At 44.2% G+C, this 121,896-nt stretch overlaps 1 protein-coding gene across 3 annotated transcripts; it reads right to left on the bottom strand.

Annotated features, from left to right (window-relative positions):
* Positions 1-60,812: 60,812 nt before the first annotated feature.
* GPR68 (G protein-coupled receptor 68) lies at positions 60,813-121,262 on the bottom strand. Of its 3 annotated transcripts, none has more exons than XM_069745650.1 (2): positions 121,138-121,262; positions 60,813-62,012 (listed from the first exon to the last, which is right to left on the bottom strand). In XM_069745650.1, the coding sequence occupies exon 2, from the start codon at positions 61,965-61,967 to the stop codon at positions 60,894-60,896; it is 1,074 nt and encodes a 357-aa protein (XP_069601751.1). In that variant the 5' UTR covers positions 61,968-62,012; positions 121,138-121,262; the 3' UTR covers positions 60,813-60,893. The 3 variants fall into 3 exon arrangements, with proteins under 3 accessions (XP_069601751.1, XP_069601753.1, XP_069601750.1); XM_069745652.1 differs by lacking the exon at positions 121,138-121,262 and adding an exon at positions 116,711-116,785 and having other exon boundaries at positions 60,827-62,012; XM_069745649.1 differs by lacking the exon at positions 121,138-121,262 and adding an exon at positions 68,824-68,970 and having other exon boundaries at positions 60,827-62,012.
* Between the last annotated feature and the right edge of the window lie 634 nt (positions 121,263-121,896).

The following is a 121,896-nucleotide window of genomic DNA, read 5'->3' on the forward strand; positions in this document are numbered from 1 at the left end:
GATTGGTAGAGCAGCTTAGTATACATTTTTTGCAAAAAACGTATCAACCAAATACCCTGTTTTTTACATCTTTTACTAGCACTTGCGGATTACTGCAACATTTTTTCAAACTGAGTGTTTTTGGTTTCACTATTCTCTTTTGTGTCTTCAGTGTATATACAGTGCCTACAAGTAGTATTCAACCCCCTGCAGATTTAGCAGGTTTACACATTTGGAATTAACTTGGCATTGTGACATTTGGACTGTAGATCAGCCTGGAAGTGTGAAATGCACTGCAGCAAAAAAAGAATGTTATTTCTTTGTTTATTTTTTTTTTAAATTGTGATAAGTCTTTTCAGAGGGTCATTTATTATTCAACCCCTCAACCCACCAGAATTCTGTTTGGTTCCCCTAAAGTATTAAGAAGTAGTTCAGGCACAAAGAACAATGAGCTTCACATGTTTGGATTAATTATCTATTTTTCCAGCCTTTTCTGACTATTTAAGACCCTCCCCAAACTTGTGAACAGCACTCATACATGGTCAACATGGGAAAGACAAAGGAGCATTCCAAGGTCATCAGAGACAAGATCGTGGAGGGTCACAAGGCTGGCAAGGGGTACAAAACCCTTTCCAAGGAGTTGGGCCTACCTGTCTCCACTGTTGGGAGCATCATCCGGAAGTGGAAGGCTTATGGAACTACTGTTAGCCTTCCACGGCCTGGACAGCCTTTGAAAGTTTCCTCCCGTGCCGAGGCCAGGCTTGTCCGGAGAGTCAAGGCTAACCCAAGGACAACAAGGAAGGAGCTCCGGGAAGATCTCATGGCAGTGGGGACATTGGTTTCAGTCAATACCATAAGTAACGTACTCCACCGCAATGGTCTCCGTTCCAGACGAGCCCGTAAGGTACCTTTACTTTCAAAGCGTCATGTCAAGGCTCGTCTACAGTTTGCTCATGATCACTTGGAGGACTCTGAGACTGACTGGTTCAAGGTTCTCTGGTCTGATGAGACCAAGATCGAGATCTTTGGTGCCAACCACACACGTGACGTTTGGAGACTGGATGGCACTGCATACGACCCCAAGAATACCATCCCTACAGTCAAGCATGGTGGTGGCAGCATCATGCTGTGGGGCTGTTTCTCAGCCAAGGGGCCTGGCCATCTGGTCCGTATCCATGGGAAGATGGATAGCACGGCGTACCTGGAGATTTTGGCCAAGAACCTCCGCTCCTCCATCAAGGATCTTAAGATGGGTCGTCATTTCATCTTCCAACAAGACAACGACCCAAAGCACACAGCCAAGAAAACCAAGGCCTGGTTCAAGAGGCAAAAAATCAAGGTGTTGCAGTGGCCTAGTCAGTCTCCTGACCTTAACCCAATTGAAAACTTGTGGAAGGAGCTCAAGATTAAAGTCCACATGAGACACCCAAAGAACCTAGATAACTTGGAGAAGATCTGCATGGAGGAGTGGGCCAAGATAACTAGAGACCTGTGCCGGCCTGATCAGGTCTTATAAAAGACGATTATTAGCTGTAATTGCAAAAAAGGTTATTCCACAAAATATTAAACCTAGGGGTTGAATAATAATTGACCCACACTTTTATGTTTAAAATTTATAAAAATTTAACTGAGCAACAAAACTTTTTGGTTTGTAAGATTTATGCATCTGTTAATAAATCCTGCTCTTGTTTGAAGTTTGAAGGCTCTAACTTATTTGCATCTTATTAAACCTGCTAAATCTGCAGGGGGTTGAATACTACTTTTAGGCACTGTATATAGGACATGAGGAGTGGTACCGTGCAGTGTATATATACAGGACAGGAGAAGCAGTACTGTGCAGTGTATATATACAGGACATGAGGGGTGGTACTCTGCAGTGAATATATACAGGATAGGTGGTACTGTGCAGTGTATATATTATACAGGACAGGAGAAATGGTAGTGTGCAGTGTATATATACAGGATAGGTGGTACTGTGCAGTGTGTATATATACAGGACAGGAGAAGTGGTACTGTGCAGTGTATATATACAGGACAGGAGGAGGGGTACTGTACAGTGTATATATACAGGACAGGAAGAGTGGTACTGTGCAGTGTATATATACAGGACAGGAGCAGTGCTACTGTGCAGTGTATATATACAGGACAGGAGAAGTGGTACTGTGCAGTGTATATATACAGGACAGGAGGAGTGGTACTGTGCAGTGTATATATACAGGACAGGAAGAGTGGTAATGTGCAGTGTATATATATAGGACAGGAGGAGTGGTACTGTGCAGTGTATATATACAGGACAGGAGAAGTGGTACTGTGCAGCGTATATATACAGGACAGGAGGAGTGGTACTGTGCAGCGTATATATACAGGACAGGAGGAGTTGTACTGTGCAGTGTATATATACAGGACAGGAGGAGTGGTACTGTGCAGTGTACATATACAGGACAGGAGGAGTAGTACTGTGCAGTGTATATATACAGGACAGGAGGAGTGGTGCTGTGCAGTGTACATATACAGGACATGACGACTGGTGCTGTGCAGTGTATGTATACATGACAGAAGGAGTGGTACTGTGCAGTATATGTATACAGGACAGGAGGAGTGGTGCTGTGCAGTGTACATATACAGGACAGGAGGAGTGGTGCTGTGCAGTGTACATATACAGGACAGGAGGAGTGGTACTGTGCAGTGTATAGACACAGGACAGGAGGAGTGGTACTGTGCAGTGTATATACAGGACAGGAGGAGTGGTACTGTGCTGTGTATATATACGGGACAGGAGAAGTGGTACTGTGCTGTGTATACAGTACAGACCAAAAGTTTGGACGCCCCTTCTCATTTAAAGATTTTTCTGTATTTTCATGACTATGAAAATTGTACAGTCACACTGAAGACATCAAAACTATGAATTAACACATGTGGAATTATATACTTAACAAAAAAAAGTGTGAAACAACTGAAAATATGTCTTATATTCTAGGTTCTTTAAAGTAGCCATCTTTTGCTTTGCTGACTGCTTTGCACACTCTTGGCATTCTCTTGATGAGCTTCAAGAAGTAGTCACCGGGAATAGTTTTCACTTCACAGGTGTGCCCTGTCAGATTTAATAAGTGGGATTTCTTGCCTTATAAATTTGTATTATGGCAAGAAAACAGCAGCTAAGTAAAGAAAAACGAATGACCATCATTACTTTAAGAAATTAAGGTCAATCAGTTCGAAAAATTGGGAAAACTTTGAAAGTGTGGGCACAGATATACAATGCTCACCGACACAAAAACAGGACTTAAAAATCCTCCACAAAATTGAAAAAAGTCACAGAGAAAAATGCAGAGATGTTTACCTGCTGAAGCCTCCAACCAAATGCACTGCAGGTTGCAGCGGACCCGATTAATGATGGCAAACACACAGGTGCAAAAAATACCGATGAAACAACCACTTTCAATCCAGTGTTGGCTGTTTGGCATTAAGGTACACATTTAGCGATGCTGCAGCGATCTAGAGAACTATGCGAAGTCCCCTGGTAACCAGGGTAAACATCGGGTTACTAAGCGCAGGGCTGCGCTTAGTAACCCGATGTTTACCCTGGTTACCAGTGTAAATGTAAAAAAAACCCAAACACTACATACTTACATTCCGGTGTCTGTCCCCCGGCGCACTGCTTCCCTGCACTGTGAGCGCCGGCCGGCCGTAAAGCACAGCGGTGACGTCACCGCTCTGCTTTACGGCCGGCCGGCGCTCACAGTCAGTGCAGGAAGCAGAGCGCCGGGGAATAAACACCGGAATGTAAGTATGTAGTGTTTGTTTTTTTTTCCATTTACACTGGTAACCAGGGTAAACATCGGGTTACTAAGCGCGGCCCTGCGCTTAGTAACCCGATGTTTACCCTGGTTACCAGGGGACTGGTACTGTGCAGTGTATATATACAGGACAGGAGCAGTGCTACTGTGCAGTGTATATATACAGGACAGGAGAAGTGGTACTGTGCAGTATATATATACAGGACAGGAGGAGTGGTACTGTGCAGTGTATATATACAGGACAGGAAGAGTGGTACTGTACAGTGTATATATACAGGACAGGAGGAGTGGTACTGTGCAGCGTATATATACAGGACAGGAGGAATGGTACTGTACAGTGTATATATACAGGACAGGAGGAGTGGTACTGTGCAGCGTATATATACAGGACAGGAGGAGTGGTACTGTGCAGTGTATAAATACAGGACAGGAGGAGTTGTACTGTGCAGTGTATATATACAGGACAGGAGGAGTGGTACTGTGCAATGTACATATACAGGACAGGAGGAGTGGTACTGTGCAGTGTATATATACAGGACAGGAGGAGTGGTGCTGTGCAGTGTACATATACAGGACATGACGACTGGTGCTGTGCAGTGTATGTATACATGACAGGAGGAGTGGTACTGTGCAGTGTATGTATACAGGACAGGAGGAGTGGTGCTGTGCAGTGTACATATACAGGACAGGAGGAGTGGTGCTGTGCAGTGTACATATACAGGACAGGAGGAGTGGTACTGTGCAGTGTATAGACACAGGACAGGAGGAGTGGTACTGTGCAGTGTATATACAGGACAGGAGGAGTGGTACTGTGCAGTGTATATATACAGGACAGGAGGAGTGGTACTGTGCAGTGTATATATACAGGACAGGAGGGATGGTACTGTGCAGTGTATATACACAGGACAGGAGGAGTGGTACTGTGCAGTGTATATATACAGGACAGGAGGGATGGTACTGTGCAGTGTACATATACAGGACATGACGACTGGTGCTGTGCAGTGTATATATACATGACAGGAGGAGTGGTACTGTGCAGTATATGAATACAGGACAGGAGGAGTGGTGCTGTGCAGTGTACATATACAGGACAGGAGGAGTGGTGCTGTGCAGTGTACATATACAGGACAGGAGGAGTGGTACTGTGCAGTGTATAGACACAGGACAGGAGGAGTGGTACTGTGCAGTGTATATACACAGGACAGGAGGAGTGGTACTGTGCAGTGTATATATACGGGACAGGAGAAGTGGTACTGTGCTGTGTATACAGTACAGACCAAAAGTTTGGACGCCCCTTCTCATTTAAAGATTTTTCTGTATTTTCATGACTATGAAAATTGTACAGTCACACTGAAGGCATCAAAACTATGAATTAACACATGTGGAATTATATACTTAACAAAAAAAAGTGTGAAACAACTGAAAATATGTCTTATATTCTAGGTTCTTTAAAGTAGCCATCTTTTGCTTTGCTGACTGCTTTGCACACTCTTGGCATTCTCTTGATGAGCTTCAAGAAGTAGTCACCGGGAATAGTTTTCACTTCACAGGTGTGCCCTGTCAGATTTAATAAGTGGGATTTCTTGCCTTATAAATTTGTATTATGGCAAGAAAACAGCAGCTAAGTAAAGAAAAACGAGTGACCATCATTACTTTAAGAAATTAAGGTCAATCAGTTCGAAAAATTGGGAAAACTTTGAAAGTGTGGGCACAGATATACAATGCTCACCGACACAAAAACAGGACTTAAAAATCCTCCACAAAATTGAAAAAAGTCACAGAGAAAAATGCAGAGATGTTTACCTGCTGAAGCCTCCAACCAAATGCACTGCAGGTTGCAGCGGACCCGATTAATGATGGCAAACACACAGGTGCAAAAAATACCGATGAAACAACCACTTTCAATCCAGTGTTGGCTGTTTGGCATTAAGGTACACATTTAGCGACGCTGCAGCGATCTAGACAACTATGCGAAGTCCCCTGGTAACCAGGGTAAACATCGGGTTACTAAGCGCAGGGCTGCGCTTAGTAACCCGATGTTTACCCTGGTTACCAGTGTAAATGTAAAAAAAAACCAAACACTACATACTTACATTCCGGTGTCTGTCCCCCGGCGCACTGCTTCCCTGCACTGTGAGCGCCGGCCGGCCGTAAAGCACAGCGGTGACGTCACCGCTCTGCTTTACGGCCGGCCGGCGCTCACAGTCAGTGCAGGAAGCAGAGAGCCGGGGAATAGACACCGGAATGTAAGTATGTAGTGTTTGGGTTTTTTTCCATTTACACTGGTAACCAGGGTAAACATCGGGTTACTAAGCGCGGCCCTGCGCTTAGTAACCCGATGTTTACCCTGGTTACCAGGGGACTTCGCATAGTTGGTCGCTGGAGAGCTGTCTGTGTGACAGCTCTCCAGCGACCACACAGCGACGCTGCAGCGATCGGCATCGTTGTCTAGATCGCTGCAGCGTCGCTAAATGTGATGGTACCTTAATGCCAAACAGCCAACACTGGATTGAAAGTGGTTGATTCATCGGTATTTTTTGCACTTGTGTGTTTGCCATCATTAATCGGGTCCGCTGCACCCTGCAGTGCATTTGGTTGGAGGCTTCAGCAGGTAAATATCTCTGCATTTTTCTCTGTGACTTTTTTTCACAGATATACAATGTTATATACACTGGATGGATCAATCCTGCACCTGGCCCAGGACATACATGCACTGCATATATACAGGGCCATGTATATAGCATGTGATGTCGAGTCACTAGGTTCAGGCTTGATCACTCCAGTGCTGGATTCTGTATAGAGTCTCTGGTCACTCTCAGTATAGGAAGATTTATTGCAGCAGACTAAACTTTCCTGCAGTCTGGTGACCCTGGAGCCGATTACTTGGCACTGACAGGGTGATGCTGAAAGTTCAGATTCCTGCAATAAATCTGTGAGCATCAGCAGAGTGGCCACTGATACTATACAGGGACACGGCCCTGGACTTATCGGGACGTGAGCAGCGCCCACCTCCTTACCGCACAGAGAGCTGAAGCTCGTACTTACTGATGTCTGACCCATCCACCAGCTCCTCTCTAGCAGGAAGAAGATGCAGCCATGATTCCCCTACCTCAGCAGCCGGCCGCACACAGGTAGCAGTGGGAGTGTCTGGTCCACTGTGATGTAGCTGGCCAGGACATATAGAACAGCGCTGGCCCACCAGCAGACCGAATCTGCTGCTTAGTGACCGGCCCAGGGGGCTCATGCCCCTCTGCCCCCGGCCCAGCCCACCCCACCCCTGTGTGCAGATGTTCCTGTATACAATTCCAACTACTTGGTTTTGGCGTTAATTATACGCTGTTCCAGCTTGCGTCTTGCGACTATATGTTGAACTGTTTCCAAGGCCTCTTTGCATAGTCTGCAGCTTGGGTCTAGTCTTGTATGGTATATACCTGCTTCTATGGATCGGATACTTAGCACCTGTTCTTCTGCTGCTGTGATCAGTGCCTCTGCGCTACCTCGGAGTCCAGCTTTGTCCAGCCATTGGTAGGCTTTTCCCATATCAGCCACCTCCATTATCTGTCGAATCTGGTACATATATTATTTATATGCAAATCTGGCAAAAATTAAGAGACCACTGCAAAATGTTCAGTTTGCTTGTTTTTCTCTTTATAGGTATATTTTTCAGTAAAATGTAAATTGTTCTTTTATTCTATAAACTTCTGACAACATGTCTCCGAATTTCCAAGCAATAAATTTTTTATTTTTTTCTGAAAAGTAGAAATGGTAAAAAAAAAACAAAAAAAAAACCTCAGTGCTTTCAGTCCTCAAATAATGCAAAGAAAACAAGTTCATAATCATTTAGAAACAATAACACTAATGTTTTAACTCAGGAAGAGTTCAGGAATCAATATTTTGTGGAATAACCATGATTTTTAATCACAGCTTTCATGCGTCTTGGCATTTTCGAGGAGTCTTTCACACTGCTTCTGGTGCAAAAATGTAAGCAGTTCTTTGATGGCTTGTGACTATCCATCATCCTCTTGATTACATTCCAGAGGTTTTCAATGGGGTTCAGGTCTGGAGATTGGGCTGCCCATGACATGGTCTTGATGTGGTGGTCCCTTAATTTTTGCCAAAGCTGTATATCTCAAGCATGTTGAGCTTTGACAGCGCATGCACGCTAAGCTCTGTGACGAACATTCTTTCCATGCCATGCTCACTATACGCTGTCAACCAACTTTATGCGTAATCGAACTACTGAACATTAACAACATGGCGGCTGCCATGCTTATCGGCTACACACACTTAATAAAATAAAAAGAATTAAAAAAACAAGCGGCTGGGCGACGCCTGACGCCGTCTCTGACGCGGGACGGGGCGCCCCAGGCGCGCATGCATCACATACATGGCTATCACTGGCTGGGACGCTCCATGTGATAGGTCACATGCTGTTAATTCCGCCCTATTTGAAAGGTCCTGCTCTGCTCTGGGGCACTTCCCTTTAGAAAGCTAAACACCCGCGTAGGCGAAACGCGCGTTGGGGACATCTCTGGACTGAATCCCGCCCGGTGCACACTGCCTCCACAAAATTTATTAGTAAGCGCCGCTTGTTATTGGCAATAGATACTGTGGGGTATATTGGTTACCCACAGATGAGATTTGGCACACATGTTCAGCTGCTTTCCTGCTATAACCTTATATATGGGATATTGATAATTGGCAGTTTTTGCACCGGTGGAGACTCACTCTTTTTTAACCATCCTTTTGTATCTTGTATTATGTATCATGCACTAATTGCTTGTAAAATTAATAAATATTTAAATTTTGCACTACTTCTTTGCTCCGTTGGTACTCCTTTGTTTTAATGGCTTATATGGAGTTAGTTTGCCTTCTTGGTTGTGGGTTCTTATGGCACTATCTAGTGCTTTATTTCCCTGTGAAAATGTTGCCTGGTTTTGTCATTAATTAGTAGAGTGTGTGTGCAGCTTTCTGTACATGTATTTAATTATTAAATGATTATTTTTCTGGAAAAATTGGCGTGGGCTCCCGCGTTATTTTCTTAACCAGCAGAGGGGGCAGATGTTTATAGCCTGGGAAGGGGGTAAGAACCCTGGAGCTTTCCAGGCTATTAATATAATCTCAGAGCTGTATACGAAGCCTTTACTGGCTATTAAAATGGGGGACCCCCAAATAATGATATAAGGCCCCCCTATAATTAATAACCAGCAAAGGCTATGCAGACAACTGTAGGCTGATATTAATAGCCCTAGAAGGGGCCATGGATATTGCACCTCCCCTCCCCAGGCTAAAAACATCAGCTCTCAGCCGCCCCAGAAAAGGTGCATCTCTAAGATTTGATAACTCAGGCAATTAGCCTCACTCTTCCCACTTACCCTGTAGTGGTGACAAGTGGGGTGATAGTTGGGGGGTTGATGTCACCTTTGTATTGTCAGGTGACATCAAGCGCAGAGATTAGTAATGGAGAGGGGTCTATAAAATGTGTTATGATCTGGTGGCCTTGGAGCCGCATGGATCTTTCTCTGGAGATGGTGGAAACTATACTGACCGCAAATCCTGAACTTAACACCGCAACTAGAAGTAGCCGTGGGGTGTGCCTAACAAATCCTAGACACCTCGACACAGCCAGAGGAGTAAATACCCCTATAGATGGAAGTAGGAATTCTACCTTGCCTCAGAGCAAAACCCCAAAGGATAGGCAGCCCCCCACAAATATTGACTGTGAGTAGTAGAGGAAAGACACACGCAGGCAGGAAACAGGATTTAGCAAAAGAGGCCACTTCTAGCTAAATAGGAAAGGATAGGACAGAATACTAAGCGGTCAGTATTAAAACCCTTCCAAAAAATATCCACAGCAGATGATACAAAAAATTCCACCATCTAACTAAAGATGTGGAGCGTATATCTGCAACTCCTGAGAATCCAACAAGACTGAGAAAACACTGACACAATCTAAGCTGGACAAGAGAAAACAAATGAATAGCACAAAATTATTAAGCACACAGCATGTGTGCCACAGAAAAAAAACACAAACACTTGTTTTTGCTGAATTGGCAGCAAGGCAGGAGGAACCAGACAAAGATCCAAAACCTCCCTGAACCATGGACAACTGGCAAGGACTAATGAATCCTGCACAACTAAATACCCCAGTCAGAACTGCAATCAGCAGATACACCTGACCATGACTGTGACTCAGGGACAACTGCATTACCACCTACAACCACTGGAGGGAACCCAAAAGCAGAATTCACAACAGTACCCCCCCTTGAGGAGGGGTCACCGAACCCTCACCAGAGCCCCCAGGACGATCAGGACGAGCCAGATAAAAGGCATGAACCAAATCAGCAGTATGGACATCAGAGGCAAAAACCCAAGAATTATCCTCCTGGCCATAACCCTTCCATTTGACAAGGTACTGAAGCCTCCGCGTCGAAAAACGAGAATCCAAAATCTTCTCAACCACATACTCCAACTCTCCATCAACCAACACAGGGGCCGTGTTAAAAATTGTTATTGCGCAAAAATATCTAATCAAGACTTAACCAGGTGCGTTATTCTTAAAAGAAAAATGTCATGATATTTTGACGAAAGTATAGTGGTTTATTGAGTTATCCACCATCGCAGCAAAAACATAAAAGGTAGATGAAACAATTACAAACAGAGTGTCCATGTGTAAATATCAGCGCTTGTCTTGTTACTCATCTTTCCCAAGGTCCTGAATGGTAAAAGTCAGATGATGGTGAAGTCTGAAGTCATCATGGCATGGAGTAGCTAACAGCTGTTGTTCCTCGTGTCTTGTCTCATGTCCATGGAGAATGATGGTGAAGGCAGGGAGGTGACCGTCCCACGTGACAAAAGCCCCCACACCCTCCTAAGAGACGTTTATATATGTTCAACACTGATCACGTGTCCTCTGTATATGGAGTTAACTTATACTCTGAGCTACATACACAGAAATAGCTTTTGATAGTGTCAGCAAGAAACCATGTGCTCGGTACAGAATAAAAATAAGAATAATTAATATTTAACAATTCCCCCTTTTGAGGGTGACAGACATTGATTGGAACCCTCAAATTAAAATATTAATAAAATCTACTTTCTTCTTTAGTAAAATGATATAATAAATAATAATATCAATAATATTGTTTTATGTTCTCAATAATATAATGATATGTAAATTCATGTTATGGTAAGCCGTGACTAATATTCATATAAAATATATAATTATACTTCCCTATATCTACTTGAAGCATCTCAGGTGTGATGTCATCTGATGTCATCTGGTCTTCATATTGATATCTTCTTCTTTTAAAACAATCTTTATTATAAGTCTTTTGTAATAGATGATAGCATGTAGATATGTAGAGACTGTGTGTCATGTGTCAATCAAAGTCCATAAATTGAAATGTTGATAAGAAAACAAAGTTCATAGATGAAATGTCGCTTTAATATCTGTGCAATGTCACCTTTAGAGACCTGGACTTACATTGGCTCGCCTTGGAAATCATCTGGAATCCTCATATCATCCGCACTGGTCTTCGGACAGGTGTGACGTCTTTGGTCAGGACAGCAAGGGTTACATTGACTCTTCCTTGCCAAACATAGCACCATAACCAGTCCTTAGTGCACAGGACACATGTCAGGGTTATTACCTGAGTGTTCACCAGCTTTCATGGAAGTCTTATAGGTGATAGGAAACCACTGGATCGTGATCAGAACATAATAACACAGTTCATCTTTGATACTGTACTCATAGTCAGTGATGGATGCTGTAGTTGTAAATGGTGAAAACAACAAAATCCAGCTCACCATACCGACATTCCCAAGAGCTCGGAGCACGGAACCGCTGTGTCAGGGCGTAGACGAACAGGAAAGAGAAGGAGATCCAGCTCAACGAAATAGTGAAAAATCCATAGTTTATTTCACTTAAAATATAGTGAAAGGACAAAACATCAGCATACAAAAAAATATTATAAAACCAAGGTCAACGCGTTTCCGGTGACTAAGCACCCTTAATCATGATACCTGGTACAAGACATGTCTATACTTTTATACTAGTATCCGGTTATCGCTCCGGTGCTGCAATTGGTGGAATTGTCTAATCAAGCAAAAATAGACACACATGATAATGGAAGCAAGACAAGCTTGATAGAAACACAAAAACAAATGTTTAAGTTAAACAAAAAAGCAGAGAAAACAGAAATAGCATAAGATACAAAAACTATATACAAAATGAAAAATGAAATAACATTACCATAATCATTGAATAAATCCAAAAATATAATGGTAAAATAATATGTACAGTGTCATATGTTGTGAACCCACATAACAATATAAAGCTTGAGATGAAATGGTGACATGCATTGTATTTGACACAGTCTATTATTACTCAGAAATCAGAGCATTGTTACCTTGTGGAACTTCTGGATAACGGCTTTTCTTCTTGTAACTTTTAAGAATCAATTGAATTTAGAAAAATGTAAAATCTTTATTAACGTCTTTAGTATCTTGATTGAAGTCTTCATTCCCTATTCTATACCAAATCTGGTAATTTCCCTAACTTATAATATCACAGCGTACCATATCAATCAATAATATCCATATAATTATTAAATGATATTAAAATAAAGTTTATATTTGGAAAAAAAAATAATAATAATAATAATAAATGATAAATGATAGTATATTATTAACCATATTCTTCATGTGATTGGACATTTTTATGTCATAGGTGTAATTTCTTTTTGAACCCATAGATGTCAGTGTGTCTTTTATGTAACAAGTGCTGATATTTAGTACTAAAACTTTATTAAATTATGTTCAGTAGACCAATAATATGTAAGTATGTATAGCCATGAACCAAAATAAGAATATATATATGAATGAATGAATGAGTGAAAGAATTGTTGTATTTAACTTAGAATTGAAACATTTCTTATATAATGAAACCATATGATCACTATATTTGATAAAGCAATATGCTTGTAGACATTACTTTATTAAATATTGATGTTTTCTTGAGATGAAAAATAAAAATGAAAAATAAAAATGAAGAAAAAAATTGAAAATGAAAAATTAAAATAAGGCCTTCATTTGTTGATGAAAAAAAATGAAAAATTTAAAATAAAAATGAGAATAAAAAATAAGAATAAGAATAAGGCCTTTATATGTTGATGACAAATGCTGAAGTTATGTCTCAGTAACACATTCCCTTAATATTTTCCTCATGTAGATGTTGTCATAACCTTGGATCACCAAAATATTGAAATTATGCAACTTTGCATATAATACCCTTCATAAGAGAAAAAAATTATATTTATAATATTTATTGTTATTGTACCCAATAATACCTTATTAATATTTCTTATTAAAATGTGTGAAGAAGAGGTATTGATGAAATGTGATGATGTGATCAAGATCAAAAACACATTTCCCCCTTAATATAAAAAAATATTATTTTATGAAAAAATTAATTTGTAAAAACCCAAGTGAAAAATCATTATTTTTATAACTGTCATATCAACTTGTGCCATATATTTGTTTGAAGATGTGTACTCATCTATGTAACTATAAAAAACACTGAATATGAAAAAAATTATCATTTGGAAAATGTTATTGTACTTATTCACTAATAATCACTAAAGAAATATATGTTGAATAATAGTATTTAAATATATCTTAATATTCTAATAATTTAACTGAATCTTATTTTCTCATTAACACAAGGTGTTTTTTTTTTTCTTTCAAACATACCATAAATCATGAGGCCTCAGTCAAACTGTGCATACACATTCCACATTCCACATACCACGCTCTTGTCACTCTTACATTACACACTTAGCATTAGGTTCACTCCCAGCAGCTGCCCATACACTTCTGTCATCTGTCACTCAGACGGTGACACATATAGACGTTCACAATGTATATTTCACATACAAAGAATACACATATATTAACCCAAAATATTGTATCCTAATTATCAATCAATGCGCATTGTAATCTATTAAATTTAGTATTCTAATATTCCTTTGAATATTCCCCAAATATTATCTAACACTATGTTTTAACCTATAGAAAGGACTCCTCCATTTACAAGAAACCCGAGTTGAATGTTCCAACGCTATTTCGGTACAGGAATCCATTTGCATGTAAAGCTGAAGAAAATTCCTAAAACTAAAAAACAAGGCTATATGATATCCCTTAACTCACATATGTCACACCATGCAGTGGGAGGAAAAAAAACACGTTTTAGATTATTACAGAAAGAAAATTTACATGTAGTACACACATTTTTAGGTTTTTAGATATATTATTTATTTTTAAGTGTTAAATATATAAAAATCATGCAGTTAATATAACTTCCAGTGTGAATAAGACATAAATTCATGAAACAGGTATTTTTTGTTCAATCCTTGCTTTGAAAGTAAAATTCTAAGGGAAAATGAAAGATAAAGGTTAATTTCATATTTATTTAAAAACAAAATAATTTAGATATCTTATACATATGTATATATTTAATAAATGTATTTAATTGTAATTCTAAATATTTTTTTACTGGAGTAAATTTTTATTATTTCACTATATATAAAAAAATGCAGTTAATATAATCTCTACTTATACAAATATGCTACAGTATTTACTGTATATTATATTAATATATGTAACTGCAGAATTATATAGAATAAAATAATTACATTAATAAATAATACATTGTATAACTCATCATATAATATAATTACATTTTTAGCCAATTCCTATCCCAAAATGTAGCTCTCTGTCGATAATCTGTTGAAATGCTTTATTTAGTAAGGTCATTTTTAACCCTATGGACTCTTTGAAGAGCTGCTGTGATAATGGAGTGTTCAGCTGAGCTCCCCCTGGGATACTCACCTGCTTCCATCTGTCAATTTCCGACAGATCTGAGCCTTCAGATTTTAACCTTTTCAAAGGAATTTCTTTGATAGATTCCTGAATCGTTTCATAGGGTTTGTAACAAATATGTAATTTTCTTCGTACTTCATAGATTTGATTTTGGATCAGATTTGAAGATTTTGATTTTGGCTTTTGATAAGCTTGAATTCTGCCTGGTTTCAAAAACTTAGTAAAATGTGTTTTCCTTTCAAGATTCTCGTGTTTTCTAGAAAAATCAAGGGATTTTGCACATTCGTATAATGAATCTTTCTGTGACGCCATAACACGAGATACAGGATTTAAGAATTTAAACTTGTTTACAAAACAATTTATCATGGATTGTTGATTCAAATTCGTACAGACCAATTTATAAATCCTTTCAAAAATGGCCATAAAAGTAAACGTACATTCTTCCCGGCCAATCTTCAATTTTAGAAGAATATCAAGATCTGGATAATTTTCTTTTAATCCACAGAAAATCAAAATTCTTAATCTTTCTACATCAGTCATATTTTCATGGAACTCATCAGTCTGAATTTTTAATGAATATCTTCTAATAAAATTTACTGGCAGCCAAATTTTGAACAATTTATTTTTTTCTTGATTAGTCAAATCAAACTTATCAGCAAAACTCTCAAATATCTCTGAATTTCTGCACACATGGATTTTGTCATCATATGCAGGAATGGTTTTGCATAATTTTAACAGGATTTTCCTAGATTTAAGTTGGAGCTGTTGGGCCTCTGAGTCGTCTATTTTTAATGGCAATGGTACATCTGTCCCTCGTAGATCATCTTTGTCAGTTTCTCCTACGCTTCCTCCATCTTGTTTTTCATCTTGTGACACGTCAATGTCACCTTGGGCGGCCACACACACGTGTGTCACATCTTCCTCACTCTTCTCATTACAGTCAATCTTGGGAACATCATTAGTTTCCTTAGAAATTCTTTCTACACTGTCTTTTTTGGACTTCTCTATGACAAACTAGTTAAATACATACACCATATGTAAAATATTCTTCAGTTGCTCTTTTTCTTTTTTCCTAGACATTAGCTTAAAATCTAACTTCAAATTCGCGGTTCTGCATTCTGAAAATAAATTAGACCAAAATATTTCTAAGCTAGATCCGTACAAACTTACAAATTCTATCTGACTTGATTTAGCATATGAATTAATCAAATCCATTTGTCTTACCTTGAAATCTCAGCTTGTAGTCCCTTTGCTTTTACAACGCTGGGCTCCGGACTTCAGCACGGCTATTTTCAGCACGTCTATCTTCAGCACTACCAGTGCTTGCTGTTAATCCGTCTGACACCTGTTAAAGTCTCCGTAATTCGTAGGTTCTTGTATGAATTCTTTGTGACTTGAAGTTTTGAAGTGGAATTCCTGAATACTTGCACAATCTAGCGGAACTCTTCTGTCTTCCCCCGTGTGCAAGAAGAAGGAAATTCACGCAAAAATAGCACAAAAAATCAAAACTGGCTGGCTAGGCCAATGTTAAAAATTGTTATTGCGCAAAAATATCTAATCAAGACTTAACCAGGTGCGTTATTCTTAAAAGAAAAATGTCATGATATTTTGACAAAAGTATAGTGGTTTATTGAGTTATCCACCATCGCAGCAAAAACATAAAAGGTAGATGAAACAATTACAAACAGAGTGTCCATGTGTAAATATCAGCGCTTGTCTTGTTACTCATCTTTCCCAAGGTCCTGAATGGTAGAAGTCATCTGTCTGTGTGAAGTCTGAAGTCATCATGGCATGGAGTAGCTAACAGCTGTTGTTCCTCGTGTCTTGTCTCATGTCCATGGAGAATGATGGTGAAGGCAGGGAGGTGACCGTCCCACGTGACAAAAGCCCCCACACCCTCCTAAGAGACGTTTATATATGTTCAACACTGATCACGTGTCCTCTGTATATGGAGTTAACTTATACTCTGAGCTACATACACAGAAATAGCTTTTGATAGTGTCAGCAAGAAACCATGTGCTTGGTACAGAATAAAAATAAGAATAATTAATATTTAACAGGCCGGAGGATCAACAGAGGGAACAACGGGCACCACATATTTCCGCAATAAAGATCTATGGAAGACATTATGGATAGCAAAAGAGGCCGGAAGCGCCAATCGAAAAGACACCGGATTAATAATCTCAGAAATCCTATAAGGACCAATAAACCGAGGCTTAAACTTAGGGGAAGAAACCTTCATAGGAACATGACGGGAAGACAACCAGACCAGATCCCCAACCCGAAGCCGGGAACCAACACACCGACGACGGTTAGCAAAACGTTGAGCCTCCTCCTGAGACAACACCAAATTGTCCACCACATGAGCCCAAATCTGCTGCAACCTGTCAACCACAGAATCCACACCAGGACAGTCAGAAGGCTCAACCTGCCCAGAAGAAAAACGAGGATGAAAACCAAAATTACAAAAGAAAGGCGAAACCAAAGTAGCCGAACTAGCCCGATTATTAAGGGCAAACTCGGCCAATGGCAAGAAGGCCACCCAATCATCCTGATCAGCAGACACAAAGCATCTCAAATAAGTCTCCAAAGTCTGATTAGTTCGCTCAGTCTGGCCATTTGTCTGAGGATGAAATGCAGAAGAAAAAGACAAATCAATGCCCAGCCTAGCACAAAAGGCCCGCCAAAACCTAGAAACAAACTGGGAACCTCTGTCGGACACAATATTCTCCGGAATACCATGCAAACGAACCACATGCTGAAAAAACAACGGAACCAAATCTGAAGAGGAAGGCAATTTAGGCAAAGGCACCAAATGAACCATCTTAGAGAACTGGTCACAAACAACCCAGATAACAGACATTTCTGGGAAACCGGAAGATCAGAAATAAAATCCATAGAAATATGCGTCCAGGGCCTCTCAGGGACCGGCAATGGCAAAAGCAACCCACTAGCACGGGAACAAGGCTTGGCCCGCGCACAAGTCCCACAGGACTGCACAAAAGAACGCCCATCATGTGACAAAGAAGGCCACCAAAAGGACCTACCAACCAAATCTCTGGTACCAAAAATACCAGGATGACCAGCCAACACAGAATAGTGAACCTCAGAAATCAGTCTACTAGTCCATCTGTCAGGAACAAACAGTTCCCCACTGGACAGCAGTCAGGTCTGTCAGCCTGAAATTCCTGAAGAACCCGTTGTAAATCAGGGGAAATGGCAGAAAGGACCACCCCTTCTTTCAGAATGCTGACCGGTTCCAGGACCTCAGGAGAATCAGGCAAAAAACTAGAGAGGGCATCAGCCTTAATATTCTTAGAACCCGGAAGATACGAAACCACGAAATCAAAACAGGAAAAAAACAAGGACCATCGAGCCTGTCTATGATTCAGCCGTTTGGCAGACTCGAGGTAAATCAGATTCTTATGATCGGTCAAGACCACAATACGGTGCTTAGCTCCCTCAAGCCAATGTCGCCACTCCTCAAACGCCCACTTCATAGCCAACAACTCCCGATTGCCGACATCATAATTGCGTTCAGCAGGCGAAAACTTACGGGAAAAGAAGGCACACGGTTTCATCAAGGACCCAACAGAATCCCTCTGAGACAAAATGGCCCCTGCCCCAATCTCAGAAGCGTCAATCTCAACCTGAAATGGAAGAGAAACATCCGGTTGGCGCAACACCGGAGCAGAAGTAAATCGACGTTTAAGCTCCTGAAAGGCAGAGACAGCCGCAGAGGACCAATTCGCCACATCAGCGCCTTTCTTCGTCAAATCGGTCAAGGGTTTAACCACGCTAGAGAAGTTAGCAATGAAACTACGATAAAAATTTGCAAAACCCAAAAATTTCTGAAGGCTCTTCACGGATGTGGGTTGAATCCAATCATGAATAGCCTGAACCTTAACCGGATCCATCTTCATAGATGAGGGAGAAAAAATGAAGCCCAAAAAAGAAACGTACCCCAAAGAGACACTTAGACCCCTTCACAAACAAAGCATTGTCACGAAGGATCTGAAATACCATCCTGACCTGTTCCACATGAGACTCGGAAAAAATCAAAATATCGTCCAAATATACAATCAAGAATTTATCAAGATAAGTCCGGAAGATATCATGCATGAAGGACTGAAAAACAGATGGAGCATTAGTGAGCCCGAATGGCATCACAAGATATTCAAAATGACCTTCGGGCGTATTAAACGCAGTTTTCCATTCATCACCCTGCTTAATACGAACAAGATTATATGCCCCCTGTTGTGAATTCTGCTTTTGGGCTCCCTCCGGTGGTTGTAGATGGTAATGCAGTTGTCCCTGGGCTGCAGTCTTGGACAGGTGTATCTGCTGATTGCAATTCTGACTGGGGGTATTTAGGTTTGCAGGACTCATTAGTCCTTTCCAGTTGTCAATGTTTCTTGGGAAGTGTTGTTGGATCTCTGCCTGGCCTCTCCTGCTTAGCTGCCAATTCAGCAAAGATAAGTGTCTGTTTCCTTTTCTGTGGCACACATGCTGTGTGCTTATATTCTGTGCTATTCATTTGTTTCCTATTGTCCAGCTTAGACTGTGTCAGTGTTTTCTCAGTCTGGTTGGATTCTCTGGAGTTGCAGATATACGCTCCACATCTTTAGTTAGGTGGAGGAGTTTTTTGTATTTTCTGCTGTGGATATTTTTGGAAGGATTTTAATACTGACCGCTTAGTATCCTGTCCTATCCTTTCCTATTTAGCTAGAAGTGGCCTCTTTTGCTAAATCCTGTTTTCCTGCCTGAGTGTGTCTTTTCCTCTACTACTCACAGTCATTATTTGTGGGGGGCTGCCTATCCTTTGGGGTTCTGCTCTGAGGCAAGATAGAATTCCTATTTCCATCTTTAGGGGTATTTAGTCCTCCGCCTGTGTCGAGGTGTCTAGGTTTTGTTAGGCACACCCCACGGCTACTTCTAGTTGCGGTGATAAGATCAGGGTTTGCGGTCAGTATAGTTGCAAAAAGAAAAATCCAGCTCACCATAGTGACGATCCCAGGAGGCTCGGAGCAAGTAAAAACTTGGTACTTTATTCACTTCATGTAAGAAGCAGAGGATAAAACATCAGCACAATATAGATTAAAAACACTATCTACGCGTTTCAGGTGACAGAGCACCCTTAGTCATGATATCTAGTATAAAGCCTGTTCAGTGCTTTTTATGTTACCATCCGGTAAGCACACCGGTGCAATAATTAATCTGGTGAAAGTAGAAACACCTGAAAGTACCAAGTTTTTACTTTTCACTGCCTCGTCGAGCTGGAATTCTTTTCTCTTTTTCTGGTCAGCATAGTTACCACCTACTCCAGTGAAAGTTTTCATGCTGCTCCAAGGTCACCTGATCATAACAGCCCCCCGAAGGTCAATCTTAGTAAACCAACTAGCCCCCTTAATCCTAGCAAACAAATCAGAAAGCAAAGGTAAAGGGTATTGAAACTTGACCGTGATCTTATTCAAGAGGCGATAATCAATACAGGGTCTCAAGGAGCCATCCTTCTTAGCAACAAAAAAAAATGCCGCTCCCAACGGTGAAGAAGATGGCCGAATATGCCCTTTCGCCAAAGACTCCTTAATATAATTCCGCATGGCGGTATGTTCAGGCACAGACAGGTTGAAAAGTCGACCCTTAGGAAACTTACAGCCTGGAATCAAGTCAATCGCACAATCACAGTCCCTGTGCGGTGGAAGGGAACTGGACTTGGGCTCATCGAATACATCCTGAAAATCAGACAAAAACTCCGGAACTTCAGAAGAGGAAGAAGAGGAGATTGACATCAAAGGAACATCATTATGAATCCCCTGACAACCCCAACTAGTCACAGACATAGACTTCCAGTCCAACACAGGATTATGTATCTGCAACCACGGAAAACCCAGCACGATAGCATCATGCAAATTATGCAACACCAGAAATCGACAATCTTCCTGATGGGCTGGCGCCATGCGCATGGTCACCTGTGTCCAAAACTGGGGATTATTTTTAGCCAAAGGTGTAGCATCAATGCCCCTTAAAGGAATAGGGTTCTGAAAAGGCTGCAAGGGAAAACCACAATGCCTGGCAAACTCAAAGTCCATTAAGTTCAAGGCGGCGCCTGATTCCACAAACGCCATGACAGAAAATGATGACAATGAGCAGATCAAGGACACAGATAGCAGAAATTTAGGTTGTACAGTACTGATAGTAAATGAACTGGCGATCCTCTTTGTCCGCTTAGGGCAGATAGAAATGACATGAGAAGCGTCACCACAATAATAACACAACCTATTCTGACGTCTGAAACTTTGTCGTTCCGTTCTAGACAGAATCCTATCACACTGCATTGACTCAGGAATTTGCTCTGAGGACAACGCCACAGCGCGCACAGTTCTGCGCTCCCGCAAGCGCCGGTCATTCTGAATGGTCAGAGACATAGAATCACTCAGACCGAAAGGCGTGAGAAACCCCACCATAACATCTTTAATGGATTCAGAAAGACCCTTTCTGAAAATTGCCGCCAAAGCATCATCATTCCATTTAGTCAACACAGACCATTTTCTAAATTTCTGACAATACAATTCTGCCGCCTCTTGACCCTGAGACAGGGCCAACAAGGTCTTCTCCGCTTGATCCACAGAATTAGGTTCATCATATAATAATCCTAAAGCCTGAAAAAAAGGAGTCTACATTAAGCAAAGCCGGATTCCCAGATTCCAGGGAAAATGCCCAATCCTGTGGATCGCCACGCAGCAGGGAGATGTCGATTTTAACCTGCTGAATGGAATCACCGGAGGATCGAGGTCTCAGAGCAAAAAACAGTTTACAGTTGTTTTTAAAACTCAAAAATTTGGACCTGTCACCAAAAAACAAATCAGGAGTAGGAATCTTCGGCTCTAAAACAGGAGTCTGAACAATATAATAAGAAATACCCTGTACCCTAGCAGCAAGCTGGTCCACACGAGAAGCTAATTCCTGAACATTCATGCTAGCACAAGACTCTTCAGCCACCCAGAGAAAAAGGGGGAAGAGAAGACAAAGCAGAGTGCAGAAAAAAAAATGGCTCAACACCTTTCTTCCCTTCTTCTGAGATGCATTTAACTCATTATTGGCCAGTTGTACTGTTATGATCTGGTGGCCTTGGAGCCGCATGGAACTTTTTCTGGAGATGGTGGAAACTATACTGACCGCAAATCCTGAACTTAACACCGCAACTAGAAGTAGCCGTGGGGTGTGCCTAACAAATCCTAGACACCTCGACACAGCCGGAGGACTAAATACCCCTATAGATGGAAGTAGGAATTCTACCTTGCCTCAGAGCAGAACCCCAAAGGATAGGCAGCCCCCCACAAATTTTGACTGTGAGTAGTAGAGGAAAGACACACGCAGGCAGGAAACAGGATTTAGCAAAAGAGGCCACTTCTAGCTAAATAGGAAAGGATAGGACAGAATACTAAGCGGTCAGTATTAAAACCCTTCCAAAAAATATCCACAGCAGATGATACAAAAAATTCCACCATCTAACTAAAGATGTGGAGCGTATATCTGCAACTCCTGAGAATCCAACAAGACTGAGAAAACACTGACACAATCTAAGCTGGACAAGAGAAAACAAATGAATAGCACAAAATTATTAAGCACACAGCATGTGTGCCACAGAAAAAAAAAACAAACACTTGTTTTTGCTGAATTGGCAGCAAGGCAGGAGGAACCAGACAAAGATCCAAAACCTCCCTGAACCATGGACAACTGGCAAGGACTAATGAATCCTGCACACCTAAATACCCCAGTCAGAACTGCAATCAGCAGATACACCTGACCATGACTGCGACTCAGGGACAACTGCATTACCACCTACAACCACTAGAGGGAACCCAAAAACAGAATTCACAACAAAAATGCCCCCATTACTAACCCCATAGTCATATAGTATAAAAATACACACTCCAAGAATAAAGTCCTTTAATTGAAAGAATGACACAGACTTCTTTAATAAATCTTAATTAAACCATACTTATGACCTCTCCCATTCCACCAACACCATGGTCTCCTGCAAGAGAATTAAAATAAAAAACAACCACATTCCTCACCTGTCCATAATTCTATCCCACTCCATAATTCATGAGAAAGTCGCATGGTGCACAGGTGAGTTCACCGCAGTTTCACTCACTTCTGCACTGTGTGAATTTCTCACAGTGCTAGCGGGGATCTCACCGACATCCCTGCAGTTCAGCCCAGCTGTGAACGCAGCCTCAGTGATGTCACCGCTTGTCACAGATGCTGCGCTCGCAGCAGCTCATTCACCAGTAGTTCTCAGCCTGGACGGTCTCCTCTTGGCACTGCCCAGGTTGAAAACTCTTTATCCCCAGACATGTATAATGGTGTGGGATAGAACAATGGACATGTGAGGGATATTGTTTTTTTCTATTTTTAGTTTATTACAGGAGACGAGAGCCTCGGTGGAATTAGGCATTAGGTGAATATAACTGTGTTTGTTATTTTTAAATAAAAAAGTAAAAGTGTGTTTTGTTTTGCTTGAAATAAAAGACTTTATTCTGGCTGTGTCTTTATTTACCATATAACTGCTGTATAGGATTAGTAATGGATAGGTGTCTTATAGTTGCCTCTCCATTAGTAATCCGTGGGCCTGATGTCACCTGACAATACAATGGTGACATCAACCCCCAAAAAATATGAACCCCACTTGCCACCACTAGAGCGCAAGAGCTGGGCAAAGCACCAGAATTGGCGCATCTAATAGATGTGCCTTTTCTGGTGGCTGCAGGCTGCTAGTTTTAGGCTTGGGAGAGCAATATCCATGGTCCCTTACCAGCCTGAGAATACCAGCCCCCATCTGTCTGCTTTAGCAAGGCTGGTTGTCAAAAATGGGGGTGGACCCACACCGTTTTTAAATTATTTATTTAAACAATTAAATAAACAGCGTGGGGACCCCTCTATTCTTGATAACCAGCCTTGCTAACGCTGACAGCTGAGGGTTGCAGCCCCCAGTTGTGAGTTTTGCCTGGCTGGTTATCAAAAAATACGGAGGAACCCACACAGGTTTGTTGCTTTTTTAAATTATTTATTTACATCGCAAGAGCGGCTGATGAATACTCCCATCAGCCGCTCCTGCTCTCACTGTTATTAGCGGCAGCAGGTGTCGGATGATGGAAGCGGTAGTCCCATCAGCCGATACCAGTGACCAGAGGTAAATTTTATACCTTCAATTACAGGTGCTGGCTAATCTGGTCTCTTGACAGCTTGGGAACCGTGGCTCTCTGACCAACGAGGATGTTTTCACCGTCATTCAGAAGCGTTGTTTGCTGCAATGTCATGCACATGACAGCATGGCAAACACTTTATTGTCGGGTCCCCCATTCAAGTGCTCATTGTCTCTGCTGAATGACAGGCTGTATGGACTCATCTTGCAACCATGCTTGCTACCTAATGAAGACGGTAGAAAGCCGTTGAAACGCGTTGTGGATTAGCTTTCAATAAAGGTCTGTACTTTTTTATTTTTTTTTTATTTTTATATTGCTTCCACCTTTTTCAGCTCAGCGCTCCTCACCAAAACGCGATTTTGTTTCCTATGACTGCTATATCTAGAGGTAGAAGAACCTAGTGTGAGGTCACATCCTGCTGTCCTTGACTTTTCTGCAGAAAATACACTGCAAAAAAAGTCAAACTGTGTATTTGCAGCATTTTTTCACCATCCTTTCAAGTCAATGGGTGAAAAACGCTGAAAGAAGTGACATGCCCTATGTGAAAAAAAAAAAACACCGAAAAGCACATCATGATGACAAAAAAAAACAATGTGTGTGCATGAGATTTCTGAAATCTCATAGGCTTTGCTGGTACTGTAAAAAGCAGCTGAAAATTAGCATATAAAAGCAGTAAAAAACACCCAGTATGAACATACCCATAGGCTGGCAATATAAGTCTTAATTTCATAGTCTGGAGTATGGTTTTATTACTCTATACAGTACAGACCAAAAGTTTGGACACACCTCATTTAAAGATTTTTCTGTATTTTCATGACTTGGAAAATTGTACATTCACACTGAAGGCATCAAAACTATGAATTAACACATGTGGAGTTATATATTTAACAAAAAAGTGTGAAACAACTGAAATTATGTCTTATATTTTAGGTTCTTCAAAGTAGCCACCTTTTGCTTTGATGACTGCTTTGCACACTCTTGGCATTTGCTTGATGAGCTTCAAGAGGTAGTCACCAGGAATGGTTTTCACTTCACAGGTGTGCCCTGTCAGGTTTAATAAGTGGAATTTCTTGCCTTATAAATAGGGTTGGGACCATCAGTTGTGTTGTGCAGAAGTCTGGTGGATACACAGCTGATAGTCCTACTGAATAGACTGTTAGAATTTGTATTATGGCAGAATAAAAGCAGCTAAGTAAAGGAAAACGAGTGGCCATCATTACTTTAAGAAATTAAGGTTAGTCAGTCCGAAAAATTGGGAAAACTTTGAAAGTGTCCCCAAGTGCAGTGGCAAAAACCATCAAGCGCTACAAAGAAACTGACTCAAATGAGGACCGCCCCAGGAAAGGAAGACCAAGAGTCACCTCTGCTTCTGAGGATAAGTTTACTTTGTGCAGCAGGCCTTAATGGTAAAATAGCTGCTAGGAAACCATTGCTAAGGACAGGCAACAAGCAGAAGAGCCTTGTTTGGGCTAAAGAACACAAGGAATCGACATTAGACCAGTGGAAATCTGTACTTTGGTCTGATGAGTCCAAATTTGAGATCTTTGGTTCCAACCACCGTGTCTTTGTGCGATGCAGAAAAGGTGAACGGATGGACTCTACATGCCTGGTTCCCACTGTGAAGCATGGAGGAGGAGGTGTGATGGTGTGGGGGTGCTTTGCTGGTGACACTGTTGGGGATTTTTTCAAAATTGAAAGCATACTGAACCAGCATGGATACCACAGCATCTTGCAGCGGCATGCTATTCCATCCGGTTTGCGTTTAGTTGGACCATCATTTATTTTTCAACAGGACAATGACCCCAAACACACCTCCATGCTATGTAAGCGCTATTTGACCAAGAAGGAGAGTGATGGGGTGCTACACCAGATGACCTGGCCACCACAGTCACCAGACCTGAACCCTATCGAGATGGTTTGGGGTGAGCTGGACCGCAGAGTGAAGGCAAAAGGGCCAACAAGTGCTAAGCATCTCTGGGAACTCCTTCAAGATTGTTGGAAGACCATTCCTGGTGACTACCTCTTGAAGCTCATCAAGAGAATGCAAGAGTGTGCAAAGCAGTCATCAAAGCAAAAGGTTGCTACTTTGAAGAACCTAGAATATGACATAATTTCAGTTGTTTCACACTTTTTTGTTAAGTATATAATTCCACATGTGTTAATTCATAGCTTTGATGCCTTCAGTGTGAATGTACAATTTTCATAGTCATGAAAATACAGAAAAGTCTTTAATTGAGAAGGTGTCCAAACTTTTTGTCTGTACACACACATATATATATACAGTTAAGTCCATATATATTTGGACAGAGACAACATTTTTCTAATTTTGGTTATAGACATTACCACAATGAATTTTAAACAAAACAATTCAGAAGCAGTTGAAGTTCAGACTTTCAGCTTTCATTTGAGGGTATCCACATTAAAATTGGATGAAGGGTTTAGGAGTTTCAGCTCCTTAACATGTGCCACCCTGTTTTTCAAAGGGACCAAAAGTAATTGGACAATTGACTCCAAGGCTATTTCATGGACAGGTGTGGGCAATCCCTTCGTTATGTCATTCTCAATTAAGCAGATAAAAGGTCTGGGGTTGATTTGAGGTGTGGTGCTTGCATTTGGAAGGTTTTGCTGTGAACTAAACATGCGGTCAAAGGAGCTCTCCATGCAGGTGAAACAAGCCATCCTTAAGCTGCGAAAACAGAAAAAACCCATCCGAGAAATTGCTACAATATTAGGAGTGGCAAAATCTACAGTTTGGTACATCCTGAGAAAGAAAGAAAGCACTGGTGAACTCATCAATGCAAAAAGACTTGGGCGCCCACGGAAGACAACAGTGGTGGATGATCGCAGAATAATCTCCATGGTGAAGAGAAACCCCTTCACAACAGCCAACCATGTGAACAATCACATGGTCAATATCCAAATCTACCATAAAGAGAAGACTGCACGAAAGTAACTACAGAGGGTTCACTGCACGGTGCAAGCCACTCAAAAGCATCAAGAATAAAAAGGCTAGACTGGACTTTGCTGTAAAACATCTAAAAAAGCCAGCACAGTTCTGGAAGAACATTCTTTGGACAGATGAAACCAAGATCAACCTCTACCAGAATGATGGAAAGAGAAAAGTATGGCGAAGGCGTGGTACAGCTCATGATCCAAAGCTTACCACATCATCTGTAAAACACAGCGGAGGCAGTGTGATCGGTTGGGCATGCATGGCTGCCAGTGGCACTGGGTCACTAGTGTTTATTGATGATGTGACATGGGACAGAAGCAGCCGAATGAATTCTGAGGTATTCAGAGCCATACTGTGTGCTCAGATCCAGCCAAATGCAGCCAAACTGATTGGTCGTCGTTTCATACTACAGATGGACAATGACCCAAAACATAAAGCCAAAGCAACCCAGGAGTTTATTAAAGCAAAGAAGTGGAATATTCTTGAATGGCCAAGTCAGTCACCTGATCTCAACCCAATTGAGCATGCATTTGTGGCACCCCTAGGGGTATTTGCCACAAAAATAGTTACTGACAGTAAGTACAAATACTAAAATAGCAAGACTGCACTACCACCTCCGGCCAGAAGGGGGAGCTCCAGAGACTCCCCTTGATCCATTCTGGTCTGAGAGAAGAAATGGCAGTTGGGCCAAGGAGCTGATGGTGAGAGGTCATACAGTTGAATCTCTAACAGCCCTGTGACTGTTACCAGGCCTAAATCACCGGCCTGAGGAGAAGAGGGATAGAGAAAAAGGACATTGTGAGAACCGGGTAGCATTAATCACTACCCAGAACAGGCGCAAAGACGGATACCGGATCCGTGGCTGTATTCATTATATATAATACAGCAACCGGAAAAACGTGAGGTGATATCAGCTTCACTAGGGTCGGATGCAGCAACAGACACAGAGTTCAGCGGTACTCCCAGAGGGGGTAAACCGATAAAAGGACTCGGGTTGCCCGTCGAACCAGGACCCGGAGGGGACAGATTGGGCCGGCAGCCAGCTCACATACAGCAGCAGGGCCACACAGAAATTGCGCACAATAAGAGGCGAAGACCCCGGCAGGGTCAAAGTAACTCAGAGTTCCCATACAGACTCCGGTGACAGGACTGGTTGTAAATCCTTTTATGTTAAAGTAAACTGGTTAAACGTTTCAGTGCCTCAGTCTTTCATTTGGACAATAGCCATCTATCCAGGATCAGGATCGTCACCGCTGGGAGAACCTGCTGCTGATCAAGTAAGTGCCTGTCCCCTCATGATACTCCTTACACTGTGCATTGCCTGAGGCCACAGCACCGGGTCAAGCCACCCGTGACATCCCCCTCAAGAGACAGACTCCATTGGTCCGGTGCTGGGTATCCCGGTCTCCTGGGCGTCACAATTGGCGTCACGAACAGGATCTAGCCAGCCCGTATACCGGGTATTGTGTGCCGTGATTGGAGCCCAAAACTGTGAAAACTGGGATGAAAAATCTTGAAAATTGACTTTATTAAAGAAAAATCCATTCCCCATTGAAAACTATTGAAAGTGACTTTTCCCCATTGGTTATAATGGAGTAAAGATGGCCGCCATCCCCTGAGGTAATCACTTCATAACCGTTAGGCACGAGACTGTTAATTGAGCTACGCCATCACCTGAGCCCCAGTCTAACTGAAAAACTTCAGAATCCGCCATTACAGAGCGCGGTGGGTGGGAGCAGCAGGGGGCGTGTCATTGTGGGCGGCACCAAGCTGAGCGCTCTGACATCAGAGCAAGGGGAAAATCGATCCTGCTGCACAGCGGAACGAATCTACACTATCCCGACGGAAGCGGAGGACCGGAAGGGTCCGGATTAACTAAGGGGGCACAGTATGTCGCAGCACGGAGACGCCGCAGCACTCGGCAACGCTAATGCAGCTGAAAGACAGAGTGTCAATAGAGAGTCCGGCAGCGCAGCGGTGCAAGGAGTGGCGCCCATCATGCCGGTGCTGATGCCATATACCCCGGGTGGCCCATGGCTTCCAATGTATGAAGGTGAGCCTAATACCCTTGACGATTTCAGAGAAAAGATGCTGGCCCATTTTGACATGTTCCCTGTGGGTGAAGTTCAGCGTGTTAGTCTCCTGATGATGCAGTTAAGTGGCCATGCTAAGCGAGAAGTCACAGCATGGGCAGCTGATCTAAAAGGCACTGTTGAACGCATATTTGCTGGATTAAAAGCTACATTTGAAACCACGGCCAGCAGCAAAGCTAAAATACGATTCTTTAGTTGCAAACAAAAAGCTAATGAGGGCGTGAGAGACTTTGCCTTAAACCTGCAGAAAGCCCTTAAATCACTTACACTGGCTGAACCCATTTTTAACACCGGAGCGGATAAACTGCTAAGAGATCAATTTATGGAGGGACTCTACACCCCTTCTCACCGGGGGCATGTGAGCATGCTTGTTTTTAAGAACCCTGAATTGACATTTGCCCAATTAAAGGAGAGCGCTATACGTCTCCAGCTGGCAGAGGCACCTCGGGATCAGGATCCTGCGCAACCCATGGCAGAGGCACCTCAACAACAGGGAGTGCCAGTGACATCAGCTATGTCTGGGGCCATTGCTAAGCCCCTGGGGCCCAGTACTAATGAGGCTCTTCAACAAAAGCTTGACTCTTTAGCTGATGTTGTTGCTTCAATGGCTAAAACCATGCAGGAGATGAGAGGACACAAGATGGAGTTGGCAAACTGTAGAGAGGATGTTCCATGGATGAGACCCCGGAGATACCCGACATGGAGAGGACGACCCCGCGACCGCTACCAACCGGATGGACAGCCCATTTGCCGCCGTTGCCAGCAGCCGGGCCACTTTGCACGAGATTGTGATTTAAACGGGAATCCCCTGGGAATGCGGGCCGCTTCGCAGGAATGAACTTTCAAGGCCCAACACCCTGGCACGACAGGTACATCGGAGGACGACTCATTATCCCTATCGTGCTGGACGGAATTCCCCTCAACGCTTTGCTGGACACAGGTTCCCAGATTTCATCTATACCGTATATCCTTTATAAGAGGTACTGGGCTGATGCAGATATTGATAAAGGGCCCTCTGATGTTGAACTAGATATATGGGCCAGCAATGGTAAGTTGGTACCGAAACTAGGATTCAGGGAGATGACCATAAAGATTGGTAAAGTAGAACTGAAGAAACAGGGTATAATTGTTGTTGATGTTGACCGGCGGAACTGTGAACCAACTGTATTGATAGGAATGAATGTGTTAGAGAACTGCTTTTCCGAAGTCATTTCTGTCTTACAGCAAATTGCTGAAACTGCCCAATCCTGCCAGCAGAGAGTTCTCCGGAGGGAAATAAAAGTATTGATGTTAAGGCAACAGGTAGAAGTTGCAGGTGGAGAAATCGGCAGTGTGAGGGTAAGTGATCCAACGTCTATTGTAATCCCACCAAAAACAGAAATGCTGGTATGGTGTAGAGCAGCCATTGGTACTAAGGGACGAGATTATCAAGCCTTAATAGAACCAGTGTACACCGACAGCAGGCCCACTATACTCACAGCACGAGGGATAGTCGAGGTACACCGGGGACGAGTGCCGGTACGACTTTTGAACTGTGGAGAGGAAGAGGTCACTTTGCCAAGGTATGCTACAATGGCAAAGCTATATACTGTTGACAACAATGCCATCACAACCATTGAGCCCTTAGAACCAACCTGTCAGGTGGAAGGCAATGGCTCAGATGGAGAAATGGAGGATTGGTGCCAACAGCTACACGTGGGCATAAATTCAACACCTACCCATCAAAAACAAGGGGTGTATAGGCTAGTGACGGAATATGAACAAGTCTTCAGTAAACACCCATTGGACTTCGGACGGATAGAAGGGGTAGAACACACAATCCCCACAGGTGACCATCCCCCAATAAAAGAAAGATATAGACCCATACCGCCCGCTCACTATCAATGTGCAAAAGATATGCTGAGGGAAATGAAACAGGCCGGGGTAATAAGAGACAGCTGTAGCCCCTGGGCAGCCCCTCTAGTGATTGTCAAAAAAAAGGACGGAACCATGAGAATGTGCGTAGACTACCGGAAGATTAATAACATCACCCATAAAGACGCCTACCCCTTGCCTAGGATAGAAGAGTCCTTAACTGCTTTGAAATCTGCTAATTATTTTTCCACCTTAGACTTAACAAGCGGGTATTGGCAAGTCCCTGTGGCTGAGAGAGATAAGGAAAAGACGGCATTCACCACACCAATGGGTCTATGTGAATTTAATCGCATGCTGTTCGGACTCTGCAACGCATCCGGTACCTTCCAGCGGCTGATGGAATGCTGCCTCGGACACAAGAACTTCGAGACCGTCCTCCTGTACCTAGATGATGTGATCGTCTACTCAAAGACTTACGAACAACACTTAATAGACCTGGCAGAAGTGTTCGAAGCCTTATCCAGGTATGGCATGAAAGTCAAGCCATCCAAATGTCACCTTCTCAAGCCAAAGGTACAGTACCTGGGACACATCGTGAGTTCGGAGGGAGTAGCACCAGATCCCGAGAAAATAAGCGCCATAAGGGATTGGCCAAGACCTACCAGCGCAAAAGAAGTGAGACAATTCCTGGGATTGGTGGGTTACTATCGCAGATTTATAAAAGGATTTACCAAGTTGGCAGCACCCTTGCAAGACACCTTGGTAGGGCAGACGAAGAAACCTTCAAACCGAAACCCTCCTTTTCAGTGGAACGACGAAAGGGAAGACTCCTTTGAACAACTAAAGAAGGCACTAACCGGAGAAGAGGTTCTGGCATACCCAGATTACCATAAACCTTTCATCCTCTACACCGATGCCAGTAATGTGGGACTAGGAGCGGTGCTGTCACAAAAGCAAGAAGGTCGGGAGAAAGTCATCGCCTTTGCAAGTAGAAAGCTCCGGCCTACTGAAAGAAATTCAGAAAATTACAGCCCTTTCAAATTGGAACTACTGGCAGTAGTTTGGGCTGTGACGGAGCGTTTCAAACACTATCTGGCCGCTGCAGAATTTATTGTCTATACTGACAACAATCCGTTGACCCACCTGGACACAGCCAAATTAGGTGCGTTAGAACAGCGATGGATAGCCCGGTTATCTAATTACAACTTCATAATCAAGTATCGAGCAGGTCGCAAGAATGGAAATGCCGATGCCCTATCCCGGATGCCACACTTGAGAGATGTAGAAGAGGAAACGGGGGAGCTTGAAGAAATTGAACTACCAGCCTTCCATCGTCCCAAGGCAAAACATCATCAGTCAAGTACCTATCAGAAACAACAAGAGGTGAATTTTAATCCGTTAGCACACCATAGATGGGCTGACACCCAAGACAGCAATCCGGCTGTGAAGTTGGTGAAGGAACTGTTGACTGAGCAAAGTGCATATCCCTATGAGGATGCCCCAGAAGAGACGCATCAACTCTGGAAAGAGAGAGGCAAAATGTTCCTGTATCAAGGGAAGCTCTGTAGAAGATACACCAATCCGAAAACACATGAATTGGTTTGGCAGATTATTGTGCCTAAACAAGATGTGAAGATGGTCCTCGAAGCTTACCATAATGGTGCTGGTCACTTCGGTTGGAAAAAGTTAGAAGTACTTCTAAGAGAAAGATTTTATTGGGTCGGGATGAGAAAATCAATCGAACAGTGGTGCAGAAATTGTGGCCCGTGTAACCTCAGAAGAAACGATCAAAAGAACCAAAGAGCACCACTGCAGCCCATAATCACCAAACAACCACTTGAACTTGTAGCCATGGACCACGTGAAGTTGACACCAAGCCGGTCCGGCTATGTCTATGCCTTGACCATCGTGGACCATTATTCACGTTTCTTGGTAGTAGTACCCGTAAAAGATCTGACAGCAAAAACAGCAGCCAAAGCATTCCAAACGTACTTTTGTAGACCCCATGGATATCCGGAACAGGTTCTCACCGACCAAGGTACAGCCTTTGAATCAGAGATCTTCAGAGAATTCTGTAATATGTATGGTTGCAAAAAGATCCGGACGACGGCCTATCATCCACAAACAAACGGCTTATGCGAGAAGATGAACCATATTGTAATAGACCTACTAAAGACTTTACCTGAGTCAGAAAGGAATCAATGGCCAGAGAAATTGCCTGACTTGGTGGATCTGTATAATCATGTCCCGGTGAGCTCCACCAACTGCACCCCAGCTTACCTTATGCGTGCAAGACCCGGCCAATTACCAATCGATCTAGAAATGGGAATTCTGAAACCAGACGCAGAAGTTCAAGACTCCAATTGGGATATCATACGGCAAAAGCAGTATCGCCAAGTGCAAGGGAGTGTGGAAAGAAGCCTTCAGCAAACTAGAGAAAGACAAGAGCGAACTTTCAACCAGAATGCTCTAGCGACCCCATTAAGACCGGGTGACCAAGTGCTCAAGAGAAATCGTCGAACCAATAAACTGGACAATCAGTGGGAAGCCGTACCCTACACAGTTTTACCAACAAGAGTGGATAATCCTAAAATGTGTCTCATTAGCAAAAACGGAGGCTTAACATCTGTACTAGTGTCACGAGACAATCTTAAATTATGTCCGGAAGCATTGAAAGAGCCAGACGTTGTCCAGCCAGAACCAGAAGTTATTCAACCCATACAGGTTCAACCAGTAAAGGAAAAAGAAGAGGAAGTGTATCACACCTGTATAGGAGACTTTCCCAAAACCCTACTAACATACCATGGTGCAGTAGTGGTTCCCATGGTGGCCTTTTACCCAACACCGAACCCAATACCAGAAGTCCCAAGACAGGAAGAGGCTGACCCCGTACTACAGGAGGTTCCAGGCCAGGAAGAACAGATTCCTGGTCAGAGTAATCCCATTCACGGTGGACTTGCCAACTCCATAGTCGTGGAATTATCTTTAGCAGAGCGGGCAGATACTACATCCGCAGTAGACAGTAGTACACCACATGAAGAGACACCGCTATTACGTAGATCACAGCGTAGTACCCAGGGTCAATTACCGGCCAGGTATGCAGATTACCAACTATAAAGCTCATAATGTGAATTGTATATATGTTATGCCGTATATAGTTAAACAGAAAATGTAGTATAGTCATTGCTATCAGTCTGCAACGTTTAAGCCCAGTGCCTACAGAGACTTGTCTGTATGAACTTATTGCATATTCTTGAACTTTTTATCAGCCCGGAGGCACTAAATCAAAGCTCCGGAAAGACTGCTTTTTGAACTTTGCTTTTTGCTCTTTTTGAACTTTCTTTAGACTTTATATTGATAACTCCGTTGGAAAAATGGAACTAAATTCCTGGACACTAAGTACAGTGCCGTTCCTAATACCTTCAAGGATAGAACTGTATTAATGGACGCTATTTGAAGTGACTTTTTACAGAACTCTATTTTTGTTTCCTTGAGTGATTTTTGTAACTTTTCATTTTTAAGACTCTGTACATATTAATTGTTATTTCAAAATGTTATTGTCCCACAGTCCCGGAGTACTGTTCTTAACTAAGGGGGAATGTGGCACCCCCAGGGGTATTTGCCACAAAAATAGTTACTGACAGTAAGTACAAATACTAAAATAGCAAGACTGCACTACCACCTCCGGCCAGAAGGGGGAGCTCCAGAGACTCCCCTTGATCCATTCTGGTCTGAGAGAAGAAATGGCAGTTGGGCCAAGGAGCTGATGGTGAGAGGTCATACAGTTGAATCTCTAACAGCCCTGTGACTGTTACCAGGCCTAAATCACCGGCCTGAGGAGAAGAGGGATAGAGAAAAAGGACATTGTGAGAACCGGGTAGCATTAATCACTACCCAGAACAGGCGCAAAGACGGATACCGGATCCGTGGCTGTATTCATTATATATAATACAGCAACCGGAAAAACGTGAGGTGATATCAGCTTCACTAGGGTCGGATGCAGCAACAGACACAGAGTTCAGCGGTACTCCCAGAGGGGGTAAACCGATAAAAGGACTCGGGTTGCCCGTCGAACCAGGACACGGAGGGGACAGATTGGGCCGGCAGCCAGCTCACATACAGCAGCAGGGCCACACAGAAATTGCGCACAATAAGAGGCGAAGACCCCGGCAGGGTCAAAGTAACTCAGAGTTCCCATACAGACTCCGGTGACAGGACTGGTTGTAAATCCTTTTATGTTAAAGTAAACTGGTTAAACGTTTCAGTGCCTCAGTCTTTCATTTGGACAATAGCCATCTATCCAGGATCAGGATCGTCACCGCTGGGAGAACCTGCTGCTGATCAAGTAAGTGCCTGTCCCCTCATGATACCCCTTACACTGTGCATTGCCTGAGGCCACAGCACCGGGTCAAGCCACCCGTGACATCCCCCTCAAGAGACAGACTCCATTGGTCCGGTGCTGGGTATCCCGGTCTCCTGGGCGTCACAAATTTCACTTGTTAAAGACTAAACTTCAGACAGAACGGCCCACAAACAAACAGCAACTAAAAACCACCGCAGTGAAGGCCTGGCAGAGCATCAAAAAGGAGGAAACAACGTGTCTGGTGATGCCCATGAGTTCAAGACTTCAGGCAGTCATTGCCAACAAAGGGTTTTCAACCAAGTACTAGAAATTAACATTTTATTTAAAATTATTTAATCTGTCCAATTGCTTTTGGTCCCTTTAAAAACAGGGTGGCACATGTTAAGGAGCTGAAACTACTAAACCCTTCATCCAATTTTAATGTGGATACCCTCAAATGAAAGCTGAAAGTCTGAACTTCAACTGCATCTGAATTGTTTTGTTTAAAATTCATTGTGGTAATCTCTATAACCAAAATTAGAAAAATGTTGTCTCTGTCCAAATATATATGGACTTAACTGTATATATATATATATATATATGTGAAATATGTGTGTATATATATATCTGTATGTGTGTAGTGACATATGTCTTGGGTTATATGTGTGACTAGTGATAATGTAACAGCTGTCCTGAAGGCAAGTCGCACCTAGGTGTTAATAGGTACTTCATTGGGACTAGTAGAAATTGTGTCTCCATATCTCACCAGGAGGTCTGGCTACCTAGTGCTTGGAGGGGAGGTGTTAATTGCGGCCTGAGGGTATCTATTCTTGAGAACCTTTTCACAAGTGTCTCAAGAGAAAATTAATTGAAGTCCTTCATCTTTCATCCAGCACAGACCGCCATCATTTCATCCAGCCAGGACTCGTCTCTGCAGGAAATAACACAGTTATCTCGAGTTCCGCTTGTAGAACACATTACTTAATTTTCCCAACTTCTACATTACACCACATGAAGAAGGCAACATAGTATCACTCTACACAGTAACAGGACCGCCCCCCCATTTAAAACAGTATACTCAAAAAATAAAATAAATGCATCACTGCAATAATAATATCCCTTAATTAGCCCCTATGGTAATATTCGCCATCCTAGCCCCCGTGTGTCTCATTCCTGGCGTCAGCCATATGTTCTCCCATCCTGCCCCATATGATCTCCCCATCCTGCCCCATCTGTCTCCATCGTATCCATCCTGCCCCATCTGTCTCCATTCTTCCCCATCTGTGTCCAATCCTGCCCCATCTGTGTCCAGCACTCTGCCCCATCTGTTTCCAATCCTGCCCCATCTGTGTCCAGCACTCTGCCCCATCTGTTTCCAATCCTGCCCCATCTGTGTCCAGCACTCTGCCCCATCTGTGTCCAGCACTCTGCCCCATCTGTGTCCAGCACTCTGCCCCATCTGTGTCCAATCCTGCCCCATCTGTGTCCAGCACTCTGCCCCATCTGTTTCCAATCCTGCCTCATCTGAGTCCAGCACTCTGCCCCATCTGTGTCCAGCACTCTGCCCCATCTGTGTCCAGCACTCTGCCCCATCTGTTTCCAATCCTGCCTCATCTGTGTCCAGCACTCTGCCCCATCTGTGTCCAGCACTCTGCCCCATCTGTGTCCAGCACTCTGCCCCATCTGTGTCCAGCACTCTGCCCCATCTGTGTCCAGCACTCTGCCCCATCTGTGTCCAGCACTCTGCCCCATCTCTGTCCAGCACTCTGCCCCATCTCTGTCCAGCTTTTTGCCTCTGTGTCCAGTGTTCTTCCCTGGGCCCCCAGGATCGCCGCTCTCAAGGAAAAAAAAAAAAAAGTTCTTCTTACCTGGCCATGCTCCTGCGGCGGGCGAAGTTCTCTGTCTCCACGCAGCTGCAGCGTGCACTCGCCGGCGACTGACAATGATGTCAGACGCCGGCGACATGCACGCACGCTGCGGCTGACGTCAGCTGCCAGCCTCAGATTGGCTGGCGGCTGTTAACTATTGACGTGCGGGCCCGCGTCAATAGCTTTAAACAGCTGCAGCATCGGTGCTAAGGGCCCGGTTAGCCTGCGGCTGCCGGTAGGGGCCCGGTGAGCAGATGAGACGGGGCCCGATGCGGGCCACCTCTGCCCACCGGGCCCCATACGCCAGTCACTGCCGTCATGCCCTGATGGCGGCCCTGTAAAATGCTCAAATATATACATACAGTATACCAGTATATGACGTCTTCTCACACATTATAGGTGAGGTGTGTTATTAAAGATAATTCATAAAAATACACACATGCATTGTGTGCTGGCATTAGGGTACAGAGTGCAGCACTCCTCTGTAGACATGGCATCTCTACACTGATAGAACTACAGTTAGGGCCAGAAATATTTGGACAGTGACACAAGTTTTGTTATTTTAGCTGTTTACAAAAACATGTTCAGAAATACAATTATATATATAATATGGGCTGAAAGTGCACACTCCCAGCTGCAATATGATAGTTTCCACATCCAAATCGGAGAAAGGGTTTAGGAATCATAGCTCTGTAATGCATAGCGTCCTCTTTTTCAAGGGACCAAAAGTAATTGGACAATGGACTCTAAGGGCTGCAATTAACTCTGAAGGCGTCTCCCTCGTTAACCTGTAATCAATGAAGTAGTTAAAAGGTCAGGGGTGGATTCCAGGTGTGTGGTTTTGCATTTGGAAGCTGTTGCTGTGAGCAGACAACATGCGGTCAAAGGAACTCTCAATTGAGGTGAAGCAGAACATCCTGAGGCTGAAAAAAAAGAAAAAATCCATCAGAGAGATAGCAGACATGCTTGGAGTAGCAAAATCAACAGTTGGGTACATTCTGAGAAAAAACGAATTGACTGGTGAGCTTGGGAACTCAAAAAGGCCTGGGCATCCACGGATGACAACAGTTGTGGATGATCGCCGCATACTTAATTTGGTGAAGAACCCGTTCACAACATCAACTGAAGTCCAGAACACTCTCAGTGAAGTAGGTGTATCTGTCTCTAAGTCAACAGTAAAGAGAAGACTCCATGACAGTAAATACAAAGGGTTCACATCTAGATGCAAACCATTCATCAATACCAAAAATAGACAGGCCAGAGTTAAATTTGCAGAAAAACACCTCAAGAAGCCAGCTCAGTTCTGGAAAAGTATTCTATGGACAGATGAGACAAAGATCAACCTGTACCAGAATGATGGGAAGAAAAAAGTTTGGAGAAGAAAGGGAACGGCACATGATCCAAGGCACACCACATCCTCTGTAAAACATGGTGGAGGCAACGTGATGGCATGGGCATGCATGGCTTTCAATGGCACTGGGTCACTTGTGTTTATTGATGACATAAGAGCAGACAAGAGTAGCCGGATGAATTCTGAAGTGTACCAGGATATACTTTCAGCTCAGATTCAGCCAAATGCTGCAAAGTTGATTGGACGGCGCTTCATAGTACAGATGGACAATGACCCCAAGCATACATCCAAAGCTACCCAGGAGTTCATGAGTGCCAAAAAGTGGAACATTCTGCAATGGCCAAGTCAATCTCCAGATCTAAACCCAATTGAGCATGCATTTCACTTGCTCAAATCCAGACTTAAGACGGAAAGACCCACAAACAAGCAAGACCTGAAGGCTGCGGCTGTAAAGGCCTGGCAAAGCATTAAGAAGGAGGAAACCCAGCGTTTGGTGATGTCCATGGGTTCCAGACTTAAGGCAGTGAGTGCCTCCAAAGGATTTGCAACAAAATATTGAAAATAAAAATATTTTGTTTGGGTTATGTTTATTTGTCCAATTACTTTTGACCTCCTAAAATGTGGAGTGTTTGTAAAGAAATGTGTACAATTCCTACATTTTCTATCAGATATTTTTGTTCAACCCTTCAAATTAAACGTTACAATCTGCACTTGAATTCTGTTGTAGAGGTTTCATTTCAAATCCAATGTGGTGGCATGCAGAGCCCAACTCGCGAAAATTGTGTCACTGTCCAAATATTTCTGGCCCTAACTGTATAATATATATACATACACATATACACACACACTGTACACTATACATTACGTACAATATATACTACAGATACAAGGATCATATATATATACATATACATATATATATATATATATCACACACTGTATGCTATACATTAACTACACTATATACTGCAGATACACTATTACATATACAAGGATCATCTCCAGTATATCCATACACTTATTTACAAACAAGAAAATACATATACTGCACACTATATATTACATACACTATATACAGATAGTATCATACGCACACTATTATATATACTTACCTATGCTGCAGGGCCTTCACCACCTTCACCATTATCCCAGGCCAGCAGACAGCTAGGGCAGAAGTCAGCAGGAGACTATAATAGGAGCGGCTGCTTTCTCTTCCAGTGCAGCCTCTTGGTCACCACCTCCCCCCCCCCCCTTCCCGACTGCAAGTGATGAGTACAGGGAGACTTCCTACACAGCAGTTTCCTAGCACTGGTGTTATGGAGGGACAGAGAAGTGTAGTGTAGCATAGTGCAGTGCCGGCAGCTTGATCCCACAGGAATAGTGGGGCCCCGGGGTCGCTCCTGCAGCCCAGTGAATCCCTAGTTCTGGAGCCACTAGGAGGCAGCATCACAGAATTGCTGACCTTTACTGGCTTCAATCTCTAAGTTCCTGCAGAGCTCCGGTCACTGCTGCTGTTATGTTCTGGAGTAGGTGAGGATGAGAGATGGCGGAGGCGGCACCGAGCTCTGCACAGAGCAAAAGCCCAAGTCCTTGTGCAGCGTCTGCTGCAGTGAATGCGGCCACATCAGACAGGAGCGATGCAATCACCTCATAATGCCTCCAGACCGGCAGGAAAAGAGGTGGGGCCCAAAGTGTATGAGACATGCTGACTGCGTGTCTGGTCAGTCCGGGCCCTCCCTCCTTACCTCTCCTCACCGGGCCCCTTACACATGTAATGGCTGTAATGCCCTGATGGCGGCCCTGGCGGACAAAAGGGGAATATCGTGTCCCCTCTGCCCAGGGGCGCAGCCTGTGGGCTGATGCATTAGGGACATGCATCTCGCATGGAACCTATTATACATACATATACAGTTAGGGCCAGAAATATTTGGACAGTGACACAATTTTCGCGAGTTGGGCTCTGCATGCCACCACATTGGATTTGAAATGAAACCTCTACAACAGAATTCAAGTGCAGATTGTAACGTTTAATTTGAAGGGTTGAACAAAAATATCTGATAGAAAATGTAGGAATTGTACACATTTCTTTACAAACACTCCACATTTTAGGAGGTCAAAAGTAATTGGACAAATAAACATAACCCAAACAAAATATTTTTATTTTCAATATTTTGTTGCAAATCCTTTGGAGGCAATCACTGCCTTAAGTCTGGAACCCATGGACATCACCAAACGCTGGGTTTCCTCCTTCTTAATGCTTTGCCAGGCCTTTACAGCCGCAGCCTTCAGGTCTTGCTTGTTTGTGGGTCTTTCCGTCTTAAGTCTGGATTTGAGCAAGTGAAATGCATGCTCAATTGGGTTTAGATCTGGAGACTGACTTGGCCATTGCAGAATGTTCAACTTTGCAGCATTTGGCTGAATCTGGGCTGAAAGTATATCCCGGTACACTTCAGAATTCATCCGGCTACTCTTGTCTGCTCTTATGTCATCAATAAACACAAGTGACCCAGTGCCATTGAAAGCCATGCATGCCGATGCCATCACGTTGCCTCCACCATGTTTTACAGAGGATGTGGTGTGCCTTGGATCATGTGCCGTTCCCTTTCTTCTCCAAACTTTTTTCTTCCCATCATTCTGGTACAGGTTGATCTTTGTCTCATCTGTCCATAGAATACTTTTCCAGAACTGAGCTGGCTTCTTGAGGTGTTTTTCTGCAAATTTAACTCTGGCCTGTCTATTTTTGGTATTGATGAATGGTTTGCATCTAGATGTGAACCCTTTGTATTTACTGTCATGGAGTCTTCTCTTTACTGTTGACTTAGAGACAGATACACCTACTTCACTGAGAGTGTTCTGGACTTCAGTTGATGTTGTGAACGGGTTCTTCTTCCCCCAATTAAGTATGCGGCGATCATCCACCACTGTTGTCATCCGTGGACGCCCAGGCCTTTTTGAGTTCCCAAGCTCACCAGTCAATTCCTTTTTTCTCAGAATGTACCCAACTGTTGATTTTGCTACTCCAAGCATGTCTGCTATCTCTCTGATGGATTTTTTCTTTTTTTTCAGCCTCAGGATGTTCTGCTTTACCTCAATTGAGAGTTCCTTTGACCGCATGTTGTCTGCTCACAGCAACAGCTTCCAAATGCAAAACCACACACCTGGAATCCACCCCTGACCTTTTAACTACTTCATTGATTACAGGTTAACGAGGGAGACGCCTTCAGAGTTAATTGCAGCCCTTAGAGTCCATTGTCCAATTACTTTTGGTCCCTTGAAAAAGAGGACGCTATGCATTACAGAGCTATGATTCCTAAACCCTTTCTCCGATTTGGATGTGGAAACTATCATATTGCAGCTGGGAGTGTGCACTTTCAGCCCATATTATATATATAATTGTATTTCTGAACATGTTTTTGTAAACAGCTAAAATAACAAAACTTGTGTCACTGTCCAAATATTTCTGGCCCTAACTGTAACTGCACAACATATTCTGGGTGCTGAGTGGTTCTGTAACATGTAACAGATATTAGTAGTAGTCTGAGACTCATCGCCCGTGTATTCGGTAAGTGGTGGCAGCGCGTATGAGCGGGTGTGTGGCCTGGGTCGGTGTGTGATTTATGCTCCCATTACAGCATAGGACAGAGGTTGAATGCTGGACCGAGAGTGGGGAGATAGATTAACCCTTGCAGGCACAACCCCAAGTCACGTGTGAGAGCGTACACGTGACGAACTAGTGACACCACGGAGAAGGGACCCGTGACATTATATATATATATATATATATATATATATATATAAACCGTAAAAAATTGGAACAGCACAATGCTCACCGGTGGGTGCCTGGCTTCCCGGGCAGAATGGTCCACTCATCTGCCCACATAAATACAAAAATCAGCAAATGAAGGCAGCACTCCAAGTCCTCATGAAGGTAAAAATGTGTCTTTTATTGAACCCACATCTCTGTGCGACGTTTCGGCTCACACTGAGCCTTTTTCAAGCAGTGAGTGTCATTAACAATGGTGCTTTTATAGGCATAATCTACATACATTTGCATATTTCATTGATAATTAGGCATAAATACATGTATACATACATAGATCAACAATCGTGTTAAAAAATCTCATATGTGCAATCCATATCTCATAAAGTGCATAGTGTTAAGGTGCTAATAAATTCCAACATCTTCACTATTATTTTGGTCATTTCATCCATATTTCTTTTCAATAAACATCTCTCTCATAGTATATCTTATGTTTGTTTATATTCCTTACCCCGCCATACATAGGTCAAAACCACATGGAGGACGCTGCATCTACCATTTTCGGCGTCCTCTTTCCTCTACTACGCATGTCACTGCGTCATTCCTCTGTGTCATAGGCTGTCGGCCAATCCCAGCCCCTCCCTAGTAAGTTTCTCTTGGCGCATGCGCACTTGCCCCTCGTCAGTGGCGGGACGCCATCTTGAATGTGGCAAGATTCGTCTCTCAACGTCAGGCGGCCAGCCACTTTCAGTTTTTTAATCCCTATGCTGCGGTGCATATATTTAAGCTGTGAGATACATCTCCAACTATATTCCATTGATAGATAGTCTCTGATTGTTACAGTATAGTTTTACACTCTGACATAATGGATGACACCTTATTCAGGCTACATCCATTTGTCCATGTCCCTCCCATTTGACACACAGCCCTTCAAGGCCATATTGTCTCCCTATGGGGGTCCATATGAGTGATTCATTTGTAGACTATACTATATAATAGTGAATACTGGTTATACGGCATTCCTTTTCACTCTGACACAACGGATAACACCTTCTTCAGGCCCCTCCGTTTGTCCATGTCCCTCCCATTTGACACACAGCCCTTAGCGGCCATATTGTCATCCTATGGGGGTCCACATAAGTGATTTATTATTGCCAACCATCCTGTTCCCAAAATAAACTTCCATGTACCACAGTCGTATATTATACATGCTTTATTTATACTACTGAGACAATGTGATCGGCCGACAACCATGACTAATTATGCACAGAGATGAGTAAAAACGTTACAACTAAACAATAAACATAAGGAATAGATAATATATTTTTGTTTATTACTCTTTAATCCTCCATGTGGTTATGTTTCACCTGTTGGCAGACCAAGGACAACTTGCAGATTGCTGGACGTAAAGATATCACTAAGATAATATAAAATAAAATGATGTTAAAATTGGAGCTCCATATCAAACTCATATAATTCATCTGTATACAATACTCCAACACTAGGAATCCCCATATATCCGATTCTTAGGGGTAAACTTATAGGGCTAATACATATTAGGGTGGATTTTAAATTCTACATTCAACCCCTTTGGTTTTAGGGTGTCAAGCATATATATCCATTTTAATTCTTGTTTTTTTAAAAGGCTCACTCTATCTCCCCCTCTCCTTTGTATGGGGACCTTGTCTATGATCCTAAATTTGAGATCTTTCTCGGTATGTCCCAACTCTGTAAAGTGTTTTGAGACTGGGAGGTCTACTCGTTTTTTCCTAATTGAGTGTCTATGGTTATTAATGCGTACCTTTAATTCACAGGTCGTTTCCCCTATGTACCATAGTTTGCACGGACACTCCAACAGATAAATCACATAATCTGAATTACATGTTAGGAATTGTTTGATAGTATATTCTTTGTTTGTACCTGGATGTTTAAATGTAGATCCCTTTAACATGTATTTACAATTGACACACGATAAACACGGGAAGCAGCCCTTCTGACTCCCCCCAGTTAGAGTGGTCTGGCTTTTGGTTTTCAGGGGCCCAATATCCGATTTTACCACATAGTCCTTAATGTTTTTACTCCTACGGTATGAGAACAATGGAGGCTCTTTAAATTCTTTTATTTCTGGTAAACAACTTGTTAACATACCCCAGTGTTTTTTGATTATCCCCGCTATGTTTCCACTTTCCTCCGTATATGTCATTACACATGGTATTCTAGTCAGTGGTCTCTTCCTATATTGCCTGTCTTTTTCTAACAGCTCTTTCCGATCTTTATTTGAGGCAGCTTCTTTAGCAATATTGATCACTCTTTGTGGGTACCCCCTCTTCAAAAATTTTTTTGCTAGAGTGTCCATAACACCATCTATTTCCCCTTCCTCTTTTACAATTCTACGTACCCTTAGGAGTTGACTAAGAGGGATTGACCTCACCATATTTCGGGGGTGTTGGCTGTCATAGACAAGGAGATTATTTCTATCAGTTTCTTTCACAAATAAGGTAGTTGTCAGTTCTGCACTGTTTAATTTGACCAACACATCCAGAAACTGTATATCTGTTCTGGAAGAGATTACTGTAAACTTAATGGTCTCATCTATTCCATTCAGATATTGATGGAAATCTTCTAATTCTTTTTCCGTGCCTTTCCATAGGAGGAAGACATCGTCTATGTATCTCCACCACACCAGCACATGCCGGAAGTGGTGGGACACATAGACGAGGTCTTCCTCCAGGACACTCATGACCAGGTTTGCGTATGCGGGGGCCATATTGGCCCCCATCGCTGTACCGCATTTTTGAGAGTAAAATGTGTCACCAAACAGGAAGTAGCTCCGCCTTAGAATTATCTCCAACAGCCTTATCAGAAATGTTTTTCCTATCACCGATATCCCAAGTAAATTTAACTTCTTTTCAATTGCCTTAATTCCCTAGTCATGCTCAATTGACGTATAGAGTGAGATGACATCAAATGATACTAAGATCACCTCACTCTCTAATTTTATGGCCTCCAATTTATTCAGGAAATCTGTGGTATCTTGGATATACGATTTTGACTTCTTTGCTATGGGGTTAAGGATTTTGTCCAAGAAAGTACCTATCCTGCTAAACACAGAATCCACCCCCGACACTATTGGTCGCCCAGGAGGGTCGATTAGTGATTTATGGATCTTCGGGGTTATGTACAGTACCGGAGTTCTAGGGAATTCTATGGTCAAGTAATTTTTTAGTTCTTGATCAATAATTTGATTTTCTAATGCTTCTTTTAGACAGTCATTAATTTCCCCCATTATACCAAATTTAGGGTCACCGTCTATTCTCTGATATACCATCTCATCTCTTAGTTGTCAGTTGATTTCTGCAATATATTTCCCCTTGTCCATGATGACGACAGCACCACCCTTATCCGCGGGCTTTATTATGATGTCGTCATCATGGACAAGTTCTTGCAATGCCCTATACTCCTCCCCTGACACATTAGGGTGTTTAAATTTCTCAGAAGCCCCATCTCTAAACGCCACCACCGGTACCAAAAGAAAACCAGAAAAGAACAGATCACAGCCAGCAAGAGGAGAGGAGGTAAACGCCACCACCGGTACCAAAAGAAAACCAGAAAAGAACAGATCACAGCCACAAAGACAAGCAACCTCCAAGAAAAAGGATCAGAACTTGTAATTAATATCTCCAATAAGGTATTAACCCCTACACAAATTTCTATCCTGAGTAGAGGACTGTCATTTGCTCCATGCACACACACAGAGTGGTTTGACCTACAAGTAGACATGGAGAGGTTCTTCAGATCGATAAAACTCAAAGAATGGTTTCATGATAAGAACATAGTGAACAGAGCAGGGGGTAGTGAATTCGACTCAAAAAATTTGGGGTTGAGACAAAGTAGTGACTTTGTACCGCCTACAAATTCAGCTATCATTAATGCATTTGAGACAGCAGTGAAGAGAGACATAGAAGAAATTAGAGATGGGGCTTCTAATGTGTCAGGGGAGGAGTATAGGGCATTGCAAGAACTTGTCCATGATGACGACATCATAATAAAGCCCGCGGATAAGGGTGGTGCTGTCGTCATCATGGACAAGGGGAAATATATTGCAGAAATCAACTGACAACTAAGAGATGAGATGGTATATCAGAGACTAGACGGTGACCCTAAATTTGGTATAATGGGGGAAATTAATGACTGTCTAAAAGAAGCATTAGAAAATCAAATTATTGATCAAGAACTAAAAAATCACTTGACCATAGAATTCCCTAGAACTCCGGTACTGTACATAACCCCGAAGATCCATAAATCACTAATCGACCCTCCTGGGCGACCAATAGTGTCGGGGGTGGATTCTGTGTTTAGCAGGATAGGTACTTTCTTGGACAAAATCCTTAACCCCATAGCAAAGAAGTCAAAATCGTATATCCAAGATACCACAGATTTCCTGAATAAATTGGAGGCCATAAAATTAGAGAGTGAGGTGATCTTAGTATCATTTGATGTCATCTCACTCTATACGTCAATTGAGCATGACTCAGGAATTAAGGCAATTGAAAAGAAGTTAAATTTACTTGGGATATCGGTGATAGGAAAAACATTTCTGATAAGGCTGTTGGAGATAATTCTAAGGCGGAGCTACTTCCTGTTTGGTGACACATTTTACTCTCAAAAATGCGGTACAGCGATGGGGGCCAATATGGCCCCCGCATACGCAAACCTGGTCATGAGTGTCCTGGAGGAAGACCTCGTCTATGTGTCCCACCACTTCCGGCATGTGCTGGTGTGGTGGAGATACATAGACGATGTCTTCCTCCTATGGAAAGGCACGGAAAAAGAATTAGAAGATTTCCATCAATATCTGAATGGAATAGATGAGACCATTAAGTTTACAGTAATCTCTTCCAGAACAGATATACAGTTTCTGGATGTGTTGGTCAAATTAAACAGTGCAGAACTGACAACTACCTTATTTGTGAAAGAAACTGATAGAAATAATCTCCTTGTCTATGACAGCCAACACCCCCGAAATATGGTGAGGTCAATCCCTCTTAGTCAACTCCTAAGGGTACGTAGAATTGTAAAAGAGGAAGGGGAAATAGATGGTGTTATGGACACTCTAGCAAAAAAATTTTTGAAGAGGGGGTACCCACAAAGAGTGATCAATATTGCTAAAGAAGCTGCCTCAAATAAAGATCGGAAAGAGCTGTTAGAAAAAGACAGGCAATATAGGAAGAGACCACTGACTAGAATACCATGTGTAATGACATATACGGAGGAAAGTGGAAACATAGCGGGGATAATCAAAAAACACTGGGGTATGTTAACAAGTTGTTTACCAGAAATAAAAGAATTTAAAGAGCCTCCATTGTTCTCATACCGTAGGAGTAAAAACATTAAGGACTATGTGGTAAAATCGGATATTGGGCCCCTGAAAACCAAAAGCCAGACCACTCTAACTGGGGGGAGTCAGAAGGGCTGCTTCCCGTGTTTATCGTGTGTCAATTGTAAATACATGTTAAAGGGATCTACATTTAAACATCCAGGTACAAACAAAGAATGTACTATCAAACAATTCCTAACATGTAATTCAGATTATGTGATTTATCTGTTGGAGTGTCCGTGCAAACTATGGTACATAGGGGAAACGACCTGTGAATTAAAGGTACGCATTAATAACCATAGACACTCAATTAGGAAAAAACGAGTAGACCTCCCAGTCTCAAAACACTTTACAGAGTTGGGACATACCGAGAAAGATCTCAAATTTAGGATCATAGACAAGGTCCCCATACAAAGGAGAGGGGGAGATAGAGTGAGCCTTTTAAAAAAACAAGAATTAAAATGGATATATATGCTTGACACCCTAAAACCAAAGGGGTTGAATGTAGAATTTAAAATCCACCCTAATATGTATTAGCCCTATAAGTTTACCCCTAAGAATCGGATATATGGGGATTCCTAGTGTTGGAGTATTGTATACAGATGAATTATATGAGTTTGATATGGAGCTCCAATTTTAACATCATTTTATTTTATATTATCTTAGTGATATCTTCACGTCCAGCAATCTGCAAGTTGTCCTTGGTCTGCCAACAGGTGAAACATAACCACATGGAGGATTAAAGAGTAATAAACAAAAATATATTATCTATTCCTTATGTTTATTGTTTAGTTGTAACGTTTTTACTCATCTCTGTGCATAATTAGTCATGGTTGTCGGCCGATCACATTGTCTCAGTAGTATAAATAAAGCATGTATAATATACGACTGTGGTACATGGAAGTTTATTTTGGGAACAGGATGGTTGGCAATAATAAATCACTTATGTGGACCCCCATAGGATGACAATATGGCCGCTAAGGGCTGTGTGTCAAATGGGAGGGACATGGACAAACGGAGGGGCCTGAAGAAGGTGTTATCCGTTGTGTCAGAGTGAAAAGGAATGCCGTATAACCAGTATTCACTATTATATAGTATAGTCTACAAATGAATCACTCATATGGACCCCCATAGGGAGACAATATGGCCTTGAAGGGCTGTGTGTCAAATGGGAGGGACATGGACAAATGGATGTAGCCTGAATAAGGTGTCATCCATTATGTCAGAGTGTAAAAAACTATACTGTAACAATCAGAGACTATCTATCAATGGAATATAGTTGGAGATGTATCTCACAGCTTAAATATATGCACCGCAGCATAGGGATTAAAAAACTGAAAGTGGCTGGCCGCCTGACGTTGAGAGACGAATCTTGCCACATTCAAGATGGCGTCCCGCCACTGACGAGGGGCAAGTGCGCATGCGCCAAGAGAAACTTACTAGGGAGGGGCTGGGATTGGCCGACAGCCTATGACACAGAGGAATGACGCAGTGACATGCGTAGTAGAGGAAAGAGGACGCCGAAAATGGTAGATGCAGCATCCTCCATGTGGTTTTGACCTATGTATGGCGGGGTAAGGAATATAAACAAACATAAGATATACTATGAGAGAGATGTTTATTGAAAAGAAATATGGATGAAATGACCAAAATAATAGTGAAGATGTTGGAATTTATTAGCACCTTAACACTATGCACTTTATGAGATATGGATTGCACATATGAGATTTTTTAACACGATTGTTGATCTATGTATGTATACATGTATTTATGCCTCATTATCAATGAAATATGCAAATGTATGTAGATTATGCCTATAAAAGCACCATTGTTAATGACACTCACTGCTTGAAAAAGGCTCAGTGTGAGCCGAAACGTCGCACAGAGATGTGGGTTCAATAAAAGACACATTTTTACCTTCATGAGGACTTGGAGTGCTGCCTTCATTTGCTGATTTATATATATATATATATATATATATATATATATATATATATATATATATATATATAGTGGGTATGAAAAGTATTCAGACCCCTTTAAATTTTTCACTCTTTGTTTAATTGCAGCCATTTGGTAAATTCAAAATAGTTCATTTTTTTTTCTCATTAATGTTCACTCTCCACCCCATCTTGGCTGAAAAAAAAACAGAAATATAGAAATTTTTGCAAATTTATTAAAAAGAAAAACTGAAATGAAATATCACATGGTCATAAGTATTCAGACCCTTTGCTCAGTATTGAGTAGAAGCACCTTTTGACTAGTACAGCCATGAGTCTTCTTGGGAATGATGCAACAAATTTATCACAACTGGATTTGGGGATCCTCTGCCATTCTTCCTTGCAGATCCTCTCCAGTTCCGTCAGGTTGGATGGTAGACAACAATATTCAGGTCTTTCCAGAGATGCTCAATTGAGTTTAGATCAGGGCTCTGGCTGGGCCAGTCAAGAATGGTCACAGAGTTGTTCTGAAGCCACTCCTTTGTTATTTTAGCTGTGTGCTTAGGGTCATTGTCTTGTTGGAAGGTGATCCTTCGGCCAAGTCTGAGGTCCACAGCACTCTGGAAGAGGTTTTCATCCAGAATATCTCTGTACTCAGCCACATTCATGTTTCCTTCAATGACAACCAGTCATCCTGTCCTTGCAGCTGAAAAACATCCCCATAGCATGATGTTGCCACCACCATGTTTCACTGTTGGGATTGTATTGGGCAGGTGATAAGAGGTGCCTGTTTTTTTCCACACATACCATTTAGAATGATCACCAAAAAGGTCTATCTTTGTTTCATCAGACCAGAGAATCTTGGAGTCCTTCATGTTTTAATTTAGCAAACTCTATGCAAGCTTTCATATGTCTCGCACTGAGGAGAGGCTTCCATTGAGCTACTCTGCCATAAAGGCTTGACTGGTGGAGGGCTGCAGTGATAGTTGACTTTGTGGAACTTTCTCCCATCTCCCTACTGCATCTTTGGAGCTCAGCCACAGTGATCTTAGGGTTCTTCTTTACCTCTCTCACCAAGGCTCTTCTCCCACGATTGCTAAGTTTGGCTGGACGGCCAGTTCTAGGAAGACTTCTGGTGGTCCCAAACCTCTTCCATTTAAGGATTATGGAGGCCACTGTGCTCTTAGGAACCTTGAGTACTGCAGAAATTATTTTGTAACCTTGGCCAGATCTGTGCCTTGCCACAATTCTGTCTCTGACCTCCTTAGCCATGATTCTCATTTGGTCTGGCATGCACTCTGAACTGTGATGTCTTATATAGACGGGTGTGTGCCTTTCCAAATCAAGTCCTATCAGTTTAATTCACAGCTGGACTGCAATGAAGCAGTATCTCTTGCTGTCAAGCATCTCAAGGAGGATCACAAGGAAATGGACAGTATGTGACATAAATATGAATGTCATAGCAAAGGGTCTGAATACTTGTGACCGTGTGATATTTCAGTTTTTCTTTTTTAATAAATTCTACATTTCTGTATTTTCTGTAGTCAAGATGGGGTGGAGAGTGAACATTAATGTGAAAAAATGAACTTTTTTGAATTTACCAAATGGCTGCATACCCACTGTATATATATAATATATATATATATATATATATATATATATATATATATATATATATATATATATATATATATTCTATAAAAAAATTGGAACAGCACAAATAATTACTAACGGGTGCCAGGCCTCCCAGGCAGAAGACCAATACTTGCCCAAGACAGAAGAAAAAATTAGGCTCAGACATGTGGGTCTGAATAAAGTCTACTACTTTTTTCACCCTAAGGATTTTGGAGTGCTGCCTTTGTTTTTTCTTCTCTCTCTCTCTCTCTCTATATATATATATATATACCCCTCAGGAACAGAATCTGCTAAAACAATTTTTTTTCTCTGGGTTTTTGGGGTGATGGCCCTATAAGTGATGTCCTGCAATAATGTTCTGAAATCAGTGTAGAGTAAACGCTGACAACATTCACATCCAAAAACAGAGCAGGCTCTCAAGCCTAATCCACTCTCTGTACTTAGAGGTTTCTTGGACTTCATGAATATGGAGGGAAATGGGGTAGTAAATCCAATTATGTGGCATCCAGTGAGCTGCAAACAGTTCCAAAGTATCGGTGGCATTGTGGCCAGAGCTGAAGAAGCTGCAAAACATTCACCATTTTGTAAGAGGGTGAACTGTAGTCCCACTGAGAGGGCACTAGGACCCTGTGGTTTTTGCCTGTTGCAGCAGAGGACAGACCTCCCAGAGACAATGTGTGCTGCGGGGTGGGGTCTAGTGTCTCGAGTGTAAAGTGAGAGTAGGAAGTGAGAGCTGAGAGAGAAAAGGCGGGAAGAAACGGAGAAGCTGCTGTGATATCTTAAAAAGAGACTGTGTGGATTTACTGCAAGTGTTTTTGGAGGAAAAGAAGCTTTTGAGAGACTTTTTGTTGCTAACGTTTCCCTGGAGAAGAGCTAACCTTTTGTTTAACTCTGTGAGAGACTTGTGTTGCTAACGTTTCCTGGAGATGAGCTAACCCTTTATCTAAGAAAAGACGGAGACTTTGCTAAGAACCCAGTACGAATTTGGAAGTCTGTGGATTCCCTGTGCATTGAGTGGAGGAACAAGTCTGGACAGACTGCTGATACAGAGACGGACGGATTGTCGTGGAACCATTCCTAGGAGCTACAGAAGCAGAGACTACATCGTGAGACCACTAACTAAGTCCCCGGCGTTTGGGCTCGGCATCGGCCGACAAGACAAGAGGAGCTTGCTGTAACTTATTGGCGCTGAAGATATGAACTGGCTACAGCCTCTGCGGATTCCTGCCTGAGAGGAAATCTATCTCAGGATACGGTACCATAGTTATAGATACCCGGGTATCTCTGCTCAGAGTGTTAAATTGTTACTTTAGAGGTGTATCTTATATTAGAGTTGTGTAAGTTATACTCAATGTGCCATTCCAGGGGCTCCCTTAATAACACTACATTCAATTTACACTTGTTCCTGTTTTTAGTTGCCTGTTAGGTAAATTTCTTACTAGTCTGTTGTAGTACACAGTTCTCAGGAGACCTTGGAGTGGCACAGTGATTTCAGCTGCTGCTGAATTAGTGTATCTTTGGGGTGCATCTGCCTTAATATTCTCCATATTACCTTGATTAATTTGCCTTTGAGTAAATACCGTTGGAGATTTCTGCCTTGGTCTTGGTTTGTGACTCACTGGATCTTATTCGGACCTCTGGTCATTACATTTTTGGCATAGTCGGCAGGATCCAGTGTTTGTCATGGACGAGGGCGAGGGTGGAAATGACCCCGCTGTATCCGCATCCTCCTCGGGGGTTGGGGTTCCCCTGGCAGCCGCTGCGACTCCGGGAGGGTATGTGCCTGTAGGAGCTTTACTTCAGCACATGCCGAAATACGATGGGCGCAATATGGCGTTGCAAGATTGGGCTGAGAGAATCCTGAGTATTCTGCGCATGTGTAATTTGACCCCCGCGTTACGCGCTGAGCTGGCATTAAATGCACTGGAGGGTGATATTAGGCGTATGGTGATGGTGCGCCCAGAATCAGAGAGGGATACATTAGAAAAGATTTTGGAACTGTTAGAGGGGAGTTTGGGGGGCCGAGCGCGTGTGGCCCAGCTTCGGTCCCTATTCTTTAATCGTCCCCAGAGAGAGTGTGAGTCCCTGATGCAGTACTCTAATATTTTACAAGAGATGTTGAATGAGATGCAGCGACTAGACCCGGGGGCCATGGGGGCGTTCCGGGAGGTAGACCGCTTGCTCCGGGACCAATTCATCACCGGTTTAGCCCATAGACTTCTCCGGGACAAGCTGTTGGAAATGGCCCGGGTTGCACCAGAGTTATCTTTCTGGCAGATTTACCGAGCTGCAGTGGAAAGGGAAGAGAAATCAGCCTATGTTCCCGAGGGGTCAGTGAACAGTGCCCAGCTGGAGGAAGGTGGGTCATCAGGGTCGGGGGGAGAGGGGCTTGTAAGCGTGGTACAAGCTTTGCGTGCTGAGGTGAAGGAGTTGAAGCTGAAATTGTCTCAACTGACAGTTGATCCCGCCTCTACCACCTCACGGTAACCTCCTGCCCCACCCCCTGGAACGGTGACCCCGCAAATGGCCAGGTCGTCCTATCAGAATGAGTCAAGCCCTCGCCCACGAGGAACAATCACCTGCTGGAAGTGTGGCCGCCAGGGACACATCTCGCGTTACTGCCGGGCGCTTACAGCCCCAGAAACCCCGTCGCCGGCTTTAAACTTCCGGCCGCTGCCATGAGAGGGCAAGCAGCAGCGGCCCCACCCACACATAGCCCTCGACGGAATGAACAAGATTTGTTTGCATGTAGTCCAGTGATAGAAGCAGAGTTTGAAGGGCGGAAGATGAGGTGCTTGGTTGACACGGGATCCGAATGTACTATAATGCCTCTAGAAGTATATGAGAGATACTTCAGTCGACTAGTGATTCCAGAGGATGGCCGAGTGATACGACTGACCGCCGCAAATTATGGTCAATTGTCAGTCAAAGGGATCGTGTGGATGCAACTAAAAATGTTTGGTCAAGAGCTGGGGCAGAAAGGGGTAGTACTGGTGGATCACCCCCCTAGAAGAGGGATGGAAGTGACGCTCGGAATGAACGTGCTGCGAGATTTGAATCACCAGATGTATGCCAGTGAAGGACCCCGATACTGGGCCCGTGCGACAAGACACCGACCCACACAGAGAATTCTACACCGTCTAGTGCTGAGTTGCGACTTGCTGAAAAGTGCGGTCCCAGGTGGCCGGGTGGGCCGGGTCCGAGTGACTTCGAGGGCCCCGATCCTGCTGGGACCCAGACAAGAGGAACTCTTAATGCTGCCTGTGGGAGCTGCACAGAGATTGAATGGGCTTGAAGTGCTACTTGAGCCCGCCCGAGAGGGTTCCTCATTTGCCAAGGTACATGTGGCCCGGTCTTTGGCGATTGTGAAGAATGGACGAGTGCCGGTCCGATGCATCAATGTTTTAGATGAAGCTGTTGCAATTCCCGCTGGGACCATACTGGCTGAACTGTTCGTGCCGGCAGAGAAGGTGCCGGAAAATGCAGGGTTCGAATTGCGACCAGACCAACAGTCATCCTGGACATTTGCGGTCGAGGTAGGCCGGACTGAACCTCCTACGGAGGAATGGAATGTTCATATGATCATGGAGCAGATGGGAGTGGATCGGGAGAAGCTGACCCCCGTGCAGTTGGAGCAGTTGGAGAGAGTTTTGTGGGAACATCAAGAGACATTTTCCCGACATGGAGAGGACTTCGGGTGTACCCAGACGATTGAGCATGAGATTCCAACGGGGGATACTCCACCCATTAGAGAAAGATATCGTCAAATTCCTCCGGCGCTCTATCAAGAGGTGAAGAGCATGGTGGCCAGTATGCTGGACAACCAAGTGATCCGAGAGAGCCGGAGTCCCTGGGCGGCCCCTGTAGTCTTGGTCCGCAAGAAGGATGGGACACTCCGATTTTGTGTGGACTATCGGAAATTGAATGCCCACACCGTACGGGACGCATATCCTTTACCCCGTATTGAAGAATCCCTGTCGGCCCTGGGTTGGGCCAAGTATTTCTCAACGTTGGATTTGGCAAGCGGGTACTGGCAGGTCCCAATGGCTGAAAAAGATCGGGCCAAGACGGCGTTTGTCTTGCCAATGGGGCTCTTTGAGTTCAACCGGATGCCCTTTGGCCTCGCTACCGCCCCAGGAACCTTCCAACGCCTGATGGAACATTGCTTGGGCGATCTAAATTTTGAATCAGTCCTGATATATCTAGATGACATTGTGGTGTTCGGAACCTCATTTGAAGATCATCTGGAGAAGCTGCGTCAAGTTCTCCGGCGGCTCAAGAGCTACGGCCTGAAAATAAAGCCAAAAAAATGTCAACTGTTACGAAACCAGATTGAATATTTGGGGCATCTGGTGACCCCGGACGGGGTACTACCTTTAGCCAGTAAGATTAAGGCGGTACAAGAGTGGCCACCTCCTTGTGACCTGCGAGAAGTGCGGGCCTTCCTGGGCCTAGCAGGATACTATCGGCGGTTTGTGCCTAAATTCTCACAAGTGGTGAGTCCCTTGAATGAACTTTTGAGAGGGACAGCGCTGGGTCCTCGAAATCGCCCCATTCCATGGGGGCCCCTACAGAAAAAGGCATTTGATGGAGTGAAAACCGCCCTAACGAGTGCCCCATTGCTGGCCTACGCCCGGTTTGACACCCCTTTTTTGTTGTATACCGATGGTAGTCTTCATGGGTTGGGGGCAGTACTAGCACAGGTGCAGGACGGCCGAGAACGAGTGATTTCTTATGGCAGCAGATCTTTAAGAGACTCCGAGCGAAATCCGGCTAACTACAGCTCATTCCGGCTGGAATTGCTGGCCCTGGTGTGGGCAATGACAGAACGCTTCGCCGAGTATCTAACAGGGGCTGAGGTGCTAGTCATGACAGATAACAACCCGCTAGCTCACTTAGAGAATGCAAAACTGGGGGTGTTGGAGCAGCGGTGGGTCGCCAGACTGGCCAAGTTCAATTACCGCATTAAATTTCGCTCTGGTCGAGAGAACGGCAATGCAGATGCATTGTCAAGGGTGCCCCTTGGGTCATCCGGCGAAGATGTTGACGAACAACTTGAGGATACTGAAACTCCAGCTTTGGGGCAGATACTTATCTTCCAAAGTGTGGTACACTCAAGTGGGGTGGCCACCGGGATGCCATGTGTCCTGGGTAAAACACCCTCAGATTGGACAAGAGTCCAGGATGAGTGTCCGGACATTGCACTTGTGCGCCGTTGGGTACAAAACAAGGCCTGGCCCCGTGCAGAGGACAAGGCTCAGTTGTCCATGGAAGGAATGAAACTCCTTCGACAATGGGATAAATTGTGTGTGGAGCAAGGTCTTTTGTATCGTAAGGTGTACCTGCCATCGGAGCTGCAGCATCGGTACCAACTGATAATTCCTGTGGGGATGGGGCCAGTGGCCGCTTGTGAGGCGCATGAGAAGGGGGCCCATTTTGGAAGTGAAAAGACACTTCAGTGGTTGCAGCGAGTCCTCTACTGCCCTGAGTTGGGAGGGATGGTGGCCGACGCGTGTCGGCAGTGCCGAATTTGTGGGCTCAACAAAAGCCCTGAGCAGCGGGCTCCCACACAGTCTATTAAGACTTCAGCTCCACTGGAGCTACTCATGATTGACTACGTGTTGATAGGGTACTCTACGTCAGGGTACTCCTATTGCCTGGTGATGACAGATCACTTTACCAAGTATGCTGTAGCGGTGCCGACAAGAGATCAGACGGCCAAGTCGGCGGCTGAGGCAGTGTGCCGACATTTCTTCCAAGTGTTCGGGTGTCCGCAGAGAATACATTCAGATCAAGGGGCCTGCTTTCAGGGGACGCTGATGAAAGAGTTGCACCAGCTCTATGGTATCGAGCAGTCGAGAACAACGCCTTACCACCCTCAGGGTAACGGGGCGTGTGAGCGTTTTAATCGGACCCTGTTGCAAATGTTGAGGTCCTTAGAGAGTCAGCAACAGACATGCTGGCCTGAGTATCTCCCCGAATTGATGTGGGCTTACAATAACAGGGTGCACAGTACTACTGGTTACTCACCACACATGTTGATGTTTGGTAGACCTGGCCGAGACATTGAGGATTTGAACATGCCAGATCCCTCCTCCGCCCCCCTTCGGACTGCATCCGAGTGGGTACGAGAGCATCGGCGGCGGTTGAGGGTGGTGCATCAGGTGGTGGGCGACCGCCTTCGACAGGTGGTCCATAAGGACACGCGACCTGTACAAACAGAGCTGTTCTCTCCGGGGGACAGAGTGTTGGTGAGGACAAAACGACGGTCAGGAAAGCTGAGTGACCGATGGGAGGCGATACCGTATCTGATAAAAAAACAGGTGAACCCTGAGATTCCAGTGTACGAGGTCGAACCGGTGGGGACAGGGGGGCCAACCCGTAATTTGCATCGTAACATGTTACAACGGTGCTGGTTTGAAGATTCGGCGCCTACCCCCCTAGAGCCAGAGGCCATGTTCCAAGGGGCGGAAGCTCTGAATGATCTTGAGTTTGATGGTGTGCTTACTCCTGCGCCTGCTTATTTGCCCCCTGTGACCGATCTGGCCTCGGGTGATGAGAATGTTGGGGATATGGAGGATGTTGTTGAGGAGAGTGCATCAGGTCAACTGCTTGGTCCTGACGCTGTATCACAGGACATCGAGCCGCAGGAGGAGACAACTCCACTTACGCCCACTAACACGACCACGGAAGAGACTCTAGCTCCCTCTAAGGTCGCACCTGTTGATGTAGGACTCAGGAGAACTACACGATCTACGGCAGGAATACCGCCTCAGCGATATGCTCAAGATGAATTTGAGTGGGAAGGTATGTCGAGGACGCCAACCTCTAGTGGGGTGGCATGTAAGAGGGTGAGCTGTAGTCCCACTGAGAGGGCACTTGGACCCTGTGGTTTTTGCCTGTTGCAGCAGAGGACAGACCTCCCAGAGACAATGTGTGCTGCGGGGTGGGGTCTAGTGTCTCGAGTGTAAAGTGAGAGTAGGAAGTTAGAGCTGAGAGAGAAAAGGCGGGAAGAAAAGGAGAAGCTGCTGTGAGATCTGAAAAAGAGACTGTGTGGATTTACTGCAAGTGTTTTTGGAGGAAAAGAAGCTTTTGAGAGACTTTTTGTTGCTAACGTTTCCCTGGAGAAGAGCTAACCTTTTGTTTAACTCTGTGAGAGACTTGTGTTGCTAACGTTTCCTGGAGATGAGCTAACCCTTTATCTAAGAAAAGACGGAGACTTTGCTAAGAACCCAGTACGAATTTGGAAGTCTGTGGATTCCCTGTGCATTGAGTGGAGGAACAAGTCTGGACAGACTGCTGATACAGAGACGGACGGATTGTCGTGGAACCATTCCTAGGAGCTACAGAAGCAGAGACTACATCGTGAGACCACTAACTAAGTCCCCGGCGTTTGGGCTCGGCATCGGCCGACAAGACAAGAGGAGCTTGCTGTAACTTATTGGCGCTGAAGATATGAACTGGCTACAGCCTCTGCGGATTCCTGCCTGAGAGGAAATTTATCTCAGGATACGGTACCATAGTTATAGATACCCGGGTATCTCTGCTCAGAGTGTTAAATTGTTACTTTAGAGGTGTATCTTATATTAGAGTTGTGTAAGTTATACTCAATGTGCCATTCCAGGGGCTCCCTTAATAACACTACATTCAATTTACACTTGTTCCTGTTTTTAGTTGCCTGTTAGGTAAATTTCTTACTAGTCTGTTGTAGTACACAGTTCTCAGGAGACCTTGGAGTGGCACAGTGATTTCAGCTGCTGCTGAATTAGTGTATCTTTGGGGTGCATCTGCCTTAATATTCTCCATATTACCTTGATTAATTTGCCTTTGAGTAAATACCATTGGAGATTTCTGCCTTGGTCTTGGTTTGTGACTCACTGGATCTTATTCGGACCTCTGGTCATTACATTTTCATCTCTCGTCTTCCAATTATTCTATAATTCAATGTATATTCTTATTTCTAGGCATCAAGGCCTTAAATTTCTGTTAATTTGTTTTCCTTTATTATTATCCTATTAGATGGCATAACCCAATAAATAAAGCGTGTGTAGCGGGAGTACGGGTGTCGTGAATTGTATTCATGCTATTGGTAAAAAAAATAATAAAAAGTTCACATTGCGAATTAGCAAGTTATAAGATATGTTTTTTTTTCCAATTTTTAGCATGTTCAGCAAGCTAATATATTTTCCATCCAGTCAGTAGGAATATTTGCCTGGCTGTTGCCAGTCTTTATGGGGTTAGAACAGAACATGTAGAATATCTGATGTTCATTCAACAGGCGGGTCTGTGCTGTCGCAATCTCGTCTGCATATGATGAGGACTTGATTAGCACTAGACAACCCCTTAAAGGCCCTTTCACATGGGCTGGTGCAGTCTGTATGGGGATGAATGGTCATTTCTACTGTCATTCACACACCATACCGCTTTCAGTTTTTCGGCAGCACATTCATTCGCTGCTTACACGGAGTGTAAGTGCGGAGTGCGACAGAGTGTTCCCATCAGCAGAAAATTGAGCGTGTTTTATGTTGCGCTTTTTAGATTGGTCTAGTTAAAATAATAAACTAGAACGTAGCTCATCTGGAAACTCATATAATATACTTTTTTTGTAAATACATACATTTTGGATTAAAAATAATTTTTGAAATATGTCTTCATGAACCATTTTACAATTTTTGTCTTTGCTTCCTTTCATATTGCTGTCTGCACAGTTAGTGGAGATTCTTCAGTGAGCTCCCTCTTTTATCTTTTTTTCCCCCCAGCTCCTCATATGTTGACTTATGACAACAAACTGTTCAGCTCAACCTTTGATGTAGTAATACATTCTTACTGAAGAACTCAGAAAAATACAGATAAGAGATACAAACACCCAATTAGAAGAAGCTCACTGACTGTTTCTCACGTTTTGAATGACACCCACTTGCAAAAATGTTTCTTTTTGGACAAAATTTAAGTTAACAAAAATTTCACACAGATGTCCAAATTTCTTAAATTTTATGTATTATGATGGCTAACTATCCGTCGTGGAGTGCACAGAGCCGATTGCATCAAGTATAAGTTATTAGTAAAATCAAGCAAATTGTCTCTTCAGAGAGGAAGAGGACTAGAACTCTAGTGCCACCTATTGGAAGTAGCAATCCTAACAGTCAATGTCGACTCTAACGAGCCTTGTCACATGACTTAGGATAATAGCCAAACCAGAATCTCAATTTGCAGACACTGTTTTTCGGGGTACTGCCCCTCGTCAGTGCAAAGTGGAGATCTGGTTTGGCTGATTGAGAGGCGTCTGACCGATAGGTGGCACTAGAGTTCTAGTCCTCTTCCTCTCTGAAGAGACAATTTGCATATTTGCCAGAGGAGCATTGCGGCTTTAAGTCTCCTCACCACGACATGCTTATCATGTCACTCTCCGCAAGGAGAAATGATACTTCTTGAATCCCGGTCAGACGCCTCTCAATCAGCCAAACCAGATCTCCACTTTGCAGTGACGAGGGGCAGTACCCCGAGACACAGTGTCTGCAAATTGAGATTCTGGTTTGGATATTATCCTAAGTCATGTGAAAAGGCTCGTTAAAGAGTCGACATTGACTGTTAGGATTGCTACTTCCAAAAGGTGGCACTAGAGTTCTTGTCCTCTTCCTCTCTGAAGAGACAATTTGCATATTTCCCAGAGGAGCATTGCGGCTTTAAGTCTCCTCACCTCAACATGCTTATCATGTCACTCTCCACAAGGAGAAACGATACTTCTTGGACCCTAGTAAAATCAAGGACTCTTTAGATTTTTCCTCATTTTTATTTCTGCAGCAGTGTTGACCCACCAGCCCATCACTCCGTTATGTCAGAGGGGCCAAGGCCCCCTAATTTATGCTTTCAGCAATGGATATTTTTTGTTTGCACAGGACAGACGTCTCCTCCGGGGATGGATATGTTTTTCCAGCCTCCGCTCTGGAGTTGTTCGTATGGTTTAACTCATAAGTGTCTTTGTGTCCCACCTTCCTGCAGCTCATACACCCAAGACAAGAGTCCTTGCACCTCACAAAGTCCTTGTATGTACTCTCGCTAGCAAAGCAGTAAAGCGCCGGATCGGCAACGCAGTTGAAGCTGGTGAGCAACAGCGAGAAGTGATAGATGTTGAAAATTTTCGAAGCAAATGAACAGTTTATCTCAAACAAGCTCCGAATAACCATCAGAATATGATAGGGGCCGAAGCAAACCAGAAAGATCAGGACGGTGCTGAGGACCAGCTGCTTAATTTGGACCTTCGTCTTTGTCTGCGTCCCTTGACTCTTTCGAATGACCCTTAAAATCCGGCAGTAGGAAAATAACAAGAGAACGATTGGAAATAAGAAGCCAGCAAAGAAGCGGTAATAATTAATATTGTGCTCCCATCTTTTTATGGGATAATGTTCAAAGCAGATAATGTGGCTTTCAGGATCCTTGCTGACCTCCCCGTGTTGGAAGAAGATGTAACTAGTCATTAATTCCTTGAGCCAAATGACCATACTGACCACAAGAGCAGCTTTCATAGTCCGGAGCTTGTGGAACCTGAAAGGGTGAACAAGGGCCAAGTATCGGTCCATGGAAATGCAGCACAAGAAGCCGATGCTGATGTAGATGTTTTCATACAGGAGGATCCCGCAGATCTTGCACATCAGCTCGTTGTACGTCCAGTTGTCATGTTGGAGGACATATTGAAGCCAGAAGGGCAAGGAGAAGATATACAGGAGGTCCGCCAGGGTTAGGTTCACCAAATAGATCCCCAGCTCGTTCTTGGCTTTGATTTGGAGGTAGCCATAGTACAAGGACAAGCAGTTTGCTGGGAGACCGATGACAAACACTGCAATGTACACCACAGGGAAGAGGGTCTGATGTATGGTGTGGTCGATAGTGCAAGACGTGATATTGCTCTCCTCTTCAGTTCCATTCTCCATGTCACAGAGTTCACATCACATCAGCATTGTTAGCCCTGGGGGTCTCTGTGAAGGAGATAATGAAATTGAGCATAAATTAAGAATTCCTGGAATTCCCCCAATAATCGCATCAAAATAAGGAAAAAATAAATCTCAAAACTGTCAGTAACTTTTTTTTTTTTTTTTTACTGTATTGATTGTACGTATCAAATATAGATGGAACGAAATTCAGGATCCTTTAATTCACATTCACTACTCGGACCCCTACCAATCTCGAGAATGGGATCCTAGGGTCCTCCGTAACTGAACCCCTTCATTCTCAGAACCCCCTCTAATAATGTTACTGATTTTGACCTTTAAAAAAAAAAAAGTCAAATAGTTTGCTTCGTTGCATTTAGTTGTGTAAATGGTTTTTTTTTACTTTTGTGTTTTTGTTTTTTTTATTATTTTGTAGTAGTATTTGTGGGAGGTCTTGTTTTTTTGTTTTTCAGGACAAGCCATAGATTTTTTTTTTGTAACCTTTTTTTCAAAGAATATATAAGAATGTGGTATTATTTTTTTTAGAAGGGAAATGCCTAAAATTTGCAAAAAACTTAAGTTCATCATGCATTGGTTTGATTAATTTAAATTTTTTTATACAAGAATCCCAAATATCTGTATACTATTTGCATAGTTATTTATTAACTTAAAGGGGTTGTCCATTTTAAAGGTTATTGTACCATGGAGTTGCAGGGGTCTAAAATTACAACTGGAGCTGTCACTTTCCCTTCCCGGGTCCAGTATTGTCTCTGTCTGCCAATGCTTCAGTCTTTATTGATAAGCCGCAGCGGTTATGTAAACGTGAGGTCACTACTACAGGCAATCAACAAAGGGATGGGTTAGGCCTGTTTCACACATCAGTTTTTAGCCGTCAGGCATAATCCGGCGAATTTGTAAGAAAACGGATCCGGTGCAAATTGTGAAAAACTGATGCGCCGGATCCATTTTTTTGTTGGATCCGTATTTGTTTACCGGGCATAGAATTTGGACTTCCTGTTCAAGAGAGAGAACTCAGTGTAAAAATACCGGAATTGGTAGCCGGACTCACTCATTTCACCTCACTTTCATCCATTTATCGCTGGAACTGTCGCTGTGCGTTTTTTCGCCGGACAGAAAAAACGTTCCTCTGTACGTTTTCTCTGTCCGCCGGAAAAATCATTTTTGACGGCTCCGGCAAAAATGGATGAAACGTGTGGCTATCAGGCGCAATCCGGCGCTAGTACAACTCTATGAGAAAAAAACGGATCCGTTTTTTTCAAAATTCACTGGATTGTACCTGACGGCAAAAACCTGATGTGTAAAATGGGCCTTAGTGACAGCCCCATTTGCGATTTAAGAATTCTGTAACCTTATGGAACAATTACATTTTAAAAGGGACAACTCCATTCATTATTTTAATTTTTTTTACCTTTTGTCACATTGCATTTAATATGCGGTATATTTTATTTTATAATGGAGGAGCAGGGGGACTAAACGCAGGAACAAGTATTCACCTCCAAGAAAGAATGGTTAATATTTTCTTGTAATTTTAAAGATTAATAATAAGGTGCCAATAAACTTGCATCAAGTTTATTGGCACCTTGTTTGACAAGATTTTTAACCCCTTTACCCCCAAGGGTGGTTTGCACGTTAATGACCGGGCCAATTTTTACAATTCTGACCACTGTCCCTTTGTGAGGTTATAACTCTGGAACGCTTCAACGGATCCCAGTGATTCTGACATTGTTTTCTCGTGACATATTGTACTTCATGACAATGGTAAAAATTCTTTGATAGTACCTGCGTTTATTTGTGAAAAAAACGGAAATTTGGCGAAAATTATGAAAATTTTGCAATTTTCTAACTTTGAATTTTTATGCAATTAAATCACAGAGATATGTCACACAAAATACTTAAGTAACATTTCCCACATGTCTACTTTACATCAGCACAATTTTGGAACCAAAATTTTTTTTTGTTAGGGCGTTATAAGGGTTAAAAGTTGACCAGCAATTTCTCATTTCTACAACACCATTTTTTTTTAGGGACCACATCTCATTTGAAGTCATTTTGAGGGGTCTATATGATAGAAAATACCCAAGTGTGACACCATTCTAAAAACTACACCCCTCAAGGTGCTCAAAACCACATTCAAGAAGTTTATTAACCCTTCTGGTGCTTCACAGGAAATTTTTGAATGTTTAAATAAAAATGAACATTTAACTTTTTTTCACAACAAAATTTAATTCAGCTCCAATTTGTTTAAATTTTACCAAGGGTAACAGGAGTAAATGGACCCCAAACATTGTTGTACAATTTGTCCTGAGTACGACAATACCCCACATGTGGGGGTAAACCACTGTTTGGGCGCATGGCAGAGCTCGGAAGCGAAGGAGCGCCATTTGACTTTTCAATGCAAAATTGACAGGAATTGAGATGGGACGCCATGTTGCGTTTGGAGAGCCCCTGATGTGCCTAAACATTGAAACCCCCACAAGTGACACCATTTTGGAAAGTAGACCTCCTAAGGAACTTATCTAGAGGTGTGGTGAGCACTTTGACCCACCAAGTGCTTCACAGAAGTTTATAATGTAGAACTGTAAAAATAAAAAATAATATTTTTTCACAAAAATTAACTTTCCGCCCCCAATTTTTTATTTTCCCAAGGGTAAGAGAAGAAATTGGACCCCAAAAGTTGTTGTACAATTTTTCCTGAGTACGCTGATACCCCATATGTGGGGGTAAACTACTGTTTGGGTGGATGGGAGAGCTCGGAAGGGAAGGAGCGCCATTTGACTTTTCAGTGCAAAATTGACAGGAATTGAGATGGGACGCCATGTTGCGTTTGGAGAGCCCCTGATGTGCCTAAACATTGAAACCCCCACAAGTGACACCATTTTGGAAAGTAGACCCCCTAAGGAACTTATCTAGAGGTGTGGTGAGCACTTTGACCCACCAAGTGCTTCACAGAAGTTTATAATGCAGAGCCGTAAAAATAAAAAAAAAATTTTTCCCACAAAAATTATTTTTTAGCCCCCAGTTTTGTATTTTCCCGAGGGTAACAGGAGAAATTGGACCCCAAAATTTGTTGTCCAATTTGTCCTGAGTGCGCTGATACCCCATATGTGGGGGGAACCACTGTTTGGGCGCATGGGAGGGTTCGGAAGGGAAGGAGTGCCATTTGAATGCAGACTTAGATGGAATGGTCTGCAGGTGTCACATTGCGTTTGCAGAGCCCCTAATGTACCTAAACAGTAGAAACCCCCCACAAGTGACACCATTTTGGAAAGTAGACCCCCTAAGGAACTTATCTACATGTGTCGTGAGCACTTTGACCCACCAAGGGCTTCACAGAAGTTTATAATGGAGAGCCGTAAAAATAAAACAAAAATTTTTTCCCCAAAAAATTATTTTTTAGCCCCCAGTTTTGTATTTTCCCGAGGGTAACAGGAGAAATTGGACCCCAAAATTTGTTGTCCAATTTGTCCTGAGTGCGCTGATACCCCATATGTGGAGGGGAACCACTGTTTGGGCGCTTGGGAGGGCTCGGAAGGGAAGGAGCTCCATTTGGAATGCAGACTTAGATGGAATGGTCTGCAGGTGTCACATTGCATTTGCAGAGCCCCTAATGTACCGAAACAGTAGAAACCCCCCACAAGTGACACCATTTTGGAAACTAGACCCCCTAAGGAACTCATCTAGATGTGTTGTGAGAGCTTTGAACCCCCAAGTGTTTCACTACAGTTTGTAACGCAGAGCCGTGAAAATTAAAAAAAAAATCTTTCCCCCCAAAATTATTTTTTAGCCCCCAGTTTTGTATTTTCCCGAGGGTAAGAGGAGAAATTTGACCCCAAAAGTTGTCGTCCAATTTGCCCTGAGTACGCTGATACCCCATATGTTGGGGGGAACCACCATTTGGGCGCATGGGAGGGCTCGGAAGGGAAGGAGTGCCATTTGGAATGCAGACTTAGATGGAATAGTCTGCAGGCGTCACATTACGTTTGCAGAACCCCTAATGTACCTAAACAGTAGAAATCCCCCACAAGTGACCCCATATTGGAAACTAGACCCCCCATGGAACTTATCTAGATGTGTTGTGAGAACTTTGAACCCCCAAGTGTTTCGCTACAGTTTATAACGCAGAGCTGTGAAAATAACAAATCTTTTTTTTCCCACAAAAATTATTTTTTAGCCCCCAGTTTTATATTTTCCCAAGGGTAACAGGAGAAATTGGACCCCAAAAGTTGTTGTCCTATTTGTCCTGAGTACACTGATACCCCATATGTTGGGGTAAACCCCTGTTTGGGCACATGGGAGAGCTCGGAAGGGAAGAAGCACTGTTTTACTTTTTCAACGCAGAATTGGCTGGAATTGAGATCGGACGCCATGTCGCGTTTGGAGAGCCCCTGATGTGCCTAAACAGTGGAAACCCCCCAATTATAACTGAAACCCTAATCCAAACACACCCCTAACCCTAATCCCAACAGTAACCCTAACCACACCTCTAACCCTGACACACCCCTAACCCTAATCCCAACCCTATTCCCAACTGTAAATGTAATCTAAACCCTAACCGTAACTTTAGCCCCAACCCTAACTGTAGCCCTAACCCTAGCCCTAACCCTAGCCCTAACCCTAGCCCTAACCCTAACCCTAGCCCTAACCCTAGCCCTAATGGAAAAATGGAAATAAATAAATTTTTTTAATTTTTCCCTAACTAAGGGGGTGATGAAGGGGGGTTTGATTTACTTTTATAGCGGGTTTTTTAGCGGATTTTTATGATTGGCAGCCGTCACACACTGAAAGACGCTTTTTATTGCAAAAAATATTTTTTGCGTTACCACATTTTGAGAGCTATAATTTTTCCATATTTTGGTTCACAGAGTCATGTGAGGTCTTTTTTTTTGCGGGACGAGTTGACGTTTTTATTGGTAACATTTTCGGGCACGTTACATTTTTTGATCGCTTTTTATTCCGATTTTTGTGAGGCAGAATGACCAAAAACCAGCTATTCATGAATTTCTTTTGGGGGAGGCGTTTATACCGTTCCGCGTTTGGTAAAATTGATGAAGCAGTTTTATTCTTCGGGTCAGTACGATTACAGCGACACCTCATTTATATCATTTTTTTATGTTTTGGCGCTTTTATACGATAAAAACTTTTATAGAAAAAATAATTATTTTTGCATCGCTTTATTCTCAGGACTATAACTTTTTTTTTTTTGTGCTGATGATGCTGTATGGCGGCTCGTTTTTTTGTGGGACAAGATGACGCTTTCAGCGGTACCATGGTTATTTATATCTGTCTTTTTGATCGCGTGTTATTCCACTTTTTGTTCGGCGGTATGATAATAAAGCGTTGTTTTTTGCCTCGTTTTTTTTTTTTTTTTTCTTACGGTGTTTACTGAAGGGGATAACTAGTGGGCCAGTTTTATAGGTCGGGCCGTTACGGACGCGGCGATACTAAATATGTGTACTTTTATTGGTTTTTTTTTAATTTAGATAAAGAAATGTATTTAGGGGAATAATATATATTTTTTTTCATTATTTAGGAATATTTTTTTAAATTGTTTTTACACATTTTGAAATTTTTTTTTTACTTCTTTACATTGTCCCAGGGGGAGACATCACAGATCAGTGATCTGACAGTGTGCACAGCACTCTGTCAGATCATCGATCTGAGAGAAGTGCAGGCTGCTTCACAGTGCCTGCTCTGAGCAGGCTCTGTGAAGCCACCTCCCTCCCTGCAGGACCCGGATCCGCGGCCATCTTGGATCCGGGCCTAGAACAAGCAAGGAGGGAGGTAAGACCCTCGCAGCAACGCGATCACATCGTGTTGCTGCGGGGGGCTCAGGGAAGCCCGCAGGGAGCCCCCTCCCTGCGGGAAGCTTCCCTATACCGCCGGCACATCGCGATCATGTTTGATCGTGGTGTGCCGGGGGTTAATGTGCCGGGAGCGGTCCGTGACCGCTCCTGGCACATAGTGCCGGATGTCAGCTGCGATAGGCAGCTGACACCCGGCCGCGATCGGCTGCGCTCTCCCCGTGAGCGCCGCCAATCGCGCTGGACGTACTATCCCGTCCGTGGTCATGGGGACCCACCCCACCTCGACGGGATAGTACGTCCGATGTCAGAAAGGGGTTAAAAATAGTGTGGAAAAAAAAACCTGTACCATAGACATTACATAAGGTAGAAGGCAGTTGCGCCTTTTTCCTATATCTTCCCTCACGTAATCTCCGATCCTCCCAAGACCTCCTACTCTTCTCCACACTTATTCGTTCCTCACACAACCGCCTCCAAGATTTCTCCCGAATTTCCCCCATCCTCTGGAATTCCACGCCTCAACACATCCGACTATCCACCACCCTCAGTTCCTTCAGACAGAACCTGAAAACCCATCTCTTCAAGAAAGCCTACAGCCTGCAATAACCATTCTGCCGCCTCTCCATCGCTAGAGCCGCCACCTCTCCATCGCCAGAGCCGCCGCCTCTCCATCGCCAGAGCTGCCGCCTCTCCATCGCCAGAGCTGCCGCCTCTCCATCGCCAGAGCTGCCGCCTCACCACCACCAGAGCTGCTATTCCCCCGACCTTCTGCCTCTTCCCCACTATCCCATAGAATGTAAGTCCGCAAGGACAGGGTCCTCTCCCCTCTGTACCAGTCTGTCATTGTAAATTTGTTTACTGTAAACGATATCTATAACTCTATATGTAACCCCTTCTCATGTACAGCACCATGGAATTAATGGTGCTATATAAATAAATAATAATAATAATAATAATAATATTCTGATACCTGTATATTATTGATCTAGTCTTATAGCATTTGCACTAGAACACTATTTAGTAAGTGCTTCACTCACCTATAGTTTCTTTTCCAGTACCTGTTACCCCATGAGGATGGGATAAGACTTTGCAGCAGATCCTTTTCTACATGCACCTATCTACCTCCCACACATATCACACGCGGTTTCTATCATAAGCCAACAAGTTCCTCTCTAGATGTTCCATTCTTGACTTCAGTCCTGAATCAGATTTTTTTTAATGCTTCCTGCTCTTATTAACAGAGGTCTCCACCCGCATTACGGCATTAGCCACTCACAATAAAATGACACACATCCTCTTAAGAAAGAAACCTCTGAGCTATTTCTCACCAGTTAATGGGAGATTCCCACTTTAGGGTGTAGAATAAACAGACTGCGATGGAGTGGGGAGACAGTAGCTTTACAGCGGGATCCTATTCTCATGACTCATGGGCTGATCCCTCCTTTTAGTATAATAATATTTAACTCAAATTTAAAATATATTCATCAAATATTGATTCAAATTCTTTGTATTATGTATACATTGCTTATGGAGACCTTTGTCCAGCACCTTGAAGCAAACAATTCTCCATGCTTACAGCCTCAAAAAAACCCCTGTGTGTCGCCTGATCGCACAGCCATATATCACTCTCTGTCCTCTTGTTAATTATTTTTATTATTATTTCTTTATATAGCACCATTGATTCCATGGGTTACATCAAAATACACTTACAGTAGACAAACTAAGAAAGGTAGACTGGTACAGAGGGAAGAGGACCCTCCCCTTGCGGGCTTACATTCTACAGAATGGTGGGGAAGGATACAGTAGGTCGGGGGTTGCACCAGCTCCGGTGGTGTTGAGGTGGCAAGCGTGGTCATTGCAGGTTGTAAGCTTTCGCGAAGAGATGGGATTTCAGGTTCTGTCTGAAGGGTCCAAATGTGGTGGATAGTTAGACGTGTTGGTGTACAGAATTCCAGATGGGGGGATATTCGGGAGAAGTCTTGGAGGCGATTGGGTGAAGAGCGAATAAGTGTGGAGGAGGGAAGGAGGTCTTGGGATGACAGAATATTACGTGAGGCAAGATATTAGGAGATTATTTCAGAGATACATGGAGGAGAAAGGTTATGGACGGCCTTGTAGGTCAGTGTTAGTAGTTTGAACTGGATACGCTGGGAAATTGGGAGCCAGTGAAGGGATTTGCAAATGGGGGAAGCAGGAGTGTAACGAGGAGAGAGATTAATTAGTCAGGCAGCAGAATTAAGGACAGACTGGAGAGGTGCCATAGTAGCAGGGAAACCACAGAGGAGGATGTTGCAGTCAGGGCCGCCATCAGGGCATGACGGCCGTGACTGGCGTATGGGGCCCGGTGGGCAGAGGGGGCCCACATCGGGCCCCGTCTCATCTGCTCACCGGGCCCCTACCGGCAGCCGCAGGCTAACCGGGCCCATAGCGCCGACGCTGCAGCTGTTTAAAGCTATTGACGTGCGGGCCCGCAGCTGACGTCAGCCGCAGCCTGCGTGCATGTCGCCGGCGTCTGGCATCATTGTCAGTCGCCGGCGAGTGCACGCTGCAGCTGCGTGGAGACAGAGATCTTCGCCCGCCGCAGGAGCGCGGCCAGGTAAGGAGAACTTTTTTTTTTTTCTTGAGAGCGATCCGGGGGGCCCAGGGAATGAGGGAAGAACGCTGGACACAGAGGCAAAAAGCTGGACAGAGATGGGGCAGAGTGCTGGACAGAGATGGGGCAGAGTGCTGGACAGAGATGGGGCAGAGTGCTGGACAGAGATGGGGCAGAGTGCTGGACAGAGATGGGGTAGAGTGCTGGGCAGAGATGGGGCAGAGTGCTGGGCAGAGATGGGGCAGAGTGCTGGGCAGAGATGGGGCAGAGTGCTGGGCAGAGATGGGGCAGAGATGGGGCAGAGTGCTGGGCAGAGATGGGGCAGAGTGCTGGGCAGAGATGGGGCAGAGTGCTGGGCAAAGATGGGGCAGAGTGCTGGGCAGAGATGGGGCAGAGTGCTGGGCAGAGTGCTGGGCATAGATGGGGCAGAGTGCTGGGCAGAGATGGGGCAGAGTGCTGGGCAGAGATGGGGCAGAGTGCTGGGCAGAGATGGGGCAGAGTGCTGGGCAGAGATGGGGCAGAGTGCTGGGCAGAGTGCTGGGCAGAGTGCTGGACACAGATGAGGCAGGATTGGAAACAGATGGGGCAGAGTGCTGGACACAGATGGGGCAGGATTGGACACAGATGGGGCAGGATTGGACACAGATGGGGCAGGATTGGACACAGATGGGGCAGGATTGGACACAGATGGGGCAGAGTGCTGGACACAGATGGGGCAGAGTGCTGGACACAGATGGGGCAGAGTGCTGGACACAGATGGGGCAGAGTGCTGGACACAAATGGGGCAGAGTGCTGGACACAGATGGGGCAGAGTGCTGGACACAGATTGGGGCAGGATTGGAAACAGATGGGGCAGAGTGCTGGACACAGATGGGGCAGAGTGCTGGACGGGGCAGAGTGCTGGACACAGATGGGGCAGAGTGCTGGACACAGATGGGGCAGAGTGCTGGACACAGATGGGGCAGGATTGGAAACAGATGGGGCAGAGTGCTGGACACAGATGGGGCAGGATTGGAAACAGATGGGGCAGAGTGCTGGACACAGATGGGGCAGGATTGGACACAGATGGGGAAGAATGGAGACAGATGGGGCAGGATGGGGAGATCATATGGGGCAGGATGGGAGAACATATGGCTGACGCCAGGAATGAGACACATGGGGGCTAGGATGGCGAATATTACCATAGGGGCTAATTAAGGGATATTATTATTGCAGTGATGCATTTATTTTATTTTTTGAGTATACTGTTTTAAATGGGGGGGCGGTCCTGTTACTGTGTAGAGTGATACTATGTTGCCTTCTTCATGTGGTGTAATGTAGAAGTTGGGAAAATTAAGTAATGTGTTCTACAAGCGGAACTCGAGATAACTGTGTTATTTCCTGCAGAGACGAGTCCTGGCTGGATGAAATGATGGCGGTCTGTGCTGGATGAAAGATGAAGGACTTCACCTAGAGACGTCACTGGTGAGTCAGTGTTACCTATACACTGACACTATACACTGTATACTATATACAGAGGTCCTGTGTATAATGTCACCAGTGATCACTGTATTACCTCTACACAGACACTGCATACTAAGTACAGATCTCCTGTGTATAATGGCACTGATGGTGATAGTATTGTGGCTTTTTTTTATTACTGATCAGTATTGTAGTATTCAGTCATTGGTGGTAATATGTGGTCTGGTTATGGTGTAGCGGTATTTGTTCCTTGTATTTTATATTATTCGATCACTGTGGTGGTAATATGTCATCTGGTCATAGTGCTGTGGTATTTGTTCCTTGTATGTAGTATTATAGGTCATTTTAAAAATTGAAAAATAAATAAAAATATACCTAAATTGTATTGCATATTTTAACAAATATTTAATAGGTTACAGCAGAGTAGGGCCCGGCCAAAAGTGTCTACCGTGTTATGGTGGCGGCTTGAACAGATGAGGCAGGATTGGACACAGATGGGGCAGAGTGCTGGACACAGATGGGGCAGAGTGCTGGACACAGATGGGGCAGAGTGCTGGACACAGATGGGGCAGAGTGCTGGACACAGATGGGGCAGAGTGCTGGACACAGATGGGGCAGAGTGCTGGACACAGATGGGGCAGAGTGCTGGACACAGATGGGGCAGGATTGGAAACAGATGGGGCAGAGTGCTGGACACAGATGGGGCAGAATGGAGACAGATGGGGCAGGATGGATACGATGGAGACAGATGGGGCAGGATGGGGAGATCATATGGGGCAGAATGGATACTCATGAGGGCAGGATGGGAGAACATATGGCTGGAGCCTGGAATGAGACACACGGGGGCTAGGATGGCGAATATTACCATAGGGGCTAATTAAGGGATATTATTATTGCAGTGATGTATTTATTTTATTTTTTGAGTATACTGTTTTAAATGGGGGGCAGTCCTGTTACTGTGTAGAGTTATACTATGTCGCCTTCTTCATGTGGTGTAATGTAGAGGCTGGGAAAATTAAGCAATGTGTTCTACAAGCGGAACTCAAGATAACTGTTTTATTTCCTGCAGAGACGAGTCCTGGCTGGATGAAGTGATGGCGGTCTGTGCTGGATGAAAGATGAAGGACTTCACCTAGAGACGTCACTGGTGAGTCAGCGTTACCTATACACTGACACTATACACTGTATACTATATACAGAGGTCCTGTGTATAATGTCACCAGTGATCACTGTATTACCTATACATTATATACAGAGCTCCTGTGTATAATGTCACCGGTGATCACTGTATTACCTGTAAACAGACACTGCTTACTAATTACAGATCTCCTGTGTATAATGGCACTGATGGTGATAGTATTGTGGGTTTTTTTTTATTACTGATCAGTATTGTAGTATTCAGTCACTATGTGGTGGTAATATGTGGTCTTGTCATGATGCGGTGGTATTTGTTCCTTGTATTTTATATTATTCGATCACTGTGGTGGTAATATGTCATCTGGTCATAGTATTGTGGTATTTGTTCCTTGTATGTAGTATTATAGGTCATTTTAAAAATTGAAAAATAAATAAAAATATACCTAAATTGTTTTGCATATTTTAACAAATATTTAATAGGTTACAGCAGAGTAGGGCCCGGCCAAAAGTGTCTACCGTGTTATGGTGGCGGTTTAAAAAATCTTTTGGCCAAAACAAAAGCTGCCGGATATATGTGTGATCTGGTGATGGGAACTGACCTGTTAATGTGTGATAGGTGAGAAGTGGAGATTTTCCAAGAGAGAGCGGTGGGACTGTGGACAGTTCGAGGGGTGGAGCCTGGAGGCGGGGCTGGGGTGGAGCCTGGGCGGAGTCTCAAGGGGGCCCCGAAAATTTTGCCAGTATGGGGCCCCGAAATTTCTGGCAGCCCTGGTTGCAGTAGTTGAGACTGGAGATGATTAGGGCATTCACACGCATTTTGGTACAGTGAGGGTTGAGGAAAGGACGGATTCTGGAAATATTTTTGAGCTGGAGGCAAAAGGAGGTTGTGAGAACTTGGATGTGCAGTTTGAAGGACAGGGCAGGGTCAAGGGTCACACGGAGGCAGCAGATTTCTGGAACAGGGGAAAATGTGATGTCATTTATTGTGATAGATAGGTCAGGTAGGGAAGATATGCGAGATGGAGGAAAGGTAATTAGTTCAGATTTGACCACATTGAGTTTGAGGAAGCAAGAGGAAAAGGAGCATATGGCTGATAGACACTCTGGGATTCTGGACAGCAGAAAGTCGACATCTGGGCCAGAGAGGTAGAGCACAAGTGGTGAGGTGTGATTTGGAGAAGAGGTGAGTAAGCTCTCCTTCAGTGATTTTGGACAGAGAAGTTATGGGGTTAGGGTATTGGTCTGGTATACAAAGGGGTTGTGGTTGTCTGACAATAAAGACTCTCTAAATAGTCTCCTGATCACTGTAAGGGTATGTGCAGAGATACATAAGTGGCAGCGCTTTGGATGAAGTGCATGTTCGCTGCGTCCAAAGCGCTGCCATCTATCGAATGCAGGTAAATCCGCATGTGTTCACTGAAACGCTTAGATTCACCACGTCCAATACATTCTATTGGTGAAATTGACATCTCCGCAAAAGAATTTGACATGCTGCGGTCTGGAAAGACGCGTTGCATGTCCGTCCCCGCGGGTGAGCCACGGCGTCTCTGGACGCATAGTCCAGTTTCTTGAAATACCTAAGGCTATGTGCACACATTCAGGATTTCTTGCAGAAATTTCCTGAGAAAAACCTGAAATTTTCCGCAAGAAATCGGCATGCGTTTTTTTGCACGTTTTTATCGCGGTTTTTTTTGCGGATTTTTCTGGACATTTCTCAATGCATTATATAGTGGGAAATCCGCAAAAAATCTGCAAAATTAATGAACATGCTGCGTTTTTTACCGCAATGCGTTTTTTTCATGGAAAAAAATGCATCATGTGCACAAAAATTGCGGAATTCCTTCTAAATGATGGGATGCTTAATGTATGCTTTTTTTTGCATTTTACACCCAGGAGCTCTGCTAATGCAGCTGTGCTCTTGGCTGTAAAAACCCAGGGAATGAATGGAATGCAGGGGAATGACCTGTAGTTACCTTGAGTCGCGGTGATGCGCCCTCTGCTAGATGTTCTCATATGAACTCGAGCGTGGGAAAATATTCTGAAAAGTTCCCAGGCTCGAGTTCATATGAGGACATCCAGCAGAGGGCGCATCACCGCGACTCAAGGTAACTGCAGGTCATTCCCCTGCATTCCATTCATTCCCCGGGTTTTTACAGGTAGGGGTGGCTGCTTTAGTAGGCTTCTGCTTGTAAAATTAGTTAACACCTTCAGATAGATTTACAGCGTGGGACATGACTGATCGACGGAAGGTATGGAATATTGTTGTTTGTTTTGTTTAAAGGGAACCTGTCACCCCGTTTTTTGAGATTGAGATATAAATACTGTTAAATAGGGCCTGCGCTGTGCGTTACTATAGTGTATGTAGTGTACCCTGATTCCCCACCTACGCTGCGCAATACATTACCAAAGTCGCCGTTTTCGCCTGTCAATCTGGCTGGTCTGGTCAGGTGGGCGTGTTCACAGCGCTGTTTCTTCCTCAGCTTTACGTTGGTGGCGTAGTGGTGTCCGCATGTTGAGGTGACTAATCCACTGTGGGCACGTGAACAAGGAGCGCGCGATCTGCGCTATCACCCCCTGTCATCGGTGGGGGCGGCCATCTTCCTGGGGCCGCGCGTGCGCAGATGTAGTGCTCTGCTGCACGGGGCTTCAGGAAAATGGCCGCGGGATGCCGCGCGTGCGCACAAGAGATCGCGGCGGCCATTTTCCCAAAGCCGAGATGCAAACTCGGCTTTGGGAAAATAGCCGCCGCAGCTGAGGAAGAAACAGCGCTGTGAACACGCCCACCTGACCAGACCAGCCTGATTGACAGGCGAAAACGGCGACTTTGGTAATGTATTGCGCAGCGTAGGTGGGGAATCAGGGTACACTACATACACTATAGTAACGCACAGCGCAGGCCCTATTTAACATTATTTATATCTCAATCTCAAAAAACGGGGTGACAGGTTCCCTTTAACTTTGTTTCAGGTGACAAGGGTCTTCAGGTGGATTAAGAATATAATAAAATATTAAAACAACCTGTGTCTTTATTTCATTAAAATACTTTGTAATAATGTGTGTGCGTTTTATTAACCATTTCATACTATTGGATTAATAAGGGATAGGTGTCATAATTGACGCCTCTCCATTATTAATCTGGCTTAATGTCACCTTACAATAGCAAGGTGACATTAGCCCTTCATTACCCCATATCCCACCGCTCCACGGGAGTGGGAAGAGAGAGGCCAAGTGCCAGAATAGGCGCATCTTCCAGATGTGCCTTTTCTTGGGTGGCTGCGGGCAGATGTTTTTAGCCGGGGGGGAGGGGGGGGCAATAACCATGGACCCTCTCCAGACTATTAATATCTGCCCCCAGTCAATGGCTTTCCCACACTGGCGGAGAAAATTGCGCGGGAGCCCATGCCAATTTTTTCCGCGATTTAACCCTTTAATTTAATAGCTAGAGACACCAAATTTTACACACATACACTTTTAACATTACTAAAGAAGAATATGTAATAAAATAAGGGATATGAGATGGTTTACTGTATGTAAACCATGTCTCATATCATGTCGGGTTTGAGAAGGAGATAGGGAAAGCCGGCAATTGAATTACCGGCTTTTCTCCTATCTAGCGCTGTATGAAATATTTATTTATATATATATATATATATATATATATATATATATATATATATATATACACTAGATGGTGGCCCGATTGTAACGCATCGGGTATTCTAGAATATGCATGTCCACGTAGTATATTGCCCAACCATGTAGTATATTGCCCAGCTATGTAGTATATTGCCCAGCCACGTAGTATATTGCGCAGCCACGTAGTATACTGCCCAGTGACGTAGTATATTGCGCAGCCACGTAGTATATTGCCCAGTGACGTAGTATATTGCGCAGCCACGTAGTATATTGCCGAGCCACATAGTATATTGCCCAGGGACGTAGTATATTGGCCAGCCACGTAGTATATTGCCCAGTGACGTAGCATATTGCACAGCAACGTAGTATACAGCACAGAGCCACGTAGTATATTGCCCAGCCACGTAGTATATTTCCCAGTGACGTAGTATATTGGCCAGCCACGTAGTATATTGCCCAGTGACGTAGTATACTGCACAGCGACGTAGTATACAGCACAGAGCCACGTAGTATATTGCCCAGCCACGTAGTATATTGCCCAGTGACTTAGTATACAGCACAGAGCCACGTAATATATTGCCCAGCCACGTAGTATATTGCCCAGTAACGTAGTATATTGGTCAGCCACGTAGTATATTGCCCAGTCACGTAGTATATTTCCCAGTGACGTAGTATATTGCCCAGCCACGTTGTATATTGCCCAGTCACGTTGTATATTGCCCAGCCACGTAGTATATTGCCCAGTGACGTAGTATATTGGCCAGCCACGTAGTATATTGTCAAGTGACTTAGTATATTGCACAGCGACGTAGTATACAGCACAGAGCCACGTAGTATAGTGCCCAGCCACGTAGTATATTGCGCAGTGATGTAGTATATTGACCAGCCACGTAGTATATTGCCCAGCTACGTAGTATATTGCACAGCGATGTAGTATACGCTACAGAGCCACGTAGTATATTGCCCAGTGACATAGTATATTGCACAATGACGTAGTATATTGCCCAGCCACGTAGTATATTGCCCAGCTACGTAGTATATTGCACAGCAACGTAGTATACAGTACAGAGCCACGTAGTATATTGCCCAGTGACATAGTATATTGCACAGCCACGTAGTATTGTGCCCAGTCACGTTGTATATTGCCCTGACACGTATGTCACAGGTTAAAAAATAAAAAATAAACATACTCACCTTCGGATCCGAGGGCCCCTTGCAGTTGTAACATACTCACCTTCGGATCTGGCGCAGGCGATGAGCGCGCAGTTGCCGCCATCTTCCGTTCCCAGGATGCATTGCAAAATTACCCAGATGACTTAGCGGTCTCGCGAGGCTGCTAAGTCTTCTGGGTAATTTCGCAATGCATCGCCGGGAACGGAAGATGGCGGCCGGCTCTGCGGACAACGGAGGGTGAGTATAGCAGGTTTTTTTTTTATTATTATTTTTAACATTACATTTTTTACTATTGATGCCGCACAGGCAGCATCAATAGTAAAAAGTTGGGGACACACAGGGTTAATAGCGGCGGTAACGGAGTGCGTTACCCACGGCATAACGCGGTCCGTTACTGCCGGCATTAACCCTGTGTTAGCGGTGGCTGGAAGGGAGTATGTGGGCGCCGGGCATTGACTGCGGGGAGTAAGGAGCGGCCATTTTCTTCCGGACTTTTCCCGTCGCTGATTGGTCGTGGCTTTTTTTCTGCGACCAATCAGCGACTTGGATTTCCTTGACAGACAGAGGCCGCGACCAATGAATATCCGTGACAGACAGACAGAAGGACAGAAAGACGGAAGTGACCCTTAGACAATTATACAGTAGATATTATATATATATATATATATATATATATATATATATATATATATATATATACCCCTATACTATGTGTAGACGTTTATTTTAGCTATTCTATTCTAACCTGTCAGTGTGATTTTACTGTACACCGCTCTGAATTGCCGGCTTTTCTCCAGAACACCGCTGCGTATTTCTCGCAAGTCACACTGTTGGTCCGTGTGTAATCCGTATTTTTCTTGTCCCCATAGACTTTCATTGGTGATTTTTTTTGCGCAATATGCTGACAAACGCATCATGCTACGATTTTCTACGGCCGTAGAAGACCGTATAATACAGATCAGTAAAATACGGCAGATAGGAGCTGGGCCATAGAGAATCATTGTACCGTGTGCAATCCATATTTTCTGCACCTCTCATACGTCTGTAAAACTCGCTAGTGTGACGCCGGCCTAAGGCAAATAGAAGGTGGAGGAGGGCGGGTGATCTGCAAGATGAAGATTAATGGGAATCATTGGTGAAGCTTCACAGGGAGAACCCACTGAGTGTTGAATTTACAGTTACTAATGCAGCCATTTCAGAAAACGCAGATATCAAAAATGTGAGAAGCAATACAGAAATTAGCCAACCACTTAGTTCAATATAAACCATTCAGGTGTGATTTCAGAAATGGCTGTTGTGTATGTCCATGAGCGATAACAATATTTTATGTAGCGTAAATTCAGAAGCAGCAGAATAGAGGACATTATACAGCTGTACTGAACATTGTAGCTGTGAATCCAGCTATGTGATGAATTAAAACATTTGCTGCAAGGCAGCAGCTTGGAGCAAAATTATACAGTACAGTACTGAGTAGTGGAGCTGTGAATCCAGCTCTGGGGTAAAATAAAATATTTGATAGCAAGCAGCTTCACAAAAAAAGACAATATACAGCAGTGCTGAACAGAGTAACTGTTATGACCTGGTGGTTAGGAGCACCCGGCACGACCTGATAGTTAAACTCACACAGGACAAGCTCTGGGATGTGGGAGCTCTGCTGACCGCAGGCCCTAATCCTATCACAACAACTAGAAATAGCCGTGGAGCGTTCCTGACTCTCCCTAGACGCCTCTTCACAGGCTAAGAGCTAGCTAGCCCTAGAGATAGAAAATAAAGCCTAACTTGCCTCAGAGAAATTCCCCAAAGGAAAAGGCAGCCTCCCACATATATTGACTGTGAGTAAAGATGAAAGTCACAAACGCAGAAATTAAACAGGTTTCAGCAAAGGGAGGCCAGACTTACTAAACAGACAGAGGATAGGAAAGGTATCTTTGTGGTCAGCACAAAAAACTACAAAAGACCACGCAGAGTGTGCAAAAAGACCTCCGCACCGACTAACGGTGCGGAGATGCCACGCTGCATCCCAGAGCTTCCAGCTAGCAAGACAAAATCATGATAACCAACTGGACAAGGAAACAATGAACAAATAATAACTATCAGGAACTTAGCTTCTGCTGGAGAAGACAGGTCACCAGAAAGATCCAAGAGCGAACTGAACCAATGCAGGAACATTGACAGCTGGCATGGAGTAACGATCTGAGTGGAGTTAAATAGAGCAGCCAACCAAAGGATAAACCACGTCACCTGTGTAAGGAACCTCAGAAGCAGCAGCTTCACTCACAGCCACCAGAGGGAGTCCATGGACAGAACTCGCCGAAGTACCATTCACGACCACAGGAGGGAGTTCGGCAACAGAATTCACAACAGTGCCCCCCCCTTGAGGAGGGGTCACCGAACCCTCACCAGAGCCCCCAGGCCGATCAGGATGAGCCAAATGAAAGGCACGAACTAGATCGGCAGCATGAACATCAGAGGCAAAAACCCAGGAATTATCTTCCTGACCATAACCCTTCCACTTGACCAGGTACTGGAGTTTCCGTCTCGAAACACGAGAATCCAAAATCTTCTCCACCACTTACTCCAACTCCCCCTCGACCAACACCGGGGCAGGAGGATCAACGGAGGGAACCATAGGCGCCACGTATCTCCGCAACAACGACCTGTGAAACACATTATGGATGGCAAAAGAAGCTGGAAGGTCCAAACGAAATGACACAGGATTAAGAACTTCAGAAATCTTATATGGCCCAATGAAACGAGGCTTAAACTTAGGAGAGGAAACCTTCATAGGAACATGACGAGATGACAACCAAACCAAATCCCCAACACGAAGTCGGGGACCAACACAGCGCCGGCGGTTAGCGAAAACTGAGCCTTCTCCTGGGACAATGTCAAATTGTCCACCACATGAGTCCAAATCTGCTGCAACCTGTCCACCACCGTATCCACACCAGGACAGTCCGAAGGCTCAACCTGCCCTGAAGAGAAACGAGGATGGAAACCAGAATTACAGAAAAAAGGAGAAACTAAAGTAGCCGAGCTGGCCCGATTATTAAGGGCAAACTCAGCCAAAGGCAAGAAGGACACCCAATCATCCTGATCAGCAGAAACAAAGCATCTCAGATATGTTTCCAAAGTTTGATTAGTTCGTTCGGTTTGGCCATTAGTCTGAGGATGGAAAGCCGAAGAAAAAGACAAATCAATGCCCATCTTAGCACAAAAGGACCGCCAAAACCTTGAAACAAACTGGGAACCTCTGTCCGAGACGATGTTCTCTGGAATGCCATGCAAACGAACCACATGCTGGAAAAACAATGGCACCAAATCAGAGGAAGAAGGCAATTTAGACAAGGGTACCAAATGGACCATCTTAGAGAAGCGATCACAAACCACCCAAATGACCGACATCCTTTGAGAAACAGGGAGATCAGAAATAAAATCCATGGAAATATGCGTCCAGGGCCTCTTCGGGACCGGCAAGGGCAAAAGCAACCCACTGGCACGAGAACAGCAGGGCTTAGCCCGAGCACAAGTCCCACAGGACTGCACAAAAGAATGCACATCCCGTGACAAAGAAGGCCACCAAAAGGATCTAGCCACCAAATCTCTGAGACCAAAGATTCCAGGATGACCAGCCAACACTGTTATGCTGTGCTATCAGGCAACACAGTGTGCAGTAATCAGCGCACATACAGTGATATGGCAATAACCCAAAAACAATAGAACAAGCTCTGAGACGTGGAATCTCTGCAGACTGCAATACCTGAACCTATCCTCACACAACTAAAAGCAGCAGTGGATTGCGCCTAACACTACCTATGCAACTCGGCACTGCCTGAGGAGCTGACTAGCCTGAAGATAGAAATACAAGCCTGACTTGCCTCAGAGAAATACCCCAAAGGAATAGGCAGCCCCCCACATATAATGACTGTTAGCAAGATGAAAAGACAAAACGTAGGAATGAAATAGATTCAGCAAAGTGAGGCCCGATATTCTAGACAGAGCGAGGATAGCAAAGAGAACTATGCAGTCTACAAAAAACCCTAAAGCAGAACCACGCAAAGGGGGGCAAAAAGACCCACCGTGCCGAACTAACGGCACGGCGGTGCACCCTTTGCGTCTCAGAGCTTCCAGCAAAAGAGAATAGCACAGCTGGACAGAAAAAACGGAAACAAAAACAAGTAACACTTATCTAGCAGAGCAGCAGGCCACAGGAAAGATGCAGAAGCTCAGATCCAACACTGGAACATTGACAAGGAGCAAGGAAGACAGACTCAGGTGGAGTTAAATAGCAAGGCAGCCAACGAGCTCACCAAAACACCTGAGGGAGGAAGCCCAGAGGCCGCAATACCACTTGTGACCACAGGAGTGAATTCAGCCACAGAATTCACAACAGTACCCCCCCCTTGAGGAGGGGTCACTGAACCCTCACCAGAACCCCCAGGCCGACCAGGATGAGCCACATGAAAGGCACGAACAAGATCTGGGGCATGGACATCAGAGGCAAAAACCCAGGAATTATCCTCCTGAGCATAACCCTTCCATTTGACCAGATACTGGAGTTTCCGTCTAGAGACACGAGAATCCAAAATTTTCTCCACAATATACTCCAATTCCCCCTCCACCAAAACAGGGGCAGGAGGCTCCACAGATGGAACCATAGGTGCCACGTATCTTCTCAACAACGACCTATGGAATACATTATGTATGGAAAAGGAGTCTGGGAGGGTCAGACGAAAAGACACCGGATTGAGAATCTCAGAAATCCTATATGGACCAATAAAACGAGGTTTAAATTTAGGAGAGGAAACCTTCATAGGAATATAACGAGAAGATAACCAAACCAGATCCCCAACACGAAGTCGGGGACCCACACGGCGTCTACGATTAGCGAAAAGCTGAGCCTTCTCCTGGGACAAGGTCAAATTGTCCACTACCTGAGTCCAGATCTGCTGCAACCTGTCCACCACAGAATCCACACCAGGACAGTCCGAAGACTCAACCTGTCCTGAAGAGAAACGAGGATGGAACCCAGAATTGCAGAAAAATGGAGAGACCAAGGTAGCCGAGCTGGCCCGATTATTAAGGGCGAACTCAGCCAACGGTAAAAATGACACCCAATCATCCTGGTCAGCAGAAACAAAACATCTCAGATATGTTTCCAAGGTCTGATTGGTTCGTTCGGTCTGGCCATTAGTCTGAGGATGGAAGGCCGAGGAAAAAAATAGGTCAATGCCCATCCTACCACAAAAGGCTCGCCAGAACCTCGAGACAAACTGGGAACCTCTGTCAGAAACAATATTCTCAGGAATGCCATGCAAACGAACCACATGCTGGAAGAACAAAGGCACCAAATCAGAGGAGGAAGGCAATTTAACCAAGGGCACCAGATGGACCATTTTAGAAAAGCGATCACAGACCACCCAAATGACCGACATCTTTTGAGAAACGGGAAGGTCAGAAATGAAATCCATCGAAATATGTGTCCAAGGCCTCTTCGGGACCGGCAAGGGCAAAAGCAACCCACTGGCACGTGAACAGCAGGGCTTAGCCCTAGTACAAATCCCACAGGACTGCACAAAAGTACGTACATCCCGTGACAGAGATGGCCACCAGAAGGATCTAGCCACTAACTCTCTGGTACCAAAGATTCCTGGATGACCAGCCAGCACCGAACAATGAAGTTCAGAGATAACTTTACTAGTCCACCTATCAGGGACGAACAGTTTCTCGGCCGGACAACGATCAGGTTTATTAGTCTGAAATTTCTGCAACACTCTCCGCAAATCAGGAGAGATGGCAGACACAATGACTCCTTCCTTGAGGATACTCGCCGGCTCAGATAACCCTGGAGAGTCGGGCACAAAACTCCTAGACAGAGCATCCGCCTTCACATTTTTAGAGCCCGGAAGGTACGAAATCACAAAATCAAAACGAGCAAAAAATAACGACCAACGGGCCTGTCTAGGATTCAAGCGCTTGGCAGACTCGAGATAAGTAAGATTCTTATGATCAGTCAATACCACCACGCGATGCTTAGCTCCCTCAAGCCAATGACGCCACTCCTCGAATGCCCACTTCATGGCCAGCAACTCTCGGTTGCCCACATCATAATTACGCTCAGCAGCAGAAAATTTCCTGGAAAAGAAAGCACATGGTTTCAACACTGAGCAACCAGAACCTCTCTGTGACAAAACCGCCTCTGCTCCAATCTCAGAAGCATCAACCTCGACCTGGAACGGAAGAGAAACATCTGGTTGACACAACACAGGGGCACAGCAAAAACGACGCTTCAACTCCTGAAAAGCTTCCACGGCAGCAGAAGACCAATTAACCAAATCAGCACCCTTCTTGGTCAAATCGGTCAATGGTCTGGCAATGCTAGAAAAATTACAGATGAAGCGACGATAAAAATTAGCAAAGCCCAGGAATTTCTGCAGACTTTTCAGAGATGTCGGCTGAGTCCAATCCTGGATGGCCTGGACCTTAACCGGATCCATCTCGATAGTAGAAGGGGAAAAGATGAACCCCAAAAATGAAACTTTCTGCACACCGAAGAGACACTTTGATCCCTTCACGAACAAGGAATTAGCACGCAGTACCTGGAAAACCATTCTGACTTGCTTCACATGAGACTCCCAATCATCAGAGAAGATCAAAATGTCATCCAAGTAAACAATCAGGAATTTATCCAGATACTCACGGAAAATGTCATGCATAAAAGACTGAAAAACAGATGGAGCATTGGCAAGTCCGAACGGCATCACCAGATACTCAAAATGACCCTCGGGCGTATTAAATGCCGTTTTCCATTCATCTCCCTGCCTGATTCTCACCAGATTATACGCACCACGAAGATCAATCTTAGTAAACCAACTAGCCCCCTTAATCCGAGCAAACAAGTCAGATATCAATGGCAAGGGATACTGAAACTTAACAGTGATCTTATTAAGAAGGCGGTAATCAATACACGGTCTTAGTGAACCATCCTTTTTGGCTACAAAAAAGAACCCTGCTCCCAATGGTGATGACGATGGGCGAATATGTCCCTTCTCCAGGGATTCTTTCACATAACTGCGCATAGCGGTGTGTTCAGGCACGGACAAATTAAATAAACGACCCTTAGGGAATTTACTACCAGGAATCAAATTGATAGCACAATCACAATTCCTATGCGGAGGTAGGGCATCAGACTTGGGCTCTTCAAATACATCCTGAAAGTCAGACAAGAACTCTGGGATGTCAGAAGGAATGGATGACGAAATAGACAAAAATGGAACATCACCATGTACTCCCTGACAACCCCAGCTGGTTACCGACATAGAGTTCCAATCTAATACTGGATTATGGGTTTGTAGCCATGGCAACCCCAACACGACCACATCATGCAGATTATGCAGTACCAGAAAGCGAATAACTTCCTGATGTGCAGGAGCCATGCACATGGTCAGCTGGGCCCAGTACTGAGGCTTATTCTTGGCCAAAGGTGTAGCATCAATTCCTCTCAACGGAATAGGACACCGCAAAGGCTCCAAGAAAAATCCACAACGTTTAGCATAATCCAAATCCATCAGATTCAGGGCAGCGCCTGAATCCACAAGCGCCATGACAGAATACGATGACAAAGAGCATATCAAGGTAATGGACAGAAGGAATTTGGACTGTACAGTACCAATGACGGCAGAGCTATCAAACCGCCTAGTGCGCTTAGGACAATTAGAAATAGCATGAGTGGAATCACCACAGTAGAAACACAGCCTGTTCAGACGTCTGTGTTCTTGCCGTTCAACTTTAGTCATAGTCCTGTCGCACTGCATAGGCTCAGGTTTACTCTCAGACAATACCGCCAGATGGTGCACAGATTTACGCTCGCGCAAGCGACGACCGATCTGAATGGCCAAGGACATAGACTCATTCAAACCAGCAGGCATAGGAAATCCCACCATGACATCCTTAAGAGCTTCAGAGAGACCCTTTCTGAACCAAGCCGCCAGTGCAGATTCATTCCACAGAGTGAGTACTGACCACTTCCTAAATTTCTGACAATATACTTCTACATCATCCTGACCCTGGCATAAAGCCAGCAAATTTTTCTCAGCCTGATCCACTGAATTAGGCTCATCGTAAAGCAATCCAAGCGCCTGGAAAAACGCATCAACATTACTCAATGCAGGGTCTCCTGGCGCAAGAGAAAACGCCCAGTCCTGTGGGTCGCCGCGCAAAAAAGAAATAATAATCAAAACCTGTTGAATAGGATTACCAGAAGAATGAGGTTTCAAGGCCAGAAATAGCTTACAATTATTTTTGAAGCTCAGGAACTTAGTTCTGTCACCAAAAAACAAATCAGGAATAGGAATTCTTGGTTCTAGCATAGATTTCTGATCAATTGTATCTTGAATCTTTTGTACATTTATAACGAGATTATCCATTGAGGAGCACAGAGCCTGAATATCCATGTCCACAGCTGTGTCCTGAAGCACTCTAATGTCTAGGGGAAAAAAAAAAAACCAAAAAAACTGAAGACAGAGATGAGGAAAAAAAAATGATGTCAGGACTTCTTTTTTCCCTCTATTGAGAATCATTGGTTTGGCTCCTTGTACTGTTATGCTGTGCTATCAGGCAACACAGTGTGCAGTAATCAGCGCACATACAGTGATATGGCAATAACCCAAAAACAATAGAACAAGCTCTGAGACGTGGAATCTCTGCAGACTGCAATACCTGAACCTATCCTCACACAACTAAAAGCAGCAGTGGATTGCGCCTAACACTACCTATGCAACTCGGCACTGCCTGAGGAGCTGACTAGCCTGAAGATAGAAATACAAGCCTGACTTGCCTCAGAGAAATACCCCAAAGGAATAGGCAGACCCCCACATATAATGACTGTTAGCAAGATGAAAAGACAAAACGTAGGAATGAAATAGATTCAGCAAAGTGAGGCCCGATATTCTAGACAGAGCGAGGATAGCAAAGAGAACTATGCAGTCTACAAAAAACCCTAAAGCAGAACCACGCAAAGGGGGGCAAAAAGACCCACCGTGCCGAACTAACGGCACAGCGGTGCACCCTTTGCGTCTCAGAGCTTCCAGCAAAAGAGAATAGCACAGCTGGACAGAAAAAACGGAAACAAAAACAAGTAACACTTATCTAGCAGAGCAGCAGGCCACAGGAAAGATGCAGAAGCTCAGATCCAACACTGGAACATTGACAAGGAGCAAGGAAGACAGACTCAGGTGGAGTTAAATAGCAAGGCAGCCAACGAGCTCACCAAAACACCTGAGGGAGGAAGCCCAGAGGCCGCAATACCACTTGTGACCACAGGAGTGAATTCAGCCACAGAATTCACAACACAACACCGAACAATGAACCTCAGAGATAACTCTACTAGTCCATCTATCAGGGACAAACAGTCTCTCCGCTGGACAACGGTCAGGTCTATCAGCCTGAAACTTCTGCAGCACACGCCGCAAATCAGGGGAGATGGCAGACAAAATTACCCCCTCTTTAAGAATACCCGCCGGCTCCGGAACACCCGGAGAGTCGGGCACAAAACTCCTTGACAGGGCATCAGCCTTCACATTCTTAGATCCCGGAAGGTATGAAACCACAAAATCAAAACGGGAGAAAAAGAGCGACCATCGAGCCTGTCTAGGATTCAACCGTTTGGCAGACTCGAGATAAGTCAAATTCTTGTGATCCGTCAAGACCACCACGCGATGTTTAGCTCCTTCAAGCCAATGTCGCCACTCCTCGAATGCCCACTTCATGGCCAACAACTCTCGATTGCCAACATCATAATTGCGCTCAGCAGGCGAGAATTTTCTAGAAAAGAAGGCACATGGTTTCATCACCGAGCCATCAGAACTTCTTTGCGACAAAACAGCCCCTGCTCCAATCTCAGAAGCATCAACCTCGACCTGAAACGGAAGCGAAACATCTGGCTGGTACAACACAGGGGCAGAAGAAAAACGACGCTTCAACTCCTGAAAAGCCTCTACAGCCGCAGAGGACCAATTGACCACATCAGCACCTTTCTTGGTCAAATCAGTCAACGGTTTAGCAACACTAGAAAAATTAGCGATGAAGCGACGGTAAAAATTAGCAAAGCCCAGGAACTTCTGCAGGCTCTTCACAGATGTCGGCTGAGTCCAATCATAAATGGCCTGAACTTTAACAGGGTCCATCTCGATAGTAGAAGGGGAAAAAATGAAACCCAAAAATGAAACCTTCTGAACTCCAAAGAGACACTTTGACCCCTTCACAAACAAGGAATTCGCACGAAGGACCTGGAACACCATTCTGACCTGCTTCACATGAGACTCCCAATCATCCGAAAAGACCAAAATGTCATCCAAATATTCAATCATGAATCTATCCAGGTACTCTCGAAAGATGTCATGCATAAAGGACTGAAATACAGATGGAGCATTAGAAAGCCCGAATGGCATAACCAGGTACTCAAAATGGCCTTCGGGCGTATTAAATGCTGTTTTCCATTCATCGCCCTGTTTAATTCGCACAAGATTATACGCCCCTCGAAGATCTATCTTGGTGAACCAACTAGCCCCCTTAATCCGAGCAAACAAATCAGACAGCAGCGGCAAAGAATACTGAAATTTGACTGTGATCTTATTAAGAAGGCGGTAATCAATACAAGGTCTCAAAGAGCCATCCTTCTTGGCCACAAAAAAAGAACCCTGCCCCAATGGTGACGACGACGGGCGAATATGACCCTTCTCCAAGGATTCCTTTATATAACTCCGCATAGCGGCGTGCTCTGGCACAGATAAATTAAACAGACGGCCCTTAGGAAACTTACTACCAGGAATCAAATTAATAGCACAATCGCAATCCCTATGAGGAGGTAAGGCACCGGATTTGGGCTCTTCAAATACATCCCGGTAATCTGATAAAAACTCAGGGACTTCAGAAGGAGTGGAAGACGAAATTGACAACAATGGAACATCACCATGTACCCCCTGACAACCCCAGCCGGACACAGACATAGATTTCCAATCTAACACTGGATTATTGACCTGTAGCCATGGCAACCCCAAAAAGACCACATCATGCAGATTATGCAACACCAAAAAGCGAATATCCTCCTGATGTGCAGGAGCCATGCACATGGTCAATTGAGTCCAGTACTGCGGCTTATTCTTGGCCAAAGGCGTAGCATCAATTCCTCTCAATGGAATAGGATACTGCAAGGGCTCCAAGAAAAAACCACAGCGCCTGGCAAACTCCAAGTCCATCAAATTCAGGGCAGCGCCTGAATCCACAAATGCCATAACAGAATAGGACGACAGAGAGCAAATCAGAGTAACGGACAAAAGAAATTTAGACTGTACCGTACCAATGGTGGCAGACCTAGCGAACCGCTTAGTGCGCTTAGGACAATCGGAGATAGCATGAGTGGATTTACCACAGTAAAAACACAGCCCATTCCGACGTCTGTGTTCTTGCCGTTCAGCTCTGGTCAAAGTCCTATCACACTGCATAGGCTCAGGCCTATGCTCAGAGAATACCGCCAGATGGTGCACAGCTTTGCGCTCACGCAAGCGCTGATCGATCTGAATGGCCAAGGACATAGACTCATTCAGACCAGCAGGCGTGGGAAATCCCACCATGACATCCTTAAGGGCTTCAGAAAGACCCTTTCTGAAAATTGCCGCCAGGGCACACTCATTCCACTAAGTAAGCACAGACCACTTTCTAAACTTCTGACAGTACACCTCCGCTTCATCCTGACCCAGACACAATCTCTGCCTGATCCACTGAATTTGGTTTATCATAAAGCAATCCAAGCGCCAGAAAAAACGCATCAACATCACGCAATGCAGGATCTCCTGGCGCAAGGGAAAATGCCCAGTCTTGAGGGTCACCCTGCAACAAAGAAATAATGATTTTTACTTGTTGAACGGGGTCACCAGAGGAGCGGGGTTTCAAAGCTAGAAACAGTTTACAATTATTTTTGAAATTCAGAAACTTAGATCTATCCCCAGAAAATAAATCAGGAATAGGAATTCTAGGCTCTAACATAGGATTCTGAACCACAAAATCTTTAATGTTTTGTACCCTTGCAGTGAGATGATCCACACAAGAGAACAGACCTTGAATGTCCATATCTACACCTGTGTCCTGAACCACCCAAAGGTTTAGGGGAAAAGAAAGACAAAACACAGTGCAAAGAAAAAAAAATGGTCTCAGAGCTTCTCTTATCCCTCTATTGAGATGCATTAATACTTTGGGCCAGCTGTACTGTTATGACCTGGTGGTCAGGAGCACCCGGCACGACCTGATAGTTAAACTCACACAGGACAAGCTCTGGGATGTGGGAGCTCTGCTGACCACAGGCCCTAATCCTATCACAACAACTAGAAATAGCCGTGGAGCGTTCCTGACTCTCCCTAGACGCCTCTTCACAGCCTAAGAGCTAGCTAACCCTAGAGATAGAAAATAAAGCCTACCTTGCCTCAGAGAAATTCCCCAAAGGAAAAGGCAGCCCCCCACATATATTGACTGTGAGTAAAGATGAAAGTCACAAACGCAGAAATGAAACAGGTTTCAGCAAAGGGAGGCCAGACTTACTAAACAGACAGAGGATAGGAAAGGTAGAGTGGGAAGAACAGCGTTCCAAACGGGTGTTTATCCAATTGAGAAGAACTTTATTTCAGCCATAGTAAAATAGCAACGTTTCGGCTGCACATCCAGCCTTTTTCAAGCATGCATGGATGTGCAGCCGAAACGTTGCTATTTTACTATGGCTGAAATAAAGTTCTTCTCGATTGGATAAACACCCGTTTGGAACGCTGTTCTTCCCACTCTGCTGATCTCGTATTTTTCCAGGAGGGTTCCCTGGACTTGGAACGTGCGTCCTGAGTAGTGAGTGCTGCTGGTCATCTTTATATTTGACAAGAGGATAGGAAAGGTATCTTTGCGGTCAGCACAAAAAAACTACAAAAGACCACGCAGAGTGTGCAAAAAGACCTCCGCACCGACTAACGGTGCGGAGATGCCACTCTGCATCCCAGAGCTTCCAGCTAGCAAGACAAAATCATGATAACCAACTGGACAAGGAAACAATGAACAAATAATAACTATCAGGAACTTAGCTTCTGCTGGAGAAGACAGGTCACCAGAAAGATCCAAGAGCGAACTGAACCAATGCAGGAACATTGACAGCTGGCATGGAGTAACGATCTGAGTGGAGTTAAATAGAGCAGCCAACCAAAGGATAAACCACGTCACCTGTGTAAGGAACCTCAGAAGCAGCAGCTTCACTCACAGCCACCAGAGGGAGTCCATGGACAGAACTCACCGAAGTACCATTCACGACCACAGGAGGGAGTTCGACAACAGAATTCACAACAAGTAACTGTGAATTCAGCTCTAGGGTGAAATAAACATTTTCTCCAAAACAGCAGCTTTACCCCTTCACCCCGAAGCCTGTTTTCACCTTCCTGACCAGGCCAATTTTTACAATTCTGACCACTTTCACATTATGAAGTCATAACTCTGCAATGCTTCAATGGATCTCACTGATTCTGAGATTGTTTTCTCCTGACATATTGTACTTCATGGCAGTGGTAACATTTCTTTGATATTGCTTATTATGCAAATTGTCTTTTCAAAGAGGAAGAGAGCTAGAACTCTAGTGCCACCTATTGGAAGGTAGCAATCCTACAAGTCAATGTTGACCCTTTAACAAGCCTTGTCACATGACTTAGGATAATAGCCAAACCAGAATCTCAATTTGCAGACACTGTGTTTCGGGGTACTGCCCCTTGTCAGTGCAAAGCGGAGATCTGGTTTGGCTGTGTGAGAGGCGTCGGACCATTATTGATTTGATATTGCTTGGGTTTATTTGGGGAAAAAAACGGAAATTTGGTGAAAATTTAATAATTGTCAAACTTTTAATTCTTTACCCTTAAATCAGAGTCATATTGCACAAAATACTTAATAAATAATATTTCCCACATGTCTACTTTTACATCAGCACAATTTTTAAAACATATTTTTTTTGGTTAGGAAGTTATAAGGGTTCAAAGTTGACCAGCGATTTCTAATTTTTACAACAAAATTTGCAAAACCATGTTTTTTAGGGACCAACTCACATTTAAAGTGACTTTGAGGGGCCTATATGACAGAAAATACCCAAAAGGTACACCATTCTAAAAACTGCACCCCTCAAGGTGCTCAAAACAATATTCATGAAGTTTATTAAACCTTCAGGTGTTTCACAGGAATTTTTGGGATGTGGAAGGAAAAAATAAACATTTGTTTTTCTTTCACAAAAATTTTCCTTTAGACCTATTTTTTTTATTACTTTTGCAAGGGTAAGGCCGGGGTCACACTAGACCGTAATACGGACGAGTGCAATGCGATAAAAAATCGCATAGCACTCGTCCCAATGTTAATCAATGGGGCTGCTCCCATCATCCGATATTTTCTCGGCCGTATTCAGGATCCGAGTGAAATCGTAGCATGCTGCGATTGTCAGCGTTTCTCGGCCGAGAATCGCCAATGAAAGTCTATGGAAGCCCCAAAAATACGCATAACACACGGACCAGCAGTGTGACTTGCGAGGAATACGCAGCGCTGTTAGAGAGAAAAGCCGGCAATTCAGTGCGGTGTACAGTAAAATCACACTGACAGCTTAGAATAGAATAGGTCGAATAAATGTGTACACATAGAATAGGTATATATATATATATATATATATATATATATATATATATATATATATATATATATATATATATATATATGTCAGTGAGACACATATATATATATATATTAATATTTCTTCCAGCGCTAGACAGCTTTAAAGCCGGTAATTCAATTACCGACTTTTGCTTTCTCCTTCCTAAAACCCGACATGATATGAGACCTGGTTTACATACAGTAAACCATCTCATATCCTCATTTTTTTTTGCATATTCCACAGTACTAATGTCAGTAGTGTGTCTATGCAAAATTTGGCCGTTCTAGCTAGTAAATTAAGGGGTTAAATGGCGGAAAAAATTGGTGTAGGCTCCCGCACAATTTTCTCCGCCAGAGTAGTAAAGCCAGTGACTGAGGGCAGATATTAATAGCCTGGAGAGGGTCCATGGTTTTTGGCCCCCCCTGGCTAAAAACATCTGCCCCCAGCCACCCCAGAAAAGGCACATCTGGAAGATGCGCCTATTCTGGCACTTGGCCACTCTCTTCCCATTCCCGTGTAGCGGTGGGATATGGGGTAATGAAGGGTTAATGTCACCTTGCTATTGTAAGGTGACATTAAGCCAAATAAATAATGGAGAGGCGTCAATTATGACACCTATCCATTATTAATCCAATACTAGTAAAGGGTTAAAAAAATACACAAACACATTATTAAAAATTAATTTAATAAAATAAACACAAAGGTTGTTGTATTAATTTATTCTACTCTCAATCCACTCACTGAAGACCCTCGATCTGTAAATCAAAAAAACATAATAAACCAACAATATACATACCTTCCGAGGATCTGGCACGTCCAACGATGTAGATCCATCTGAAGGGGTTAAAATATTTTGCAGACACGAGCTCCGCTAATGCAGGATGCTCATTTCTGCAAAACCCCGGTGAATGAAGCTAAATATAGGTCAATGATCTATATTTAGCTTCATTTGCGGTAAGGCGCCCTCTGCTGGCTGTTCCTAGATCATGGGAACTTTCCTAGAAAGCTCCCTGGCTCGAGATCATAAGAGGGCGCCCTCTGCTGGTTGTCCTCATATGATCTCGAGCCAGGGAGCTTTCTAGGAAAGTTCCCACGATCTAGGAACAGCCAGCAGAGGGCGCCTCACCGCAAATGAAGCTAAATATAGATCATTGACCTATATTTAGCTTCATTTGCCGGGGTTTTGCAGAAATGAGCATCCTGCATTAGCGGAGCTCGTGTCTGCAAAATATTTTAACCCCTTCAGATGGATCTACATCGTTGGACGTGCCAGATCCTCGGAAGGTATGTATATTGTTGGTTTATTATGTTTTTTTTTATTTACAGATCGAGGGTCTTCAGTGAGTGGATTGAGAGTAGAATAAATTAATACAACAACCTTTGTGTTTATTTCATTAAATTAATTTTTAATAATGTGTTTGTGTATTTTTTTAACCCTTTACTAGTATTGGATTAATAATGGATAGGTGTCATAATTGACGCCTCTCCATTATTAATTTGGCTTAATGTCACCTTACAATAGCAAGGTGACATTAACCCTTCATTACCCCATATCCCACCGCTACACGGGAATGGGAAGAGAGTGGCCAAGTGCCAGAATAGGCGCATCTTCCAGATGTGCCTGTTCTGGGGTGGCTGGGGGCAGATGTTTTTAGCCAGGGGGGGCCAATAACCATGGACCCTCTCCAGGCTATTAATATCTGCCCTCAGTCACTGGCTTTACTACTCTGCCGGAGAAAATTGTGCGGGAGCCCACGCCAATTTTTTCCGCCATTTAACCCCTTAATTTACTAGCTAGAACGGCCAAATTTTGCATAGACACACTACTGACATTAGTAGTGTGGAATATGCAAAAAAAATGGGGATATGAGATGGTTTACTGTATGTAAACCAGGTCTCATATCATGTCGGGTTTTAGGAAGGAGAAAGCAGAAGCCGGTAATTGAATTACCGGCTTTCTGCTATATCGCGCTGGATGAAATATTAATATATATATACATATACAGTATGTGTCTACTGACATATATATATATATATAGACAGTATATATGTGTTTTTTTTGGCACATGGATCCCTTGTATAGCCGTATGTTGGTTTTGCACGCCTGCGATAAAAACACGCAGTACAGATGCCATACGGATGTCACACGGATCATTTGATGCGAGAAAATCGCATCCTCGCACTGCACACGGATCAATGTTTTGGTAACATTTGTGCGATTCTCGTCCATCAAAAACGGTCCGTATTTTTATACGTTGTGTGTGTCCCCGGCCTAACAGGAGAAAATGGACCATACAATTTGTTGTGCAATTTCTCGTGAGCATGCCGATATCCCATCTGTGGAGGGAAACAGCTGTTTGGGTGCACAGCAGAGCACGGAAGGGAAGGAGAAACATTTGACTTTTTGAATGTAAAATTTGCTGGAATAATTAGCGGATGCCATGTTGCATTTGGAGAGCCCCTGATGTGCCTAAACAGTGAAAACCCCAAGCAAGTGACACCATTTTGGAAACTAGACCCCTTAGGGAACTTATCTAGATGTGTATTGAGCACATTGAACCCAAAAGTGCTTCACAGACGTTTATAACGTAGAGCCGTGAAAATAAAAAAACGATTTTTTTTTTCCCCAGATAAATCTTTTTTAGCTCAAAATTTTGCATTTTCATAACGGTAAGGGGACAAATTGCTCCATTAAATTTGTTGTGCAATTTCTCCTGAATACACTGATATCCAATATGTGGCAGAAAACAACTGTTTGGGCACTCTCACACAGGGCTGACATCTGCAACCGATTGCCGCTGCGCGATTGTGGCGCTGCACATATACTATTGTTTGCTGGAACACAGCTTCCATAGAGCAGTATATGCACGGCGAAAGTTGGGAGGGGGTAAAGAAAGTTTATAGCAGAGCAGTATTGAGCAGTGGATCAGTGAATGCTGCTCTGAGGGAGCAAAAACATTTACTAGAAATCAATGGATGCTAGTTTGCAAAACTAAAAAGTATAGCTGTGAATCCAGCTCTGGGATGAGCTAAGTGCTTAATAGAAACCACTGCAGGATGGAGGACATTGTATACTGAGTATTGTAGCTCTGGGAGGAGATAAAACACTTAATACAAGGCGGTAGCAGCATGGAAGCATATACAGTGATGCTGAGCAGTGTGTCTGTGAATCCAGTAGGGTGACTTAAATCTGCAGCACAATCTGTGGGCTTCTCCTCAACCCTTTGCATAGGCAGTTGTAATCTGACCCCTCAGTGAACTGGCAGTCTGACTTGTTGTGCGCAAGACGTATTGGAGCAGTATTTTGGAGTGAATTATGAGAGCATGAAGTGGCGGGAAGAGAAGAAACTAATTACTGTGATAAGATGCTGTATATTGCAAAGTTTTGTATATTCCTTGTACTATTAATTTGAACCCTCTGACATCTGTAAAGTGCCCGGAATGAGACACTCCGGAATGAGACCGTTCCTCTGCTCCTGTGCACACAGTAAAGGCTTTACCATCTCCACTACATTCTGATCTCCTCAATGTAACACTTTATTTGCGGTCATCTTTTCAGGCGTTAATGTTCATGTAACCAAATGTTGGCGTTGTGTGTGTAATGCTCCTGGCGTATGCCTCCGAAGGTGAATAGCTACAAACTAACAGCCAACGTTTGTTTAATAGTTTAAGAACTACATGTCCCAGCAGCATGAGATGTATTGACTACAGTCACTGTAAGGCTACTTTCACACTAGCGTCGGTACGGGGCCGTCGCGCTGCGTCGGCCCGACGTACCGACGCATACTGTGCAAGCGCCGCACAACGGGGGCAGCGGATGCATTTTTCCAGTGCATCTGCTGCCCCATTGTGAGTTGCGGGGAGGTGGGGGCGGAGTTCCGGCCGCGCATGCGCGGTCGGAAATGGCGGACACAACGCAGCAAAAAACGTTACATGTAACTCTTTTGCTGCCGACGGTTCGCCATAACATGGCACAACCGTCGCACGACGGTTGTGACGTGTGGCAAAGCGTCGCATTGCGTCGCTAATGTTAGTCAATGGAGAAAAAACGCATCCTGCAAGCAATTTTGCAGGATGCGTTTTTTCTCCTAAACGACACATAGCGACATGCAGTGCACGACGCTAGTGTGAAAGTAGCTTAAGGAATGGGATAAGGGATGGACATATATTGCGGTCACGTGTAGCAAGGCTACTTTCACACTGGTGTTTTTTTTAATACGTCGCAATGCGTTGTTTAGGGGAAAAAATGCATCCTGCAAAGTTGGTTGCAGGATGCGTTTTTGCCCCATAGAGTTACATTACCGACGCATTGCGACGTATTGACACACGTCGCAACCGTCGTGCGATGGTTGCGCCGTGTTGTGGCGGACCGCCGGGAGCAAAAAACGTTAAATGTAACGTTTTTTGCAGCTGACGGACCGCTTTTTCCGACTGCGCATGCGCGGCCGGAACTCCGCCCCCACCTCCCCGCACCTCACAATGGGGCAGCGGATGCGCCGGAGAAATGATCCGCTGCACCCGATGTGCGGCACAACAAACGCTAGCGTCGGAATCTCGGCCCGACGCAATGCGACGGGCCGAATCCGACGCTAGTGTGAAAGTAGCCTTAGCTTCAAGTTTACAAGGACCCATTCAGGAACAGTCAACGCCGTTGCTGGGCTAACCCCCCTGTACATGTGGCCACTCCTGCCGTCCCCTCCTGGTCCTGGACGGTGGAGCTGCTGCCACATGATGGCTGCTTTATCTTCCTGCAGTCATCTCTGATATCGGTACAGATATAGGAGGCTCGGTGTGATCTTTCATCCACCGCTTGCATATACAGTAGGCCTTCTGTATAGGGGCAGTCTGTGCTCCTACTGCGAACCGTCATATTTATGGCCGTAGCTCCACAGAGCCCTGTAAATGTGCACAGAACTTATAGTACAGGTGTGTTGTGTTCCTATCAGGGACCTCGCCTTTGTTTTTATGTGATTCTGATATCATGGTCTCTACTCCCATCAGGAATTTGGTTTCTCCCACCTAGTACTAATCTGAAAATTCACATATTTGCAAGCTAAGCCAAAAAGCCCAGAAGAATGATAACTCACTGCTGAAGGTAAAGTGTTAACACTACATGTCATCGCTATTATTACACCACTTGACCTCCCTACAGATCTGCAGAACATTGCAGCACCCTCTCTACCTCCTGATCGATATTTGAGATATTCTGCAGAATATTGCATCATTGACGTCTCTAGAGATTCCGCAGAACGTCACGCCACGGCTTCCTGACAGTGATATATCCTGCAGATTATTACACCCCCTGACCTCGCTAGAAATCTGCAGACACTTAAAGCATCTTTTCTGTCTCCTAACAGATACACATGGATATTGTCTGCAGAATATTGCAGAACTGACCTTTCTACAGATCTGCAGAGCATCGCTTTGCTCCCTGTGCCCCTCACCCTGTTATTTTGATAAAGGGATCCATAAATCTGGTATAAGGCCCCGACTCCCTCATAGATATGAGCACAGACGGTGACATCACTGGCAGTCAGACCCGTGTCTCCGGTAATCAATTTTTTACTTCACTTTCTGGTAACATTAATCTATTTCCAGATAAAACGGAGGCATTGAGACACTAGCGCTAGACACCAATGAAAAACTGCGCAGCTGCCTGGTTTGGTAAACAACTAACAGCCATCGCTTGAAAAGCGCATAAAAAGTTACAGAAGTCCAAACGGCGCCTTGGGCAGATTAAGGTGTGCACATATAGTATAAGGTGAGACCGGTGTTCAGATGAGGCCCTACTAGATAGTCCCATAAGTAGTTGCTCAGTAGATTGGTATAACAGGTGTCATTCACGCATAATACATGTGAATGTGTGAGACAAGATAATCTTGGGAAAATAAGTTTTTTGACCTGCTGTTAAGTGGCGGTGTAGAAGATGCGTGAAGTTCGCTGTCTTTGGTCCTTGGGAGCAGTGGAAGTGCCATGATGCAGTAGTCCTGCTGCTGTGTCACTGTGGGAGATGCATGAAGTCCATTATCTCTGATCCTGGGAGCAATCGGGGAAGGTGCCATGGTGTACAGATCCTGTTGGATACTGAGGGATACCAGGGTATCAAGCTGGTCCAGGAGGTGAGTACTCACTGTCCGGAGTAGGTAAGACGATCAAAGTGTAGCACCTACTGGATCAGCTTGATACCCTGCAATCCCTCGGTATCAGACAATAGGATCTGTGCACCACAGCACCTTCTCCCATTGCTCCCAGGATCAGAGATAATATGCTTCACGCATCTCCCACAGAGTGACACTGCAGCAGGACTAGTGCATCACGGCACTTTCACTGCTCCCAAGGAGCAAAGACAGCGAACTTCACAAATCTACTCATTTACTTAACATCAGGTAAAAAAACATTCTTTCCCAAGATTTTCTTGTCGCACATATTTACATACCGAATATACTCAAGTATAAGCCAAGTTTTTCAGCACAATTTTATCCTGAAAAATCCCCCCTCGGCTTATACTAGAGTCAGGGTCCCATAAGAGGGGCAGCGGCGGAGCAGCAGGTCACAAGAGGCAGAAGCCGGTTGCAGCGGCTAACACTTGTGCCCCCAGCTAAAGAGAAATTAATATTCACTGTGCTCGCAGTGAATATTAATTTCTCTTTAACAGCGGGCACAGTAGCTGCAGCCGCTGGCTTGCTGCAGTGGACAAGCGATCATGTGCGCTACTAAAGGAAATGAATATTCACTGCCCTACACGCACATAGTCCTAGTGTGGGGAGCAGTGGGTATTCAAGCATTGGGTGCATACCAATATAGGGATGAGGGGGTCATGCATACCCATATAGGGATGAGGGGGCCATACATGCCAAGATAAGGATGAGGGGGCCATTCATGCCAGGATAAGGATGAAAAGGCCCTGCATACAGGGATAGGAATGAGGAGGCCTTGCATACCAATCTACTGATGAGGAGCTGTGTATACCAGGATAGGGAGGAGGCCATGCATACGAGGATGGGGATAAAGGGGCCATGAATAACAGTATAGGGATGAAGGGGCAATGCATACCAGGATAGGGATGAGGAGGTCATGCATACCAGTATAGGGATGAAAAGCCATGCATACCAGGATAGAGATGAGGAGGCCATGCATAACAGCATAGGGATGAGGGTGCAATGCATACCAGGATAGGGATGGGTGTGTATATGTTTATTTTTTAGTTTTTAACCTGTTACATACGTGGCTGGGCAATATACCACGTAGCTGGGTAATATACTACGTGACTGGCCAATATACTACGTGACTGGGCAGTATACTACGTGTCTGTGCTGCATACTATGTCGCTGTGCAATATACTACGTGGCTGGGCAATATACTACGTGGCTGGGCAATATACTACATCACTGGGCATTATATTACATGACTGGGCAATATACTACGTGACTGGGCAATATACTGCGTGGCTGGGCAATATACTACGTGACTGGGCAATATACTGCGTGGCTGGGCAATATACTACGTGGCTGGGCAATATACTACATCACTGGGCATTATATTACATGACTGGGCAATATACTACGTGACTGGGCAATATACTGCGTGGCTGGGCAATATACTACGTGACTGGGCAATATACTACATGGGCTGTGCAATATACTACGTGGACATGCATATTCTAGAATACTCGATGCGTTAGAATCGGGCCACCATCTAGTAATAATAATAATCTTTATTTATATAGCGCCAACATATTCCGCAGCGCTTTACAGTTTAACAGTTTCTAACACAACGGTCATAAGTAACAACATTAACAATACAATAATTAAAGCGAAATAAGACGACCCTGCTCGTGAGAGCTTACAATCTACAATGAGGAGGGGGAGATACAAAGTACAGGTGTGTATTTACAATGATGTATTTACAATGATGGTCCAGCCATCTTCAGGGGGTGGGGAATAGATGAAAGTAGTGAATGGGCTACACACACACAAATATAAAATGACTTTGATTAGGGAACGTGATAGGCCGCTCTGAACAAATGTGTTTTGAGGGAGTGCCTAAAACTATGCAAATTGTGGATGGTCCTAATATCTTGGGGTAGAGCATTCCAGAGGATTGGCGCAGCACGGGAGAAGTCTTGGAGTCGGGAGTGGGAGGTACGGATTAGTGCAGAGGTTAGTCGAAAGTCTTTTGCAGAGTGCAGTCGTCGGTTAGGCCGATAGACAGAAATGAGGGAGGAGATGTATTGGGGTGCCGCACTGTGCAGAGCTTTGTGGGTGAGAACAAGTACTTTGAATTGGATTCTATAATGAATGGGCAGCCAGTGTAACGACTGGCGAAGAGCGGACGTGTCCGAGTAACGATTAGCAAGATGGACAACCCTGGCTGCTGCATTACGAATGGCATGGAGAGGGGAAAGTCGAGTAAGGGGGAGGCCAATTAATAGAGTGTAACAGTAGTCCAGGCGGGAGTGGATGAAGGCAACAGTGAGGGTTTTTGCTGTTTCCATGGTGAGAAAAGGGTGGATTCTAGAGATGTTCTTTAGGTGTAAGCGGCAAGAGCGGGCAAGAGATTGTATATGGGATGTGAAGGAGAGATCGGAGTCAAACATAACACCCAGACAGCGCGCCTGCTGTCGGGGTGTTATTATGGTGCCACCCATGGAGAGGGAAACGTCAGGTTTAAGGGGGTTAGTAGATGGCGGGAGCAGAAGAAATTAAGTTTTGGAGAGGTTGAGTTTCAGATAGAGGGCGGACATGATGTTGGAGACTGCAGACAGACAGTCACTGGTGTTCTGTAGTACAGCAGGAGTAAGGTCAGGGGATGACATGTATAGTTGTGTGCCATCAGCGTAAACCAAAATAGAGATGAGGAGGCCACGCATACCATTACAGGGATGAGGAGACCATGCATACCAGTATAGTGGTGAGGGGGCCCTGCATACAAGGATAGGGATGATGAGGCCCTGCATACCAGGATAGGGATGAGGAGGAAATGCATACAGGGATGAGGAGGCCATGCATGCATGGTATAGGGATGAGGGGGCCATGCATACCAGGATAGGGATGGGTGCCATGCATACCAGAATAGAGATGAGGAGGCCATGCATACCATTTTAGGGATGAAGAGGCCATGCATGCCAGGATATGGATGAGGAGACCATGCATTCCAGGATAGTGGGGAGGGGGCCATGCATACCAGGATGGGGATGAGGAGGACATACATACCAGTATATGGATGAGGGGGCCATGCATACCAGTATAGGGATGAGGAGCCATGCATGCAAGGATGGGGATGAGGGGGCCATGCATACCAGTATAGGGATGAGGAGGCGATGCATACCAGGATATGGATGAGGAGACCATGCATACCAGAATAGTAGTGAGGGAGCCATGCATACCAGGATAGAGATGAGGGGGCCATGCATACCAGGATATGGATGAGGGAGCCGTGCATACCAGGATAGGGATGAGGGGGCTGTGCATACCAGGATAGGGATGAGGGGGCCGTGCATACCAGGATAGAGATGAGGGGGTCATACCAGGATAGGGATGAGGGGGTCATACCAGGATGGGGATGAGTTGGCCATACCAGGATAGGGATGAAGGGGCCATGCATACCAGGTGTGAGGGAAGAGGGAGACTCCATGTTGGATTTCTTAACCCCTTTCTGCCATCGAACAGAATAGTACATCCGATGGCAGAACCCCTTGTTTGATGCAGGTTCTGGTGGTGAGCCCACATTAAAGCCAGGACATGTCAGCTGTTTTGAACAGCTGACATGTGCCCGCAATAGGTGCGGGCAGAATCGCGATCTGCCCGCGCCTATCAACTAGTTAACTGCTGCTGTCAAACTGACAGCAGCATTTAACAAGCGCTTCCGGCCATTGGGCCAGAAAAGCGTGCATCGCTGACCCCGTCACGTGATCGGGGGGTCAGCGATGTGTCAGCATGACAACCAGAGGTGTCCTGAAGACCTCTATGGTTGTTGATGCCAGAATGCTGGGAGCGCCACCCTGTGGTCGGCGCTCATAGCAATGCTGTAATTCAGCTACATAAAGGTACCTTCACACATAACGATATCGTTAACGATATCGTTGCTTTTTGTGATGTAGCAACGATATCGTTAAGGAAATCGTTCTGTGTGACAGCGACCAACGATCAGGCCCCTGCTGGGAGATCGTTGGTCGCTGAACAAAGTCCAGAACTTTATTTCGTCGCTGGATCTCCCATGGACATCGCTGGATCGGCGTGTGTGACACCGATCCAGCGATGTCTTCACTGGTAACCAGGGTAAACATCGGGTAACTAAGCGCAGGGCCGCGCTTAGTAACCCGATGTTTACCCTGGTTACCAGCGTAAAAGTAAAAAAAAACAAACAGTACATACTTACCTACCGCTGTCTGTCCCCGGCGCTCTGCTCTGCACTCCTCCTGTACTGGCTGTGAGCGTCGGTCAGCCGGAAAGCAGAGCGGTGACGTCACCGCTCTGCTTTCCGGCCGCTGTGCTCACAGCCAGTACAGGAGGAGTGCAGAGAAGCAGAGCGCCGGGGACAGACACCGGAAGGTAAGTATGTACTGTTTTTTTTTTTTTACTTTTACGCTGGTAACCAGGGTAAACATCGAGTTACTAAGCGCGGCCCTGCGCTTAGTTACCCGATGTTTACCCTGGTCACCGGGGACCTCGGGATTGTTGGTCGCTGGAGAGCTGTCTGTGTGACAGCTCTCCAGCGACCAAACAGCGATGCTGCAGCGATCCGGATCGTTGTCGGTATCGCTGCAGCGTCGCTTAATGTGAAGGGGCCTTAAGAGCGATCTGAGCATCGCTCCTGTATAGCAGAGCCGATCAGGCTATGCCAGCTACTAGCCTCCCATGGAGGCTATTGAAACATGGCAAAAGTAAAAAAAAAAAATATATGGTTTAAAAAAAATATGAAAAAAATAAATTTAAAAATTCAAATCACCCCCCTATCGCCCCATTCAAAATAAAACAATAAAAAAAATCAAACATAAATGTATTTGGTATCGCCGAGTTCAGAATCTCCCAATATATCATTAAAAAAAAGGATTAACCTGATCGCTAAACGGCGTAGTAAGAAAAAAAATTCAAAACTCCAGAATTACATTTTTTTGGTCGCCACAACATTGCATTAAAATGCAATAACGAGCGATCAAAAAAAGTATCTGCACCAAAGTTGTATCATTACAAGCGTCAGCTCGGCACGCAAAAAATAAGCCCTCACCCGACTCGAGATCTCGAAAAATGGAGACGCTACGGGTTTTTAAAAAATTGTGCTTTTTTTTAAACCAAAGTTTGGAATTTTTTTTTACCACTTAGATAAAAAATAAAAAATAACCTAGATACATGTTTGATGTTTATGAACTCGTAATGACCTGGAGAATCATAATAGCAGGTCAGTTTTAGCATTTAGTGAACCTAGCAAAAAAGCCAAACAAAAAACAAGTGTGGGATTGCACTTTTTTTGCAATTTCACCGGACTTGGAATTTTTTTCACGTTTTCTCATACACGACATGGTAAAACCAATGGTGTCGTTCAAAAGTACAACTCGTCCCGCAAAAAGTAAGCCCTCACATGGCCATATTGATGGAGTTAAGGCTCTGGGAAGGAGGTGAGCGAAAAACAAAAGCGCAAAACCGAAAAAGCTCCGTTCATTAAGGGGTTAATTCAGGCCCAAATTATTATCCAGAGATCTCCTTCTGCTCCTGGAATTGTGAACCCCCCCACCTATGAGATAAGTACACAAATTTCCAAAAGAACAGGAACATGCCATATGGCCAGAGAATTAGAAGGCCACATGTTAATTAAGGCGAGGAGGAACAGCGCTGGGACCCCCTGCTGTCTTTTGTGCAAGGCGGCCAACATCAATGGAAACACTAGGCCGAGAGGCACTGACACCTAGAGATGAATTATGAGAGTACCGTGCACCTCAGGGTTAAGTTCAATATACCACTAGAATCCTGGGAGCCCTCCGCACACACCCGTGTCTCACCTTTCTCTAGCTGTCCCAGATACTGAGCTATCGAGACTGGCTCGCCAGAACACAATTAGCCGACCCAAGTTTGGACTCTCCATATCGGTCCAACTCTAACTAACCCATCGAGACGTCAGTCATCCCGTTCGGACATCCCACTAGGAAGTTATGACCCATCCAAGATATTGGGAATTATTTCAGGTAGGAGGTCAAGGGAGGAGATTTCAGTCCAACCCAGAGGGGCGGTGGCAAATATGGGAAGGGGCGTGCTCAGGGTTAAAAGCAAGCTACACTCATTTAGCCAGTGTCATTGTTTTGCCATGGAAGTCGCGTCACGTCACTCTTGGAGACGTACCAGAAACTGAGAAAATACCAGTGGACTCGCGTTTCCTTGGGGCCCACATGTTATAAGGAACACTAACGTGATACATAGATCTAAATGCAATTCCATACCTGTACCCTACCTTTATATGTACTTCTGGCTGTAATATCTGTATATTCATTCCTCTGTATATATTTGTATTATCTAGTGCGCCTTTCGGTAAATAAAATATCATTTAATTTTGGGCTGCTCTTTTATCTCGAATCCCAATTTCCCACGTCCATGAGTCCGGCTAGTAATTATACACTACCTGGGGTTGGTTTCTGACACGATATAAGCTTGATAAGCCTACAACCTGCAGTAACCACCGATCGACCAAACTGCTGCATGACCAGCTCTATCCTCAACTACTGTATACTCACCCATAACTTGTAGATTGTGAGCCTTCGCGGGCAGGGTCCTCACTCTTCCTGTACCAGTTATGACTTGTATTGTTTAAGATTATTTTACTTGTTTTTATTATGTATACCCCTCCTCACATGTAAAGCGCCATGGAATAAATGGCGCTATAACAATAAATAATAATAACGGACAGGGCTTGTATATAATGAGGAACTTGTGGCAGCATACCGTTCTGGTGGGGGATTCTGGCAGTGACTGACTGGAGGCTTATATATATATTGCCGGCCTGGGACTGATGATATATATACCGCCCTCACTGCAGAGTGCCTCGATCACCAGTATGTAACAGGGCAGCCTCTCTGGCGACTACTTATCCTGATGTCAGTTCCCTGACTGACCTGAGGGTAAGGGGGTGCCAGAGAGCTGTGACTGTGTAAGCTCCGTCACAGACTGGTGACAGCGGGGGGATATCTGTATGCTCCGACTCTCGTTTTCCTCACTCCACGCTAGGGATGAGGTGGTGATGCCAGGATAGGGAGGAGGGGCCATGCATAGGAGAATGGGGATGAGGGGTCCATGCATATCAGGCTTATAATCGAGTCAATACATTTTCCCATTTTTTTGTGGTAAGCCTAGGTGCCTCGGCTTATATTCGGGTGGGCTTATACTCGAGTATAGACGGTATATTATTCATGAATGACACCTGTTATAACAGTCTACTGAGCAATTAATCTATTTCCTACCCCAAAAAATCCGCTCTTCACCAAGGAAAGTGATCGGATCCCGGGCGTAGAGTCATAAACCAGACAGATTATAACACCCATTACTTCTCAATACCTGATCCTTGTACGCAACTGTCGGGATGAGAGAAGAGACCGTCGACCAGACATTGAATAATCAGTGTTTGGTTTTTTTTGTAACCTGAAGGAATCCATCTAATCTGGATGTAGGAATTATTCTGCTTTGGTTTAAAAATGTAAAAATATTTGTAGAGAATATTTTATAAATTAAATTACTTTTTAACCTTAGGTAATCGGTCATACGTTTAGTGCTGCTATTGACCCTCCGCTGATTGATATAAAAATCTAGATTTCCAGAAGCTGACCAATCACACAACATAAAGTGATGGCATTTCCTAAGGACTAGAAATAATCCTGACTGAATAGTTGTTGGTTTGGTTATGCTTAAAAGCGTCCATACACTTTATATTGAGGCTATGTGCACACGTTGAAAAATCCGCTGCGGATTTTTCTGCAGCGGATTTGATAAATCCACAGTGCAAAACCGCTGCGGTTTTTACTGCGGTTTTATCGTGATTTTTAATGCGGATTTTCCATCTGCATTTTTCTATTGGAGCAGATGGAAAACCGCTGCGGATTCCGCACAAAGAATTGACATGCTGTGAAAAATAATCCGGCATTGTACTGTAAACTCATGAGAAACTGCTGCGGATCCGCAGCTGCGGAAACGCTGCGGATCCGCAGCAAAATCCGCAACGTGTGCTCATAGCCTAAATGTTTGTCTTTTTCCTCTCCTCCAACATGTACGTTAATATTAAACATTATTGGGAACCTAACACTTCACATTTAGCATTGGCTCTTCTCATTATCCTTTTTATCTGCCATTTTTGTTTGTATCTTTTTTTACACGTTTATCTATTTTTCTCCTAATTACCGTATTTTGCAGATTATAAGACGCAGCCCAAATTTTGAGGAAAAAATATGAAAAAAAAACTTTTTAATAAAAAGGTGGTGCTTCTTATAATCCATGTGTCTTATTGCTTACAGGGGGTGGTGGCTGCGGTGAAGCGGGGTCCCAGGGTCGCCGCTAGAGGAGGCAAGAGTGGAGCGTTGCTGCAGGCTGGCATGAGGGGGTGTTTGGATGTTTGGTGCGGCGTGTCGCTGCGCGTGTTCGTTGCTGTGGGCGTCTGGTGCTGCGGGTGTTCGGTGCTGCGGGGGCTCTGCCGACATCTTGTGAAGCCCCAGAGCCCCCGCAGTGATATGGTTTCCTGTGCGGTGGACTGGACTCCGGGAAAATGGCTGCTGGCCGGGGGTGGCGCGTGCGCAGATGGAGATCTTGGCACCAGGATCTCTGGAGATGACATCTCAGCACTGAGATCTTATCTCCCGAGATCTCCATCTGCGCATGCGCTGCCCCCGGCTGGCAGCCATTTTCCCGGAGTCCAGTCCACCACGCAGGAAACCATGTTACTGCAGGGGCTCTGGGCTTTCACAAGCTGTCGGTAGAGCCCCCGCAGCATCGGACACCCACAGCGGCTCACTGCACTGCACATCCGAACACCCCCTCTTCACAGTCTGCGGCCGGTAAGGTATATTTGCATCATAAGACACCCCCCCATTTTCCCCCAAAATTTTGGGGGGAAAAAGTGCATATTATGATCTGAAAAATATGGAATTTAAGTTTTTCTGTTTCACTTTCTGCCATCTCTCATTTACTCTATAGCCATGTTTAGTTTGTCCTCTATTCTCACACCTCTCTTTTCTCTTACCAAGCAATGTGTCCCCCATCTTTTATTGTGACCGCTCTATGCTGCTCCACAGCTGTCCTTTGGCCCCTAGCTTTCTCGTTCCTTAGCAAACGTGTGTCTCTTAAGTGCCTGCGCAGGATTCTCTGATGTCGGCACCAGGAACGGCAAGTCATGTGAATGCAAGTATGCGATATGCTTACTCCCAGCCACATTCCAACAAGACTGTTTCCAGCCTTGCTCAGTATACTTGCATTGAGCAAGGCTGCGCCCATCTAGTCTGATTGTGGCTGGGAGTGTGCATATTGCATATTTACGGTCACATGACTGCTGTATCTGGCGCCAACACCAAAGAATCCTCACAGCACGCAGTGCATGTAATGTAAGTGCATGTGATGTGAGGATTCACATAGTGTCTACAGTCTTGTATTTTAAGTCCTGACAACCCCTTTAGGCTATGTGCACACGTCCGGAAAGTATGCAGAAATTTCCTGAGAAAATCCTGAGGTTTTCCGCAGGAATTCTGAACGCGTTTTTATCGCATATTTTGCGTGTTTTTCTGCGGATTTTTCGCGTTTTTTCCCGGAGGTTCCCAATGCAATAATATAGTGGGAAATCTGCTTAAAATATGCAAAATTAATGATAAATGCTGCGTATATTTACGCATGTATTTTTTTTGCGGAAAAAAATGCAACATGTGCACAAAAATTGCGGAAACCATTAAAAATGATGGGATGCTTAATGCATGCGTTTTTAAGCGTTTTTGCCACGAAAAGCCGCCGAAAAAATGCGCAAAAAAATGCAAAAAATTTGCCAATAATCCAGAACGTGTGCACATACCCTTAGGGTGCACTAAGGATACCTCATTTACATAAGCAGTAAATCTATTTTTTTGTTTAAAATTAAAGTAGTGAAATTGACACTATATATTTGACTTTTATGGGCCTAATAATGTCATATTAGACTAGTCTGTGTCAGTAGCTCCACAATCATGGGGAAGACTGCTGACTTGACAGATGTGCAGAAGGCAGTCATTGACACACTCCACAAGGAGGGTAAGCCACAAAAGGTCATTGCTAAAGAAGCTGGCTGTTCACACAGTGCTGTATCCAAGCATATTAATGGAAAGTTGAGTGAAAGGAAAAAGTGTGGTAGAAAAAGGTGCACAAGCACAGCCATGTTATTGCCTCGTGCCTCTGTTGTGTTCAGTTTAACATGTGCTTTAACTTTTAGTATTGCCACCATCTTTGGCAGTTGGAGTGCATCCAGCAAGTTTTTGATGGCTCCATGATGCTTCACGGTTGTCCCGTTTGCCGTGGTGAAGTCCCTCGCAGCCCAGATTTGTCCAAAGTCGTGTGCTATACCGTGCGAATACCTGAAGTCGGTATAAATGTTCACAGTTCTGCCTTCAGCCATCTTGCAGGCTTTGGTCAGCGCTATCAGTTCTGCTTCCTGGGCTGCCAGGCTAGGTTGCAGACTTCTGGACCATAGGATCTCTTGAATGCTGGTGACTGCACATCCCGTATGGAATCTTTCTTCATCATCTGCAAATAATCATCTGCAAATCTGAAGCCATCTACGTAAAGGATCAACTCTGGGTTGGTCAGTGGCTCATTTGCCACATTGGGTAATCCTATTTCTTGTTGCATGATGCTGAAACAATCATGGTCATCAGTCCGGAGTAAGTCCAGATCCTTGTGAAAGGTATCATGCAGATTTTGATCTGAAGATTCTGTATCCCCCCCTGGGAGGGGGAGTAGAGTGACCGGATTGAGCACCGTGCATCTGGAGATGGTGCCAGCTATGATATCGGGAGTAGAGAGTGAAAACCTCCCTACCCACAGTACTGCAGGTGGCATCCAGGCACAACAGGGAGCACAAAACCCAGCCCAGGGTGCAGAGGGGGGGATGCAGCTCCATCAAATGATGATGTGCAACCTCAGTACTGATCAGAGCTGCAGACATTTACAACAACATGGAATTATAATCCACCACAGCCCCAGGCGTGGGGGGAGGGGGACATCCTCACACAAAAAGGCAATTTCCAAGTCCAGATATCAGCCCGTGTATGACCCCAGTACTAGGAAAGAAACCCACAGGCAGACAAAGGCACCGCCCTTACACTATGTACACTTCACCCCAAGTCAGGTTACTAGTATACTAAATAATCTGCCAGACTCGGAAATGCATCCAATGCCATTTTACCATAGAATGCAGCAGAACCAGCGAACTTATGCTGCAATCTGGAATGATCTCTGGGCTGTTATAGAAATAAAAGCAAGTGACGCATTCTGGCCAATCATGAAGATACACTCTAAACTTCCAGCAGATTTAGATGTACACACTTGGGAGTCACGACCAATGTTAATTGAGCAACTTAGAGAGTGGGCCAAAGGTAGATTGACAGGGCAAGTTCTCAGTTAAAGGACACGACCCAAGACAAGACAGAGAGACAGAGTCTCTGGAGAAGTTTCATGGCAGAGTGATGAAGGTGTTCCAAGACTTGGGCTTCACCATTCATGATCAAATACATAGACAAATGTTGGCACAGGCCTTTGTGCATGGACTAAGAGAACCTAACCGGAAACCACTCATAGTGGCCAGACCCGAGTACAGGTCAATAGCAATGGATGTCCTGCAACCCAAGAATTTGCCCATAGGGAAAGATCAAGGAAGAAACACAGAAGGCAATCCAGGTCCAAAAGACACCACGCTATTAACATGCAAAACCCCACCAGTGGGACCAATACCCCAAATTGACCTGAAGATAGATAGGGTTGCCAGATCTTTTCTTGTGGACACTGGTGCAGCCAGAAGTGTGATGCGACATATGGAACTCCCTGACCCCACCTGCCTATCAGAATCCTCTTTGTCTTGCGTGGGGATTGATGGCCAAGTCAGACATTTCCCGCTTACAAAGCCCCTGAGAGTGTGGACTCAGCGAGGACACTCTATTCTGTCCCAGTCTGTGGTGTCAAGACAAAAGGCAGGGAGCCAGCACACCGAGGAAATGCAGGAAGCACGGATCTCCGTCCTGACGTGACGTGAAGAATATCCAAAAAACGAAAAGATGATCCAGCTTCCAAATAAAATATAAAAGTTTAATCCAACATATTAAAATAAGGAGACAACTCCTGGGACGGCATCATACACATAGTAAGGCGAGCGACGCGTTTCGACCAAGCGGTCTTTATCACAGCTGATCTGCTAAATGACATATCCGGTATATATACAATATAGCACCAATCAAATGCTAGAAAAATGTCATGTGATACATACGTAAAAAAAAACAAAAAAAAAAAACACAAATGTACCCAATAAATTCAAAACAATAATGTGCAGAAGGATATATACAATAGATAATGAACAATAAACAATGCACAATGAATAAAAATAAAGACATAAAGAAAATGAAGAAATACAGAGGGAGGGACATTGCTAGTAATGAAACATTAGTTCATTTCGTTTGTTCAAACCACCTGGAAACCTTGTACCTAGATTAAAGATCCAGAACGCTCTGTGAATATCCCCACCGCGCGGAGGTTTTTTTAATTTTCTCAATACCTATTACTTTTAAAGAAGCTGTATTGCGGGAATGAAAATCAATAAAATGCCTCGCCACCGAGGAAATGGTGCGACTATTATTTGTAGTGCATTTGATGTCATACAAGTGTTCCGATATGCGTTTTTTTAATTTCCGAGTAGTACACCCGATATATGATTTGTCACAAATCGTACAATCAATTTTGTAGACTACAAATCGTGTATTACAGTTTATAAATGTTTGAATTTTGTATTGATTTTTATTTCCTCCGGTACCAAAAAACTTAACGGTGGTAAGATGTCTGCACGTAGTGCAATTAGTTACATTACATTTCTAACAACCTATACAATGCAACCAAGTATTAGTTGAATGTTCAGAAGAAAAGTGATTAGGAGATATTATGTTGCCTAAGGTAGGCGCTTTTCTGGCTACTATATTGCATCCCTTAGACAGAATCTGAGCAAGAGTGGGATCTTCAAGTAAAATGGGCAAAGCTTTATTATAATAATTTTGATTTTATTGAACTGTGGACTAAATTGTAGACACACGTATGGTTTGTTGCCTATATTAGTTCTATTTATAATTTTCTTTTTTTTATTTTTATTATTATCGCTTGTTCCACTGTCTATCTCTGAGGGGATAAGACTTGATTGCTCTTTCTAAATTTGCTATATGTGCTGCTCTGTCTAGCATCCAATGCGGATATCCACGTTTTAAAAATTTGTTTCGTGATTGGATTAGATCTTGAAATAAATCATTATTATTGTTACAGTTTTGCTTCAATCTCGTGAATTCACCTACAGGAATTGCCTTAACTGTGTGCCTGGGATGACTACTTTTAGCGTGAAGTAAACCATTACCTGCCATTGGTTTTACAAAAGTTCGTGTGGAAATAAGTTTATTAGGGACACCTGTCAGCTCCAGATCTAAAAAGGAAATCTTGGACACAGCCTGAACATATGTGAATTTTAAATTAAAATTGTTGTTGTTAATATAATTTACAAAGTCCTGTATGGCAGATACATCGCCACGCCAAATAAACAGCGTATCATCGATGTATCTGCCATACCAATGAATACATGCAGAAAACCATGGAATAAATGGCGCTATAAAAATGTATAATAATAATAATAAAATAAAACGGATTGGAAACTGCAAAGAGGTGTGAATACTCCCAATAAGACATGACCAGATTTGCTAGGGAAGGTGAAAATTTAGCCCCCATGGCCACACCTGTGCATTGCAAAAAATATTCAGAATCAAAAGAAAAGAAATTATGCGTCAAAAGAAAATAAGTTACCTGTAAAATAAAATTAATCAGATCACTTGAATATGAACTATACTTGTTCAGATGGAATTGTAACGCTTGTATTGCAACATTGTGAGGGATGCAAGTATATAAAGAAACGACATCGCAACTTAGCCAAGTATATTCCAATTTCCATTTCTTTTTTGTTATGATACCCAGTATATCTTTGGTATCCTTAATATATCCTGGGGTCCTGGATGCCAATGGCTGTAGTAAAGAATCAAGCCACTGGCCAAGAAATTCATTTAGAGATCCTACGCTAGAGACTATGGGTCTCATAGGTGGAAAAGCAGCTTGTTTATGAATTTTAGGAAGCCCATATAAAATGGGCATCACTGGATGAGAAACTCGTAAAAAATCAGCCTGTTTAATGGTCAGAACCCCCAAAGATATTCCCTCTTCAATAATTTTGTCAATTTCAGATTTCTTTAAAAGTAATAGGTATTGAGAAAATTAAAAAACCTCCGCGCGGTGGGGATATTCACAGAGCGTTACTTACCAGAGAAGCGTTCTGGATCTTTAATCTAGGTACAAGGTTTCCAGGTGGTTTGAACAAACGAAATGAACTAATGTTTCATTACTAGCAATGTCCCTCCCTCTGTATTTCTTCATTTTCTTTATGTCTTTATTTTTATTCATTGTGCATTGTTTATTGTTCATTATCTATTGTATATATCCTTCTGCACATTATTGTTTTGAATTTATTGGGTACATTTGTGTTTTTTTTTTTTGTTTTTTTTTTACCTATGTATCACATGACATTTTTCTAGCATTTGATTGGTGCTATATTGTATATATACCGGATATGTAATTTAGCAGATCAGCTGTGATAAAGACCGCTTGGTCGAAACGCGTCGCTCGCCTTACTATGTGTATGATGCCGTCCCAGGAGTTGTCTCCTTATTTTAACATGTTGGATTAAACTTTTATATTTTATTTGGAAGCTGGATCATCTTTTCGTTTTGTGGTGTCAAGAACCTGTTCACTCAACCTGCTGGGAGCAGACCTACTGCAGAAGAAAAAGCAACCATAGTGTTCCAGAAAGATGGGACCATGACACTTTCTTCAGCCCTGACTCAAGAAGAATCAATCATGGTGGCAGCCCTACAAGAGCCTCAAACAACCGATGCAAGCCTACTTCAGGAGGTACTGGATGCAGTACCCCAGATCCTAAGGTGCAAGGGACTCCAGGATGTGGGAAAACTTCAAGTTGCCCCAGTGCCGTTGTCACTCAAGCCAGGTACCTCGTATCCTCGTAAGGCCCACTATCCCTTGTCTATAGCCTAGACCTAGAGTCATGCCTTCTCTGACCAACTGAAGGTCTTCTTGAAGATAGGAATCATTATTTCCTGCACGTCGCCTTGCATTACCCTGCTTTTCCCAGTTAAGAAAAAGACTGTAAAAGGAGAACCAGCTAAGTTCAGAATGGTGCATAACTTGAGGGCTGTGAACGAGGCTATGCTATTTGAAACCCCAATTGTGCCAAATTCGCACACTCTATCAAATGTGCCAGCAAGCGGTGTTCACAGTGATCGATCTGACAAACGCTTTCTTCAGTGTTCCCCTTCACCAGGATGACCATTACCTTTACCAGGGGCGCCAGCACACATGGACAATAAACATAAGGATGAATGACCTCGGGGAGATCAAAACATCCAACACCGCAAAGACCCCATCATGTGTTTCTCAACACAGTAATCCAGAGCACTGCCCTCATCCCTTATGGGAAATATGCAAATGCATGTAGAAAAGCCGCGGAGACACCATCACGTGTTTCTCAACGCAAGCAATAAATAGCCAGGTCTTTCACCGGGAAGGAACAACCATGGGAAGGGCAGCATCCAAAAAGGAAAACCACCTATGCCAAAACATGGTATCCATCCACAGGCTGCTGTTTCGGGGTATTTGCCCCTCATCAGTGTGGCGTAGGAAACTGGCTATTAGGAGCAGTGCCTAGTAAAAGGACTATATACATAAGGATGATTGACCTCGGGGAGATCAAAACATGCAACACCGCAGAGACACCATCACGTGTTTCTCAACACAGTGATCCAGAGCACTGCCCCCATCCCTTATGGGAAATATGCAAATGCATGTAGAAAAGCAGCGGAGACACCATCACGTGTTTCTCAATGCAAGCAATAAATAGCCAGGTCTTTCACCGGGAAGATACAACCACGGGAAGGGCAGCATCCAAAAAGGAAAACCACCTATGCCAAAACATGGTATCCATCCACAGACAGCTGTTTCGGGGTATTTGCCCCTCATCAGTGTGGAGTAGGAAACTGGCTATTAGGAGCAGTGCCTAGTAAAAGGACTATAAACATAAGGATGAATTTACCTCGGGGAGATCAAAACATCCAACACTGCAGAGACACCATCACGTGTTTGGGATGGGGGCAAAAGGAATGCAATAACGGGCAATCAAAAGATCGTATCTGCACCAACATGGTATCGTTAAAAACGTCAACTCAGCACGCAAAACATAAGCCCTCCCCCAACCCGAGATCACGAAAATTGGAGATGCTTTGGGTATCAGAAAATGGTGCAATTTTTTATTAACAAAGTTTGGCATTTTTTTTCACCACTTAGATAAAAATGCTTGGTGTCTATGAACACTTAATGACATGGAGAATCATAATGACAGGTCAGTTTTAGCATTTAGTGACCCTAGTAAAAAAAGGCAAACAAAAAACAAGTGTGGGATTGCACTTTTTTGCAATTTCACCGTACTAGAAATTTTTTCCCGTTTTCAAGAACACGACATGGTAAAACCAATGGTATCGTTCAAAAGTACAACCCGTCCCACAAAAAAACAAACCCGCATATGGCCATATTGATGGAAAAATAAAAAAGTTTTGGCTCTTGGAAGAAGTGGAGCGAAAAACAAAAACGCAAAACCGAAAAAAGCTCCAGGTGTTAAGCGGTTAAAGAGGTTGTCCTAGTTTGTCACAAAAGTCTGTATTCACTCTGTGACTGCTGGTTCATTAAATCTTACAGCGTGTGCTGGGAGGATGCTCAGGTGCCACCGACGAGACCAGGTGGTCATGTGACCACAAGTATGCGCTATGCCTACTCCCAGCCACATTACGACTAGACTTGCATGTGCTCCTCACTTACTGCAAGTGAGGCACCGGAGATTCCTGACAACTCACACTATGAGGATTCAAAAGTTCGCAATGACATAGAGTGGCTCTAGACTTCTAGTTTAAGACTGGACAACCCCTTTAATGTCACCAAGGGCTTAGTGCACTGTTTCACCCCCTGAATTACAATCCTATGCACTTCTACTTATGTTTGACACCACTCACTTTGGCTCTAACCAGAGATCTGTCAGGTTAGAGGTTGAATTTTGTGTTTCCCTTTTGGGTGCTATAAACTGAACAGGGGAATGTAGAGTTGAATTTTTTTCTAGGAGGTAAAATTGCCCTTATTGGCGGTACATACATCAGCTTCTTACCGTCCTTGTCTTTATTAATAAGCGGTTAGGAGCAATGTCCTAATGATCGCAACGATACAGTGCAAGCGCCAATTAATCCACTGATCGCCCCTGAGCTGCCTGATCATGAAATATTGCTCTGCTCCACTAATATAGGCACAGTCAATACCCAGAGCCACTTAGCAAACCAGCCATGTCATCAGAAGGCGAAAATTGGATGACAGAACCATTTATCCCCAGTGATCAGGAAGAGAGAGTGAAAAGATGCAGGATCGGGAGAGGGAATTAATTTGTACAAGTGGATAATGCACAGGACAAACCGGTGATCAACACAGAAACCTACAGAGGGGGTTACTGGTAGAGACCTAAACACAATGTAGTACATACCACCTGCAGTCCTATGTAACATCAAAGATAACACAGTGATAAATCCCTGAGTACAGATAATATAGTAGATGTCACCTGCAGATAGCACAGTGATAACTATCTAACAGAGGCGTAGCTAAGGTTTTGGTTCAGGGGGCGAAACTTCTGAGTGGGCCCCAAACCAAGTAACCTTGATTACAACTGGGTGACGCACCCCAATAGTGGAGGAGAACCTCAGCAGATGACCGCACTGTTACTGAAGATAATCTCCATATAAAGACCAATATTGATATTACCGTCATATGGTCAGTGGTAGATACCAGCCCTACAGAACATATAAGAGATCACTGCACAGTTACAGATAATGACTTACCATTGACGTTCTTTCTGATGGAATCGTTCACTTTTCCTGCCTTTTCCATCTGGCCCAGACTGACACGACAACTTCTTCTAGCCACAACTCGGCTGCAGAGAATACAACAACGACATATTTCAGTTCTCATATTCCAGCCCCGTCACCATCTATTCCCAACCTGCACAAACTGCTCATCCTGCTGATATCCCAATGCTGAGCCGCTGCTGCCGTATGTGTCCCTATTACTGCCCCTGATACCCCAATACTGAGCCGCTGCTGCCGTATATGTCCCTATTACTGCCCCTGATACCCCAATACTGAGCCGCTGCTGCCGTATGTGTCCCTATTACTGCCCGATACCCCAATACTGAGCCGCTGCTGCCGTATGTGTCCCTATTACTGCCCCTGATACCCCAATACTGAGCCGCTGCTGCCGTATGTGTCCCTATTACTGCTCCTGATACCCCAATACTGAGCCGCTGCTGCCGTATGTGTCCCTATTACTGCCCCTGATACCCCAATACTGAGCCGCTGCTGCCATATGTGTCCCTATTACTGCCCCTGATACCCCAATACTGAGCCACTGCTGCCGTATGTGTCCCTATTACTGCCCCTGATACCTCAATACTGAGCCGCTGCTGCCGTATGTGTCCCTATTACTGCACCTGATACCCCAATACTGAGCCACTGCTGCCGTATGTGTCCCTATTACTGCCCCTGATACCCCAATACTGAGCCGCTGCTGCCGTATGTGTCCATATTACTGCACCTGCTGTGTGGTTCTCTGTGCCTTCTAAATTCTAAAGCAACCCTCTATAATATAGTAATGCCGGGAGCAAGTGTTCTAGAAAACAGTGCCCACATTTTGCCGCCTAGAAAGTAATAATGCCCTGTGCGCCCCTTTGACAGTCACACTAACCTGAGTTCCCCTATAACAATAAGTGCCCACTTTACATTTAATAATGTCCCGAGTCTCCCCCTGTACAGCTCCCCTATACACAGTATGATGCTCTCTTATACACAGTATAATGCCCACTCATGGTATAGTACCACTCACACAGTATACTGACCCCTTAGTAGCCTCCAAACTGTTTGATGGCTCCAACACTGTATGATGGCCACTTCACTGTAATCCCCACACTGTACGATGGCCCACTCACTGTAATCTCCACACTGTATGATGGCCCCCTAGATGGCCTCCATATAGTATAATGCACCAGATCATCCTAAATATAGTATAATGCACTCCCCATAAGCCTACTCTATATTGTATAATGCACCCCCATAGGCAGACTCTATAGCACAAGACAGCACCCTATAGGCAGACCCTGTAGTATAAGGCAGCACCCCATAGGCAGACCATGTACTATAAGGCAGCACCCCCATAGACAGACCCTGTAGTATAAGGCAGCAGCCCAATAGGCAGACCCCGTAGTATAAGGCAGCCCCCATAAAAAAAAAACAATACTCACCTCTCTTCCTCCTTGTTCCAGCAGTGCTCTGAGCTCCCGCTCATCTCCTGACAGCGGGCGCTGGGTGGTGACATCATCGCGCCCACTGTCAGTGTTGACATCGGTGACATCAGACGTTGATAGGGGGAAGATGGGAGAAGTGCAGCCGATACAGTTACAATAGCGTAGCTTCGGGTAGGCCCCCTCTGAGCTCCGGGGTAATGGCCCCCTCTGCCCCCCCCCCCGGTAGCTACGCTACTGCTATCTGAGGTTAGATAATGTAGTAGATGTCACCTGCAGTCCTATGTAACACCAAAGATGGCTCAGTGATTACTTTCTGAGCACAGATAATGCAGTAGATTTCACCTGCAGTCCTATGTAACACCACATATAACCGTGATAACTCTCTGAGTACAGATAATGCAGTAGATGTCACCTGCAGTCCCGTGTAACACCTCCGATAACAACAGTGATAACTTGAGTACAGATAATGTAGTAGATGTCACCTGCAGTCCCATGTAACACCTCTGATAACACAGTGATAACTTGAGTACAGATAATGTAGATGTCACCTGCAGTCCTATGTAACACCACAGATAACACAGTGATAACTCTCTGAGTACAGATAGTGTAGTAGATGTTACCTGCAGTCCTATGTAACTTCACAGATAACAGTGATCACTCTCTGGGTACAGATAATGCAGTAGTTGTAACCTGCAGTCCCGTGTAACACATCCTATAACAACAGTAATAACGTGAGTACAGATAATGTACAGTCATGGCCAAAAGTTTTGAGAATGAGACAAATATTAATTTTTCCAAAGTCTACTGCTTCATTTTTTCTAATGGCAATTTGCATATACTCCTGAATGCCAGAGTGATCAGCTTAACAGCAATTACTGTACTTGCAAAGTCAATATTTGCCCAGAAAATGAACTTTAACCCCCAAAACACATTTCAACATCATTGCAGTCCTGCCTTAAAAGGAGCAGCTAACATCGTTTTAGTGATTGATTGCTAGCCCTGTCCTCATCAACACCCACACCTGTGTTAATGGATCAATCAGTCATGATTAAGTAAGAATGACATCACTGGACACTTTAAAAGGAGGCTGGTGTTTGGTATCATTGTTTCTCTTCAGTTAACCATGGTTATCTCTAAAGAAACACGTGCAGCCATCATTGCACTGCACAAAAATGGCCTAACAGGGAAGAGTATCGCAGCTACAAAAATGGCACCTCAGTCAACAATCTATCGCATCATCAAGAACTTCAAGGAGAGAGCTTCCATTGTTGTCAAAAAGGCTCCAGGGCACCCAAGAAAGACCAGCAAGCGCCAGGACCGTATCTTAAAACTGTTTCAGCTGCGGGATCGGACTACCAGCAGTGCCGAGCTTGCTCAGGAATGGTAGCAGGCTGGTGTGAGTGCTTCTGCACGCACTGTGAGGAGGAGAGTCTTTGAGCAAGGCCTGGTTTCAAGAAGGGTAGCAAAAAAGCCACTTCTCTCCAGAAAAAAAACTCAGGGACCGACTGATATTCTGCAAAAGGTACAGGGAGTGGACTGCTGAGGACTGGGGCAAAGTCATTTTCTCTGATGAATCCCCTTTTCGATTGTTTGGGACATCTGGAAAACAGCTTATTCGGAGAAGAAGAGGTGAGCGATACCACCAGTCTTGTCTCATGCCAACTGTAAAGCATCCTGAAACCATTCATGTGTGGGGTTGCTTCTCAGCCAAGGGAATCGGCTCACTCACAGTCTTGCCTAAAAACACAGCCATGAATAAAGAATGGTACCAGAATGTCCTCCAAGAGCTACTTCTCCCAACCGTCCAAGAGCAGTTTGGCGCCCAACAATGCCTTTTCCAGCATGATGGAGCACCTTGCCATAAAGCAAAGGTGATAACTAAATGGCTCATGGAACAAAACATAGAGATTTTGGGTCCAGGGCCTGGAAACTCCCCAGATCTTAATCCCATTGAGAACTTGTGGTCAATCATCAAGAGACGGGTGGACAAACAAAAACCAACACATTCTGGCAAAATGCAAGCATTGATTATGCAAGAGTGGACTGCTATCAGTCAGGATTTGGTCCAGAAGTTGATTGAGAGCATGCCAGGGAGAATTGCAGAGGTCTTGAAGAAGAAGGGTCAACACTGCAAATATTGACTTGCTGCATTAACTCATTCTAACTGTCAATATAGCCTATTGGTACTCGTAATATGATTGCAATTATATTTCTGTATGTGATATAAACATCAGACAAACACTAATAAAAACCAGAGGGCAGCAGATCATGTGAAAATATAATTTTTGTGTCATTCTCAAAACTTCTGGCCATGACAGTAGTAGATGTCACATGCAGTCCTATGTAACACCACAGATAACACAATAATGGAGTACAGATAATGTAGATGTCACCTGTAGTCCTATGTAACACCACAGATAACACAATGATGACTCTCTGACTACAGATAATGTAGTAGATGTCACCTGCAGTCCTATGTAACACCACAGATAACACAGTGATGACTCTCTGACTACAGATAATGTAGTGGATGTCACATGCAGTCCCATGTAACACCTCTGATAACACAGTGATAACTTGAGTACAGATAATGTAATAGATGTCACCTGCAGTCCTGTGTAACTCCACAGATAACACAGTGATCACTCTCTGAGTACAGATAATGTAGTAGATGTCACCTGCAGTCCTATGTAACGTCCAAAGAATGAGTAGAACAGTGGGGTAGTATCATTTTTCCTACACGTACGCTCAGCTGCAAGGATTGTGCATGTGTATGAGGAGACCATATTTGGCAGACAGCTATCTTCACCCCGTACCCCCATATAAAACACCTCTCCATTTATATTTGTGTCTGTTCGTCGTGTGGTTCTCTGACCCTGTAGTAAATTCTCATTTCATTTCCTCTTCTGTGCTTCACATTATGAAGCTTTATCTGGTGGATGATGGAGGTTATAGTCAATGTGTTTTCACCTCTGGAATCCAGCGCTGGATGATCTGAGGATCTCCCTTCTCTGTGCAGCGTAAGCTCCCTCTAGCTTTCCCCGTCATCTTCTGCGATCATCCCTCATCTGTCCAGCCCAAGTCCCTCCATCTCCTCCCTGCTGTCCGCCTCCGATCTAGAGCCCTCCTCAGGTGTAATGCATGTGTGATCCAGGATCCCAGCACTATTGATTCTCCTACGTCTTCATATAGGAAGCTGCTTAACAGCCAGGAAATGAATCATTGTGTCACCGTCTCAGTTTCTGTGCTCGCTGGTTATTACGCGTAATGTATCGTTTATCTTATTTTTGCAACTTTTTGAATAAAAAGTTTTCATTGTCTCACAAGATCTCCTTCTCTACTCCCCTCTCTCCTCTTCCCACAAACCCATAAAAAATTTCTCCCACGCATTCCCCCTACTCTGGAACCCTCTACCACAACATATCAGACTCTCACCTACCATCGAAACCTTCAAAAAGAGCCTGAAGACCCACCTCTTCCGACAAGCCTACAATCTGTAGTAACCACCGATCGACCAAACCGCTGCACGACCAGCTCTACCCTCACCTACTGTATTCTCACCCATCCCTTGTAGATTGTGAGCCTTCGCGGGCAGGGTCCTCTCTCCTCCTGTACCAGTTATGACTTGTATTGTTCAAGATTATTGTACTTGTTTTTATAATGTATACCCCTCCTCACATGTAAAGCGCCATGGAAAAAATGGCGCTATAATATTAAATAATAATAATA

This window comes from Ranitomeya imitator, chromosome 1 (assembly GCF_032444005.1).
Source record: "Ranitomeya imitator isolate aRanImi1 chromosome 1, aRanImi1.pri, whole genome shotgun sequence".
NCBI classification, from domain to species: domain Eukaryota; kingdom Metazoa; phylum Chordata; class Amphibia; order Anura; family Dendrobatidae; genus Ranitomeya; species Ranitomeya imitator.

What these genes read in the sequence shown, in the direction of transcription:
- GPR68 (XM_069745650.1), bottom strand. Translation starts at nt 61,967, where the DNA reads ATGGAGAATGGAACTGAAGAGGAGAGCAATATCACGTCTTGCACTATC.